Genomic DNA, 144179 nt, shown 5'->3' on the forward strand with positions numbered 1-144179 from the left:
TATCAATATTTTTCAGCGACACAGGCTTATATATTTAGTTTGATCAGTCTTTTATTTCCTTTTAATTTTTTAGCTATTAACTTTTATATCTTTATTAAAATAGTTTTCAAATTCATGTATATGAGATGTATATGAATGTACTTGGCTATGGTAGTTTCATAATAATTATATTCTAGTTACATATTTTGGCAAACTTTTCACATTCTAACCAGTGAAATCCAAGTTGAAAATATAAATATTTATTTAAACATAAATATGAGGAGGGCACAAGAGATATTTGGAACTGGAAACTGAAGATATATAATCTAAACCAAGTCCCTTCTCATAACTAAAAATGATTTTATGAGACCATTAAAAACTTTCTTTGAAAAATACAAAATTAAGAAACATTTATTTTGACAGATGATTTGAGCTATCTTTTCAATATATGGGTATAGGTATAAAATAGCCTGAACTGGTTTACTAGAGTAAATTCTGTAATCTAATACTCCATTATTGAAGATATATCTTCAATGGGATTATTTAGTACTTCAAAAATTCAGCTTTGGGTGTTAACACATTGAAATTGGCGTGTGCCAGCAGGGACTCAGACATAAATATTCCTTAATTAACACATATGATAGTTTTATGGAACATGATAAATTATTTCTCTGTGTTTAATAGAATTATCTTTGTCACAGAGAGGCAATAGCTAACATTAAAATAGGCATCAACAAGCAAATCCTCATCAGCAGATTCAGAATTTTTTTTTTTTTTGGTTTTTGGGTCACACCCAGTGATACTCAGGGGTTACTCCTGACTCGTTCCTGGCTTGGGAGATCACATAGGGACACCGAGGCATGGAACTGTGGTCTGTTTTATGTCAGCTGCGTATAAGGCAAACACCCTACTGCTGCGCCACCGCTTTGCCCCAGATTCAGAATATTTTAAATGATTTTAACACAATGGTTTTACCTTTATGGTTATTAGATAATTAGTGGATTGCAGCATAAAATGTTACTACGTTAGCAGCTCCTTCTATCATTTGTTAAAATATATGCAGAAAGAGATCGGTTTATGAACATGTATAGTGGTGGAAATGGAATAATTTGATTTTATCATGCATAACCCCCTTATGTGACGTGGTAAATTTCCTTGGTAAATTAGACCTTTCACGGTTAGGTCCCATTCTTCCAAATGTAACTCTGTAAAAGAATGGGGTATAAAAGGAAATATTCACAATTGATTTATCAGACCCACTCTGAATCATTTATCTTCAGATTCTAACATTTACATAGTCAAATGGCCCATTCCATGAAGTTTCTTTCAAGATGCTCACCGAGTTTCATGCAACAGATATTATAAGAGAAATATTTTTCTATATGACTCCCCAAATATTAATTCAACTGTACTTTTTTCAGTCATGTTTCTAATCCAGTAGCAATATTGACTTTGCCATGAATGAGAGTAATTCAATTTAAGATTATATTGTAAAGTTGAAATGATTATATCACTGCCTGCTGGTTTTACAGTATATAAGGATTTTCATGGCAAAGCTTTATATCTCAAGTTTTGTAATCAGAATTTAAAAGAAAAATAGACAAATGGCTTTCGAAACTATATTGACCCCATGATAAATTCATGTAAGTTCTTTTCTTTAAAGAACACCAGCTCAATAAGCTTAATAACTTTTCAGGATGAAATTGGCTATGAACAACCTTTGATACAGTTTCTTAATTCTCATAGAAGAATCCACTTTTTGGGTTGCTTTTTCTCAGCATCAGGTATAGAATTACTTCTATCATATATAGAATGTGGCTTTTTAAACAACAACAACAACAAAAGAGATATACCAGAGACACAAACCCTTACTAACTTGTGTCTTTGAGGTTATAAAATATTACTGAGATTCAATTTATTTTAAACTAAAAATTAAAAAAATCAACATATCTTCCTCAAAACAGAGAACTGAAAAGGCTAAAATTATTTCTAATATGGCACTTTAATAAAAATACATGTGCCTGACACAAACCTGATCTACAGCATGACATATGTTTCCTTGAGCCTTTAGCACAAAGCCAAGAATTAGGCCAAGCGGAGCTGGGTGTTCCCCCAAAACAAACAAAATTATGTGAAAGGAAAATCTTTAGCCTTCAATACGTCAACATTTTATTTTCAATTGGTTAAATGCAATTAGTCTTTAAGTTCTGGTTTCTATTTCCAAACATCTATATATTCTCATTTCTCTTTCCATAAAATGCTATATTTTCTATTCCATTTTCTGTTTTCATGTGAATCACCAAACAACCTTATAGAATCTCAGATTACACTTACTAAGGTTTAGGGGAACAGATTTCATGACAGTGATATAAACACTGAATTTTCAGTAACTGAAACATAATTGAATGCCTCCATAGTTTCATATTTAAGTGACTTTTATTATGTTAAATTGAAAATACTATATAAAGGGGGAAGCTTCTTAAAGTGGAATTTTGGCTGACTTTTAATTTAAATTTTCAATGACCTTTCCAGTCTTTATAAATATCAATCATTACTCCTCTTAAATTCCTCAAGCTTCTTTATATATTTTTTGGGGGGAGTCACACCCAGCAGTGCTCAGGAGTTACTCCTGGCTCTATGCTCAGAAATCACTCCTGGCAGGCTCGGGGGACCATATGAGATGCCGTGATTCGAACTAATGACCTTCTGCATGAAAGGCAAGCGCCCTACCTCCATGCTATCTCTCAGGCCCCAAGACATGCTTTTTTTTTTTTTTTAAAGTTTACTATTCTGATATATAGGAATGCAAATGTAACTAATTCTTTCTCTACCTTTGAAATTATATTTATATTTTAAGCAAGACTTTTGATTCTATCAATTTGGACAGACTTGTTGAGGTTTTTCTTCTAGAGTATTCCAGGGCATTTAATAATTCTGCTATCATTAGATAATGCTAAATGCAATTAAAATTATATTTATAATTTTTCTAGCATTATTTTTGTCTTTAAAAATAGAATGTGCTACAAAAGTAACAAAGAAAACATAATAAGAACTAATACTGTTTGTCAAACTTTTCTTTCAAAGGGATATATGTACCTATGAGAATGTGTGGATATGAGATGTGGAGGAAAGAGAGAGAGAAAGTGAGGGGAAAAAAGATATTTCTTACCCTAAGTTCTTAACTAGTGCCAGAAACAATTCTAGGTGTCTTGACTAATCCATGAAAATTTATACATTTCATGTAAAATAAATGGCAGAATGACCAGTATTTTCTTTAACTTAAATAAAAGGTAATGGAAGAGTCAGTTGTGTGTTCTTGCACTATATACATTTAGTCTTGTCCTAATCCTTGGGGATACAGTTTTTGGAGGCCTTTCAAATAGTACTCAAATCTTTTCTGTTGTTCTTCTGTTTGATTTTATAAATCCTAATTTTGCATTTGTTTCTGGTTATCTTTTTATCTATTTTTTATACACCCATGTGATAAACACTTTTATTTTCTTGTTTCCAAATTGGGGAACAATAAGATAGGAAAATTAACTATTTCTCAGTTCAAAAAATGAATTGGTATGGACATAAATTCTATGTAAATTTGAATTTAAATCGATGCCCTTTGGCAACCAAAAACAATGATTTATATAAAGACCTCTGAAACATAATGGAATTTCTGTATCACTTGTTTTGGGTAAGCTGTTCAGTTGGTACCACACCTCATTTACTACTATTGAGAAAAAGTTGTTAACTAAACATCTCTTCATCTCAAAAATTTTACAGACAAATATTATCCAACTTCCTGAATAAAGCACTCCTAGCTTTTCTGGTTTTCCTGTTATTTTATCCCTGCAACCTAACACTTAGCTTTGAGAAGTGTACATTCAAATTATTGATTACTGCCCAGAAGGACATTGTTTCAGATTCCGGCATCTCATATGGTCCCTGAGCCTGCCAGGAGCAATTTCTGAGCGTGGAGCCAGGAATAACCCCTGAGCGCTGCTGGGTGGGACCCCCCCAAAAATAATTCAAATTATTGATTACTGTATATATCATGATAATGAATTTAGATTACTTAGATTATTTCACATACTGGTACTACTTAGATTTTAATAAATAAGCTACTATTAAAATAATATTAGATATCAATCAAGATACAATATTTATTTAAAATAAATTTTTTTGGTTTTTGGGTCACACCCAGCAGTGCTCAGGGGTTACCCCTGGCTCTAGGCTCAGAAATAACTCCTGGCAGGCTCAGGTGACCACATGGGATGCTGATATTCAAACCACTGTCCTTCTGCATGAAGGCAAATGCCCTACCTCTATGCTATCTCTCTGCCCCCTACTTAAAATGTTATAACTACAGAATTTTCTCAATATATCATCATGCTCTAATACTTACTACAAAATAATTTATTTCATAATTTAAACCAACACACATTCTATAACGAACTATTTAATTTTTTAATATATAATTACACACCACTTTTGTAAGATTAGTTTTTGGGTCAGATTCTAATTGATCTTACATGCCTAGAAATCTCAGTATATTTCAACTTCCTATTTTAATTTTCTTTTTCGTTAATTCATTTTAAGTAAAAATATTAATTTTCTAGGTCAATTGTTTCAACATAAATAGATACATCAAGGAATATTTTCTGGGATTATATTCTGAAATATTTAATTAGAAGTAAAATTGAATATTAACCTGATTCTATTATCAGACTCATTCATGAGATAGGCCTACTTATGATAACAGGAAAATAAAACTTTTATTTTTATTTTAAAATATTATGCTAGAGCTATATTTTCTATATTTCCCTATTATATTATCTGTGAGTAAATGTTAGTTTCTACAAATGCTTCAAAATTAAGTTCTGAGATCTAAACTTAAAGTAAATTTTTACTTCATTAATAATCTTTCAAGTGACAAAATCAATAGTTTTTAAAATTTTAGGTATGCATCACACCTTTATCGGTATATAGAATCATATAATATTACATTTTCAAGTAAAGAAGATCCTATAATTTTACAGAGTTTGCAGTTGATAAGTATGAATTGACCTTTGCTCATAGAATTCATGTTCAGTAATTTCAGTCACTATTCATTTACTTATTTATTTTACTTTTGTGGGACCTCTCATGCAGTGATGAGCTGGCTTGTGGCTCATTCCAGGAAATGGTTTGTTGCTGGGGTCCCAGGATGAAGAGCTGCTTAGCCCTTGCAGTGCCAGAGATAATCAGAGATAACCCAGTGGTTCTTAGTGAACCCACAATGACATCAGAAGCTATAGAAATGACATTGTGCCAGAGATCTAATCCAGTATACTGCTTCAAACTCAGTTAGGTGTCCCTGTCCCCTGATTTTGGTAGCTTTTAGTATTGTAACAAACTCTTTCATATTCTGTGGTTTCTGTATTCATTACAAGAAAAATAAATCCAAGAATTTAAACATACTTGGTCTGCGTCATCTAAACACTGAAATAAAAAAAACAAACTGAAGAATGTTTTTCTGCTGTTTATTTTCAGATCAAGTTAAATGTCAAGGTTATTGAGTACAGGCAATAATACATTTCAAACAGTGTGGTAGATTAATATTCTAAAAACTGGTCTGACTAGGAGTACATACACTTGGGTTTGGATTTAGAAATAGATCTGCAGAGCCAGTGGGATCTTGGAGTGTACTATGAGCATGCAGACTTGAGGAAACTGGCACAATTTTTAGAAACATATTCATTTGAACCCTCTTAGTTTTCAGTCATACAGAAAGTTAGGGCCATGCCTAGGGACATGTGCGTACATGTTCATTCTTTGTGCTCTGTCCCTTCAGAACCAGCTGAGAAGTGATTTTTGCCAAAATCCCCCAAATGGCAAGTCTAATTCAAAACTGAAAATTACATTTTCTACTTGATATGCTAAATTTCTGAAAATATTTTGGACATGGTTTGACATCTCTAAGAAGCTAAATTATTAGGAAAATTAATCAGAATTAATACTATATGATTAAGTATGAAGTTAATTCATTCCGATGTTAGCAGTTTTATTATTTTTAAAGTCCAATTAACTTATAAAGCTGATTAGCATTTGCTATTCTCTGACATTAAAGCCTGAAACTTTCTCTCACCATTGATTACTCCCTCAATGTCAGGAATTTCATTCAAAAATAACAAAGTGGTTTAACAAAGTATTTGAGTGTTAGCCAGCTTAGGGTTTGAAAATTATATTGTATAGCTATCATTATTATGTTTTTAAAAACCAGAAATGGCATCATTAACAGAAACATACAAGAGGAGCTATAGTAGCAAAACCAATTTCAACAAATTAAAGCATGTAGAAAGAGAAAATATTTATCACATATGAACCCTTCCACTTTTTCCCTGATAATATGGAAATAAATAACAAACATGTCTGTATAATTATTTTGTATCTGGAATAAACCAAGAAAATAGGAAGATAAAGCATTTCTCATATGAGCAACTATTTTCTAATATTTCAAAGATTAAATCATATTTTAAAATATTTTTACATTGCATCCCAATGAACACAAAGAATATACAATCTACACAAATGAATAAAATAATAAATTACAGTAAAAAGTATTTTCTATGAAGCTACTAAAAAACATGCTACTATTTTTTAAAATTACATAAAATTTATCTAGTTCAGTATGGATCCTATGCCCTGAATTCATATTTTAATGGGTAACAGATTGGAGATCCTAAGTAAATTTCTAAGAAATGGACTCTAAATCAACTGTAGTTTTTTTTTTTTTTGATTTTTATTTATTTATTTATCTACCTTTTTTAATTTTTGGGTCACACTTGGTTCTGTGCTCAGAAATCACTCCTGGCAGGCATGGGAGACAATATGGAATGAAGTGTTTCAAACCACCATCCATTCTGGATTGGCTGCTTGCAAGGAAAATGCCCTACTTCTGTACTATCTTTATGGCCCCAACTGCAGTTTTTTAAACTTCAAGAAACTGTTAACTTTCAGGGGTTAGATTATCCCAGAAATTAAGTTAAGGCCATGTATTACTTTGAGGATTCAAGAACCAAAGCTATGTCTCACAATATGTTGATAAGACAAACTAAGGAAGACTTGAGGAGTTGTGGGAAAAGGCAATGTATTCATTATTTTCAAGGAAGCATATTTTCTTTGTCCCTTGTAATCAGAGAAAGATAAAAACAATTTATATTACAAATAATTTATACTACTCATAATATAATCAATATAATCATATATTTGTCTTTTGGGGGCACACCTGGCTGTGCTTAGAGGTTACTCCTGGCTCTGTGATCAGAAATTGCTTCTGGTGGACTCAGGGGACCATATGGGAGAACAAACAGGTAGGCCATGTGACAAGACAAGCACCTGTTATGCTATCACTTCAGTCCTATGTGTTTTTCTTTATAGTTTTGTCTTTATTTCTATATTATTTATACTTGGTATATTTCCTAATACTTCATGTGTATATTTTTATTTTTGTGCAAATTCCTGATATTTATACATGTATATGTACCTGAATATATATACATTATATATCTTTTCTATTACAGTTATTTTTCTTTTTCATGCCAAATATTAACTTAAACAAGTCAAGGGGGTGGTATATAATATAAGAACTCTATGATCCTCTTTGGCCTATGAATGGTTTTTGTTGTTGTTTTGGTCTGTGTTCACATAGCCTATAAAAATTAGACAGATATAATTCAAAATTGATTAAACCAACAGTGAACTTCTGACTCTAGATCTAAGAAAAGATATTCTATTTGCAATTAGGACAAAAATATTCAAGTTATTCTACAGAGATGCTTCAACTGACAAATCACACAGCTGGATACAAATACTTGATAAAAGCATACCAGAAATTTGTCTAAATGCATGTAAAGAAAATGCTTAAGTTAAGCATTACAATGTATTACAATGGTTTATTGGGTTGAAAACTCTGGAGTGTGCTCAGGAGGAGGGTGGCCAATTTCTTGCTCTGTCAAACTCCATGCTGCTACAATATTCAAATGTTACCAACTTCACTGCCTCATAACTAATCTTTCCAAGATATCAAGAAGGAACTCCCATGTACAAACCCATTTTCAGGCTGAAACTCTAGTTATCCTTGGAACTCTATTTCATCTTGGAATAGAGGGAGGCAGCTTCTTTTACACCTTATACTGCTGATGCCTCCAAATTTAACAATTTTGACAACTCAGTAGGAGCACAGCAAATTAGATAGGAAATTAGCAAAAATGTCAACTAAACTCAAGTAAAACAAATACCACACCCCAGAAAAAATAGAATTCTCAATTGGTATAAAACAACTCAGTAAAAACTTGACAATGACAATAAGGATCCTTTTACAAGGTATACACATATTTCACAATTATTTTTGTGTATATGTGGAAAAAGTTCTGGCTTTGTGCTCAGAAGTCTCTCCTGGCAGGCTTGGTAGACTATATGGGAAACCAGGAATCAAACCCAGGTTTGACCCAGCTTGGCCAAGTGCAAGGCAAAAGCCTTACTGTTATGCTATGACTCCAGACCCTCAAATTTCACAATTTTTAACTGAAATTTTTTTGCTACTTCAATTTGCCATTTTGTTGTAGTAAGTATGATAAAATAAATAAGCTATGCCAAAGGGCAGTTTTGGGGAATAGATGAAAAGCTGGAGTTAAGGGGATGAATGGGAAGGTGAAGGAAATGTCAAACTAGTGACAGGTCTGGTGTTTGAATATGACATGCCTGAAGTAACTATATTTTAAATAATTTTGTAAACCATGTGTTAAAGCTAAAATAAAAGAAGAAAAAGGAAGACAAAGAAAGATTTTGGTGGATTTACACTATATTTTTTCAAAATTATTCAGGAATAATTCACTTCACACTTTTTGATTTTCTGATAAATTTTAAACATATCTTTCAGTGGGTCTCTAGCCTTGAAACAATAATTCCAATTATAAATAAACTTAATATTTTAAATATATGTTTATTTTTGGCTTATAATACTATGATTACTGCTTTCCTATAAACATAGTTCCAATCCCACACTCATTACCAATTTACCCATCTTCCTTTCCACCCTCTCACTCAACCCACAACTCAAATTGTGAGTTCCAGTATCCCTGTTATATTGCTTTAGGATTTTATTTTTGTTGCTGATTTTCTGTGTTTATTTCAGTCCCACATATGAGAAGATCATTCTGTATCTGTCCAATTTATACAGCCTTTACTTTATAGATGGAAAACAGACTGACAAAAGAAGTCTTCCAGGATAAAAAAATATCTGAGTTATGCACTCCAGAATGCATTCCAGAACCTTTTTTTTTTTTTCAAATAAATTTAAGCTTCACTGCGATAATTTTTTTTTATTTTTACTTCATTTGTAACAGATTGAGACAAGTTGTAAACCAGTTATTTACTAGTGGTAAAATTATTTATTTTTCTAGCTACTTTTGAATAAAGAGTTAATTTATGTAATCAGCAGATGCTGCCTGAGGAATGCATATTTTTCATAGCAAACAGGTGAAGATAAAAAATGTAAGAGGAAATAAAATGAAAATTTAGGCAGTCACTTTCACGGTATAAGAAGTAAGATATGGTATTTTCTAAATACAATTAAGAATTATCTTGTTCTGCCTCAAAAATTGAGGGAAAAATTATAAATGGATGGTACCAGGAGCAAACAATCGCATGAACATTGAGTGGAAATAAAAATGATCAGACCTAAACACCAAACCAAAAGTAAATGGTGACAGAATCAAGATAACCCAATCTACAACAAGCTGTACACAAAGGGGACCTGTTACACTAGCAGTCCAGGGGGTAAGAGAGATGTATGTGGTCCTTGCTGGAATAAAGAGGTGGAGGGAAGATAACACTGGTGGTAGGAATACTATGTATTTTAAATATAACCATGAAAGACTTTAATTCACAGTCTTGTAATTCACATTTACTTATAATTCACTTGTAATTTTTACTTGTAATTTCACTTGTAATATTGGTCACAATAAAAATTATTTTAAAAAAATGACATCAATGTAGCCAGAGAGCTAGAATAACAGATGGAGTACTTGCCTTATACATACATGATCAAATTGAGTTTGAATTCCTGTTACAGCATATGATGTCCTTGATGCCACCAAAAGTAACCCATACTTAGGAAAGCAAAGTTAGGATTATTCCTGAGTAGAGTGGATGTGGCCAGAACCTTCCTCTCTTCTAAAAAGAAATAACGTCCCTTTTTTTCCTCTGGCAAAAGGGAAATAAAGGCATGCAAGATCATTAACATCAGGAACAAAGTGCTATAGAAAATGTCCTGATTACTCTTTCAAACAAAGTATCTGAGGCTACACAATCTCTTCAGTATAACAACCTTGTGTATTGATGTTTACACAATATATTAACTTTCAGAATTGCTTGTTCAGGTATTTAATTATTATTTATCATTATGTCAATAGAAATAAAATCAATTTATAAAATAAAATTATATGAACTATTCCATTATGGACATTTGATTTATTTGGTAATTTTGATGTTTATATTTGACAGAGAACAATTAACTCAAAACTCTACAACTCATCAATGACAGATGCAACCATTTTAAGATGTATAGTATGATTGCAATTACAGTTAATAATAAGAATAATTATCCGTAAGATTTAGATGATGTAATAATCCAAAAACATAAGAAAAATGAAGACAGTATCTTCCTAATCAAAACTAGTAAAAACTTCTCTATATGTTTTTTAGTTCACTATACATTAAGTACATATTGCATTATATTGAACACTACACCACTATGTGCTATTAGTAAACAAGTCAGAAAAGTATCATAGTGCTCATGAAATTTAAAATAAACATCTAGAATCACTTGCTTAATATCCTTCTTGGTTTTTCATCATGCTAAGATTTAGATCTAAATCTCTGACCATAAGAACTGAGATGATCTTACCATTGCTCCTATCTACTGCTCAAACTCTGTTCAGTTGCACTATCTCAGACAGTCTTGAAATGAACTGAGCCTTTTTACCTTACCTTGTGCTTAACTAGCTTATGTTAGAAACACTCTTGGCTTACATATTCAAAGTACCAACATATTCCTCACACTATTACATAATTTAGTTCATATTTTACTATGTTAAGGATAGACTTATTTATGCAATTAAAAACTTTCCTCCCCCAAATCCACCACCTATTTTCAAGTCTACCATACTATGATTTATTCCCTTAGCTAAGAGATTACTGCTGCATTATTTTCTTGTTTATCTTAGTTCCTCCATGTTATAAATATTTTTTTGTTTTTTTGGGTCACACCCAGTGATACTCAAGAATTATTCCTGGCTCTGCACTCAGAAATCGCTCCTGGCTTGGGGAACCATATGGGACACCAGGATATTGAACCACGGTCTGTCCTAGGTCAGCTACGTGCAAGTCAAATGCCCTACTGCTGCTCTACTGCTCTGGCCTTTTCTCTATGTTATATTCTATAGAAGCATAGACATCCATACAAGCTCCCATACTTACTAGCATACTTCCATCCCTTAAAATAGAGCTTGAATTTATTAAGTTGTATAAACAGATTGTTTAAAGTACAAATAAATTGGTAAATTCGTATTCATGCTTTCCTTTCCTCCATTTATGCTTTTCATAGCAAAAGCAATCAAAGCAATTTTGTGAAGAAACAATTACTATTCCAATATTACTGTATCGCCAAAAGTTATCAAAGTAAATATACTAGATTTTTTTAATTGACAGGCTAATAAAGGGGTGGAAAGTAAGAGACACATTTCTGAGTGGCTTGAGGTCATATAATTTTTCCCATTTTTCAGCTTTTAAGCTCCATGATTATTAAAATTATGTCTACACATATAATAGACTTCATTGCATGTGGGTATTTTGAGATATATTTAATGCAGAATCATAAATCACATGGAGAAATGATTTATGTAAATTAGAATTCATTAGCATATATTAAATTATTTTCCCTACAACTCAAGCAAACAGAAGAAGTCAAATGCATCAAGTTGGTTAATAAAAAGAAAAGAAAGCAATTTGCAAATAATCTCATTATTTTGTTTATAAATAACCAGAAGTGGATACATTTCAGACTGTAGAAATCTTGTACCTTCATTATAATTCAAATAGATACAGGAGAACAGTCGTTCACAATTCACAATAAACCTTATGGTTCAGCTTAGAGGCATCTTGCATATGACACTGGAAAGATGTATTTTACAATATAAAACTTTCATAACTACTGTAAAAATCTTTTTCCATTTAATACTTAAGTTATTTAAATTGTCAAGTAACTTGTTGATTAAGGAGGTAAACCTAATATTTAATGGTCAAAATATCTTCAAATCCAGACTGTCCTATTCAGTGGTTTTAGCAGAATGTGCAATTTATCTAGTAGATTCAACCAGGTCTAAATTTCTCAATATGAAATGGTATTAATAATTTATCCCAATATTATATAGTTGCTGTGAATTTCAAGCTAATACATGTGGCATGTCTAATCTATAAATGCTAATTACTAAGAACCACTATTTTGTTTCCTCAACCAAATCTCTACTTTTTAAAATTATCTTTAAATATGTTTCTTGGGTATATTTTCCAATTCATTGCCATCTAGATTCTATACTAAAATATCTCATTAGAGGTGTACACATGGTTCTGAAATTTTATACTTCTGGGTCCTTTGGTGCCTGCCTTGGATTACCTGGAGCATTCTTACAGTATGTGGGAGGCTTCCACAGACACTCTAGAGACCAAATTGTGCCAGAGATTGAGTAGGGGGGTAGGAACACATACTGTCATGTACATGAACCTTTATATTTCTCTGGCACTTTTAATGTATTTGTGAGTCAGGGTTTGGAGCTATATGTTGCATCACTCATTGCCTATACTGTGATAAAAAAAAAATTTACGCCATGCTCAGAGACAATTTGTGGTCCTCAATACCTGAATTGAGACATAGTCAAAACAGGGATTTGACCAGAGTCATGGTCACCACAGCTAATTGCAAAGTAAGGGTTTATTTACTGGACTATTTATATTTAATTAGCTTAATATGGTGTCCAAAGATAATTTAGGTTCTTTCAAGTGCATGGAAGATCAGCTCATTTTCTCTACAGCAACATTGAGCTTTCATATATTCAGGTTCATTATTTTCATCTAATTATTTTCAGTCTCTCATCTTTATAAGACTTAAAGCTTTATAATATCCTTTAATATGACAGTCACTGGAACATTTTTTTTGTTTTAGCCACATGTTTCATCATTCATTTTTTATCTACTAGTTTTCAAGAATAAATCAGAGATAAAAATTGAATTTTAGTTGCAAGTTTATTTGGCCTTTTTCTTGGAGTTATTCAAAGTCACTGTTTGATATTATTAAAATATATCTTTGTGGGGCTGGAGAGATAGCATGAAGGCAGGGTGTTTGCCTTGCATGCAGAAAGATGGTGGTTCGAATCCCAGCATCCCATATGGTTCCTGAGCCTGCCAGGAGTGATTTCTGAGCATAGAGCCAGGAGCATAGAGCCAGCATAGAGCCTGAACACTGCTGGGTGTGACCCCCCCCCAAAAAAAAGATATATCTTTGTGATATTAGTAACAAAATTTTTTTCATTTGTGTTATTTGTCCCTACACATTTCCAGAAATATTCTGAACAATGGTTTTTGTTTTAAATTTACCTGATCTAATAAAAAATTTTAAATACATTTTGTATGGTAAGAAGGAAAGTATAAGAGCTGAAGTAGAAGCAAAAATGTATGAATTTGAATCTGATATTTGCAGCTGACATTCTTGTATTTTGTATGTTTCATAATTTGCACACTAACACTAGATTAAAAGATAAATGGTCTACATATGTATAAAATTAGCTCTACTGTCAGACTATTTTCTAGTTAAGTTCTATTTAATCTCTTTTGCATAATAAATAATTATTATATTCTAATGGTATAATTATACTCATATTTTCATACTTAAATTGATTTAATGCTGTTACAAGCATTCCTATATTAGATCTTTTTCTTATTTATATTCAAATTTAACTTTATATCATTTTTCTACATTACCATTCCTTATTTTACCCTCATTGAAAAATTCTTTTCAATATGTCAGAAAACATTTTCAAGTGAGATATGGGTTTGTTGGATAATTTATAACTCTAACATCTCTGAGAGTTACTACTGGGAGTTACTCAAACAAAATATAAATAGATTTTCCTCTATCTCTCTGTATAGCATAACTCTCTTGATTTCTCAGTGTATTTCACCAGTGTTTGCATTTATTATCTTAATTTACTGTTATCAATCATCAACCAGCATAGAAACCATATTTAATTTCAGAAGTTTTTGTTCTTTTTTTATAAGCTCGCATAGGAAGAATTTCAAAGACTTTCTTGATCTGATCTAAACAATCACTATTGAGTGGTAAGTTTTGCATATTATCTTGGTATTTATAAACAACTTGTAAAATGGTTGTCTTTAATATCTTCATTTAATTATTTGTATGCATGATACTCTAGTTCCTTAGAAACACACTGAGGTAAAAATTACTTTCAATGCCTGAGAATTTCTTTTATCCCATACTTTTTACTTTACAGAAAATTCTTTTCCTAAAACTAGAATTAAGAGCTCTATCCTCTTGTTTCTTCCTTTACTCATAAAAAATAAAATAAAATCAACTAGATTTTTGAGATTTCCCGATCAGTGCTCAGGCTATCCAAGAATCACTTAAGTAATATTTAGCTAAGCAATCAGACAATTCTATTCAGGGGTGGTGTTTCTGAATTCAGTAGAGCTAAGGAACATCAAGGCCATATCCCTGAATGTTCAAGGATCCAGGCAGCACTGAGTGGCTTTGCTGCATGTAAATGTGTGCCCTTGATCCCTGTATTATTTTCCTCAAAACTGTTATTTATTTTAAGTCAGAAATTAATAAAGCAACTTTTCTTTTTGTTTTTGGGCCACACCCAGTGATGCTCAGGGGTTACTCCTGGCTAAGCATTCAGAAATCGTTCAGTCTTGGGGGACCATATGGGACGCCAGGGAATCAAACCACGGTTTGTCCTAGGCTAGCGCCTTGCAAGGCTGATACCTTAACACTTGCTCCACCATTCCGGCACCAATAAAGCAATTTTTTTTTCCATTTTTTTGAACAGTCAGAATAAATGAGAATTTGTTGAAGTACACCACTTTCGTTTTTTTTCTGTTTTGTGGGGTATAATGATGGTAATCAGGACTTAAGCCATACTCGTGATCTGGTCAATAGCAGTTGGGGTAAGAGGGACCAGGGATCAAAATCCATTTGGTTGCATGCGACCAACTTCCTACCTGATGTGCTCTTTCCTGCTCAGAAGTATGCTTTTTATATTTATAATGCTATCTAGATTCTATATATATTGGATAATTTAATAATTATGATACATGTTTACTTTTATGATACATATCCATAAATAACTGCTAGTACTCTAAAAGGTACAAAAGTAAAACAGATCAAGACAATAAGATTTTTAAAGACTTATTAAAACAACAGTGAGTTCCTGAATGTACTGGTCAGCTGCAATCTGCTGATGCCACTAAGTGATCACTGTAGATTGTGACTGTCAATGTTTCTGAGCTATGATGACAAATAGGTAAAAAGGGGGGAACTGAACATGGATGAAGAAACTCAATGTTGAGATTCTAAAGATAATATTTTGTCTAGTTCAGAATATATAGTTAAATATATACAAATAAATATATTTGCAAACATATTTAAAAATATATTCAATATATTTATTTAAATATGTGTCTACAATATTAAAATCATTAATTTAAATACATTTAGATTTATTTAATAAATTTAGTAATAAATCATTTATTTTACTAATAAATACAAGTTTACATTTATAAATTTACTTATAAATAAAACAATACACTTATAAATACTAAAATAAATTTAATTTAAATAAACATTAAAATATATGTGTGAGACACAGTATACTTTCAAATATTTATATTCTAGGCTTAGTTTAAGACAAGTATCATTGTATATTAAAAAAAAAATTTGAGCCAGAGAGATAGAATGGAGATAGGGTGTTTGCCTTGCATGTAGAAGGACAGTGATTCGAAACCTCATATGGTCCCCCAAGCTAGCCAGGAGCGATTTCTGAGCATAGAGCCAGGATTAACCCCTGAGTGCTGCTGCGTGTGACCCCCCCCCCAAAAAAAAAAAGAATTTCTGGTAAACTATTTACTATGTAATTTCTAGTCAGCACTTAGGTAGCAGCAATTACTGATTGCCAGATGTACTTCAAAACTATAAAAAAACTTTAAATTGCTTTATTTGTTTTTACTTTACTTCTATTTATTTAATTTATACTTCTCAAGAATTTCCCATGATGCAGTTTTAGGTATTATCAAAAGAGCAAACTAAAACTAGAAGTATGTAAGTTACTTGATTAAGAAATTCATTAACTTCATTATTGGCCAAGTCTCAGAGTTCCAGAGGGGAACATTTGCATGTATAATATAAAACAATGTCTTTTGTGCAGTGTACTATTCCAAGATGCTGTTCTATTGGCTGGAACATTATGTATTTGAAAGAAAAAAATTATTCAAAGTCTTATGGTAGTTAATTCTTCGTGCAGATTTAATGTACACATATGATTAGAATATTAATCATGGGACCGGTGAGGTGGCGCTAGAGGTAAGGTGTCTGCCTTGCAAGCAGTAGCTAAGGAAGGACCGCAGTTTGATCTCCCAGTGTCCCATATGGTCCCCCCAAGCCAGGGGCTATTTCTGAGAGCTTAGCCAGTAGTAACCCCTGAGCATCAAACGGGTGTGGTCCCAAAAACCAAAAAAAAAAAAAAAAAAAAAGAAAAAAAGAATACTAATCACCAATCAATGGAAAATTTGAAAAAAATATTACAAAAAATAAGTATACAAGAAATAATGTAGAATGAGAAAGGAGGAGCATATAGAATATCTAATAAAACAACTTATCACAATCTGGTAAAAAACTATCTATTCATAAAACTCAAAGTTAAATTCCACATTTAAATCTTATTATCTTCCTTTATATCCATTTAAAATATAAGGTTATTTTTTATGCATATGAAAGGGGAGAGGCAATGGTGTTCAGAGGTCATCTTGTGTCTGTGCTCAGAGATAAGACCTGGGAGACCCTATAACATGGGAATTTGAACCAGGTTCAGTACCAGGGCTGCAAATAAAACAAGTGCTGGAGCCTTGGTACTGTCTCTCCAAATCTATAGTTATTTTAAAATAAGTTTCTCAGAGCTAGGATGATTGAACAATGGAGTAATACACTTTCATGCACCTGACTTGGGATCTATTCCCAGAATTCCATAATCCACCGAGCGCTATCAGGAGTAATTTCTGATTGCAGAGCCAGGAGTGTCCCCTGAGCATCACTTCGTGTGATCCAGAAACTAAAAATAAACAAACAAAATAAAATTAGTTTTGTCAAAATATTTGTCATATTTTAGTTTAGGTTTAACAGTTTACAAGATATTATAGTTTTATTTTTCAATTTATAGTAAACATTCAAAATCTCTAGGACTCTTACTATTTAGAGCCTTAAGAAAAACTATGTTCTCCTGCTTTTCCTTCCCTTTGTCCTCCTTCCTTTCCCCACCCCCTTTCCCTTACTCTTCCCTGTATCTATCCACATCCCTTTTCCTTTCCTATCCCCTTCTTTACCCTCCCACACAAGACTATACTAAAGAGATCTCCCCAGGGGTACTTTAGAACCATGTATGGTGCAGGGATTAAACAATTGTCAGTTGTGAGCTGTAATTAGAATTATTCCTCCTTCTCTGACAGTGGAATGACTACTGTCATACACTTAGTAGCTGGCAACAACAGAGAGCAAAATCTCCCAGAACTATCTCAGGTATAAGAACTGCAGCTCTTAGGCCTGCATCTCCCATGGATTCACAAAAGATTATGGTTATGTACACAAAGGATCTATAAGCAAGGAGGAAAAAGACTTAAAAAATAAGATGAAGACTCAGGTCTTATGGTTTTTACAAAATTAAAATTCTGGGTGAGAGATAATACAGTGGTTCGTAATAATGCTGATGTTGGAGATAATGATGCAGTAACCATCATCATCATCATAAGATACCGCTTTTCCATCTGACAACAATTTTTTCAAATATAAAACATATTTTACAATTTTGACAAATTTAACATAAAGATGGTAATATATAGAGCTAATATCTAAGGAAATCATCATTATGCCAGAACATATCCCACTTCCTCACAAGGTTTATATGTAAACTGTAAAGTAAAATACATTAAATGTAATCTTGATAGCTATTGCAGATATAGTTGTAAAAGTCAGAGAATAAGATTTGACAAATCGGGTATGTTGATTATTCTTCAGGGTTTAAATCAAAAAAGTTTCCTACAAATGAAAAAGATTAGAAGTTAAGACTTCAAATAAGAGTAAATTTATTTTACACTATATTAATCCTGTCATCTTAAAAAGATAAAAAAGTAAATTATCTTACTCATTTATTCTCAAATTATTTTTATATTTATTGAATAAAATACAATATATGATACTTAGATATATGAAATGCTCAATGAATAGCAGAAACATTGAGAAGAAAATAAGTCCACACTAATAGATAAATTGATTCATAGGTTTAAAAACAAACAATATCTATTTTAAATGTTCTTAAAATATAAACAACTTTAAAAAAATACTCAGTAACAGCTGGCCATAGAGATAATACAGTATACAGGCCTCGATTTAATCAACCTGGTCCCCCCCAGCACTATTAGTAGTGACCCTTGAGCACAGAATCAGGTGTAAATATTGAACACTACCAGGTGTGTCCACCAATCTAACCAAAGAAAAAAAAGTTCAATTTATTTTTCAGAAATAAACTACCGGGGAAAAATATGAAGAACAAGAAATTCTGAACAAGAAATTCAAATGGCTTCATTTAATTGTAGATTAGGCACAAAGAAAGAGCAATAAAAATTCTCTAGCAAAATTAAAGTAGTTAAAATATTTTAAATGCATGTAATAAAAATAGAATAATAGAATTAGATACAAAACATTGGGGGAATACATAAAATGAATGTAGAAAATAAATATTTAAAATATAAAATAAAAAGGGAAGAGAATCAATGCTGCTATAATTTGCAGATGATATACTGAATTAGTTTAAAATCCAATGAACTACACAGATAAACTGCTATGATTCAGCATATTGTTGGGCACAGAATCAATATAAAAAATTAAACACTCCTCTGTATTGCCTATACCTGATGAGAAAAGATAATGAAAAGACACAAGTTCTATCAGATAAAGTATATGTCATATACTTTGAGAATGTTATTTTGGTACTATTCAAATATTAATATATAATATTATAAATATAAAATATATAATATTTTCTTCTTAATTATATCTAAGAAAAAATGTTACAAGAAATAAAATATTACCACTAATTAAAGCAAAATAAATTGAATTGAATTGCCTAAGATGTTTAATATTCATATATAATTTTTTCATGTATAAACAAATAGACAAAATTAATGTGAAGAGATATAGTTTATAAACTATAATTTGTTTAATATGCATCATAAAATATTCTCATGAAATAAGTATCTGCAGAAGTACTAAATGGATTGAAATTTAAAATCTGAAAATTGACACATTAATATATCTATGCAAAGGTAAGATTAATTTATTGTTTATTAGTAAAACCAGTGGCCCTCAGGGTTTACTTCTAGCTCTATGCTCTGGCACTAATTTTGGTAGGGCTCAGGAGACCATATGTAATGCCTGAGTTCCAACCTGGGTAGGCCCTGTGAAAGGTAATACTATCACTCTGATCTCTAAACTTGTAATAAATGAATAATGTAAGACTACTAGAACTTAAATATTTATATGCAAATTTAGAAAATACTATTATAAATAAAAATAAACAGAACTATGTTTTCAAGTTTAAAACTGATGAAAAAATAAGTATAATTATATATATTTGAAAACTTGTTCTGGGAAAAATATAATTTCCATCAATTCTTTATTAGTTTTATATAAATAATGAGTAAAATATGTAGAAGTAACATATCTTAAAGAATACAAAATATAGCATATTTAATCACCAGGTTTTAGTTGGTATTGATGGACATAAGGCTCAGGAAAAGTTATAAATGTAATAGAGGTTCGCAGACACAGTGGTGGTGATGTAGGAACAGGTATACAATAAGTATTAAAGGTAACCTACTGCAAACCTGTTATTTAAATAAGAATTAAATATTTAAATAAAATTTAAAGTATCAGAACAAAGAGTTTGAAATTTTAATTATTATTGGAAAATATAATTCCTTCATATCATTATGTCTATTATCATTGCTTAGGATTATCTTGCTGGAAGTATATTGAAAGCTCATTTGTTCTAAATTAATTTAAATATATTAAAATATACATGATCACAGTTAAAACATAGTGTCAAAAATCAACTCTTAAAGCATTGATTAAAATATTAATTTTTATATGAGACTGAAAAAATAGAAAAATATTCCAAAACATTCTATAAGAACAATAGATAATTAAAAAGACACTCCTTTGAAGTAATAATAGTACCATTGTAAAAAAGACCTTCATTCAAAAATAAAGCCAAGGATCTAAACATTCAAATTAAAGGAATTATGCTGCAAGAAGAGATCTAACCTAATTTAACTGCCCTTTACAGGATGAATTCTACCATGATCTTTTCCTTCTATAATAGAGAAAGCAGCTTGAGAGAGCAGAACTTGAGAAAATATCCTCCTGTAAAGAAAGTTAAAACACTTTCCTACAATAAAGTTGGTAACTAACCTATGTAAAAGGCCTTAAAATTTTTATTATCTAATCTAACTTTTTCACAGCTTTCCAGCAAAATGACTTTTGGTACCTTTCAATTTCTTCTTTATTTGTAATTCTCCTTTGTTCCAATAGATGTAAGGTTAGTTATATATATCAACAAAGAGTTAGAAATGCATTTCTGTATAAATTAATTCCATGAGATTTTAGAACTAGATGAAATATTTATATGTATATTAAATATTAAAAATACTACTCTCCATGCTACTATTAGTACTATAGAATAAGTAATATTCATCTGTACTAGGGAATATTTGCTCCAATTTTGTCCACTTATTTTCTTGCACCTTTACAATGTATTAATTTCCTATGTTCAGCGCCAGAGTGGTGGCACAGCGGTTGGGCATTTGTCTTGAACGCAGCTGACCTAGGACGGAGCAATTTCTGAGCGCATAGCCAGGAGTAACCACTGAGCATCACTGGGTGTGCCCTCCCCCCAAAAAAATTCTATGTTCCTCAATTATGAATCTCCAAACTCTATAATCCTAAAAAATACTCACCTTTCTACAGCAGATTGTGGTCATAAAAGTATGGCACAGAAAAAAATGCCAATGAAGGTATTCTACAAATTTATCAAGAACCTAATAAAAAGTCTAGGCTATGAACATATAATTGACTTATCTTTTTTATGGTTTCTCAATATACAGAAAATTCAATATCTATTTGAAACGTAAAATAAAAGCATTTATTGCAACTTTACAGTGTTTTAAGATCATGAACAAAATATAATCATATAATTTTCCCTCAATAAAATTTTGGTTCTTTAAGGTACAGAAAAGTAATCATATTTATGAATGTCCATTATTTAAAGGTATATTTTACAGTCTCAATTTAGCAAAAATGTATCATTCTCAAAATATTATCATGCCTATGGAATTTTGAAATCATTTAAATAGAACAAAGATTTTTCACTTTTTCGTTAAAATTCTCTTGGTGGCTTTCATACACATAAAGTTTAATGTGTCAGTATATATACACCAGATATAAATACACTATTCAAAGTAACCTAGAAAGCAAAAGATGTAAATAGACTTTGGTACTCATGGCTTTCATGAGTACCATTACTCATTGTCAAGAGTACCATTACTCTTATCAATGAGGGAGGAACAACAGGTAGTATTCAAATAGATCAAGGTTCAGTGTTGAAAGCAATGTCTATGCTGTTATGGACATTAGTGAATTCTTAACAATATATGAGAAATTAGGAGAGGTTGCCTCTAAGTGATCCCTTTACTATAGCTTATCTTCAGACACTCCTGGGATTTTGCTTGTATTTTTAAAGGAGTAGTATATTCGGGGTGCTCAGAGGTCACTCCTAACAGTGGTGGGAGAAATGCTGTGGATCAACTCCCTGACTTCCAGCATAGACAGTGAGCACTTACCTCACTGAGCTATCTCTCAGGCCCCACACTCCATAATATATCTACATGTAAAATATTTAATATTATATATAACATTATCACTGTATAGTAAAGCATTTATATACTGAGAAGTAATATAAATAAGGTAGAGTAGTAAAAATAACAAATATATTTTTGCATTTCTGTATTTTCATTGGTTGTATTTGAAAATATATTTGAATTTATTTGAATAACTTATTTACCTGATTAACAAATGAGACTCATAATGGAAGAAATGTACAAAAATAAAAATAAAAAAAATAAAGAAAATGATTTCTGAAAATAAAACAAATTATAGGTTCCAAGAAACAAGAATAGCAATAAAGTAATACTTAGAAACTGGAAATGTTATATCGGTCAAATAGATCAGCTCAACAACAATTTTAAAAATAGTCAGAACTGGGGCCAGAGCAGTGGTGCAAGTGGTAAGACATCTGTGTTGCACACGCTAGCCTGGGACAGAACATGGTTCATCTGCTGGTGTCTCATATGGTCCCCCAAGCCAGGAGCAATTTCTGAGTGCATAGTCAGGAGTAACCCCTGAGCATCACCTGGTGTGGCTGAAACAAACAAACAATCGTAATATAAATAGAAACATATAGTACACTCAACAAACAAATCCAAAATATGAAAAATTATGTAGAAACATTTCTTAAGAATATAATAGGCTGGGCCGGGCGGTGGCGCTAAAGGTAAGGTGCCTGCCTTGCCTGCGCTAACCTTGGACTGACCGCGGTTTGATCCCCCGGTGTCCCATATGGTCCCCCAAGCCAGGAGCAACTTCTGAGCACATAGCCAGGAGTAACCCCTGAGCGTTACCGGGTGTGGCCCAAAAACCAAAAAAAAAAAAAAAAAAAAAAAGAATATAATAGGCTGTACTCTGATAAACACAGAATGGTCTCACTCATCTATGGGTTTTGAGAAAAATAAAAGACATTTGTGTAATGATTCTCAGAGACAAAATAGAGGAGGACTGGAAGGTCCAGTTCACAACATGAAGCTCACCACAGGGATCGTTTGCTGCAGTCAGAGAAATAATTACACTGAGAAGCATCATAACAAAATATGAGTGTATGAGGGAAGTAGAAAGCCTGTCTAGAGTACAGGCCAGTGTGAGGTGGGGAGGAGGGACACCTGGGACATTGGTGATGAGAATGTTGCAGTGGTGAAGGCTCTTAAAAAATAAAAAAAGGAAATAAAATAACATGAAAAAAATATAATAGGCTGTATTTTGATTTTTAATTTATTATTTGACAGAAGACTGACAAAGTTTTTCTCTTTTTTTCTAGATCTGAGTTCGTAGCCAAATCTAGGTAGAGAAAAACTAAAATTGATTGGAAGATCAAGAATCTGTTAGTTGGGGGACAGAGTAAAAGCACAGCGGGTAGGGCGTTTACCTAGCAAGTGTCAACAGGGTTCAATACCTGGCTTTCCATATTGTCGCAGGAGCCTGCCAGGCGAGATTTCTGAGTGTAGAGCCAAGAGTTAAACTCTGTGTGCAGCTGGGTGTGCTCCCCTCCACACACACAAAAAAAATCTGTTGGTTCAGATAACAAATTGAGAAGTATTAATGATGTTGATGGTTTGTTCTAACACCTTTCACTTGTAAAAAACGCCATACAGGAAATGTTTGGTGTCATTCGGGCTTCATTAGCTTTCATTTCTAAGGTTTTTCTCATCATTACGCAAGTGATTATGATTTTTCTGTTACTAAGTCTTTACTAATTGCTAAGCATACTGTAAGGATAATAGAGCTTAACATATCTTTACAAGTGAACCACACTTCTAGAGATATTTTTCAAGCAATAATAAAACATGTTTCTCAAAATCTTGCCTCCCAAAAATTCATTTGCATCCTAGATATACCTGATATTATTTTCTAAACCCATTCTATACTGAATAGAGCCAAATTCTTTGATGTTGATTCTTTGGAATATGTATTTAACCTACTTGAACATTTTTAAACATTGATGTAACATAACATTACCTTCAATGATGTACTCTAGTTTCTCTTCAGATCGTATATATTTTTCCCCTTTTACCTTCAAGGAGGGTTCTTTTCTGTTTGTTTGTTTGTTTGTTTGTTTGTTTTGGGCCACACCTGGTGACCTCAGGGGTTACTCCTGGCTATGTGCTCAGATATCGCTCCCTGCTAGGGGGACCATTTGGGACACTGAGGATCAAACCTAGGCCCTTCCTGGATCAGCCATATGCAAGGCAAAAGTCCTACCACTGTGCTAATACACCTGCCCCCAAGGAGTTTTGTTTTGTTTTCCAATAAATCAATATAATGGAGAATAAAAACTATAATTTGGATATGACAGTATTCAAAGTATTATATATTCATATATATTTTACAGAATTAATATTTTTCAAGAGCAGCATATCTTTGAGGGTACATGGGGCGATATTCAGGGATTATTTCTACTCCGCACTCAGGAATTACCCCTGATGATTCTGAAGGGACATTATGGGATGTCTGGGATCAAACCTAGGTCGGCCACCGGCTGGCAAAGCAAATACACTACAATTTAGGGGTGCCGAACATGCGGCTCTTGAGCCGCATGTGGCTCTTTGCCTCTTATGTGTTTAATATATTATCGTTAAAATTATATTATTTTGTGTGAATGTTTGTCTGTTTTGACAGGTCACTGCGTGGTGTGGCTCTCTGACTCTCACAGTTTAAAATTTTGGCTCTTTGTTTGCCACCCCTGCACTACATATACCATTGCTTCAGCCACTGAGTCAGATCTTAAGATCATATTAAAAGGCCCTTCTCAATTTTCTTAACAATTTTAAAATTATATATTATACATACATATGTAGACAAAATATGTGAGTAAAATTAATGTATTGTTAAATCTGGCTTGAAATAAATTGACACAAGTTTGGGACTTCTAAAGTCCCAATTATTGAAATCAGTATAACTATTGACTATATTTAAAGATGTTGATAACATTTTTATTATCAAGGTCATTATTTACTCATTAATGTTTAAATGCTATCAATTGAATCATGATTCTTCTAAGAAGACACAATCAATTTTGCTTTGGGGGAAGCAATTCAAAATATGATAGTGGCACCAGGAAATGAGCTTGAAGGAGCTCAGCACCTCATTGTTTCCTGAGTAATTCAAGGATCACATACTAGCACCCTACTATGAGTATCTCCTGAGAACTAGTATGTATGACTCAACTCATCTCCCGCCAAAAACTTGGACATTATTAGATTTCTTTATATATACATATACATATATACATATATATATTTGTTCTAATACCACATAATTTTATTGCTATAACTTTGCAGTATAGGTCAAAAACAGATTAAAATTCCCCTTCCATCCCCACTTTTTATCACGATTGCTTTGGATATATTGTAATATTTGGAATTACATGCATCCATTTGAATTTTAAATATATTTTTCTATGTCTTTGAATAATAAAATGAGTATTTTTATGGGGATTATGTATGAACCTTAAAAATTACTTTGAAGAAGATAAATATTTTAAAATATTTTTTCTTCTAATCCATGAACAAGAAATGTTTTCATTTTCCTGTTTCTCTTTTATTTCTTCCTGAAGTAATTTATAATTTCATTAAATAGGTTTTTTTATTTCTTCATTCAATTCTAGGTACTTAAAATTTTTATATAATTATAAAAGGGATAATTTTTTAATTTTGTTCTCTCTACATTTGTTTTATATATAAAAGTCAAAAGTTCTGACCTTCAGTTAGTTGCCTTCCTCTATAATGCATAGATTTAGATATTATTTGCACCAGTGTTTTCTGGAGACAGTTTAAGATTTTCTATACACAGTATCATGTCATATGTGAACAGTGACAGTGACTTTTTTTCCTTTATTTATTTGGTATTTGCGTCACAGCTGGAGGCACTCAGAGGTTACTCCTCGCTCTTCATTCATTCATCCATTCATATCCTGGTTGGGCTGTTTGCAATGCAAACACCCTACCACAGTGCTATTTCTTCACTCCCGTGTGACTTTTTTTTTTTCTTATATAAAACTTTAATTTAAGCACCATGATTACACACTTGATGATTGCAGTTCTCACTTTCCTGTTCTGGGTATGACCCCACACATCTTTGCTTAGTTCTGAAATTCTGCATCTTTGGTTTTTCTTTTCTTTTTTTTTTCTTTTTTTAATATTTTATTTTTGATCAAAGTGGATTACATATCTTTCATAGTAATATTTTAGGTACATATTAACATTGAAATGGGGGAATTCCCACTACCTATGTGACCTCCCTCCCCCTCCCCATTCCCAGTATTCATCTGATACCCCCCTCCCTTACCCCCCGGGCTGCTAATATAAGTGATCCCCTCTGTATCTAGCTTGTTGTAGGTTGAGTAATGATTCTGTTGTTGTTGGCTTTGGATTTGGTGATTGAGTCTGATCATTTTTATTACTATTTCATGATCATACAGTTATTTGGACTTGGTACTCTGTTATTTGCCTCTCAATTTGAGGGCAGAGCAAGATGGAACCAGTTATGTGGTTCTGTTTGCAAAAATGGAATAAAAAAGAGAGAGAGAGAGAGAGAGAGAGAGAGAGAGAGAGAGAGAGAGAGAGAGAGAGAGAGAGAAGAAATAGAATGAGGTAAAAATGCCACAGGCCAAAAGTGGGCAGAGTCCTTCTCGAGGATCTAAACATCAGTTTTGAGTGAAGAAAGGGAAAGAGGATGAGGATAGCCACAACAATACAAAAAGAAAAATCAAACAAGAAATCCAAGGAGCACTGCAGCACTAGACATATATGCACCACACATTAATCACACTTCTGGAAAAAAAAAAGGTCAAAATGGAGCACAAAAGAAGAAAGGAAACAGCAAGAATAATAACAAAACTAAGAAACCAAAAGCAAAGGCAAAAAAATAAAAAAAAAAAACTCAAATTTGTGCTGGTTCCTTTTTTTTTTTTTTTTTTGACTTCTTAATTCACAATTTGAATACCTTTTATTTCTTCTTTACTAATCACTGTGGTGAGAATTTTGAATATTATGTTGATTAGTAAAAGTTGATATTTTTATCTGGGCCTAATCATAAAAAGTGACTTTAGTTTTCTCATTTAGCATAATATTAGCTGTGCAATTTTTTCTATAGACTTAAATATTCAAATAATTTACTTAAATTAGTATTTTATTTGGAAATTTATCATGAATGAATTTTAAAACTTATGTAATACTTTCTCTTCAACCATAGAGGTAATTGCATGTTTTGTATCTACTATTTTAATGTGATGTATCATTTTAATTTTTGTATATATTAAATTATCATTGCAATTTATGGTAATTCAGTTTGTTATATGATTAATGTAATGTATTATTGAATTTGATTCGCTAGCATTTTATTTAGGATATTAGCATCCATGTTCATCAAGAATATTGATCTGAATTTTTAGAAATGTCTCAATCAAATTTTGGTATTAATATAAAGTTTGTTTCATAGAATCTGTTTTAAAGAAACAATTATGAAAATATGTCTAAAATAAACATATTTATTATAAAACTTACTATCATAAAATTATTATATTGTTATATTGCATATTGTTATAAAATTTTATCATTAAAAATAAAGGACATAAATAAACTGAAAAACTGCATACATGGATTGGAAAAATCACTATTTTAAAATGATCATTCAACTGAAAGCATTGTACACATTCAATGCAATTATTTCAAAATTCCAATGACATTCTTCAATTGTAAAACAGATATTACTGAATATGTATGAATTCACAAAACTCCCCATTTAGCCAGTACAATCCTGAGGGAGAATAAAATTACATTTGTCCCTGAGTTTATACTTTGCTACAATATTGTATAAGAATAGAAGACACAAATCAATAAACCAATATTGAGAGCTTAAAAGTAAACCCTCATATATTTGTGACATAGATTTAACCTGTGAAAAAGGAGCATGAACATAAAATGAAAAAGAACAAGTCTCTTCAAAAATTAGTGAGTAGCTCCATGCAAAAGAAAAATGTACTCACTCATATATGACACAAAATTAAACCAAAAATGACAATATAGTTAGCTATTGGATTTAAATACATAAAATATTATTCATAAAAACATTGGCAAACACTTTATGACATTAATGGTTAGTACAATGTGCTGAAAGTGTCCAATAACTAGTTTGTGAGAGAAGAATATTTGGCAATTGCCATGGTTCTGTAATATTGTATATCGATAGAATGTAAGCATTAAAAATCTTATAAAACCAAGACTACTTGATATAAAAGTATTTAAAATTAAAGATAAGCAGTGGGAAAAATGTAATAATCAAAAAAATAAAATTGAGAACATTAGCATGAATTTATGTTTATTATATACAGATTACAACATAAAATTTAATGGCATAATTACATATATTTTTTCTAAAAAACATAAATAATATTATTTTAGTAATAAATTCACCCACAATAACTGCAGGGATGTAGTAGATGCGTAGACAGTTGATAGATTGCAAATAAACATGTGTGAATAGATACACAGAAATATTTGTAAATACTTAATGAAATACTACTCAATCATAAAATAAAAGAACATTTTATAATTTGTTGCAGCATTGTAAATTTTAAATATATAAAGAAAAATATTAATTAGAGAAACAGATTCATAATTATCTTAATTATGTGACACAATATAAAAATAAATCAAGCTCATAAGTAGAAAAATAAATTGGTGGTGCAATAGGCAAAATACAAAATTAGGTAAATATTTTAAGAAGGTCAAACTTTTAGTTAGAACATAAGCAAATTATGGAAACCAGTACACTGGAAAAATTGTAGTTAGTGTGTACATGTTTCAAAGAGAGTAAAACTTAAACATTTTCATTATATGAAAAATATTTCCAACTATTATAGAATTACTGTTTATTATTTATAATGAGATCTATTCACAACATATTTTATGATAGTCTTTATGTTGCATACTTGGAATTAAAATATAATATTTATGCTTTAATTAAAAATAAAATATATATAAATGGAATGAAGAAATGTTATACATACCATTTATATGAACCTTAAAATCCTAATGAAATAAATCAGTCACTTCTAATAAGTATATTTAAGTATAAATATAACATATAGTTATTACTTGTCACTTTTTCTCCATAGTAAGCTAAAATCATATAAATTTCTGTTGTTTTGCTTTTAAAATTCAAGAAAATATTTACTTATTAAATATGCTTTTTCTGATAAGGATTTATCATTACATTAAATCATTAATCATCAAATGAGTCAAAATGAAAATTAAAAATTGATTATTATGCATGAAAATAGAAAATGAGAACTTAAAATACTTACCAAATTAATTTGACAAACTTATAAAAGACATTAAAACATTTAATGATATATAAAGGTCTTCAAATAATTTCATAGAGGTGAACAACGTAAACAAGCCTACATTCTGATTTAACAATGTTTTGGATCAGGTAAGATAAAAAAAAATTAGAGGCAAATTATTTGCATGTTAGGACTCTATTCAATCTCTGTTCTAGAGTTCCTTCCCTACACTCAGAACTGCTGGGCAAGTTCTGAAGGTAAAAAGAACCACTGGGTATAGCTCTGTTAGACAAAAGTACTGTTAAGATGATTCAGGTTTTGCCAATAGAATAAACACTAATATGACTGTATTCTTGTGTCTTAGCATGGAGAGTTGATTGTGACCGGACAAATGAACCTCTGGTCACTTCTTGGGATTCACCATGACAAATTAAAAGTACAACATTAAGTAAATACTTTTTTATATTTTGCACATTTAATTAATAACCAAGGTTTCTTCAGTAATGTGTCACTAAAATTTGAGTTCATTCTAAATGATACTATGTGCATTTATGATCAAATAAAATAAGTAAACAATTCACCAATCATTAAAAAATAATTACTGTTATATTTGATTTCATTGAAGACTAAAAGAAATATATTCAGTTAAGTGACTCAGCAAATTAAAATAATTACAAATATTCAAGAAGGGAGAAAATCATCTTAATATAATGCCTGTGGAAACATTGTATAAATCATGTTAAATTTAAATTCAGTTAAAAGTACCATATTTGCCAGCATATAAAACGACTGGGCGTATAAGACGATCCCCTAATTTTGCAGTTAAAACATAGGTTTAGGCCTATATTTGCTGTATCAGACAGAACGTTCCTGTGCTGCAACTGTATGTACCACAGTGAGCCAATCACAACAAGCAAAGGTTTTGCCAGGTTATACTGTAATAGACTTCCTCTCTGACTCTGGCCAATCTGAGCAGGCTTTTGACAGTGTAGATTTGGGTCAGAACATTGTCTAATTTGCATGCATCAAAAGCCTGCTTGGATTGGCTGAGTTAGAGAGGCATCCCGAGCAGCCTTGGAGTGATTGGTGCAGGATAGAGTTAGAAAATTCCTTTCGTGGCAATATACAGTAGATTCTCATTTAGCAGCATATTGAAATGTTTTTTTTGGGGATATACTCGGTGTATAAGACGACTCCAGATTTTCGGTTGACTTTTTTCGTTTCAAAAGTCGTCTTTTACGCTGGAAAATCCGGTACATGTGAAGCATGAAACTTTGTGTCTACAATCTTCCTGGACAAGAAAAGTACTTTTTTCAGGATATACTTGGTGTATTAGACGACCCCATATTTTCGGTTGACTTTTTTTGTTTCAAAAGTCGTCTTATATGCCGCAAAATATGGTAAGTCTTAAAAATATATAGAATGATCAAAATTTCTATTTAGGATATAAGTATTTACTTGGAACTGGGCAGTAAGTCTTAAGTATCAGGGAAAAATTAAGTAAAATACCTATAATTAAAAATGTAATTACTGATGAATGATTATATTATATTAAATTCTATAAACTTTCCAAACAATTTAGAAATTAGATAAATGGAGAAAAATAGCTCTTTATAAATAACATGTAATCTACTTCATCAGGACAAAAATTATGAATCTGTTATTTTCAACTTGAAAACATTTTCATGGCAGAATCACTGATGGAAAATTGGCTCTTATTCATTTTATTCAGACTAGTAGGACCTTGTTCCCTATTAGCTTTGTATCATTTAATTAAAATTAAAAATAAGGCTAGAAAAATAGAGTTTACAGGAATTTCACTGCATGTGACTATTTGCATATATTTCTGTAAAGCATCTCCAAGAGTGATCCATGAGGGCCTGGAGAGATATCACAGCAACGTTTGCCTTGCAAGCAGCCGATCCAGGACCAAAGGTGGTTGGTTCGAATCCCGATGTTACATATGGTCCCCTGTGCCTGCCAGAAGCTATTTCTGAGCAGACAGCCAGGAGTAACCCCTGAGCACAGCCAGGTGTGGCCCAAAAACTAAAAAAGAAAAAAAAAAGGAGTGATCCATGAGCACATAACCTGAATACTCCAATTGTGGCCCAAACATTCCACCCTTTCTTCTGCTCAAAATATAATAATAATTTAAAATATTAATATATCTATCTGAGGATATAAGCTTAAATAAAAGTTTAGAGTTTCTGAAAACTACAAACTTGAAATTGATAGGACATAAATAAGGAAGGTTACAAAAACTAATTAACCTCCAATTTGATTCTATTGTACATGATGGGCAAGGACAGAACTTTAAATTTCAAATTCCATCACAGTGATTAGTTTTTACTGTGTTCATATCTAACCAGAAAAATAATGAGATATCTACAATTCTTTCTTTCTCACTACTTTTTCTTCATTTATTAAATGAGTAAACATAGTAGTGAAAGATAGGAGATTGTCATAGTTTGACACTGGGTATTGATTATGATATATTTTTAGTTCTGCAAATAAACACTAGGAGGTTATGGGCTAGTCAATTTATATATAACTCACTGAATTTCCTAGAATAGTATGAAAGTCATAACTATGACTCTAAGAAACATAGTTCTGTTAATATAGTTTTGATTAAGACTGAAAAATTCAGGCCAGAGTAATAGGACAGACAGTAGGTAGGGTGTTTTTGTGGCCATTCTTACTTTAATCCCTCATATTACATATGATCCCCCATGCCCTGGCATGAGTGATTCTTAAGTGCAGATCCAGTAATACACTATGAATACTTCCAGGTGTGACCCAAAATTCTCCCCAAAAAGATTAAATAAGTCTTAGAAATGATTTATTACTGGACAAATAAATTAAAAAATATGAGCTTCTGCACTGAACATATAATATTAATAATACAATGTTACTAAGTGTTTCAAGTTGTATTAACAAATAGAATAAACCCACAGAGAGCTGGAGAGATGACATGGAGGTTTAGAATCCCGGCATCCCATATGGTCCCCCTGAACCTGCCAGGAGTGATTTCTGAGCATATAACCAGAAGTAACCCTGAGAGCTGCCAGGTGTGACCCAAAAACAAACAAACAAAAAACAACAAAAAAGAATAAATGCACAGAGTGAAACACACTTATAATCTCTTTATTGAGATGGCAATAGAAATACATCTATCAACATGCTTCAAACTTCGTGTATAATACTGAAATAATTTGTATAGCATAGCTTCTCTTCCATTTAATAAATTTCTAGACATTGCTAATTAAAAAACTGCTTACAATCATTCTATGTTATAGTGTCTTAACAAGTAACAGAAATGTTTATATGAACCCTTTTGTATTAATCAGGAGGGCCTTTTGTTGAGTATCGAGGCAAACCCAAATATTCATTGTATCAATCTTCTATGAAGAATATGCCTAGGTTCATTTAATTTTAGCCAATGAGTAATTTATTTCTATATGATAATTGTTCATTGTTGAAATGTGATCAATAAGTTAATGGTTCTTTATAGTTTCTTTCTGGGAAAAATTTCTGCCTTTGATTTTTTTTTCCTTAGCATCTTAAGGAATCTCAAAGGAAGCATCAAAATCTATATCAAAGATTTAAGACAGCCATGTTGGGGATCTGGTGGGGCTCAGCCACACCCAGTTTTGTTCAGGGACTAGTGACTACTAACTTGCTTGGGGAAATCATATGTGGTATAGGGAACCAACAATGGTCTAGTAGGTTGCAAGGCCAGAGCCTTAACTGTTATCTTTCTGACTTCAAGATCATGCTTATGCATTAGTAGCTAGACTAAGTCTTTTATAACAAATTTTCATAATATAAGATAGATAGATATTCCTGTTTCTGTCTTTGTGTTTTAGAAAATATAATATCAGAAAAGAAACATATTTTGTTTTTTTTTTACTACCTGCTCAATGTAGCTTTATTGGAGCTTTATATATAAAAAGAAAATATCTTTATATATAAACAGATAAAAAAGTTGTTTTGTAATTAATTCCTAAAAAGAATTTAGGACAGGGGTCTCAAACTCGAGGCCCATGGGCCATTTATGGCCCCCTGTACAACATTTTGTGGCCCTGCCCTAGAGGAATAATTTTATATTTTGTTTTAGTTATTTGGGTCACACATCCCAATGTTCAAGGCTTACTACTGACTTTGCACTCAAGGATCACCCCGACTTTGCCTCCTGTGGCCCCGAGGTAAATTGAGTTTGAGACCCCTGATTTAGGACTTTGGTCACTAAGTCTCAAGACTATAGAGTAGAGAATATTAATATTGCCATTGTATACTATTTCCCTAATAAAGATACTATTTCCTAATAAAGATGACTTTTAAGACTAATGAATTTCAGGAATGTTTATTTGTAAAGAATTTGAGAGATTATCTAAAATCTTTCTAAAATAAGAATTTTAACACAATTGTTGGAATACCAGTTTTCTTTATCCCCTTCCCATCCCCTTTCTCTACCAGAGATTTTTAAATTAAAAGTTTATCGACTGGGGTTGAGCAGTGTCACAAGATGGTCTACCTTACATGTGCTTGCCTAGGATGGAACTAGGTTCAATCTACCAGCATCCCATATGATCCCCCCAACTAGGAGCGATTTCTGAGTGCATAGCCAGGAGTGACCCCTGAGCATCACTGGGTGTGGCCTAAAAACAAACAAGCAAACAAAAACAAAACAAAAGTTTATCTACTAACCTGTGAAGCTTTGTTTTATTTTGTTTTCAATAAGCAAAATAATATTTTAATGTAGTACATCTGGTTTACAAAACTTATACAGAGCATATAAAAACATATCAAAAAAGTGTACAAATCAAGAATGATATAAGATAAAATATATGTGGCATATATTTAAAAGATAAATTTTAGACACAGTATAAATATAAAAAAAATAGTGGTAAAAAGAGAAATTACATGCCAAAACAGATACATTCTATTCCTCTAGTTTTGTCCAATTGTGTTCATATTACTGTGTGGATAAACAAAATTTCAGTGATTATTTTTTTATAAATTAATGGGATTACGTTTAAGGGTGTTTTAATTGTTTTAATAGGTAAATAAAAATCTCTTCTGTCGGACTTAGCCCAACTCCAAATCTCCAAATTTTTGTTTATCTGACCTTCCAGCTGAATTTACTGTGGCCTGCCACAGAAAACGGATCTCTTTCTCAGCTGGGTCATGGCATCCTCCACTCTTCAGAAACGCACCTCTACGTTTCCTGAGCTGCTTATCATACCTATACAGTACACACTTACGCCTATTGTATCTAGTTGAAGACCAACTGGAATTAAAAGAGCAACGCCATTCCTAATCTGTCATAGTCTCCAAGAGGGGCTAAGTACAAAGATTCACCTTCACACAGCACAAATATAGACATATAGAACTATGCTCAGGGGCCAGGTCAATAGCACAGCGTTAGGATGTTTTCTTTGCACTCAGCTAACCCCAGACGGACCCCGATTCGATTCCATTCCAGGCATCCCATATGGTCCCCCGAGCCTGCCGGGAGTGAATTTTTAGGGAAGAGCCAGGAGTAACCCCTGTGCATTACCGGCTATGACTCAAAAACAAAAACAAAAAATACATAAAAGAAAAGAAAAGAACTATGTTCACCAGTCGAATGAGTGAGAACAATAACACAGAATGCTTACTGACCTTACTAAAACCACACTGAGAATGTTTCATGAGCTCTTTAAAAGACATTTTTGCAATAATCCTCAGAGACAAAGAGGAGGGCTGGAAGGTTCAGCTCAGGATATGAAGCTCACCACAAAGAGTGGTGAGTGCAGTTAGAGAAATAACTACACTGAGAACTATCATAACAATGTGACTGAATGAGGGAAGTAGAAAGCCTGTCTAGAGTACAGGCGGGGGTAGGGTGGGGAGGAGGGAGATCTGGGACATTGGTGGTGGGAATGTTACACCGGTATTCTTTACATGACTGAAACCCAACTACAATCATATTTGTAATCAATTTGTTTAAATAAAGAAGTGGTGTTGGGTCCAGAATGGCAGTGCTAGAGATAAGGCATCTGCCTTGCAAGCTCTAGACTAGGACTGACCTCGGTTCCATATCCTGGAGTCCCATATGGTCTCTCAAACTAGAAGAGATTTCTGAGTGCATTACCAGGAGTTATGGGTGCCACTGAGTGTGGCCCGAAAAAATGAAAAAGAAAAAAAAAAGTGGTGTTACTAGAAAATATGAGAAACTAAATGAGAAAATCAAAATCAGAAATGACATAATTTAGAAGCTTAGTAAACGCTACACACGCACACACACACACACACACACACACACACACACAAAACCTTTATAGAAATTTTGAACAGCAGAATTATAGTAGCTGAGGGAAATATTGATGAACTCCAGGATGAGATGCAGGAAACAATCACAGATGTAAGAAAACAAAACAAACTGAACATGGAAAAATGTTTGAGAAGTAAGAAGTATCATACCTTAGACCTATGGGATGAGTGAAACAGAAAAATAGAAGAAACATCGAGGGACCCCAAACCCAGCGGAGAACAGACCGGGTGAGTGTCCTGCTCCCATGTGGATGCCCGCCCCAGAGCCAGGGACCCCAGACCCAGCGGAAAACAGACCGGGCATCCTTGGATACAAAGCGTGGACAAACCAAGATGGCAGCTCGGGATACCACACGAGATACCATACCTAGTTGGCACTACGAGATGATCCCGAGAAAACTCTTTAACATACACTTTATTTCAAGGTTATACCTTCTTTTAGGAATTGAAGCACGTGGCCAGTCAGACCACCGAAGCAGTAACCATGACATACAGACTTAAACTACAGACTATACTCATCCAACACACTCAAGCAAACTAACATTCCCTTGCTATTCTCTCCTCTCTTCTCACTACTTTTTTTATCATTTCTTCTCTACTCTTCTCACTACTTTTTTTTATCATTTCTTCTCTACTCTTCTCTCTACTTTTTTTCTTTCCTCTTTTCTCTTCCTTTCTAATGTATTTTCTCTTTTCTCCCTTCCTACCCCTACCATATACCTTCCCCTTTCCCCCCTTTGGAAATCCAACTACCCCCTCATCCCTCATTCCCATCCATACTTCCCACTGTATTAAGACTCTTCACCCTCAGTCCTTAATCTATTAGGCATCAAGATTGACCTCCTACCCCAATGAACCAGTACCCAGTACCCAAACGAAGAGACACCCAGTCAAACCCACACTTCATCTCCTGCAAGAAAAGGCAGCTAACTCCCCTGCGGACCCATGCTGCGCGGCCCTCCCTACCATCTTCCCCTAAGGTGGACTGTTACTTGAAACCGGACTTAGTTCCAAAAGTAGCCCCAATACAAGAACTCTTCCCAAGACCTCCCTGCTGCAAATCTTTCACCAATCTGAAGAAGGTCAGGAGGTGTGATGGAAAGGTGCCTGGGAACCCACACACTACAAGAAAAACCCAAAAGACAACGGGAAAACCTGTACTCCCAATATAAACAATAAGACCTGTATTACACCTCCTCTTTACCTGCCTTTCCCCAAATGTAAGGTAGTCTTTTGCACCTCTTTGGTCCTTTAAATACTCCGTTAATTCATTTTTTTAATTTTCTGGTCCACATATACATATGTGAGCACATACATTTTTAATCCTATTTTTTTTTTTATCTTTTTTGGGTATGTGACCTGCTTTTGTTTTCCTCTCTGTCCACCCCCAAATGCACCAACAATATAATGTAGCACCATTTCTCTCTGCAAAGGCACACTAAAAAAAGGGGAAATCTTTCACATAAAAAAGAGCTCTTATCTACTAGAGATAGAAACTCATAGTTGTTTACAATACAGGGATAACTCCTACCTTGAAAATATGTCATGTGGAATTAATTTAGACCTCTGGAGATTAGATCCCATCCATCCAACCTTAAACCCTGGATCCCAGTCACAGAAATGGCACAGTCCTTCACAACAGCTGCAGGTAACAAACCCCATCCGGGACAACCTTATTACTACTGGAACACCAACGAGTGCCAGCTCTAATATGATATCCTGACAATGAGGAAAAGGGGAACAACTTGACTTAAGAGCAGGTTATCCTGCCCTACCAGCCACCCATAAGACAAAATCAGAAAACTTGTCACCCACTGGTAGGTCCAAAAACCAAGAACGTGATTTACAGAGGACTGGCTGCTAGAACCATGACCAGACTGTATATACCTTGGGAACAATAAAAAAGCCCTATCCTAGGGTTTGAGCTACGACCTGCACAACAACCATGATCCCCAGTTCCAAAGGTCTGGCAGAGACAACTGTAACGGAATGGGGCTTCTGGAAACACAAGGAAAGGCGTTATCCTAGGTGCCATCCCAGGTTTAGTGCCAAGACCAAGACCACCAACCACAGAAGATGGACTAAAATGACACTGACGGAACAGAACTTCTACAACCACAAAGACTGACTTCATCATAAGTCCCGCCCCTGTAACTGTGCAGATACTAAGATCTCTAGATACAGAGGTCTCACTATATCACCCAGGACGGAGCAGAAGCCTCCCAAACACCACAAATGCACCACCGGGAGAATAAAGGATCATGAATAGAGTCTATAGTTGATCCCATGACAATATACTCCAACGGCGGAGAAACCCCATATCTCTTAGGCCATGTGAATCCCTTTTCGAATGACCCCAATATTTATTGTGCCTGGGCAGGAGGGAAAAAAATAAACATTGTTTATTTTTCATATATTACTTTTTATCTTCATGTACTACTATTATTATTTTTATTTACCTATCTATTTTTGGTCAATTTCTTTGTTTTAGTGTGGTTATTGAAGTTATTGCCCCCACTTATCTTTTTTTCTCCTCCTTTTCTTTTTTTTTCAGATTTTTGGATGGCACCCAGCAGTGCTCAGGGATTATGCCTGGCTCCGGGCTCAGAGATTGCTCCTGGCGGGCACAAGGGACCATGTGCGGCACCGAGATTCGAGCTGATGACCTCCTGCATGAAAGGCAAACGCCTTGCCTCCATGTTATCTCTCTGGCCCCTTCTTTTCCCTCTTCATGTGCTCTACCATGGTGCCTATCTCAAGACCACGGCGTTTTTTTGGTTGTTTGTTTGTTTGTTTTGTTCTGGTTTTTTTTTTTTTGTGGTGCTTAGCGTTATTGTTGGAACTCTTAATAGATACTTGACACTTGATTTCGTAGGGGTGGAGTGTTACACCTTCTTTTTCTCCTTCATCTCTCAAACCAATGACGAGAGCCTCTAGAAGAATTCTGCTTATTTCCAGTGTATTAGACTTTTACCCCAGTTTATTACTTTTCTCCTCTTCAAACAAAACCACATAATTTGAACTACCTACTCCTGCCTCCCAATTAGAGGGGAAATAAAGGAGGCATCAGGACCAAACAGGTGTAAGACTATGAAGTAATAGGATAGGTACAGAGGGGACCACATATTCTAGCAGCCCTGGGGGTGAGGGAAGAGGATATGAGAGGTAGGACAAAAACGGAGGAGTAGGGAAGACAAACCGGTGATGGGAATCCCCCCTGATTTTATGTAAATATGTACCTAAAATATTATTGTCAACAATATGTAAGACACTATGATCAAAATAAAAATTATGTTAAAAAAACAATAGAAGAAACATCAATACCGAAGAATCAAAAATCACATTTGATGATGAATCACTAATGAATATACAAAATAAGTGAGTCCAGACAACAAGATTCATCAGTCCCCCAAATCCAAGTGAAAAAAAGAGCTATATAGAAAATACACCTATCATATGATATAATAATAAGTATATGTTCAATATTAAGAGATATAAAATATATCAATACAGGTAATGCATTTCTATATATAATGCTTATAAGTATGTCATAAAATATAATTGTAATACATAGAAATATCATGATAATTTTATTAATGTAACAGGACAGGCTTCATGATCATATTATGGTTGTAATCACTCATAAACTCATAATCAAAAATTGTAATCAGAGATTATTTTGTATCTGTCTTTGTAATCACACATCATACACTATAATTAGAATGACAAAAGACAAACAAATTATTAAAAACAGCAAGATCAAAGATGAAATTTACAAACTAAGAAAATCTTTTAATATTCATACTAGATCTTCAAATGAGTTTTAAGCCTAAAAACTAAAAACAAATTAAAAATCTCAATGTAATGAACATCTCACAAAAAATAATCTAGCTTGATTATAATTTAGAGCTAGATGAATGATATAAAAATCTCATGGACAAGCAACATCCTAGAAAATTCACTCCTGAAATCAGTTTTGTAAGACATGGCTAAGGAGCTTCTTTAAAATACAAGACAAACTCTCAGCACTTTGCCCTTGACTGTGGCATTCTCTCATGGAGCTTAGAATTGCCTTCTACTAGGTTGCTTATTCTTAGCTTGCTAAATATTTTTATACCTTTTTAATAATGAATGAATGTTTCCGTTATACTGAATCTTCTAGGCATACTTAGGTGAATTTTTAACATCTATAAAATTTTGAATTAAAGCATTGCAGTTTCTAGTACATATGTGTATTTAAGCAGTATCTATTGTATAATATTTTATATCATAAAGCCAATATTCTCTAAAAAAAATTCCATACTATTTTAGGCCATTTATATTTTTCCTTACACTTTTCTTGATTTTCTATATTATTACTAACGTGTATATTTACAGGACTTATTCATCTAAATTTTATCTTTTTTATCTTCTATTTTTGGATTATACCTGGATGTATTCAGGATTTACTCTGGCTCTGTACTCAAGATTCACTCCTGGTGGGCTTGGAGCACTATCTGGAATAGCAGAGATCAAACCCAGGTCAGTTGTTTACAAGCTAAGTAACTTACTTATTATGCTATATCACTCTGTCACTTATTTTATGTATATTTTAAAATGTGTTATCATAGTATTTGTCAGACTTAATTCTGTAAGTATCTATATCTATAAAACATATATTTTAAAACATTTTATCAAATTCTATTGATTTATACACTTGTCCAATTTCAAAAGTTTATCTTTAGTCATCTACATTTTTATTGACACCGGGTGTCAATATCTCCAAATAAAAATGTATCTCTCATATGTGGAATAAAATCAAACAGAGTAAGGAAAAAACCAAATGGCAAAAGTCATTAGAACTAGAGATTGTCTATATAGCTGAGCTTCCACGACAGGCGTGGTGGTTGGGAGGGGTCCTTGAGACTCTGGTGGAGGGATATAGGACTGTCTGTGTTGGGTGGGGTATTGGAATAAAATATGCATAAAAATATAATTTGCAGTATTTTTAATTTAGACTCCTCAATATAAATAATAAAATTTATGGAATAAACATATACAAAGAAATAACATTGAACAACTGTACTGAGACTTAGAAAAATAATAAACTCTTTATAAGTGTCTTACAAGTGATAAAAAGAAAATGGATATTTCTAAATATTTGAAAAATTAGACCTAGAACAAAGATTAAGTATTTGTAAAGTTAAAGAAATATTTTAGCCTTCATTTAATTTAATATTTTATGTGACATTATATGTCTTCTGTCTGGAAAAGTGACATTTAGAGAAATTCACCTAGTTCTCAAGGTTAAACCCTGATAAATGTTAGAGTTAGAATTGAATACAAGTCTTTACAGTTCTTTACACTTAAAAAATACTTTATGTTATGAATTAGTAGTATTACTTAAAAATCCTTTATGTTATGAATTGGTGGTATTTAAATAATATGCAATACACAAATTTTCCTAATTTTATATTTGCATACATTTTAAGCCAATCAAAATATTAACAAACTGGGAATTCACTCAGATTCTTCATAGATTAATATACTAATTATTTGCAAAAATCTCAATAAACATTGAGAATAGATGATTCTAAGATATAGATAGATCAATGAACTATGCCTTAATTTTCAGTGTTAATAAAGCTACTCAGTATATATTTGTAAATTTTGTAAGGATAATCACAGCTCATGTTTTTAAGACTATATTTTAATACATTGTTTTTAGTAAACATTAGTATATAGTATACTAAAATAATTTAATGATAGGTATGATATTATTTTCTATAAGATCATAGCATAAATTTTTTCTTCCTTTCTTACATTTGGATTATCTGTTCTTTTCTAACCTTTCTGAACACCACAAGTTTTATATGATTAACAAATAAGGTCAGTCTATTATCTGAGTTACTTTCACTCTTTATTATATGGTACATAATTATAAATGGCTATATATATATTTTGAGGCATTGAGATTTGGGGGAGCATATTCCTAGTCTTTATATAATAATCCTCTAAATTTGTCAAACTTTCAAGTATAAGTGGTTATTGAACAATGTTGGATTCAAATGTAATCTGAATTTCAAACCCTGCTCTTTTAACAATCAGGCAATATTTTTAGTGTATCTACTTTTAAGTGAAATAAATTCTTAACTCTAAAAAAAATTTCTTAACTCTTAGTTTTTTTAAATAATTGATTATGAACATGAACTGCAAGAATTATTATCAAATCTAACTCTTTCATTATTTGAGAGCTAATTGCTTGGAGTAATTTTTATTACATGTTTTCAGTTGATGGCTGTTGGGACGATAAAGGATGCTACTCCAAAATATTCAAGAGTGGCTACTAGCAATATTCAGTAAGCTATGTAGTAGGACTCAAGGCTATGACCCCAGTATACAATGCTGCTGAAGCTTTGTAGTACCTGGGACCATCAGAGCAATGGTGAGAGTCAAGAGAATGCAGGGTTATGTCTTTACAATGCTTGAGAGGTCATTAAGTTCCAAGGACTGAACTGTATATGAAGCAGCAAAACGTGCTCCTAACCTATATTCTATCTCCCTGGCCTCCTGGTGATTTTTTTAAATAAAATATTTTTTTTCTTTACAGATAAAAATGAAACACTTAATTTTGCCTTTATCTGATATTTTTTGAGTATTTCTCTCTTAAAATCTTAACCAACAGAATATCAGCATGTTATAGAACCTTTACTATTTAGGAGAGAATTAGTTTGTTTTAAAAAATATATTGATCAATTGCTACCTGATATCTCATCCAGAGCCTAATTGCAGAGTATGTCTTCATGATCAGGAAGGTACAGTTCTATTTCTATTCATCTGAAGATATCATGACACCTGATAACTTATTTGTCACTTGTACCCTGATAAGGACCACAGACCTGATATGGATCAAAGAATGCTGACTTTTTCTTACTTATGTTTTTAGACTTGAAAATTTTATGTCTGTGAAATGTCACATATTTCTAAAACCTTTTAGATAAATATTTATTTACGTTTAGATTGTTTCAATTTTTTTGCCACCACTGTGAGTTTTTTTTCGTATGTGTGTGTGTGTGTGTGTGTGTGTGTGTGTGTGTGAGTGTGTGTGTGTAATGAGGGACACTGTGACTCACAGAGATAAAAGTAGATTTTATATGGGTCAGTTAGTTATATGACCTGGCAATAATATTGATGAAAACATGCTCACAGTATTTTCTTTTATTCTGTGCCGAAGAATATTCCCATTTTAGCATATATTTTAAATGATTGCATGATAGTTTACGCATTCAATTCTATGCAGTGCATTGTGCTAAATGACATTAATCTAAAAGTCTCTATCAGGTGGAACTCAGTTGAACTTTTAGGTTCAAATCAAATTAATTTGAATGAAATCAAGTTTAGAGTTTGATCTGACCTTGATGTCAAGCAAGTTTCTCTCAATTTGGCTGGGAAATTGTGCTTTCAAGAGCCAAATTCATTTTCAAGCTGTATTTCTTTTCCCTCTTTCAACTCCATTTCCCTTAAGTCAAAATGAATCAAACCTCGAAGTGTCTTTATTACTTTAATTGGATAATTTCAACTGACAGATTGCGTTTCAAAATTCTAGTTCTAATATATTATATTTGAAAAGTTGAAGAACATGTAAAAATGATCAAATAGGAAAATATTATTTTTAAGAAGATTGGAAAGCATTTGAATAACATACTATATCTTTGTATATGATTAGAAAAACAAAGTTTAAATTTTTACCTTACAATTTAAATTCATAAAAACAAATTTGCCTCCATATATCTTAATAGCTATTATCCTGTGTGTAAAATTAGCATGACATCTTTAATATTTTCTACAAAATATTACAAAACTATGTTTATACATGTGATATTAAAAGTATATTAAATATGTGCCTTTTTCTTCTTATAATAAGCATAATTCTTATTTTTTTTTGGTGTGTGGTTTTTGGGTCACACTTGGCAGTGCTCAGGGTTTTTTCCTGGCTCTGTGCTCAGAAATCGCTTCTGGCAGGCGCAGGGGACCATATGGGATGCTGGGATTCGAACCGATGACCTTCTGCATGAAAGGTAAACACCTTACCTCCATGCTATCTCTCTGGCCCCAAGCATAATTCTTATATTGACTAGTTTAATAACATTCTCTGAAGAAATTTGAAGTCATGAATTCCAGCTATTTATTAAGAGAGCCATTTATTTTAGTTATAAAATAACTTATAATCATAAAAATTATTTAACACAATTATTAACTTTCAGTTTTGTTCCCTTTAAAGTCATATTTCAAAAAGTATGTAGAAAAGCATTAAACTCAATTTTATTATAATTTTCATAAATTTATAAAAATATTCAGTTATTTGCACTACATATTTTCATTATTTTTCAGCTTTCTATATATTTGATATTTTAAAGTCATAATACTGCATATATATTTTGTCTATTAATCATAAATAGCAATGTCTTAAGTATGGAGCTAAATTTGTTTATTTACATAGCAACAATAATAACTAAAACATTTATTCTGACCATGTATTCAATTTATCTTCAAATGTCTTTCTATTTTATTTTTAGTTACCTTAAGAATGGTTTCCCAACTGAATACATTATATTTCCTTATTTATATTTTACTAAACCTATTTTATGTTTTAAATAGAAACATGCTATGTACCACTACGATTTTTAATTTGTTATTGCCCCATTATTTCATTTGGAGGGGGGATTGGGTCACACTTGGCAGTACTCAGGGATTTCTCCTGGCTCTGTGCTCAGAAATAGCTCCTGACAGGATTGGGGGACCATATGGGATGCCAGGATTCAAAGCACTGTCCATCCTGGGATAGCCGCTTGCAAGGCAAATGCCCTTCCTCTGTGCTATATCTCTGGCTCCAACCATTATTTCATTATTTTTAAGAATACTAACATTCATGGTTTCTTACCCATCATCTTCATTGTTAAATCATATTTAGTTAGTCATTTCAAGGATCTAGTGATCTATATTAATTTTTCAATTACAGTGTTATGGTTTTATGGACATACTTTTAACAAGTTTAATGTGCTTATACACCATGATTGGCAATAGTGTTATATTTATACTCCATTTTTTTTTGGTCTGGGGGGTGCTATACATAGTATACACAGCAGAACTTAAAGCTCACTCTTACCTCTATGTTCAGAGATTACTCCTGGCAGGCTCAGGATAAGTGGCGCAAGAGATCAAGCCTAAATTATTTCTATTTAAATAAAGTGTCCTACTTACTCTCTGTATTATTGTTCTAACCCTAGATTTACAATATTCGTAAGGTCACAGATTATCTTTAGAAAAAATTTCTAAACTCTAAAATATCATTCATTAACATATTGAGGTAAGTCAAGGCAAATCATAAAGTCAGAAGGCACAGTGCCCCAAAATATACTCACTTTTAACAATCACAGCAAATATTTTTTGATGGGTGGGCTGGATTATTGGACCAATCATTCATGTTTGATAATTCATTACAGCAAATCAGAACTCACTAAAAACTTTATGCCTGCAGTTACATAGGCAATAGACAAAATTGCTATCAGCTGAAGAAAGTACAGAATGATTTTTAGAACTGTCAAATACAGAATTTCTTTTGTCCATCTTTTTTAACAATTCATATACAAAAACATAAATGAAGAATTTGAGCGGACAGGTTTATTTAATCCTTGACATTTGGAGATTTTCCTGGACTACAAAACATAGTCAGGATTGACTGATTATTACCTTTGGCTGTTTTAGTCTACAGGTTGATTGACATTATATAATAAAACATGATAACAAACGTTTGACTTTAAAACATTTTTATTCTTCTTTACAGATGTGATCCTGATTATAAAGTTTATTGTTATTATCTTAGAGGGCAAGAAGCCTGGAAAAACTTATTTCCAAAGATATGAGAATATAAAATCTAGATATCTTACTATTTTTCAGTGCTAGGATCAATTATGAAAATCTCACACATGTGATTAATATGTTCATGATTTAGCTACATTTTTCATTCCTTTACCTCTTTTTATGTATAAAATATTTTATTTTACAGATATGTCTAGAACTTGTTTTGATAAGGTTTATTTCACAGCAAAAATTTATATTTATTTAAGCATATGCTTATTTTTGCAGAAAACTTATGTATGTGACACACAAATGTAGCTAATATTTGTAGAAATTATTTCCAATTAGAAATAGTTTACAGAAAAGAACAAAAAATCCCATTGTGCCTTTGTAAAACTTTGTTCAGGAAAATAATACAGCAATCTATCAGATAATTCAAGTGGAAATCAATTTCCATTTTTTAGTTGAATTATCATATTATGCTAGGATCTGATAGGTGTGTATAAGACATGTTTATAAGAAAAGAAATTGAAGAGATTCAAAATAATCACTATTTTCTGTTCCACGTAGTAATAATAGAATGTGCTGTAAAAATAACATTAAAATATAATATTTGTAAAATTGTTCTGAACCTAATATATTTCAGGAACATTCACATCAGTGTAAACAGTTGGACAAAAAATTGCTTACCAGCATTGTTATCAGCACAAATTTTTTATTACATGCTTCTTTATTGTCATAGTATTTGCTAAACTTGATTATCATAAAGAAACTATCAGAAAGCAACTAATAGAGGATTTGTTTCCTTTGGGCTATATATAATAATTGTGAGGAAAGAAAATAAGAAAGAAGAAAATAAGAAAAAAATAATGGCTCTGATATTTCCATGTAGCTAGGTACCAGAGTGATACCTCCATGGCATTGCAGAAAGGGAATGAGGGAACAGGCAGATTCCCATTTCTGCATGAACTACAGCAGCCCAGGGTCATATCTTATAGCCTGTCGCTTAAACGACCTACCTCCACCACTTAATCTTATCATACGTTAAGCTATCAAAATTGTTTAGCTCTAAAAATACTTAATATTCTATAGAAGTGTCAGTCCAGTACTATCACTGGAAATCTTATGCGAAAATTACATAGAAATCTACCAAGCTTGGTGAGTCTAAAGAGTAACATAGAAGGCTCAATTAATACTAACCTCAGCATAGTAAATTCTTAGGCATTGACTTTACCAACACCATGAAGAGATATAATAATTCATTTCAAAAGTTGATCCTGGTTGAGTTTTGAGAATTCCCTTTGCTTTTGTTATTGTAAGAAACTAATATGAAGTAAATTCTTTTGTACCTGCTTGGAATTAGGCATTGGTATTGGATGGAAAATTGGCAACATTGGTGAAAGTAAGGTCATATTGGTGGTGGAATTGGTGTTTAAACATTCAATTCCTGAGATAAAGGTGTTAAACAAATTGTTAAATGATGATGCTATTATAAAAACTAGAAAAAGAACTAATACATATGAAAAGGTGATGCATATATTTATGGACACATCCCTACATTCTGTGGTCAAAGTAGATAATAAAGTATAGTAGTTATATAAGCTCTCTGAATCTAAACATTTCAGACTAGTACATAACTATATGCAATCATATTAGATCTAATAATATTTATCTCATAGGTAGATTGTATTTAACTGTATAGGTTTACTAGGAACATTATTTTAATTTTTAAACTGTTTTTTAGTATTTGTATTTTTTTTTAGAATTTCTTTTTATTTAAACACCTTGATTACATACATGATTGTGTTTGGGTTTCAGTCATGTAAAGAACACCACCCATCACCAGTGCAACATTCCCATCACCAATTGTCCCAAGTCTCCCTCCTCCCCACCCGACCCCTGCCTGTACTCTAGACAGGCTTTCTATTTCCCTCGTACATTCTCATTATTAGGATAGTTCAAAACATAGTAATTTCTCTAATTAAACTCATCCCTGTTTGTGGTGAGCTTCATGAGGTGAGCTGTAAATTCTAGCTCTTTTCTCTTTTGTGTCTGAAAGTTATTATTGCAAGAATGTCTTTCATTTTTCTTAAAACCCATAGATGAGTGAGACCATTCTGCGTTTCTCTCTCTCTCTCTCTCTCTGACTTATTTCACTCAGCATAATAGATTCCGTGTACATCCATGTATAGGAAAATTTCATGACTTCATCTCTCCTGACAGCTGCATAATATTCCATTGTGTATATGTACCACAGTTTCTTTAACCATTCGTCTGTTGAAGGGCATCTTGGTTGTTTCCAGAGTCTTGTTATGGTAAATAGTGCTGCGATGAATAGAGGTGTAAGGAAGGGGTTTTTGTACTGTATTTTTGTGTTCCTAGGGTATATTCCTAGGAGTGGTATAGCTGGATCATATGGGAGCTCGATTTCAAGTTTTTGGAGGAATCTCCATATCGCTTTCCATAAAGGTTGAACTAGATGGCATTCCCACCAGCCTTGGATAAGAGTTCCTTTCTCTCCACATCCCCGCCAACACTGTTTATTCTCATTCTTTGTGATGTGTGCCATTCTCTTTGGTGTGAGGTGGTATCTCTTCGTTGATTTGATTTGCATCTCTCTGATGATTAGTGATGTGGAGCACTTTTTCATGTGTCTTTTGGCCATTTGTATTTCCTCTTTGTCAAAGTGTCTGTTCATTTCTTCTCCCCATTTTTTGATAGGATTAGATGTTTTTTTCTTGTAAAGTTCTGTCAGTGCCTTGTATATTTTGGAGATTAGCCCCTTATCTGATGGGTATTGGGTGAATAGTTTCTTCCACTCAGTGGGTGGTTCTTCTATCCTGGGCACTATTTCCTTTGAGGTGCAGAAGCTTCTCAGCTTAATATATTCCCATCTGTTAATCTCTGCTTTCACTTGCTTGGAGAGTGCAGTTTCCTCCATGAATATGCCTGTAGTCTCAATGTCCTGGAGTGTTTTACCTAAGGGTTGTTCTATATATCTTATGGTTTGAGGTCTGATATCGAGGTCTTTCATCCATTTGGATTTTACCTTCATACATGATGTTAGCTGGGTGTTCTAAGTTCAATTTTTTGCAAGTGGCTATCCAGTTGTGCCATCACCACTTGCTAAAGAGTCTTTCTTTGCTCCATTTAGGATTTCTTGCTCCTTTAACAAAAATTAGGTGACTGTATGTCTGGCGAACATTTTCTGAGTATTCAAGCCTATTCCACTGATCTGAGGGCCTGTCCTTATTCCAATTCCATGCTGTTTTGATAACTATTGCTTTGTAGTAAAGTATAAAGTTGGGAAAAGTAATTCCTCCCATATTCTTTTACCCAATGATTGCTTTAGATATTCTAAGGTGTTTATTGTTCCAAACAAATTTCAAAAGTGCCCTATCCACTTCTTTGAATAATGTCATGGGTATCTTTAGAGGGATAGCATTAAATCTGTATAATGCCTTACGGAGTATTGCCATTTTGATGATGTTAATCCTGCCAATCCTTGATCAGGGTATGTGTTTCTATTTTCATGTGTCCTCTCTTATTTCTTGGAGCAGAGTTTTATAGTTTTCTTTGTATAGGTCCTTCACATTTTTAGTCAAGTTGATTCCAAGATATTTGAGTTTGTGTGGCACTATTGTGAATGGGGTTGTTTTCTTAATGTCCATTTCTTCCTTATTACTATTGGTGTATAGAAAGGCCATTGATTTTTGTGTGTTAACTTTGTAGCCTGCCACCTTGCTATATGAGTCTATTGTTTCTAGAAGCTTTTTGGTAGAGTCTTTAGGGTTTTCTAAATAGAGTATTATGTCATCTGCAAACAGTGAGAGCTTGACTTCTTCCTTTCCTATCTGGATTCCCTTGATATCTTTTTCTTGCCTAATCGCTATAGCAAGTACTTCCAGTTCTATGTTGAATAGGAGTGGTGAGAGAGGACAGCCTTGTCTTGTGCCAGAATTTAGAGGGAAGGATTTTAGTTTTTCTTCGTTGAGGATAATATTTTCCACTGGCTTGTGGTAGATGGCCTTAACTATATTGAGAAAGGTTCCTTCCATTCCCATCTTGCTGAGAGTTTTGATCAAGAATGGGTGTTGGACCTTATCAAATGCTTTCTCTGCATCTATTGATATGATCATGTGCTTTTTTTCCCTTCTTATTGATGTTGTGTATTATGTTGATAGATTTACGGATGTTAAACCAGCCTTGCGTTCCTGGGATGAAACCTACTTGGTCGTAGTGAATGATCTTCTTGATGATGCATTGAATCCTATTTGCCAGGATTTTGTTGAGGATCTTTGCATCTGCATTCATCAGCGATATTGGTCTGTAATTTCCTTTTTTTGTAGCATCTCTGTCTGGTTTAGGTATCAAGGTGATGTTGGCTTCATAAAAGCTATTTGGAAGTGTTTCCGTTTGTTCAATTTCATGAAAGAGTCTTGCCAGTATTGGTAGTAGATCCTCTTGGAAAGTTTGAAAGAATTCATTAGTGAATCCATCTGGGCCTGGGCTTTTGTTTTTCGGCAGACCTTTGATTACCGTTTTAATTTCATCAATGGTGATGTGGGTGTTTAGATATGCTACATCCTCTTCCTTCAACCGTGGAAGATTATAAGAGTCCAAGAATTTATCCATTTCTTCCCGGTTCTCATTTTTTTTGGTGTAGAGTTTCACAAAGTAGTTTCTGATTACCCTTTGAATCTCTGTCATATCAGTAGTGATCTCTCCTTTTTCATTCCTAATACGAGTTATCAAGTTTCTCTCTCTCTCTTTCTTTGTTAGGTTTGGCAGTGGTCTATCAATCTTGTTTATTTTTTTAAAGAATCAACTTCTGCTTTCGTTGATCTTTCGGATTGTTTTTTGGGTTTCCACTTCATTGATTTCTGCTCTCAGCTTTGTTATTTCCTTCTGTCTCCCTATTTTTGGGTCCTTTTGTTGAGCACTTTCTAGTTCTATTAGCTGTGTCATTAAGCTACTCAGGTAAGCTCCTTCTTCCTTCCTGATGTGTGCTTGCAAAGCTATAAATTTTCCTCTCAGTACTGCTTTTGCTGTGTCCCATAAGTTCTGATATTTTGTGACTTTATTGTCATTTGTTTCCAGGAACCTTTTGATTTCCTCCTTGATTTCATCTCGGACCTAATGGTTATTGAGTATGAGGCTGTTTAACTTCCAGGACTTAAGGTTTTTCTTCTGAGTCCCTTTGGAATTCACAAATAATTTCAGAGCTTTGTGGTCAGCGAAGGTAGTCTGCAAAATTTCTATCCTCTTGATCTTATGGAGGTATGTTTTATGTGCCAGCATGTAGTCTATCCTGGAGAATGTCCCATGTACATTGGAGAAGAAAGTATATCCAGGTTTCTGGGGATGGAGTGTCCTATATATATCCACTAGGCCTCTTTCTTCCATTTCTCTCCTCAGGCCTAGTATATTCTTGTTGGGTTTCAGTCTGGTTGACCTATCCACTGTTGACAAGGCCTGTTAAGGTCCCCCACAATTATTGTGTTGTTATTGATATTATTTTTCAGATTTGTCAACAGTTGTATTAAATATTTTGCTGGCCCCTCATTCAGTGCATATATGTTTAGGAGAGTGATTTCTTCCTGCTCTACATACCCCTTGATTAATATAAAATGTCCATCTTTGTCCCTTACAACCTTCCTGAGTATAAAGTTTGCATTATCTGATAATAGTATGGCCACTCCAGCTTTTCTATGGGTGTTGCTTGCTTGGATAATTTTTCTACAGCCTTTTATTTTGAGTCTATGTTTGTTCTGACTAATCAGGTGCGTTTCTTGTAGGCAGCAGAAGGTTGGATTGAGTTTTTTGATCCATTTAGCCAATCTGTGTCTCTTGACTGGTGCATTTAGTCCATTGACGTTGAGAGAAAGAATTGTCCTGGGATTTAATGACATCTTTATATCGAAATTTGGTGTCTTTTGGTTAGTCTTTTCTTAAATTAGGTCTTTCAGTTTTTTTCTTAAGATTGGTTTTGTGTCTGTAAAGTTTCTGAGCTGCTTTTTGTCTGTGAAACCATGTATTCTTCCGTCAAACCGGAAAGTGAGTTTGGCTGGGTATAGTATTCTGGGTGAAGCATTCATTTCATTCAGTCATATGTACACAATATCCCACCACTGCTTTCCTGGCATTGAGTTGTTTCTGGTGACAGGTCTGCTGTCAAACTCAAGGATGTCTTGCTTGAAACGTAATTTCCCCTTTTGATCTTGCTGTTTTCAGAATTCTGTCTCTATCTGTGGGATTTGTACATTGTGACTAGGATGTTGTCTTGGGGTGGTTTTCCTGGGGTCCTTTTGGTTGGTACTCTTCGAGCATGCAGGATTTGATCACATATATTCTTTTAGCTCTGGACGTTTCTCTTTATGATGTTCTTGACCATTGATTCTTCCTGGAAATTTTCTTCCTGGGTCTCTGGGACTCCAATGATTCTTAAGTTGTTTCTATTGATCTTATTATAGACTTCTATTTTCATCTGTTCCCATTTTTTGACTAATTTTTCCATTGTCTGCTCATTTGCTTTAAGTTTTTTTTTCCAATCTCTCTTGCTGTATGGAATTGTTATGTATCTCATCTTCCACAGCACCAAGTCTATTCTCAGCTTCTGATACCCTGTCCCAGAGCTTATCCGTTTTGTCATTCACTTCGTTTACTGACTTTTTTAGGCCTATTAGTTGACATGTTATTTCAGTTTGGAGTTTTGTGATTTCTGTCTTCATATTTTCTTGGTTTTTTATTAGTGTTCTGTTCAACTCTAATCATGGTTTCTTTGAGTTCTTTGAGCATCTTCCATATTGCTAGTCTAAAGTCCTTATCTGAGAGGTTGATTAGTTGGTTGGTCATTATCTGGTCCTCAGAATTGTCATCTTCATTCTCTATGTTTGATGCTGGCCTGCTTTGTTTCCCCATTTTCACAATTGTATTGTGGGTTTTTCTACGTGTTGTGGTGGTATTCATTGGCTATATGATGCAGGCAGCACACTCCTCTGGCTCCGCCCTTTCTGGATGGGCTGACTTGCCTCTAAGGGAGGGGAGTCCTCCATGGTATAAAGCATTAAACTGGATCAAATCTTAGGCCCAAGCAAAGCCAAAGTGCTCTGCTGGAGCCTCTTTTCCCCCCACATCCCAAGAGTTTCACGCAAGAGGACAGTAGATAGACATTTGCGGTAGAACTCAACAGTTTTTCACAGTTGGGCCCCACTGGGCAGGTGTGTAGATTCGTGGATTTTTCCACGCCTGAAGTCCCAAACAGGGGAACGTGGCTTCTGCAAAAGCATGCCGGTTTTTATGTTCTGGAGTCCGCCCTGAAAATGGCCTCTGGGAGGAGCAAGTTTTCTGGAGCCTCTTTTGCCCCCACTTCCAAGATTTTCACACAAGAGAACAGTAGATAGACATTTAACAGGTAGAAACTCACAGTTTTTCACAGTTGGGCCCACACTGGGCAGGCGTAGAGATTCGTGGATTTCCCCACCTGATGTCCCAAACAGGGGACGCAGCTTCTGCAAAAGCCTGCCAGTTTTTATGTTCTGGAGTCCCGCCCTGATAATCTGTTTTTTCAGTATTTAATTATCAAATAATGTGCTTAAAATTTCAAGACTGAAGAATATTTATGTTATATGTGTGAAGCCCTAAGCTTAATATATCAATCACAAACTGAAATAAATTAAAATCAAAGTAGACATATCTTAGGACTTCATAAATCAGCCTTAAATATGTAATGTGAAATATTATACTTTTAAAATAAGTAATAATAATGTAAAATAAAATAGCACATATATATGAAATTTTACTAAAAAGACAGTAAAGTTAAGACTTATATTTCAATACTAGGAATAAAAGCAATCAATAGAAATTGTTTCTGAGATAATAGTAAATTGAGATAAGCAGGGACTTATATTAACTAGCAAAAATTATATTATGGGTTTAAAGGGAATATTAACAAAGGAACAGATGAAAATATAAGTAGAGAAATGGAACTTAAAAAATAAATTTACCTTATTGTTGGCTGATGAGGAAGGACAACTTGCTCTTAGATCAAGTTGTTCCCATTTCCTCCTTGACAGGTTATGAATTTAGAACTGACTCATGTTGGCGTCAGAGCAGCATTGTGAATGTCCTGGAGGGGCTTTGGCTCCTGGCGCTGTTGTGGAGAACTCTGTTGTTTCTATGTCTGGGATCCAGGAGTCAAGGCTGGACTGTGGGTGTCTAGTTCCTGGAGTCTAAGTTGTTTCCACATGACATACCTTCAGGGTGGGAGATGTCCCTGTGTTGTAAACAAGTATGAGTTCTTATCCCTAGTAGATAAGAGCTTGTTTTTACACATAAAATTTTCCCTTTGTTTAATTTGTCTTTGCAGGAAGAAGTGGTGCTACATTATATTGCTGGTCGATTTGGGGGTGGAGAGAGAAGGAAACAGACACCTGACAAAAACTAAGAATATATATACTCTCATATATCTAAAAAAAAAACAAAAAACAGTTTCTTTAAAAAAAAGAAGATTAAATAAAAGATGTAATAAAAGGAATAACGTGGGGCCTGGAGAGACAGCATGGAGACAAGGTGTCTGTCCTTCCAGCAGAAGGACGGTGGCTCTGATCCCGGCATCTCATATGGTCCCCCGTTGCCCACCAGGGGCAAACTCTGAGCATAGAACCAGGAGCACCCTACAGTGCCACCAGGAGTGACCCCAAAAATGCAAAAACAAATCAAATAAAAAAACTAAAACAAAACCAAACAAACAAACAAAAAGAACAAGAATAAAAAAGAAAAGAAAAAAGGAAAACAAAAACCAAGAAAAAGGGAGAAAGTGATACAGGAGATTACATCTGGGGAGAAACAGGATAAGAGGTAGTTTTATATAAGTCTATACTTATGATGAAAGTATAGGCTTCCCTATGGTCTTTTGAGATTTCCTTGTGAGGTGTGGTGTCCAGGCAGGGAGGTCTTGAGTAGAGTTCTTGCCATGGGGGTCCTTTGGAGCTTGTTCCAGTATCAAGCCACAGTCCACATTAGGGAGAGGTGATTAGGAGGACCACAGTGCATGGGTCAGTTGGGTTGTTGGTTGTATTTTCTTGCCATGAATGAGGTGAGAGTGTGAGTGGGTATCTCTTCACTTGGGTAGTGGGTACTGGCTCGTTGGGGTAGGAGGTCGGTCTTGATGCCTAATGGATTAAGAACTGAGGGTGAAGAGTTATATGTGGTGGGGATATGGGGGTGGGATTGAGGGGTGAGGGGATAGTCGGATTTCGGGAGGAGGGAGAGGGAATAGTATATGGGAGGGGTTATATAGGGTATAGGTATGGGTTGTTTGTGGTTTAGGTTTGTCCCTTAAGGAGAATTCCTATCTCTGTGTGCTCCTGCCCACATATAAACATATAGAAGTTAGCTTAGGTGTATATTAATGTAGAGAGGTGAGGAGGGCAAGAGATGCGCTGAGTGCTAAAAATAGTACTTGTAAGAAAAGGAAACTAATAGATCAACTTTTGGATATGTATAGGTTTTTTGTCTCAAGTACTGACCATTGTGTTAGTGAGGTCTATCTATATAGGTGTTTACCCTTACAGTTTTGTCCACAGCACCCTATATGTCAGCTTTCCTTTATTATAAAAGAGGTAACCATGTGGTTTTAATTTGACATCCTCAGCCAACGATAGGACAAAATCAGAAAACATGTCATGCTTTGATCTGTGCAAAAGCCAAGATCGCTATATATATAGATGACTAGTTGTTACAACCAGGACTGGACAGTACTCATCCAGGGACCAACAACAACAACAACAGCAACAAAAATTCTAGCCTAGCTTTTGGTCTACGATCTGTTCAATAAACAAGATCTCCAATTCCAGAGGTCTGACTGATACAACCTCAACTGAACAGGTCTTCCGGAAACATAATGAAAGACTTTATCCTAGGAGCAACATAATGACCAAGACCACCAACTACAGAAGATGGATTAAAACGACACTGAAGAAGCAGAACTGCTAGAACCACAAAGAAAGAGTTCACCATAAGCTCCATGCCTTGAGCTGCACAGTCACCAAGATCTCTAGATACAGAGGTCGGATTTTACCATCCAAGACAAAGCAGAAGTCTTCCGCACACCACGAAAGCGCTGAGGGGAGAGTAAATGATCATGCAAGGAGTCTATAGTTAATCCCATGACAGTATACTTCAGGGGTGGAGAAACCCTGTATCCCCTAGGCCAAGGGAATTCTCTCTATAATATCCCCAATAGTTACTGTGCTTATGTAGAGGGAAAAAGAAAAGAAAAAAAAGCACATAACAATCATTTTTCTACATATTTATTTATCGATTGATCGATTTTTTTGACGTCTTTATTTTGGTGTAGAGATTGAAGTTGATGTCTCCAATATTATTTTATTTTATCTTATCTTTCTCTTTCTTTTTGTACTCTGGCATGACTTGATTTCAGAACCAAGACTATTGTGTGGTGCTTGTCTTTATTGCTGTAGTGGTCACTGAATATTTAATTTGATATTTCTTTCTGTATTGTTGTGGTGTTTCAATTACCTTTTTCACATCCTCTCTCAAACTGAGGTTGAAAGCTTCTAGAAGGACTCTGCCCATTTTCAGCATACTTGACTTCTTTTTTTCCCCCTATTTTGTACCCCAATCTATTGCTTTTCTTTCCTTCAAGCAAACCACATAACTCGATTTATCTAACTCCGCCTCTTAAATAGAGGGGGAAACAAAAGAGGGTACCAGAACCAAACAGATATATGATCACTAATAGTAAGCTAGACAAAGAGAGGACCACCTACTCTAGCAGCCCAGTGATTGTGGAGTATATGGAATGCAGAAAGGGAACTGGGATGGGGGGGAGGACAAATTTGGTGATGGGTATTCCCATGATTCAATGTTAATATGTACCTAAAATACTACTGTGAAAGATATGTAAGCCATTATAATCAAAATAAAAATTTTAAAAATAAATAAATAAATACAAATAAATTTAATGTGGCTGGAGAGATAGCATGAAGGTAAGGCATTTGCCTTGCCTGTAGAAGGTCAGTGGTTCTAATCCTGGCACCCCATGTCGTCCCCCAAGCCTGCCAGGAGCAATTCCTGAGCATAGAGCCAGGAGTAACTCCTGGGCACTGCTGGGTGTGACCCAAAAAACAAAAAAAAATTAATTAGAAATTTTAGAAGTAAGAACTAAGTATCTAAAAGTTTTACATTAATGGATTAATGTGAATAGCAGTACAGAAACAGAAGTCTGTAGAAAAATAAACAGAACCTGGGACACAGGATATTCCTCAGAGAATGTTCTTGCCTTGTACTCATTTGAACCATGTTTATTCCCTATGGTCCCCTGATCCCACCATGAGTGATCTCTGAGCATAGAGTCAGGAGTAGGTCCTGAGCAGGACTGTGTGTGGCCCAAAATAGCAATAATAACAATAGAAAAAATATCTTAGTGAACTAAAAGAAACATAAAATATCTATCTTGTAGTATTGTTTCTAATTTTTAAAAAGATGATCAGAGTACTGGTAATACTTATAAAATATTGAAGACATTTTACTTATTAAGAAAAAAATATTAAAGCAAACACAACCGCAAATAATGGCCAGGATCAGAATTAGACTAATCAATATTTAACTATGAATTTAAAGATAAACATCTTAATGTTAATAGTTGCTTATGTACTCAGTATAAATATTCCCTCCATGGTCAATTTCAAACCACCAATATGATTTAACAAAAGAGAAAAAATATTTTATAATATATGTAGTGATAAAAATGTTAAATATTTCCCCTATAGGAGCATGTATTGAAAGACTCATTAATTAAAAATGGTATTAAAATATCAATAAATTGTAAATCTAGTGACTTGAAGCTAACAATATTATTCATTGATATTCCTGCTATAAATTATCAAACCCAATTTGATACTCATCTTCCTAATATCAAGATCTTTAAATGCTCTCAGTTTTGTAAAGAGAAGAAAATCTAATGAATAATTTTAGATCAATAAAGCCTAAATTAACTAAATGCTATACTGGTATTAAATTGGTTTTGGGATTAAAGAAAACAAAAATTGTACTGTGTATAATTGCATACACTTTACTGTCAAGATTAATGAAATTGTGATATTGGAAAATAGATTTGACAGCAGTACTGAATCAATGTTAGACTTTTTATTTCATAACTTGTTCAGTGTGCTCTTGGGATAACTCAGTGGTCTCATATTTCACATACAAGAGTCTGGTTTAGAGTCCCAGTACACTACTGCCCTAATAATGCAGGAGAAACTTTGAGCTCTGAGCACTAATGGGTGTGTCTAAAATAAGAAATAATTGTTCTGTGTTTATAGGGTTTGGATACTTGTTTTTGTGCAAAATAATTGAATCATGGTTAAAGAAATTGATGTATTGATTTTACTCATATATTATCAATTATTGTGACATAAAATAAATATGCAATTTCTTCAAGTACTCAAGTATATATATTGATCATTTATATTTATTACTCAAGTATATGTACTGACTGGTATGCTGAAGTTAACCTAAACATAGACTACACATCTACAAAATTTCGTAAAGTTAAGTATAAATATATATTAAATAAATAAAATATAGTTGAATTGGTTTAAATGTAATGAACCTTTCATTAATACTTTATACCTATTTCATTATGTTTAAATGTATTAAAACTTAATTACTTAATATAACATGTAATTATATATAGCATCAAATGTGAGTAAACATGATCAACATTTCTAGGCATCAGTATTGGTCAGAATTTCAGTAGTAAAGTGAATATGCACAACCGTTATTTTCATCTATCCTAAATAAAAAGTTAGAAATTCATAATTTACCTGACATTTTACTTGTCTGTTTTATCTGATTTAACATATACAGGCATACAAATTTATAACATTTGATTCCAGAAGTAAGTCAGATGATTGCTTGTTATGTAGCTGAGTTGGGTCTCAGTTTGGTTCCCTGAAAATTTCCATGTATGATCACTGAGCACAGAGCTAGGATTAAGCACTGAGAACAGCGAGTGTGCCTTTCCCTCCAGTCCACTCTCCTAAAAATATCCATTGCAGGCACGGAGAGATAGCATGGATGTAAGGCATTTGCCTGGCATGCAGAAAGACGGTAGTTTGAATCCCGGCATACCATATGGTTCCCTGAGCCTGCCAGAAGTAATTTCTGAGCATAAAGCCAGGAGTAACACCTGAGCGCTGCCGGGTATGACCCAATAACAAACAAACAAACAAAAATTCATTGTAGGGTCCGGAGCGGTGGTGCAAGTGGTAAGGTGTCTGCCTTGCCCCTGCTAGCCTAGGACACCATGGTTCGATCCCCCGGGTGTCCCATATGGTCCCCTCAGCCAGGAGTGATTTCTAAGTGCATAGCCAGTAGTAACCCCTTAGCGTCACCGGGTGTGCCCCCCAAAACAAACAAACAAACAAACAAACAAAAACCATTGCAATATTCTACAGGGGGAAATTGTATCCATGTAAACTTTATCTATATCCAAGGCATATTCTGATCATGGCCAAATATATACTAGTTACCTACATGAAATAACAAGTACATGGTTGTAGAGAGTTTCATATTCACTTTATACAAAGTTATGCATGCCAGTCTATTAAAATTGTCCACCTATTATGATTTTCAGTCAGTTAGACTGTAAGACCATATACAACTGAAGAATGTTATATATGGTAATATATGTTGCATTATTACATATAATGGGCATAAAAATAACTAAGGCATTGCTATATACATTTTTAAGATATTTTCCTAGTGTGAACGCATAGTCTTAGGGAAATGTTTAAGGTAAAAGTTTTACAGATATAGCATCTGGAGTGAAGTGCCATTGATAAGTTGCTTGTCATGCATATAGCTAATTGGGGGTTAAAATCTCTGCACCCGTATGGTTCTCCAAATGTCTTCAGATATACAGAGCCAGGAGTAAGCCCTGAACAATGTTGGGTGTGACTCAAAAATATAGTAACTAAATAGGGTTTTCAAATATGAAGTATAAGCTGCCTTTCTGAATTGCTAATCAGTCAAATTTATTTCAACTTGCTTTTTCATTATCCTTTTATCTAAAGTTCAGCCTGCCTTTTGCTTTTGTTTATAAAATTGTTCTAATTACTTTCAAGTACTAAAGCAGAATAATGTGGCTATCTGTTTCTTTATAAAATTTAAACATCTTGGGAACAGGAGCAGTGGGGTAAGCAGTAAGACATCTGCCTTGCACGTGCTGACCTAGGAAGGACCACGGTTCAATCCTTTGGCATCCCATATGGTTCTCTAAGCCAGGAGCAATTACTGAGCGCATAGTCAGGAATGTCTATGGTATGAGTGTCACCAGGTATGGCCCAAAAAGAAAAAAAAATCTTTTTAAACATCATAAAAAAGAAAAAGTACTGAGCTACAGCCACCACCATATCTTTTCATTGGCAGATCTGTAGACTCATTTTGTTTTCTAAAGAAATATAAATCATGCTATGAAAAAACATGGGTTAAAACATGGAGGGTGAGTAAAGTCCCTGTGCCTTGCCAAAGCCTCCAGGACTTTGTCAAAATATATGTGATATATATCCTACCCATAGTTTCATAGTACTTTTAGAAGCCACAGACATACCTCAAAACTGCCACAATGTTAGCCACAGAACTTGGAAATCCTGGACTATGTTACACCTCCAAATTGGTCAATACTGATACCCAGTATCATAACATATTAGATGTCAAAGTAGCATAGAGTCCACCTATGAAAAACAAAACCAATTACACAAATATTAACAAGCTTCAAATAGTTTAGTAAACTCATAGACAGTGACATAATGCTCCCATTGCAAGATATAATAATTTAGAAGCATTTTATTTTACATTCTATTTTACATTTTATTTATTTCATTTTAATAACTCTATTAACACTTCATTGTAAAAAATTGTATGAATTATTTTGTGTCTTTCAAGGAATGGGAATGGTATTAGAAAAGTATAATAAAAATATTTTTAAGGACTTAGAACAATCAATTATAAAATTTATCAGGAACTACAAAAGACCCAGGTTAGCCAAATGCATACTGAAAAACAAGAAACTGGGTGGCATCTCTTTACCTAATCTAAAATTTTACTATAAAGCCATAGTGATCAAAACAGCATGGTACTGGAACAAAGACAGAGTCTCAGACCAGTGGGTTAGGAGAGAATATCCAGAGGTAAACTCCCAAATATACAGTCAACTAATATTTGACAAAAGAGCAAAGAATTTGAAATGGAACAAAGTCTCTTCAACAAATGGTATTGGAACAACTGGATAACCATCTGTAAGAAATTAAAAAATTGAAATATATCTCACACATTACACAAAAGTCAACTCAAAATGGATTAAAGACCTTGAAATCAAATCTAAATCTATAAAGTTTATTGAGGAAAAAGTAGGCAGAACAATACAAGATCTATATATGAAAAAAGTCTTTGAGGATTGAAATCTAATGACAAGAACATTAGCATCAAACCTAAATAAATGGGACTACATCAAACTAAAAATTTTCTGCCTGGAGAAAGAAAACCTACTTAATACTAGAAGACAGTTAACGGAATGGGGAAAAAAATTACACTCAACGTGTCAGATAAAGGGCTGATATCTAGGATATAAAATGGACTCAGAAAGCTAAGCTCCAAAAAACTAATAAAGCCATAGAAAAAATGGGGAAAAGAAATGAATAGACACTTCTCTGAGGAAGAACAAAGATCTCCAACTGACAAATGAAAACATGCTCACCTTCACTCATCATTAAAAAAATCCAAATCAAGACAACAATGAGCTACCACATTACACCAGTGAGGATGGGTCACATCAAAAACAATGGAACAATCTCCGTTGGCAGGGATGTGGTAAGAAAAGAACTCTCATCCACTGCTGGTGGGAATGCTGCCTGGTCCAACACCTATGGAAAAGAGTGTGGAGAGTGTTTAGTAAACTCAGAATTGAGCTGCCAAATTACCCAGCAATTGCCCTCCTAGGTATCTATCCCCAAGTTGGATGGGCATTCATCCCAAAGTATGTGTGCACTCCACTATTTATCGCAGCACTGAGTATAATAGCTAAGATTTGGAACCAATCTCGATGCCCAACAACAGATGAGTGGATCATGCAGATGTGGTATTTATATACAATGGAATACTAGATAGCAGTTAGAAATGATACAATCATGCAGCAACATGGATGGATCTACAATATATTATGTTAAATGAAGTAAGACAAAAGATGAAGGATAAATGCAGAGTGATAGCACTCTTCTGAGGTACTTTGAATATATACCATATATGCATATAATACTCTATGAACAAATAAAATTGACTAATAGGGGAGAAACTCCAAGAACCATAGTTGTCAGCATTTACTGGGGAGAAGTGTTCTAAAACAAATGGGAGAGGAGCAACACAAAGCCTCGAATATCCATTATACCATAATGAAAGCAGCAACAATGGAATGAACCATTTAATGAACAGGTATGTAATCAGCCTTATACTATAAGGCCTATAATAATGTCTTAGGGAGCTCATAAACAGATACTGGTGAAGAATATGATTGGAAGTCAAAGATTCCAGCGGCAGCATTTCCTAACAATATGTTTTAGTGCCTAAATATTACTAGGTATAAATTAACCTCTCAGCTTCTCTGTCCACAAGAATTCTTGGATACAAAGGGTGGACACCCTAATTTGACACCTCAGTGTTCAGTTATACTAGATACCATATTCAGCTTGAATTATGAAAATGTCTTGATAAAACATCCCAACATACCTTTTTTCTCTGGTTTATGTCCTCTTTTTGGACCTGAAGTATATGACCATTCAGACCACTGAAACAGTCAATTGCAAACTACAGACTTATATTACAGGACCTACTCACTGAACATATTTGGGCAAATTAACATTTCCTTTTTCTCTCTTTCTCTCTCTCTATTCCTTTTCCCCTTTCTTCTTCTACCTCTTCTTCCTCCTCATCATCAATTCAATCTATCTTAAATAAAACCCACACTGATAGCTTTTCTTTAGGAAAGGAACCTCTATACATAAGATGCAATGGACAATACTACATAGGGTAGTCTCCCACATAGGTAGGCCCCATTAACATATTGTTTAGTACTCGAGACTTGAAACCTATGTGTATTCTAAACTGCTCCAGACATTATCTAACCCTGAAACCTACATTTAGCAAGGCCTAACCCCATCACTGATGAAATGCCTAGAAACTGGGAAAACTTCCCAAACCAATCTCTTTTATTGATTTATTAAATTGTTTTAAATTTATTTTTACTTTATTTACCTCCTTTTCTGTTCTCCTCTCTCTCAAACTCTGCTCTCCCTTTCTCTCTTTCTTAAGCTATACCTAAGCTAATTATCAATCTTAATTCAACCAGTCCTTAAGAGCTCAGACCCATCATATTAGGGTCAGCCATCTAACAACACTTTTAAAAAGAAAAAAAAAATGTAATGAAAATAAAAATTATAATGTGAGCAACTATTAAAGTCACAGTGTTTAAATAAAGTATACAAATTAAAACACTAAAAACAAATTACTGTCAAAACTTCCATCGATTTAAATGAGAATATTTTTAATATAATTTTATTTTAATTATAGTGGCTTACATATCGTTCACAGTAATATTCCAGGTACATATTTATATTGAATCAGGGGAATTCCCACCACCGAATTGTCCTCCCATAACTGCTCCCATCCTGCCTCCCATATCCTCCACTCTCCCCGCCCCCCCCCCCCCCCGCCCCGCCAGGGGCTGCTAGAATGCGTGGTCCCTTCTGTGTCTAGTTTATTACTTAGTGGTCTTATAACTGTCTGGTCTTGGTTCCTCCATTACTGCCCAAGTATTCCATTTTTTCTAGAATATTAACTCAATGGGCTATACACTTTTCTCCTACTTTCTAGAATTGAGACACATTGATCAGAAAATAGTGTGTGGTTTAGTAAATAGTATGGACTAATTAATTCATTCCTAAAACTTTATTGTCTGGTTACCTTTTTTGCTAATCTATTAGCAGATTCTTTGGTTTTAATTCCTTAATCTGACTAATTATTTAACCTTTACTTAATATGGCACCATACACAGTAATTATTTTAGTAAAACTGAGTCTTTTTACTTGGTTTAACTTACATATTTTGTTTATAAGTTTTTTTTATATTCTATCTCAAAATTTTTACCTATGTACTTCAAGGCTAAATGGTCAATAATCTGACATGAATTAAAAGTGGTTTAAATTCTACCCTACTTGCTAGCTAGTTTGTTTTTCTTTCACATTTTCCCTAATTTTAAGATATTTTTATGAGTATTTGTGTATAATGAAATCAATATCACTATTTTATTATTTAGTTTATATTTTCACTCTGTGGTACTTGGGGATCAGAAAGGTTGAGCCAGGGTCATCTGTATGCAAGGCATGTGCTTTAATTCTTAAACTAATGTCTCTGGCACCTTTGGTAAAGTTTATGTTTTTTTTTAACACACTCCATATTTTTCTTTATTTTCTCACTTCTTTTGTCTGTGTGTTTGTATTTATATAATTACATCACAAAAAGAAAGTTAATATTGGTTTATAGATCGTGTGATTACATGTAGGATTAATTGGCAGAGCCTCTGGAGTAAGGTCTACTCTATATTTATCCCCAGCGATGTCTGGAGCCATAATAACACATGTTGGTCAAGTTAAGAAGGAAGTAACAGGGGCCGGAGTAAGGGCACAGTAATAGGGCATTTGCCTTGCATGCAGCTGACCCAGAACAGACCAACCAAAGTTCTATCCTCGGCATCCTATATGGTCCCCCAAGCCAGGAGCAATTTAATTTCTGAGAGTGTAGCCAAGAGTAACCCCTGAGCCTTACTGAGTGTGGCCCAAAAATCAAAAAAAAAAAAAGAAGGAAGAAACATATGAACCATTAATAGCTCCATTCTTTCTGAAAGGGCTCCATGCAAATGTAATAGTTTATCTACAGTGATAATTAAAGTTTAAGTAATTAATAGAATGATCTGTGCCTATTTAACTGATTACACGGTTTTTGACTCTAGGAAAATGAAATACAAAAGGTTATTCAGTAAACATGCTATCTAGCTTTCTTAAATTGAAGATTACCTCGCATGTATCTTGGTGTTTGTAATCTATTCAGTAAATTTGATGTAATTTAGAAATGGTATTAAAATCAGAACATAAAAGAATGCATTTATTTTATTTCATTTGTCATTCTGAATTCCTTTTTTTTTAATTAAAACTTTTTTAGTCATACGCTAATAGGCTATTGTGAGTGTTCTCAATTAAATGGTGTGATGCATTATTATAAAGTAATAATATCAGCCATTGATGAGGAAGACTTAACTCTTTCATTTTTAGCAGTTATTACTTTTTCAAAAATGTAAATAATTACATATATATTAGAAGATGTACATCTGCACACCTTGATTTTTAAAAACTTCCTTATGTATTCATTAGTTATCATGAAATACTTCTAATCATCAGAGAGAAAGCTACATTTTATCCATTGAAAAACAAAATAATAAAATTCAAGCATAATTAATTATATAAACTCCCAGAAAGCTAGTATTAATGGTGATCTTTTTATATAGGAAAATTTAATCTATAAGATGTCATCATAGGGCTGAAGTGATAGTACAGTGGGAAGAGCTTTTGCCTTGCACACAGCAGACCTAGTTTTGATACCCCACATCCCATAAGGTCCCCCAAACCCACCGAAAGAGAGATTTCTGAGCGCAGAGCCAGGACTAACCCCTATGTACTTCCAGATGTGACCCCCAAAAAATGTATCAGAATATAAAGTATAGTTGTCTCTTTTAACCTCCCAATCAGTAGGTACTCAAAGACATACCTAATCCCTTCAAATAAGAAAAGTAAATACAAAGACTAAAAAGAAAAGTTAAATAATCATTCATCTTAGATTGTATTGAAAACACATTGTAATATCTTAGAGTGACCATTAAAATAATGGAAATATAATTATCAGTAGATGGCAAACATTCATATTTTGAATTATTATTATATTAAATAAATCAAATTTTCCCAGTTAAAGAAGAGCTCTTCCTTGAGTACTTAATTGCTTTCTAAATTTTACATGAAATAGGAGTGAACTTGGAGAACTAGTATAATAGGTAAGGTAGCTTTCTTGCGTGCAGTTGAACTGGGTTTAATCCCAGTACACCATATGGTTCCCTGATCCTCTGAGTGCAGAGCCAGATGTAAGCTTGGAGGATCGCTAGGTATGTCCCAACATATATGTTTTGATTAATACTCCCTGTGAATTACATTGATTATAATTTACATTTTGGAAGTTTTAAATATTATATATAAGTATATATTTACATTTATATATGTGTATCCATCCGTCTGGGAGTCTCCTTAGTGATGCCTTGGGGCCAATATCCTTCCAGGTTTAATATAAACACCCTAGGCTGTGGTGCTTCTTATACTTTGAAGTCTGAGTACTAGTCTGGCCATTCCTGTATGGCCTTGGAGTCTCCCTAGTTAACATCTAGTCAAATTTGGAGCACTGGTGTTGCCAGGGATTAAACCAAGGTCACTACTGCATTTTCTGGCGTATAAGAAGACCGGGTGTATGAGACAACCCCCTAATTTTACAGTTAAAACATAGGTTTAGGCCTATATTCGCTGTATAAAACAGAATCTTCCTGTACTGCAACTGTATTTACCACAGTGAGCCAATCACAACAAGCAAAGGTTCAAAGGTTATACTGTAATAGACGTCCTCTCTGACTCTGGCCAATCGGAGCAGGCTTTTGACAGTGTAGATTCGGGTCCAGAACACTGTCTAATTTGCATGCATCAAAAGCCTGCTTGGATTGGCTGAGTTAGAGAGGTGGTCCGAGCAGCCTTGGAGTGATTGGTGCAGGATCGAGTTGAAAAATTCGTTTCGTGGCAATATCCAGATGATTTTCGTTTACCGGCATATTGAAACGTTTTTCGGGATATACTCGGCATATAAGACGACCCCAGATTTTTGGTTGACGTTTTCTGTTTCAAAAGTCATCTTATACACTGGAAAATCCTGACTATGTACTCAAAAATCGCTCCTGGTGCCTCCCATCCTGAACATGTGTCATGTGGATTCAACGCAGTTTCCAGGAGGTTGGACAGTGTTAGTCCAATCCCAAACCCCAGATCCCAGACAGTAGAACTGATACAGCTCCATGAAACACCACCAGGAACTAAGCTTCATTGTGAGATTTATAATACTACTCTGGCACCAACTTGTCTCTATGTACCAGAAATGATACAGTGAAAGATTTGTAACGCACTTTGGTCACAATAAAAATTTAAAAAAAAATCGCTCCTGATTGGGGGACCATCTGGTACTCCGAGGATTGAACCCAGGGCCGTCCTGGGTCAGCTGTCTTGGGAAATGACCTACGCTGAGCAATCACTCAGTCCCCTGTTGTTTTTTTCTTAAATTGGTGTTTGATTGCTATTTTTCATGACAATCTTTGAAACTGGAGAGCAGCGGGGTGGTGGTGGGGGAGCTTACCTTGCACATGCCCATACTGGGATCAATATCTGGCATCCCCTTTGGTCAACTGAGCACCACTTAGGAGAAATTCTCAAATTTAGAATAACTCCTGAGCATCATTGCTCTGTGCTGACCACAAAACAAATTAAAACCAAAAAAATGAGATTCATTGACTACACATTTATTCTTATTTTATTTACCTGGGGAAGCCTTTTATTTTTATTTTTATATAAAGGATAATTTTTATTAGTTTTAAAAATTAGAGTTAACATTTTTATTTTCCAACCCATTATTTTCTTACTTTACATTGTTTGAAGGACAAAAATAGACTATACTATATGTGGTGGCTACCCTCAGCAATACACTGGACAGACTTCTTGATCTGTGCTTAGGGAACTATTTACATTGTAAAGATAGATATGGAGTCTGCCTATTGCTAGCAAACACCTTAACTACTGTAATACTATGTTACAGTTCTTTTTCTGCATAAACTGCTGTGCTATTTTGACCAATAAGAGTCGAGTGCATTCTGGGGGAAGTGGCACAAAATTTATATCCTAGTTGTTGTATTTTTTCTTTATTCAGATCAAACATAAGTTGCTTTCTAGTCTTTGCTAGTCTTTTCCAATTTACCTTCCATTATAGATTTTAATATTTTGTTATATATACAGCTTTCTAGTGACATAATTAATTTGATTTTAGCTACATATTTGAAGTAGAAAGCATTTATTTATCTTTAAGTATGGATATTGGGTTTATAATTTCCTTTTATCATTGTACTATATATATATTACTGAGTTTTTGTTTTGTTTTGTTTTGTTTGGGACACAACTGGGAGTACTCAGTAGTGACTCTTGGTTCTGCACTCAGAAATAACTACTGAGGCAGGAGCGGTAGAGCAGTGGTAGGGCGTTTGCCTTGCACCCAGGATGAACTCAGTTCATCCCCTGTATCTCGTATGGTCCCCCAAGCCAGGAGCAATTTCTGAGCACATAGCCAGGAGTAATTCCTGAGCATCATCTGGTGTGGCCCAAAAAACAAAAACAAATCACCTGGCTGGCTCCATGGGCCATATGGGATGCCAAGAATCCAACCTGGTTCCATCCTGGGTCAATGGTGTGCAAGGCAAATGCCCTACAACTGTGCTATCTCTCCAGCCCCTCTTAATGTATTTTAAAATAAAAATAATAAAGGTTCAATCTGCTTGCTTTTAAAACCCAAGACAAAATTCTTATCTAACAATGTGAATTGCATGGAATTTTAGAAACGCTTCTTAACTTTTTAAAGTGCTTTTGACTCTATTTTGTCATTTGAAATATCAGAACTCTCTCCTGCCAGTATGCCATTTGTGATGACATATGGTGGTTTAACTTCTACAGCATGATTTGAAAAGGGTCATTGCATCACTGTCAACCTGAATCCAACCTTTGGTAATGAGCATAAGGCCCCTTTCCAGGTACAGAGTTAATATTTTTATGTGACATTTTTGTTTAATTATTCCTTGGTGAAGCTAAATCCATGTCAATCAAAGAAAGGGGAAAATAAATATTTATTTCTAACATTTTGACTACATTTTTACTATTATCTTACAAGTGCATAATAATAAATTTCTAATATGAATGGAGAGCTGATAAAAAGCAAATTCTATGGCTTAGTAGTGTGGGGAGGCTGAACAAACAGCAATGGATTAAAAACAAAAGACATGAATTCAGTTTATTTCTCTAAGTTTAAACTTTCCATAAATATAGTTTTGTTTAAAGTAATAAAAGAGCAGAACTTGAAAATTTTACATCTTTCTGTGTTCATCTTGAATTAGATTCTATAATAATTTTCTTAGTCAAGCCCTCTTGGTTGTTCTAGAATGGACTTGTCTGCCACAATTAAGATGAACAGAAAACAAGATCTCTGGAGGTTGGAAACTATTTAATTTCCTTTCACTTTTATAGAAAAATACTTTAGTCTTCTACATTGTTTCTTTGGATTATTATTCCAAGAAAATATTGTATGTATTTAATGTTGTTATATTCATGCATTACACACTTGTAATATATTGAATGATACTACATGACAATTATATTTTATTCCAGAAATGGAATTCTAGTGTACAATTTTTACTACAACGACTAAACTAAAATCAAACAAACAAACATGAAAAAGCTGGGAAGGAAACTTAGGACATTGTTGGTAAGAAATGTGCACAGGTAAAGGGTGGTACATATTCTATGACGGAAGTTCAAGCATCAACAATTTTGTAACCATAGTACTTAAATAAAGTAATTAAAATATTGACATTCCAAATGTTATCAGAAAAGGTATAATTGTCTGAGAAAATATTTTCACATTACGTAGTAAAATTAAAACATCAATTTTATAATTATAATTTACATTTCTATGAAATAAAGAAAGACAAAGGAGTAATGTATTCTCACTAAGCCTTGGTCCTTGATGAGTATATTTATTTTAAATTAAAAGAGATTGGAAGCAGTTAATATCATCACAGATTGGGCATTTTTTTCACATGTGGCTGCCCCAGGTGCTATCCCCATCATCCCATATGGTCCCCAAATCTTGCCAGGAGTAATTTCTGATTGCAGAGTCTATAGAAATCCTGAACACTGCTAAATATGGCCCCAAAATATTAATTAATTAAAATTAGTCAAAAATGGAACAGAAAAGAAAGTGAAACTATAATAAATTTTAGTAATAGTCATACAATAAGATAGAACTTAGTGGTAAAAGTGAATGATGCCATGATACTCAGAAGCAAACATATTGGATCCATGTATATAGTGCAGCTGCCTTACATGAAGTCAACTTGGGTTTCATACTCAGCATCATGTATGGACCTCTAAGCCTGTCAGAAACCAGAATAACTTCAAAGCAACATCGGTTGAGTACCCAAAACCAAAGTAACCAACAAAAAAATGTCCATTTGTGAACATCAAAACTATTTCTTTCATTGAACAAGGATTAAAGAGAAATCCTTATATATTTTCATTTATATCAAAAGCTATAAAAGATACAACTAATATTATAGATACATAATTCAAACCAAATGTTGACTTGGTCATGAGAAGAAAAATTATTATTCTCCTAAATTTTGTTTTGTTCTGTTTTGGGGTCACACTCAATGGTTCCTAACTCAACACTCAGGTATTATTCCCAGCAGTTCTTGAGGAACTAATTGATGCTGGGGTTAGAACTCAGAATGGCTTATAAAAAACAATTGCCCTAATCACAAGGTAATTTTTTGTTTGTTTTTTTTGTTGTTTGTTTGTTTGGGGGGGGCCCACCCAGCAGCGCTCAGGAGTTACTTCTGGCTCTGCACTCAGAAGTCGCTCCTGGCAAGCTCAAAGGACCTTATGGGATTAGCAGCATGCAAGGCAAAGACCCTACCACTGTGTTATTGCTCTAGCCCCATCACAAGGCAATTTCCCTACCCATTGTACTATTTCTCTGGCCCCAATTCTTATAATTTTATATTCTTTTATTGTACCTGTAGATAAGTGTGTATATATATATATATTAAAATTTTTTAATATTTCAATATTGTCTAATAACACCTCAATTTATTATGATTTATATCTTATATTTTCACAAATAGACTATTTTTATCATTAAATTAATATTTGTGCAGACCCCAGCAACCAGGATATCACTGTTCCTTTTGCAACTGATAACTGGGATGCTTCCTGGGGCGGGGGAGCTAGCTGACAGGCCCCCTGTACTAAACCCTACAGCAGGGATATGGGACTACCAGGCGAGGCCTTCACAGCCAGGCCGGGCATGTAGGCCTGGGGGGTGGGGGGGGCGAAGAAGGGGACATATAGATCCTCCCACCGGGCATGAATCAAGCTGTGCAGGTGACCTCTCATGCAGACCCCTGCAACCAGGATATCACCTTTCATTTTGCAACTGGTAACTGGGATGCCTCTGCAGGGAGCGGGGGAGGGTGGTATCTAGCTGACAGGTTCCCCTCTACAAAACCCTACAGCAGGGATATGGGATCCCAGGCCAGGCCTTCACAGCATGGCGGGGCAGCTAGTTACAGGGGAGTGTAGGGAAAAGGAACATGTAACTCCTCCCATAGGGCATAAATCGAGCTGTGCAGGCGACCTTCTTGCATTGGGATCCTTCTCATCAGCCCTCATTTCCCAAAACAACCGTACTTGGTTTACCATGATACCACAATACTCATAATTTTAGATTGCTCCTAGGAAAGGAAACAAAATTCCCAAGACTCTGTGGATAATACTCCATGTGCTTAACTCCTCACAGAGCAGAACATTCTCCCCACCCCAGCCAGATGTCAACTAGTCCCCAAAGTGAAAAGATAGATTCTCTAAATGGTAAGGAAACGACACTCAGCTGTTATTGATTCGCTCTCGGCAGCCCCTATTTCTTCACCTTCCTCTATCGTGGACTTTTGCTTGCTACCAAATTTGGTGGCTGAGAAGCACCCAGCCCCCCTCAACTTGAGGACTCTCCCTGATATGTGAGTGCTGGGAGCCATCTTCCTTAGTCTCCATAAAACCAACTCACAGGTTGAAGCTGGTTCTGGATCTTACTCCCTCCCCTCCTAATTTAAAAGACTTAAAAAGGACATAAAAATTTCTTTTTTGAATATCTCTTTAGTTACATCCCTTTAATAAGCATAGCCATGACCGAATATCTTCCATTTAGCGGCAATTTCCCCCATCCTCAGGATCCGTTTAGAATGGAATTCTATTAGACAAGTAAGTCTTTGTCTTGTGGCCATGTAAGAAAAAGATTATGGGATTGATGGTCTTGATACTTTGACCCTCATATGTATCAGTAATACCTTGTGGCATTGTTTCTTTTTTGCACAGACACATTAAAATGGGAAAAGATAACACATGCAAACAAGTTTTTCTCTAATAGAGATAGGAACACAACGTTTTATACTTCAGTGGGATCTTACACCTTGAGCACCTGGCATAGTGACTTTTCTTAGACTTCAGCTGATCGGATATTGACCATTCACCCCTGAGCTCTGGACACCATCTGCAGAAACAAACATGGTTTCCTATACCATCACCATGAATAAGAACTCTAACAAAGAAGGCTTCACTACTGCCATGGCACTGAATTACTCCAAAGAAGGTATTTATCACACCATGACAACCTAGAAACAGCAATAGTCTGCTTTTAGGGAGGAATCTCTGCAAAGCTACCTAATGGTGAGACGAAACCAGAAGACACCATGTGGTCTTCAACATATGACCTGTACAGAAACCAGGATCTAAAACTACAGACTCCGACAGCAACAACTGTGATGGTAAAGAACTGTTACTGGGACCAAAATTAATGTCTAAGTGAGCGGTTGTACAACATAATAGGCCTAGAGCCTGGAATTGGTGTTATGCCAAAATACTTTAGGGGTGAGGTCTCCCAGATTTTAGGCCAAAGGATTTCCTTCCAATTTTCCCATATTTTTCTGTGCCTATTCAAACAACAATTGACACACATACACAAACACACACACACACACACACACACACACAAAACACACACACACCCCTTTTGTTTTTTTAGTGTATCTATTATCTTTAAAAAAAGCATACTAAAGCTTCTGCTATTGTGTTAATGACTTTATTGGTAATGCAATAATTGTCAGGAATATAACTCCTAATGAACTCTCCTTTTATTTTCTAATTCTCTTTATTTTTTTATTATTTTAGATTTCCTATTTTCTTTATATTTTTGATAACATTGCTTCCTGTCATCCTGACACAAATGTATTATGATTAGTTATGTTAACTATGATACATTTAAATTAATGTGCTAAAATTAAGATTTTATTTTGATAGTTTTAATTGCTATATGAACATAACTTACATAGAATTATATTGTCGAATTTGAATCCATGTGATTTTTAATTTAACAACCTGTATCTTTATAATATTCTCATAAAAGTTTCCAAAATTATTATATTAAAGCTACATTGAATTAAAATTCAGAGAGAAGCACAAATTCAAGTTCACCTGAAATCAAGGATTTAGTGATAGGAATTTCTTTTGAATTTCTATAATTTCTTGCAGTCCTGATTCATGACCCTTTTCTCTATCTTAAAAGAAGGCAACAAGAGTAACTTTTATCTCCTTTACATGTGAATACTGATGATTATATTTAGGGTATATGTTATTTAATATGCATTATATTCTTTCATCTCATAATTGCTATATGTTATATGTGGTATATGTTATTTAATATGTGTATGTTATTTAATATGCATTATATTCTTTCATCTCATAATTGCTAAATTATTGCCATTTTCAAATTTCTATATGCCATAGAATGCAGTATTTTCAGGTTTCATTGATCAGGTCTTTGGGTAAATTTTCATCTTAGCACTTTACATTTAACTTATTAAGAACAGTAGTTCAGAGGGGATTTCCTTATTGAAGAACTAACATTTTCTATAATAGGCTGTGATCCTGAAGCATTGTTTACTAAACATGTATTTTCAACATCTCATCTTTAAATTCATAAGAGCTATGAGACCATAAGAACAAACTTTGTATTCTTTAAATGTTTTTAAAATAATATTTGAAAAACTTAATAATCAGTGACTGTCACAAATATGGAAAGCAATTTTACATATTTTAGTTCTATGAGTAAATTTTAGTTCTATGAAATTGCTAAATGTGTCATCTTAGCCAGCTCATCTGTATCAGCCCCAAGCTGAAAACATTCAGAATTTGTGTTCTTTAAGAAACAGAAATATGTTATAAAATATTTAATCTACACTTCAAAATGCTTTTGCCGTGTAGTAGCTATTCAGAAAAAAAACCCACATAATATATCTGGGTTTTAGTTTTCTAATTGAGAATAGTAAAATATTTATGCCTGCCTTTTAACATATTTATCAGAATCAGTACACTGTATTAATTTATAATTTACAGAATAAGCTATAGTTTAAGCTATTATTCTATAAATTAGTGTCTTGGCAAAACCATTATATTAAAAAGAATAATTCTATTATTTTATTTTGATCCATTTATCCTTTTGGGTTATTAATTGTATTGATATTTTTTTTATAAATCATAACCATATGATGAGGGGTTGAAGAGATTATATAGCAGGTAAGATGCTAGTCTTATGTCCAGAGAACCCAACTTTGAACTCCAGCATTCCATATAGTCCCCAAATGAAAAATAATTCTTGAGTCAGATGTAACCTTTAAGTATTGTCAAGTATGGTCAAAAAACAAAATAAAAAATAACAATAATTGGAATATGTTAAAATATATTTAAAAATTCTAAGGAAAAATGGCAATGACATGAAAATATATTATTAATATTTGTAGAGAGAAAAATATGCAAAGTTTAAAATAATTATGTTTTAAAAGGTATCAAATTTTATATATAGAGAGTGAGATTATAAAATATAGATCTATCAATGTTCTATAAATATACTTACATAGTTAAATGTAATGAATTGACTTTTGTAATTCTGAAGATGGTGTATTTTGGGGTAGCCTCATTTGAATTTTTCTTTTTTAGAAAAAGTGACAGTCTACAAAATTGATGTGCATATAGCCATATATGTAAACAAGGTAATTGAAGAGAGATAATTTAAATATATATATATATAAAGAATTAAAAATAACATTTACAATTGTGCCTCAGAAAAAACAAATACTTGGGTATCATCTTAACACAAAAGTTAAAAGACTTCATTAAAAAGTAAACAAACTATAAATCATTAGTACAAAAAATATAAGAAGATTCAAGGAAACACAGTTCAGAAATTGGATGGACTAATGTCAAATTGTCAAAATGAGAATCTTGCTGAAAACTTTATACCAGTTCAAAGCAGTCCTTATAAAATAGCCATACTATTTTTTATTTTTTTGGTTTTTGGGCCACACCCTGTGACGCTCAGGGGTTACTCCTGGCTATGCGCTCAGAAGTTGCTCCTGGCTTCTTAGGGGACCATATGGGACACCGGGGGATCGAACCGTGGTCCGTCCTAGGCTAGCGCAGGCAAGGCAGGCACCTTACCTCCAGCGCCACCGCCCGGCCCCCATACTATTTTTAAAACATGGATAGAACATTATTGAAATTTATAGAGTGTAATAACCGTTAGGGTACAAAGTTGAAGGACGAGACTACAAAATTGAAATAAAGCAAAGCAAATATTTATTCTATCAACCAAGAAGCTACAAACTAATCAATCAGGGCCAGGGGTCACAAGCTAGGTTATATAGTTTAGAACAGGAAATCTTGACCTAGAGTTGATTGACTGTTGTCTAGGGTGTTTAATGGAGTTTCATGATGACCTTTTATGGCTGGATATCTAGGATGATATATTGTGGTTTACAAGTCCTTGGGTTTTGCTTCACTATTGTTGGTTTAGAAATTAGCCGTTACATGGAACTTAGCATTGTTAGCCTTACATGGAAACTTAACTTTAGGTTGACAAAACAGAGTCCCTTCTGCTCCAGGCTTTTAACATTCCCTTTTCTTCCCTTGGATCTGAGTCAGTATTTTGACTCTCCTTGAGGTCCCACTATCCCTGTGCCAATCTACTGGCACATCCTGGTATTTTAGCAAAATCAACTTAATTGCATTTATGTGGGCCTTAATGAGGTAAATAAACCCAAATAAGAGTGAGGAAATCTTGTGAGCAAAATCAGGAATCCCAAACTAATTGCATAAGTCAAAGTTTAGGAGAGGGATCCTTGGAGTGACAGTTTGGCCCACAAACCCTTCATCCACAGTCCAGGTAAGAGGCCAAGTATAGTCCTCAAGCAAATAGTTTTTTTCATTCCATCAGGTGTCCTGTTGTCAGTGCCATCAGGATGATCAGCATTATTCCCTGGTTTTGGAAACTGACTCTGAATCTGCAGGGGTCCTTCTCATCTGGGTGGGTGACTCCCCACCAAGAGGAATGAGGAGGTATCTGTGTATTCTTCAAAGCTGCAACTTCAACAGCTGTTGGAGTGGAGATAACACTAAAATAGAGCCCTATAATTCAGTTGTCTGGAGAGACATCTATAAGGGTTGTTGCCTTTCCTGTACTGGATCACACAGAAGTCTCCCACATCTAGTGATAATAAAAATTAACATTATCAGGGAAGCCACAATCATTACTCCTTTCCTTCCACCACCCATACTCTTTATTTATTTATTTATTTATTTTTGGTTTTGGGGCCACATCCAGTGATGCTCAGGTTTTATTCATGGCTATACATTCAGAAATCATGACTGGCTTGAGGGACCATATGGGACACCAGGGGATCAAACCTCTGTCCATCCTAGGTTAGCAGGCATAAGGCAAATGCCCTAATGCCTGGCCCCATCTATCCTCTTTAAATGGTAGTGTTTGGTTCATTCTTTCCACTTGCCCTGACTTCTGAAATAGACAGGTTCAGTGTAATTTTCAATTGATCCCAGTGGTTTAGCTAGTTGAAATCTTGTGGCTTCTCTTGCCCTGAATCTCCTAGCAGCTTTCCTCCTGACCTTCTTGTTTCATATTTTCCTAGATATTTTATTACCTTAAAAGTCATTAACAGGAGTGTGATGAAGGCCCATCTTCTGTAACTTCTTCAGACTAGCAAAGAACTATAGGCTTTACCTCTAAGAAAGGGTAAAATTTCATGATACCTTAGCTTTTAATGGGAGTCCAAGAAATTAACAGGTTTTTGTTTGCAGTTATTAATATCAACATTGTTGATATGAAAATTATTATATAAATTAGACAGAGGAATATAATTTAAATTGATTGGTTCTGAGTGGCAAATGGTCCTCTCTATCCTTGGGAGAACAGAGCAGTAGGTGATGTTCAGTCTGTGATAATGACACAGAAGTTAAGCAACAGAAACCAAAGTATCATAGCAATATATCTGTTCCTTGAGAATTTGCTGCCAGTCTTCTTCAGGAAAAGCTCTTCAATACTATATAGGTTTTGCAGGGAGAGTAGGCCCAGTATTTCCCCTAACTTAGTAACAGCATAAAAGCATGGCTCTGAGTTACTCCTATTATATTTTTAATCCAAAGTTCTTCCTTGTAAAGTTCTGTTTTTTTTTATGAGCAGTCTATTACAACCAGAATGTACACTTTCCTATGGGTTATCCAAGAAAAGTGAAATGTAAGTTAAGCCTGCTAGACAATATTTAATTTAGTTACAGAAAAATAGTTTTTCTCCTCCACCTTCACCTTGAATATCACATGATTGCTGAATAAACCTGGCTTGTTCCCTCGTATAAACCCAGAAAGACTGGAAAATTATCATTTGGGCCACCTCATTATTTACAGAGAATTTCTGGGGATTTTTCTTGGACAGAAAAAGTAGTTTATCAATAAAGGCATTAATACTTTACCAGTATCTTAGTGTTACAAAGGCTTGGCTGATGTAAAGATACAAAGGTCAGATCAGCATGATGAGCTGAAGGTGGCCCTGGACTTCTCATTCTTTGTCCCATCCCTCTTCAAGATTGGGAGAAATTTTGATCTTCATTCTCAATGCTAAAAGCAGGGCCCAGGTTGTGGCCAGTCAGTGCATATATAGACATTCCTAAATGTTTTCCAATATACTAGCCTAGTTTGCCTCGTTGATTTCCTAGGTTATCAGAGTACTTGTAACAGTACAAATTATTTCTGGACCTGCTTCTGTCATTTAACCTTAAGTGCTTTCAACTCTGTTTTCCTAGAAGAGAATTCTGGGTTCCCCTGACTGACTTTTAAGATCTCCTATCTGCATAAGCAGTAATCCCCACTACAGAGAGGAAAACTTTATGCAAACCAACATAGTTCCATGAAGCATTAAAAATTATTGAAAAGAATAAAGAAAAAAGAATAAAGAATAAATAAAAGGAAAAAGTAGATGTTTCTCAAATTTACAGAACACACTTTACAACCATGATATTTATAAATTTAAAATTTCATTTTGAAAACCTTGATTTCCTATCATTTCTAAAGGTCCAAATTTTCTAATAGCATTGTATATATACACACATATATAAATATAGAATGACATATATATATATAGAGAGAGTGACATATATATAGAATGACATATATATATAATGACTCTCCTTTTTTTAACTTTCTCTTCTCTATTCATCCTCCTACTGGGTTGTTCTATTGTCACATGAACCCATATTGGTGCACCAGTCAAAGCCATTCTTGGCTCTGTGTTTTGGCCTCTTTCCGTGCATTTTTCTGTATTCTCCTCTTAAACCAGTGTTGCAGCCCTAGGAGGTAATCTTTTAACTGCCCTCTTTTAATTTGTAAACAAATTGCTAAACATGCTTACTCCTAACAAAACCAAATTGTCTTTTATGATACTTATTAAAGACATTTAAATAAATTCCATAGATTTTCTTTTTCTTTTTGGATATTGGGAATCACATACCATTAATTTATTTATTTTTAAATATCTTTATTTAAGCACCATTATTAAAAAAACATGTTTATAGTTTGTTTATGTTTTTTTTTTGTTTATTGGCCATACCCAGTAATGCTCAGGGGTTACTCCTGACTATGCACTCAGAAATCACTCTTGGCTTTGGAGACCATATGGGACACTGGGAGATTGAAAGGTGGTCCTTCCTAGGCTAGTGCAGGCATGGCAGACACCTTCACGCTTGTGCCACTGCTCCAGCCCCTTGTAGTTGTGGTTTTTTTTTTTTTTTTTTTTTTTTGGTTTTGGGGTCACACCTGGCAGCGCTCAGGGGTTACTCCTGGCTCTACACTCAGAAATCGCTCCTAGCAGGCTCAGGGAACTATATGGGATCCCAGGATTAGAACCACAGACTTTCTGCATGCAAGGCAAATGCCTTACCTTCAGGCTATCTCTCTGGCCCCTGCAGTTGAGTTTTAATTATAAAAATAAACACCCCACTTTACCAGTGCAAGATTCTCACTACCAATGCCCTCAATTCCATCCTCCCATACCTTGCTTGTATCTGAGACATTCTATTTCTCTCACTAACCCTGTCATAATAGTTGTCTGTGTAGTTATTTTTGTAACTGCACTCATCACACTTTCTGGTAAGCTTATTATCATGGGTAAGTCCTTCCAGCCTCATCTCTGTTGTCTCTAGGCATTATTACAATAATTTGCTTTACTTTCTTAAAACCCATAGATGACTAAGACTAGTCTATGTCTGTCTTTCTCCCTCTAACTTATTTCACTCAGCATAATAGTTTCCATGTCCATTCATGTATAGGAAAATTTCAGATTTCATTTTTTTCTGATGGCTGCATATTATTCCATTTTGTAAATATACCACAATTTCTTTAGCCACTCATCTGTTGTCAAGAATCTGTGTTGTTTCCAGATTCTACCTATTATAAGTAGTGCTGCAATGAATGTAGATGTGAGGAAGAAATTTTTGTATTGTGATTTTGTATTCCTGGGGTATATCTCTAGGATTGTATAGCTGGGTCATATAGGAGCTCAATTTCCATTTTTTTGAGGAGTCTCCATATTGTTATTCATAAAGGCTGAAGTAGACTGCATTCCCACCAGCAGTGAATGAGAGTTCCTTTCTCCCCTCATTCCCCAGCACTGATTGTTCTTGTTCTTTGTGATGTAGGATTATCCTGATCCATTTAGATTTTCACACTTAAAACTATCTGAAGGCCAACATTAAGTTTGATTACTGGTGACAAAATTGACATGAAATTGAGTCATATTAACAATATCATGCATTCCCATGAACAGGACAGACTAATTAACAATATAATCTGAAAAAGGTTGTCACAATTATTCGCAAAATTTTCCACCCAATTTTTATTCTTAGAAACCAGCAAAGTTAAAAAGGCTATTTTTTACTTGAAAATTAAAACAACATAAAAGGAGGGAAACTGCTAAATTTAAAGCTATTTTCTCTAGCTCATTGGCTTGATTTTAAAATGACCATTTTTTTGATAGTCTGTTTTATATAGATAATTCCTTAACAAAGATTAAATAAATGCACAAAGCTGAGGAATTCCTTAAGGAGTGGTGATAAAAAGAGAGATCTAGACCTTGGACTTCTTTAACCCCTTCTCCAGAGGATTTTAACTCCGTATAGCCTGAGTTTTCAAAGTCTCTAAATGCTCAATGCCTTAATAGTTCCGTTTTACCACCCAGAGCACCTCTTTGCTGATCTCAGCAGCATCTTACTTATTTCTTGCTCTTCCTCAGCTAAATCCTACCATTGGAAAGAACTAAGTTGGTACCTCCACCCACGGCCCTTATCCACTGCTCACAGCATTAAGCTCAGACTTCCTGGCTCTATTCAGGCCTTCCCACTACCTGTGTTCCCATGCAAAGACTTACATACCTGCAGCATGCATAGAAAATGAAGAAGGGGAAGATTCATGCTTTTTTTTTTCTTCATGAAAATGAATCCCATGAAGAGGCAGCATGGGAACCCGACCTCCCTGGCTCCTTGGAACATTTCCCCTTTATTTTGTCTTGTTCCTCTCCTCTTTCTCCATACAAATGCAGATAAGTTTGATTGATATTCCTCTGTTCTTATCTAAAAACGATAGAAGGGCAGCTGAGATTGGCCCAGGAAAACGGATTTCTCCAAAGCCATTGAGCCCCTGTCGGTCAATTGAAATTTTTCTGGTATTTACTGACCATCACACTCTGCTGCTTACCTGATATCAGACTGCAGATTAAATTAAATTATGTAACAAAGACAGACACAAGACTCACAAGCACAAAACACAATACACAAATTTGCTGAGCTCAAAACAGATTCCACAAACTCTAGGGGTGTGACATTTTCCTTAGAGTTCATCTGACTTATAGTCCTGACCATGATGACAAAAAAAGACAGAGAAAAAGATAACACACCAGAAACCAAAAACAATTGAGGGAATGTGCAGACACCACTTTCTGTGCTCCCCTGAATTTTACAGCTCCTGTCACAACCCTTTACCCTCTCGGGAACAAAGGGTCAATGGGAGTCCTTTCTACCTCACAGCTCCTGCAGCAACACTTAGGATTCCTCTATCCTTCAGAGATTCTACTGCCTACCTCGTGGCTCCTGCCACAACCTTAGGGAGAAGTGGATGTCCCATAATAGTAATCAATCAGGGCCACCTCCAGCAGGAGGCAACACCACCCAATGGGGTCACATTCCAGATTATATAGGGCTAGAAGCAGAGAGTCTTGACCTTTATGTTATGGCTGATATCTAGGGCTTATATAGGGCCTTCGGTTCTGTGTCATTATTGTTGGGCTAGAATTTAGCCCTTACATGGAACTTAGCCTTATTAGCCTTAAATAGAAACTTAATTTTAGGTTGACAAAATAGAGTCCCTTCTGCTCCAGGATTCATAATAACACAAACCCCAAGTAGTCCAAGAATCTTAGAGAAAAAAATGTTTGCAAGCTTCTCTTTTTTAAACTTTAAGCTACACAGAAAAGCTAAAGAAATCAAAACAGTGCAACACTGGAATAAGAACAGACTTAGAACAGTGGATTTAGATATATCTAGATAATATATGAAAAGTGAATCTTTAATAAACAGACAAAAATATGAGGTAAAACAAGTAAATCTCATTTAATACATAATATTGGGAAAATAAGTTGATAACATTTAAACAAACAAACAAACAAAAAGAAAATTGACATAATACCTCAAATCCCTATTATTAGGTACAAAAGTCAAATAAAAATGTATAAATACCTCAATATTATGACTGAATCTCTAAGTTACATGTAAGATAACATAGAATAACCATGTATAATATTGAATTTAAAGATATCTGCAATTATTTAATTCCATTAGCTAAGCTAATTTAAGCAAAAATATATAAATACAACTAATTAATATTTTACAATACAATGTAAATATAACTACATCAAAAGCAGAAGCTTCTGTATTTCAAAATAAATGATAAAAATAATAAAATTCTACATACCACTCTAGGTGAGAATAACTGCCCATGACTCTTTTACTTATAGAGATTAATATTCAATATTAACATGTTACTAGTAGAATTAGTAGAACAAGAAAATATTGTTGCTGGAGCAATAATACAGTTAGCAGGGCTTTGCCTGTATGTGGTCTACTAAGATTGATTCCTGGAATCCCATTAAGTCTCCCAAGCATTTCTAACACTAATCCTTGAGTACAGACTCAGGATTAACCTCTGAGTACCTCTGGAGAGTGTACCCCCCCCCAAAAAAAAAGGCATAAAAGAAAAAGAAAAAAAAATCCCATAAAAATGAGGGCAGAAATGAACAGATATGTTTTCAAAGAAGATATACAAATATTCAAATTGTTCATAAGAAAATGTTCTGGTCATGTATCAACAAGGAAATAGAAAACAAAAATATATTGTTCTGGTGAGACTTAAATAAAATAAAATAAAACTAGCTTTGGAATGGATGTGAGGGGAAAAAGGAATTTTTAGTACTGATGAAAATAATGTCTGGTTTGTACTTCTTTGAAACAAGACAAACTGTTCACAGAAAAATATAAATTGATCTTTCATATGACAGCATTTCCAATTGTTGGTATCTACCTCAAGGACCATAAATTTATTAAAAAATACTTAACATATCTGTTCATTGCAGCACTATTAACAACAGCCCATAATCTGAAAATAACACAAGTGTGAAAGAATAGATGATTAGATAAAAAAAAAGCCATGGTACTTAAGCATAAAGGAATATTATTTGGATATAATAAATGATGAAGCTATATAATTTGTTGCTGTATGGGTGGATCTGGAAAGTATGCTGAGTGAAATTATTCAGAAGGAGTGGATCATACACAGAATTTTTCTCACACATATAGAATATAAATAAATATATATTAGAGAAATATTAGGTACACTGGAACTGAAACTGGTCTTCAATAGGAAACTGCACATCAGTGTCATGGGAAGAATAGAAGAGGTGAGATACTAGGATATGGTGTTGGAGGGAACTGGACACTAATGGAGGGTATAGTGCTTATATATTTTATTCAGGAAATCCTATTATTAACAGTATTGTAAACCATACAGCCAAATATAAGGTAAAACATTTAAATGTATATGTATCTCTCTGTCCTAATGTCATTTCTACTAGTTTTATCAATCAAGACAGACTTCCTTCTTCTTAATGGAATTAGAAAGGCAAATCAAGTTTTACTAAGTTTCTTATCTTTTTCCTTAAGAGCCACTGAATGAGAGGGGGAATAAATGATATTTGGCTTCAAGAATCTTCTGATTAGTGATTCCTACATCTATACTGCAGTAAAAAACAAAACAAAACAAAAAACACTGTATTATCTTTATAAAGTTGCTACATATTTCTGTGCATCAATTTCTTCTATGAAAAATTGAATAAAGAGTACTACTTACTTTTGGAGTATTATCATGTAACAAATGATGTAATATTTGCAAAATTTAAAATGATGTCTAGAATCAGGTAAGCATTATGGTAATATAAGTATTTTTCATTATGATATACATGTTTACTTTCCAAGATGTCCTCTTTCTTAGGCACTACCAATTGTATCATTAATGTCTATTAAGATCACTAAATACAAATGGGAAAAGATCCTCTTTTCAATTACTTATTTATTTGAAAATGGGCTCATCAACTCAGCCCAAATGAAGAAAGACATCGAAGACTATTCAAAATCGATGTGGATGTAAACACACTTAAACAAATGGCCAAGTTACCTTGTGATAAGCACAATGAACGAATCAATGAAACCCATTAGAAGATACTTAAGCATAATAAATTATAAAGAGATAAATAATATGTCAACAATAGCTCTGAGAAATTGAATTGGAGATGTCAGATGTGAAAAGCACCTAGTAGTCCCAATATAATTCAAACCAAAGTAAAATATATAAATCATTGTTAAAAGAAAAAAAAGTCTCAATATAATCAATTTTTATGCAAACCAATTTACAAGTTAAGTATTCCTGTATATAATCTCCTGAACATAGAGCAGAAATTCTCTCTCCTATCTGCCAGTGCTATATTTCACCACCAAAATTGATATATTACATTTATAAATAAGAAATTAATTGGTCAGTAAATATTATTTATCATTATCACAGATATAAATCAACACATTCAAAATAACTTTTGTAATCTAATTGTTAAAAAACACAAATCTTTTATTTTAGAATATGTTTACTCCTAATAGTTTTAAATAAATACTTTTGATGATGCATTTATTGGAACTGAGTAAGACATTTCTCTTGCATGAAGTTGTCTCTAATTTAATCCCTGGAATATTATACGATCCTCTGAGTACCAACCAGAATTATCTCATTATGTAGAGAAAGAAGTAAGCTCTGGACACTGCAGGGTGTAGTCCAAAAAATATAAAATAAATAAATAAATAAAATATTAAAAATAAGTGAATTGTTCATCATTAGAGGACCAGCTTCAACTTAAATTAGCAAAAATCTACAGTCATTTACATTTAACTTATTAAAATTTGTAGCAGAATTTTCATTTCAACAAATAATAATATTTACATCACAATCTTTAGTCTAGAATGTTACACTTTGAAGCATCAGTGAGCAGGTTGTGGAGGAATTGGGATTACAATAGCCCTAGACACTTTCATTTAAATCATATATTATGTTCATGTATCACAGTTATTTACTATAATAGAGTCATCCTTGTTTGGGGTATAAAAATGTTGTCATTCTGTTCAATCCCTCCTGAAATTTTGAGCCCAATTAAACCATCTGTTATTACCCTGGGGCATACCACCTATATATTTTCCTCTAATGAGTTGCTAGGTAGTTTCATTAAAGTTCTTCAAGGACAATGTGTTTGCCAGTTAATAAGCCTTCAAGAAATTCTACATCAGTGATAAGTACAGGAATATGTATTTCTATGCTATAAAATGGTCAATGTCAAAGCAAGTATATGAAATTTTGATTTGTTCAATTTAGCAACTGAATAATTTTGTATGACTTCCAAATTTATTATCATTTTAAAGAAAATGAACTGAGTTCTCAGACAAAACCTCTATTTCATTATTGAAGCTGTCTACTCTAACTATTCTGAAGAATGTCATTTAAAGGAATTTTTTTAAAATGGTCATGTTGAGATTACTGATATAAATTCTTTTTGACCCCAAAAAACTACATATTTTCAATATATAACTAAGAACAATAGTTGTTCCTTGGGTATGTTGTGTCTGAGAATACTGCAGATTGTTAATGACATATCATTGGGAGAATTGTGTGTGTGTGTGTGTGTGTGTGTGTGCTTATGTGTATGCAAAAGAGTGTGTGTATGAGAAAGACAAAGAGTTGAGAGTAGGGAAGTAGGAAGTTGTGCAAAGAAAAGAAAACAAGATTAAAAATGTAGTATAAAATGGGGCCAGAGTGATAGCATAGAGGTAGAGCTTTTTGCCTTACATGCTGCCAACTGGGATGAATCTGGGTTTGATTCATCCTGGGTTTGATTCATCCTGGGTTTGATATCCCTGATAATCCTATATGGACCCATAAGCCTGCCAGCAGCACTTTTGATTACAGAGAAGGAGTAACCCCTGAGCACCATCAAATATGGCCCCAAAACTAAAAAAATATAAAATTACTATGAAAGTAAAACAACTAACTCAGCCCCCCCCCCCACACCTAACCAGTCTCAGACCGCATGAATCCTACTTTGGCAGGGGCACCTCTGAGACACCTGAAACCTCCAATGACTGATCACATCAGAACTCCCCTAAGGAAACCCCACCAGCTTGTTGCCTTCAGATTGGAGGAACAAAAAATAGAAAGCTCCACAGGCAATTTCCATGTCAGTTTAGGGGTTCTTGAAGATATAGGTTGGTCACCTGAGTCTTGTATTTTAGTGTTTTATCCTATTATACTCCAAATACAGTCCTCAATATGGTAATGCTTTGACCATAAAACCCTCTAATATATTTATCTTCCATTTGATTATGCCTGCTATCATAAACTAATGCTGACATCCACAGATACCATTGGTATAGGCAACTGCACACCACAGATTTTGTTACAGGCCCTGTTCATTGACTATATTTTTACAACTTGCTTTTCTGTTTTTGTTTTTGCTTTTTAAACTAAGCTATTTACTGATTAGATCATAATGCCCACATTGTCAATGTGTTTCTAGGAAAGGAATCTGGACGCTCAAGGCATGGTAGATGAGATGCTAAGGTAGACTCTTTTTTCAGAGCTCACTATCATATTGCTTAGTTCCCTAAACATGAAAATTATATTTATTCTAAGAATGCTTCATGTGCAGTCTAACCCTGGAAGATTTTATCTAGCAAAGTTTATCTCTATTATCAATAAATCATCTAGAAACTGGAAAACCTCCTCCTTCCATGTGCTGGCCTCATTATTTTTTAAGTGCCCTTACCCATTTCATAAAGGTCAGTCCTTCAACTGTAACTTTAAATAGATCTCCATTGTCTGTCTATACATGTGCGTGTGTATGTGGCAGACTCCTCTATGTTTGTCTAATCTGTATTGTTCATAATCCCTGCCTATATTATACAGTGTCTATTATATATTATCTCTTCCCCCCATTTACCACCTTATAAATCCTCTTCTATCCTTTCACTCCCTCAATCCTGATCTTCTATCTCTCCCTATTTAATCCTCTTCACCATCAGTTCTTAACTCCTCAAGAACCAGAATGTTCCCCCTCCCAATCTGATATGTCTCACCCTGGAAAGACACTAAAGCCATCAATTTGCAGACCCATTTCCTGTGGCCCTTTTCCTCCCACCTATCCCCACTATAGACTGTTGCTTGCTATGGGATTCAGCTCCCAAGAGACCCTCAGCTTGAGGACATTCCCAGATTCCTGACTTCTGTGGACTATTTCTCACACTTCACAAGACCATGGACTTTGATGAAACTGTGCTCTGAATTTTACACACACACCCTGCCACTGACTCTCTCAAAAGACTTAAAGGGGATATCTATATTTCTTTTGTTTCTGTAGACACATTTTCTTAGTAGTTATTTCCATATGTAGAGATAGCTTCCCTCATACCTCTTTTGGATTTGCTTAGTAGAAAACTCTAGTCTTAATTGGGATAAGAGCTTAGGATAAAATCAGGTTATAGAGATTATTTAGCTTGCTATTTTTACCCCCATATGCACCAGGAGCATTATATGGCATTGGTCATTTTTGCATAGCAAACTAAAATGCAGGAATCTTACATATAGAAAAAGTCCATGTCGAATAGGGATAGGGAGTCATAAATTTTATAGTGCAGAGATGCCTTTCACCCTAAATATTTGTCATAAAGACTTGACTTAAGCCTAAAATGATCAAACATCAACCACCCAACTCTGATACTCAAATCCAAACATTAGAATCATCATAGTTTTTTGCACTAGTACCAGAAATTAAACTCTCCCTGAGGGAGGCCCAAATACTGCCCTGGCAACAACCTGCTCCAAGGTAGGTTCATATGACTCCATGGTAACAAGGGAACAGCAACAACTTGATCTAAAAGCAGGTTTTCCTACCTCACCTAATGGTAAGATGAAATCAGAAGAGGTTCTATCTTAGGATCTGTGCAAAAACCAAGATCTATAATTACAGAAGACTGACTTTAACAACCACAACTTAGCAGAACCTTTTCTGGGACCATAAAGAAAGACCTTGGGGTTGGACAACCAGCATGCCCAGAGTCTATAGTTGATTTTTTGACAGTATGCTTCATGGGTGGAGAAACCCTTTAACTCTGAAGCTAATGGAATTTTCTTTCTATTTTCTCCACCATTTACTAAGCAAAAAACAAACTAACAAATAAGAAAAAAAAAACCCACCAAAATAAAAAACACCTTGACACATATGCCAACCTTTTTATGTTCTTTTAATTTTTTTATTATATCTTCTAGATAGGGGCTCTCATCTTTTTCAAAGAACCTTAGAACTTGATTAATTTTTGTTCTGTCTCATATTTCTATGTTTTCCTAAAAAATTGAGAAAAGACAAAAAGTGGATGGGGCCCAAAGCCCAAGTGGTCTCAGGAGCATTGAGTGGGAAAAAAAATGGTCAAATCTAAATACCCAAGCCAAAGTCAACAATAGAATCAGGAGACTCAAACTATAACAAGCTAAGCACAAAATGGTACTATTAAACTAGCAGTCCAGGGGGCAAAGGGTGGAGGTATGGGATGCATGTGGGAAACTTGGTCAGCACTGGTGGTGGTAATGCTTCTAATTCACTGTTACTATATGCCTTAAATACAACTGTAAGTCTTGTAACTCACAATAAAATGTTTTTAAATAAATAAAAAGAAATAACTAAGTACAAAATACAGGCAAAGAATATAGAAAATGATTACCCTTTTTTTTCAACTTCTAAATTACATGTTTATTAACCTAGAATTTTTTCAATATTAATTCAGTAAATATTTATCTTATTTTAGCCTTAAGTTATTATGTCATTTAAAAATTTAGAAATACATATAAATGCATTCTGCCAACACATAATAGTAGGCAATTATTTTTTGAGATAGATTTTCTATAAACCATTGAGCCCTATCTACTTTTTTTGCCCAAATTAATAACACCTGTAAAACAGTTGACACAGTTAAATATTAACTATTTAGTTCAAAAAAAATGTGTATCTAGTCAAAAAATTCTGCATCAATATATAAAGTAACAATCCTATAAATAAACACATATACATTCATAAGTAAAATAACAATTTGCATTACTCTCAGAAACAATATCACTATTTTTGCAGAATTATTTTAAAAATTGAAATACTATAAAATATAGACATATTATATATAATATACTATATTATATATTATATTATTATTATATATTATTTTATTTTTATTATTATATATTATATATATAATATAGAAATATATCTAATTTGGAGTCTAGGAGAGCATTTTCTACCATGTGTTTGTGCCAAACACTCTTTACTATCTCTTTAGCCTGAACTGTTTCTAAGGATTTATATAGTCCAATAAATTAGAATTTATTGAAAATAAATCACCTCACTTTTTATTTTCTTTATTAACCTCTGTTAATCAGGTGCTTATACTTTCATTTATTTGAACATATTAATGCTTAGATTGTAAGTACTATGAGTCCTACCATCTGCTATTTTACCTTTCAAATAACTTTTTTTTAAACTTTAAAGCACCCTTGTCTAATATTGAATATTTTTATGACTAAAGAATAGTCACAACTCAATCGACTATAATCCTGATACATTATACCTCAGGATAATCATTTGTATACCTAAAGAATTGTGTCTGTTTTCTTTAATTATAATCTCTTCTATAGATGTAAGACTAGAAGGGGATGATATCAGGCATAATTATTTCTAGGATCTACTTCAAAAACTCCTAACTATAAAAGGTGAGAGCTTTGGAAATGTATTTTTTATCTTTTTGCATACAATTAGTTTACAATTAAGTAATTTATCTTGTAATTACTATGAAACCAGATGGCCTCTAAAGCCAGGAATACTCATAGTGTGAAAAGATTCCATTCAAGTTTCACTCCTCTTTCTCAAAATATCTAATATATTGAGTTCATATCAGTAATCAGACATTTTAATAGAAACTAAGGCTGAAAGATTATAAAACAAGCAAAACACCATCCTATGACATAAACTGAGGTGATAATAAAGATGTTAAGGTGTTTGCCTAGCAAATTGCTATGCCAACTCTGGTTAAATATGTGGACCACATATGGTCCCCCTAGTACTGCCAGGATTGATCCTTTAGCATAAAGCCATGAATAAACTCTAAATGCCTCAGTGTAAGACCCCAAACCAAAAACCTAAATCAACTGACCAACCAAAAAAATTTTTATTTTATCTCAAAGAATAGTGTCTAGTCTTTATGGCTCAAAAAAGCATAAAGCAAAACAAAATTGCTAGGCATCTTGTAAGGTTGAAAATATATTTTCTGATTATTTGTATTGCACTTTACAATGGAGCAGGTATTAAATAATATACATGGGATTTCATAGAAAAAGAGTTTTCTAAATGCCTCAGTGTAAGACCCCAAACCAAAAACCTAAATCAACTGACCAACCAAAAAAATTTTTATTTTATCTCAAAGAATAGTGTCTAGTCTTTATGGCTCAAAAAAGCATAAAGCAAAACAAAATTGCTAGGCATCTTGTAAGGTTGAAAATATATTTTCTGATTATTTGTATTGCACTTTACAATGGAGCAGGTATTAAATAATATACATGGGATTTCATAGAAAAAGAGTTTTCTATGAAAAAAGTCTTTTTCATAGAAAAAGAGTTCATAGAAAAAGAGTTACACACACACACACACATACAGGCCTTTATCCTATTTTTAAAATAAAATTTATTAAGTTTCTTAACAATGGCATTCTTTTTTATATGCAACCCATCCTACTATAACAGGGATGGTAGCCAATGAGGGCCAGAGATTATATGAGGTTTCAGGGATTGATCTCAGATATACCATGTATCAGGCAATGTACTACCCCCTGTAGGGTCCTTCAGGCCACTGCATCTTTATTTCTGACCTTGTTATAGCTCACTATCATCTTATATTCAAGTTCCAAGCATGTATTTTTTCAAACAATGCCCATGTTTTAACTTCTGTATTGTTGAGCCCTCATTTTTCATATTGAAGACCCAGAGACAGAAAAATAAAGATTTTTAAAAATATCACTGGAAATTCCTTGATGTATAACCACATATAAGGGAGGGTTCATATATTACTAGATGGTGATTAGTGTTAATATAAATATTTTCTTCCAAAATGGGTATAATAAGGAAAAATTAAATTTTTGTAGAAATACCTGCATGAACTCTCACAAAGTATTTGACTGTCTTCATTGGGTGGTTTGAAAGCTAAAATGAATTTATTAGTTTAAAATCATTCAGAAAACACTGGAACACATGATTTGCTTGTTAGTGATTTTCTGCATCAGACATAAAATAATGTCCTCATTCCCTAGGTACAAAATTTTAGATGGCAGAAGATGAGGAGGGGGTAGTCAAAAAACAAATTGCTGGATATACATAACATCTTGGAAATAAATATGCTCAACTAGAAAAACAGTAGTCTAAGCAGAGGGGTTGAAAAGGTGATTTAGGGATCCTTTTTGTTTTTTGTTTTCTTTTTTGTTTTTTTGTACCATACCTGGTGGCACTCACGGTTTACTCATGGCTTTGTACTCAGAAGTTGCTCCTGGCAGACTCAGTTGAACATATGGGATGCCAGGAATCAAACTGGGCTCATCCTGGGTCTGCTGCATGCAAGGCAAATGACCTACTGCTGTGCTATCTCTCCAGCAGCCCCACCTTAGCAATTCTTAATTACTAATTACCAGAGGAAAAGCACCCTTAGGGAACACCCTATTCATAGGAGACCTGTCTTTACTCTTTTATCTTTAACCTCTCCCAGAAGACAAAAGGACTTGCATTAGCTACTCCAGACCTTTTTAATATGTAAATGTATAGCTAGGTTAGATTAGCATAGATAAAATATTGTGTTAAGTTTTCTTTTCTACCTAGCTTTACCAGTACTAAATAATAAATACTGTAAATGAAGGACAATTGGGACTCTCAGTACAAAAGGCTGTGAGCTCACTGATCCCATTCTTTTCTCTTTGTCTCTCTTATATCTATAAATTTTTAATAATAATTTTTATTTTGACCAAGGTGGCTTACATATCTTTTACAATAATATTTTAGGTATATATTAACATTAAATTAGGGGAATTCCCATCACCAAAGTTGTCCTCCCTCCACCCCTATCCCCATATTGCATCCCATATCCCCCACCCATGCTCCTGGGCTGCTAGTATAAGTGGTCCCCTTTGTGTCTAGCTAACTACTTTGTGATCATGCAACTGTTTGGTCCTGGTACTCTCCATTATTTCCCCCTCAATTTGAGAGGCAGAATTAGATAGTTCAATTTATATGGTTCTGTTTAAAGAAAAGAAAGGCAATATAATGGAGTAAAAATCAAATAATCCCAAAATGGGCGAGTCCTTCTAGAGGCGCTCAACCTCAGTTTCAGAGAAGAAAGGGAAAACGGAAGCGAAACACCACAACAATACAAAAGAAAATATCAAATAAAAATTCAGTGAGCACGACAGCAATAAAGACAAACACCACATGATAACCATGGTCCTGATATAAAAGCATAACAGAGTGCAAAAAGAAAAAAAATTGCAAACAACAACATCGATATCCAATCCAAATCAAAATAAATAAATAAATAAATAAATAAATAAATAGCTAAATAAATAAAAAGATTATTTTGTGCTTTTTTTTTTCCAGCATAGGCTCAGTAAATATTGGGGACATTAGAAAGAGAATTCTGTTGGCCTAAGAGATACAGAGTTTCTCCACCCTTGATACTGTCATGGGAATAATTATAGACTCCTTGCATGTTCACTTACTTTCTCCTCGATGCTTTAGTGGTGTATGGAATACTTCTGCTCCTTCATAAATGATAAAATCAGACCTCTGTATCTAGAAATCTTGGTATCTGCACAGGTCAAGGAATGGAGCTTATGATGAAGTCTTTCTTTGAGGTTATAGAAATTCTGTTCCTTTACTGTCGTTTTAATCCATCTTCTGTAGTTAGTGGTCTTAGTCATTGCAATGATCCTAGATGGAGCCTGGGATAGAGTCTTTCGTTATGTTTCCAGAAGACCTGTTCAGTTGCAATTGTCTCAGTCAGGCCTCTGGAATTAGAGATCTTGGTTGTTGTACAAATCATAGGCCAAAACCTAGACTAGGGCTTTTTTATTGGTCTGAGAATATGTTCTGTCCAGTCATGGTTGTCACAGTCAGTCATCTGTAGATAGAGATCTTGGTTTTTGCACAGATCAAAAGGTGACAAGTCTTCTGATTTTGTCTTATCATTAGATAGTGAGGTAAGACGACCTTCTCTTCGATCAAATTGTTTCCATTTCCTCCTTGTCAGGATATCATTTTAGAACTGGCACATGTTGGTGCCAGACCAGTATTAAGGATGTCCCGGAAGGAATTTGGTTCCTAGAGCTGTTGTGGAGAACTGTGTCATTTCTATGTCTGGGATCCAGGGTTCAAGGTTGGATGGTCAGAGTTTAATCCCCTGGGGTCTATGTTGGGTCCACATGACATATGTTCAAGGTGGGTGGTGCCCCTTTATTGTAAAATAAGTATGATAAGAGCTTGTTTTTATACGTAAGATTTCCCCGTTTTTTAGTATGCCTTTGCAGGAAGAAATGGTGCTACATTATATTGCTGGTGTATTTGGGGGTGGAAAGAGAAGAAAACAGAAACAAGACAAAAATATATATGCTCACATATATATAAAGAAAATATAATTTTTAAAATGAATTAAAAAAAAGTAATTAAAGGAACAAAGTGATGCACGAGACTATCATACATTTGAGGAAAAAAAGGTTAAGAGATAGTATTATATAGGTCTTGAACTTATGAAGGAAATATAGGTTTCCCCATTGTCTTTTGAGATTTTCTTGTGGGGTGTGTGATTTAGGGCACATTTTCATCACACACCCTGGTCTTCTTGAGACTGAGAAAAGATTTGCTGCAGAGAGGACTTGGGTAGAGTTCTTGAGTGGGGATCCTTTTGGAACTGAGTCCAGTATCAAACAACAGTCCACAATAGGGAGAGGTGATAAGGAGGGCCACACAGCATGATTCAGCAGGGGTGTTGGTTGTATTTTCCTGCCGGGGACAAGGTGTGGGTCTGAATGAGTGTCCCTTCACTTGGTGGCTGGGTATTTGGGTCATTGGGGTAGGAGGTCAGTCTTGATGCCTAATGGATTAAGAACTGAGGATGAAGAGTTTTAATAAGGTGGGAAATCGGGTTGGGATTGGGGGGTGAAGTGATAGTCGGATTTCTGAAGGGGAAAATAGGATAGTATATGGGTGGGCCTATATACACTATAGGCATGGGTTGTTTACAATTTAGGTTTGGCTTTCATGGAGGAGTCCTATCTTTGTGTGCTCATGCCACATATAATCACACAATAGTTAGCTTAGGTATAGCTTAAGAAAAAGAGGAGGGGAGAGCAAGAAATAAGCCGAGTGCAGAAAGATAGGTAAATATAGTAAAGGTAAAGAAACTAATATATCAACTTTTGGATACACATAGGTTTCGCATCTCAAGTATAAACCATGTGTTAGTGAGGTCTATCTATACAGGTGGTTACCCTATGCAAGCCTCTTCATTGGGTCTGGTCCCCATGACCCAAACACTAGTCTGTGATATGCTACAACTGTAGAGATAAATAGATCTTTATAAATTTATAAATTTAAAATATGGTGATAGAGTATGAAAGCAGGGCATATGAGTTACAGATTTGGAGAGATGCTGATCCTTTTTGAATTCCTTTGCATTTAATACTACCTAGAACCTGTCTTTCTTATTCTTTTATGATGCTTGCTTAGATTACATAGTTCCTTCCTCATTACTTCAATTGGGGCAGTATCTTTAGCAACTTCATAATACCATTGAGAGAACTAGCCCATTAAACACTACAATGTCAACATTTCCTTGAACCCATCTTGAAATTTGATGTAGATTCAAAGACAGGGAAGAGAGAGAAGAAAAATAATGTCTTAATTTTAGCCTGTGTCATTTATGTCCATTCTAACTTTCTACCTTAAGATATCATCTGAAAAAAAAACATGCTGATGTTAATGTATATTTGCTTGAAAATGTGAGCATGTGCATCCTTTTAAAGCCTATTCCAGCTGTAGCCTAATTAAACTCAATATACACAGGTGTTCAAATAAATTCTTTCAATATAAAACCTTACTTGGCATTAAAGCTCTTCACTCCTTTAGTCTTTTTAAATTTCAAATAATGTTCAAGAAAAAAAACATATTTATATTAAGGAAAATATAAAAGAAAGGTAATGAGAATGTTAATGTATATTAAAATATAGTCTAAAAGTAAATATTCTTTCAATACCATCTGAGAATTCTAATTAATTTACCAAAGTCTGAAGAATATAAACTGATAGAACTTTGTAAATATCTTAAGTATTGTGAATGAGAAAGCTAAAAAAAAAGCCAAAAATTATATTTCCACTTTTTATTTTTCATAGTAAATCTACCTTTTCCTCTCACACTCTGTTCTTCGATGTAGTTTATTAACTTATTCTACCATAGCTAGCCAATGATTATACCCAAAAATATTTCTTCATGGTAATATGAACCTCAACCCAGAGAAAGTAAAAGCTGACAGACAATTATTATCCCTTTGCATACAATTAAAATGCATTAACTTAAGTCTTCAAACTTTAAATTATTGCAGGTAACTTTAATGGTAAATTTACCATGGTGGAAAAGCAACATGATATTAATTGCATGTGATGGAGGAGCACACTGGAACAATGTTGAAGAGAAGTGACTAGAAAATCTAGTGAAGAGTGTGTTGCTGGAAAGTTTTATGAAGAAAAACTAGCCCAAGTGTTTAAAATAAAATAAAATAAAATAAAATTTAAAAACTATTAGAAGCAAAATAATTAGCTTAATGAGTACACAGATAGTATATGGTCCTTGCTAACATCTGAATTTGAATGTTCCTTGTTTTCTAGAACCCTAAACTATAGGGACTTTCACATATATGTCAAAATAAAACCCATTATTTTATTTATTATTAAAAAGACTTATAATTTAGTATGTTTTGAGTGTATCTATTATGTTGTAAACTAGACTATAGCAATGTACAGAGCAAAATAAAAACTCTGAAATAGGGAGCCTTATAGAAGATAAATAAAAAAAATAAGAAAAAAACAAAGTAGTGTTAATATACATATAGACAAAAAAGGGAAAAAATCTAAACAAGTAAAGGGTAATTTGAAGTTCAAAAATAGAAGATAAGAACAAGAAGTACATCTATAAAAGCAACTTTAACGATTTCCTTTAAGTTTGTTTTATTCAACATTGTTGGGTGAATCTTATGGTGAATATTAATTGAAATTAAAAATAAGAAGCTACAAAATTTATTTGGTTTGATGTTGATAATAAGTAATATTTCTTGAGTAATTATTTGAAAAAATTGGTAAATATATTTATATAAATTATATCATAAATATTTTACAAAAGTGGGAGATATTTAATATTCTGTATCAATGCTAAGAAACTGAAAAATATGGCTAATTAAAATATAATCAATATAATTTACCCAGTTTCAGAGAGCCACAAATTTGAGATTTAGTGTGTGTTAATTCCCAGATTTATGCAATTTCTCATAACTTTATATCCTATGACTTTCTGGTCTATTTTGGAATAAATTATGGACTCATATTTATTCATCCTTCTATTTATATTTTAAGCTTCTAGATGGTTCATGGATTTTTAATGATTCCTTTTATTATGCAAATATTAAATGTATATTCTGAAAAGTTTAGGAAAAACGAAAAGAAATGATGTTTAAGAAATGGTAGACTTGATATAATTTTGTGTTTTATTTTCATTAGAATATCCCCTAATATGCATCATCGACATTTTCCATCTAATTAAATACTTTTCAAGGACATCATATTTATTTCATCACTATATAACAATTACCATATGGATATCTCATAATTCATTAAACTGATTCATTATCATTTGAAGTTGGCTTATAATATAATATCATAATTACAGTTATATTTACTTCTCTGAAAATATTTTAAATATTTTTCAATAATAAAATGACTATAAAATATTGCATAATTCTACACCCTAGAATAAATCCAACAGTTTTACATGGCAAATTGAACGTCATCATATTATTTTCTAAATTTATCTGCCAATAAGATATATAGGCATATATATAACTAATCTATGGCTTGCCATACTTATTTATATACAAATAGCTTATTTTTGTAAAGTGTAACATGCTATATATTATATATATAAAAAATATAATGGTCTTTAAGTGCTTCAGATATATTTGTTTATCTCCATTCTTGAAACAGCTCTCTAAAAGTAAATTGTTTTCTGGAACTTTATGGTAGGATGAACAATTCCTATAGATATAAAAGTTTCTACAGTTTAGAATCAGTAAAAATGCTTTTTTAATAACATGATGATTGAAGATATAATCAATAATAGTGATACCTGGACAATATTTTGAATCATCTGAATGAGCTCAGTTCACTCATTGCTTTCATAAGAAGCCCTTGACGTAGTCAGAGAAGAAAGCAGGAAGATATAAGCATGAGTTAAAGTAATAGGAAATAAGAAATAAGAATTTCTGGGACTCTTTAAAATGTGGAAAAAGGCAAGGGAACAATATTTCTCTTCTTGCTTCCATAAAGATCATATCCTTTCTAACCTATTTGGGCTTCTGACCACTAACAGAGAAAATATTATGTGCCTGTTATTTTTAGTCACACTTTTGTGGTAATTTCTTATAGTCAATAGCATATGAAGGGGCTGGAGTAATGGCACAACGGTAGGGTGTTTGCCTTGCATATAGCTGACCTAGGATAAACCAGGGTTTGATCCCCTGGTTTGCCATATAGTCCCCTAAGCCAGGAGTTATTTCTGAGCACATAGCCAGGAGTAATCTCTCAGAGTCACCGGGTGTGGCCCCCAAAATAAAAACAAACAAACAAAACCAAAACAGTAGCATATCAATATGGATTTTAATGGTAATTATATTGGATTATGGATAGAATTTGTAAGAATTTTGAGAACAATGACTAAAATTTTCCAAAGTAAACATAGTATTACCAGAACAGAAAAAGAAATGGTTATGACCTCTAATAAAAATTTAAAAGTGGAGGTGTAGAGGATTCAAAAATAAATAATATTATTCTTTAAGAATATTTAAGATGAATTTCAAGAACATTGAAAAAAAAAGATGTTTATCTCTAAAATATAAAACTTTGTTCTCTGTAATTATGTGGAAAATTTCTATTTTTGTATTTATTTTTCTTTATTAATGTCTTTACTTATAAAATTTGATTGCAAACTTAATTGTAGTTGGGTTTCAGTCATATAAAGAGCACCGTTCCCTTCACCAGTGCGACATTCCCATCACCAGTGCCCCAAATCTCCCAACTCCCTACCCCCTTCTCCGCCTGTATTTGAGAGAGGCTTTATAACTACACTGACAACTAACATAACAATGTGAATGAATGAGGGAAGTGGAAAATTTCATGAAGCAACCAACGATCTTAGAAATTTTGTGGAGTAGATTCCTATGCAAAATCTTTAAGTCATATTTGACTTCTGCTTAAAGTAAAACATGAGGGAGCAAAGAAAATAAAAGAAGAAACTACTAATTAAACAAACAGGACTTTTGATCTTGAAAATTATCAGCCTGTCACTATTGCAAAAAATTTAAAAGATTGGGTTTAGAACTATTATAGACATAGGGTAGGGCACTTTCTTTGCATGCAGCCCCCTGGGGTCCATCTTTGGCATTTCATTAGGTCTTTTTGCCCCCAGGGAGTCATTCCTGAGCACAGAGCCGGGAGTAATCCTGAACATTATCAAAGTGAATAAAAAATAAAAACAAACAAACAAAAATACAAAAAACTAGATTTTCAGGAACGAATGTTTTCAGAGAAAATCAACAGTTGAGTACAGATTTTGCCAATGCCATGAAAGGAATAAAACCTTAAAAATGTCAGGAAGCAGGGCTGAAGCAGTGGCGCAAGTGGTAGGGTGTCTGCATTGCACAGGACTGACCCAGTTTGATCCCATATGGTCCCCCAAGTCAGGAGCGATTCCTGAGCACATAGTCAGAAGTAACCCCTGAGGGTCACTGGGCGTGGCCCAAAAATCCAAAAAAAAAAAAATAAATAACCCAAAAAAACAAAAAAAACAAAAAACAAAAATAAGAAGCCTATGAAAATATTAGACTTGTACATCCTATGTAACCTTAGCTTATGAAGTACATAGTCTACTCAATAGGAAACAAAACAGGCAAATTGCACTAAGATCGAGCTATCAAAGAGTATATAGTTATTTTTTAAAAGACCTTTGTCAGATTACCAAGGATTACAAAGTTATAAAATTACTGATTATTTAGTTCCAATCATCCAATGTTTTAATACAAACACTTTAAAGAGTGTTCATGTCCCTCCACTATGTCCTTAATTTCACTCGTGCCCCACTACAGCCTATCTTTACAGAAGCAACTTTTCCCCTCCACCATTGTCAGAGTGTTTTTTCAATAATTTAGCTCCCTCATTCAGCATTAATTCAGCAGCATGCTTCTACTGAAGACCAATTTCCTGCTCTTTGTTTCTATTGCTTTTGGGTATTTTAGATTCTTCTGTGAAGTTTCTTCATAACCCACACAGGAGAGAGATTAATCTGTGTCTATTCATCCCTTTTAACTTCACTCACATACTTTCTAGAACCAACCACATAGTAGCACATTGCATGACTTCATCTTTTTTTTAGGTTAGTCATTATTTCTTGAGCACTGGAGAGTGTAAAGGACTTCCTCATCATCCTAGAGGGCTCGTTTACCAAGGGCATGGATGTAGGCCTCGAATGGTAGACACTACAGCTATGCCTGCACTGCCCCAACCTCATCCGGACCAGTCCGCTATTAAAACAATTCAAAATACTGCGTTGTCGTTCATTTGAACCTGGAATTTTGTATGAAGTAGAGTATTTTCATGTGCTAAAAAAATGCAGGCTATGTTGAATAGTTCTGCAATGGGTATTGGAGTGCATCTTTATTTTTTGCATTGTTCTTTTATGCCCTGGGGTATATTCTAAAGAGTTGAAATACTGGGAAATGTGTAAAAACTTAAGTCCTATCATTTTGAAGAATGACCACATTATCTTCCAAAAAAGCAGGACCAGTTATTGTTCCCTCTAGGAGTGAATGTGTTTCAATCTCTCCATATGAGAAAAATTGTTTATTATTTTGATTTGGATTTTTCTAATGATTTGTTATATAGAGTAAATTCATATAGCTTTTGACCATTTATACTTTTCCTTTAAGGAAGCTTCTCTTTATCTCCTCTCTCCATTTTCTGTTAGGGCTTGTAGAGCTCTACTAGTATTTATAATACCTAGTACATAAACCCTTTATCAGAAGAGTAGTTGGCCCCTAGTCATCTTATTCTTTGGACTGTCTTTGCATTCTCTTAATAGTTTCTCTAAGGTGTGAAATCTTATTAATTTAATGTAGAGTCATTTGTTTACCTTTACTCACTGTACTTGGTCAGTGGTGTTTCATTTTTAAATATGCCTTTAGCTTCAATGTAATGGAGAGTTCTGCCTATGATTTCTTCTATGTAATTTGTGTATTCAGAACTAATATTGAAGCTTACATCTGTTTGCTTTTACTTTTATTAGAAAAAGCCCTTAATATTTTTCATATGGCTAACAAATTTTTAACTTTTAACATCATTTCTTAGAGGTTTATCTGCTCAACTTTATTATATTTACATAATATATAGTTCTGGTCTAATATAAACTAGATAATAGCTTGGTTAACAATCTATCATCATACTAAAGATATTTGAATTACATTTAAAAAAATTCTCTGGATTACACATTTTGGAAACAAGACAAGCTTAATAACTAGTTCTAAATACTGTTTTAATAAAGGATTTAAAAATCTTTGAAATATTAATGAAATAAAAAATAAAAATATCATTTGCTTTGGGATATAAAATTCTAACAGAAGGTAAACAAAGTAGAATTGTATATGAAGTCTAGTTTGTAATATAAAAGTCACTGGGCTTTTGGATGAGGATGCACACCACACACAATGCTCAACGTATACTTCTAGGTTGATAATTTTATAATGATAAGAGTGGAAAACAAATAATAAAAAAAGAACTTATAGTGAAATATCTTAAATTAGAAAAGAATACTTGAGGGATTGAAGGATACTATAATAGTTGTAGTTTTTGTGGTCAGAAAAATATTAAAAGTAAATTTTAAACATTTCTTTTTTGGTTGGTTGGGTGTAAGAATAGACTATATCTGGATGTGATCAGGACTTATTCTCTGTGCTTAGGTGTCTCTCTTGGTATGGTTGGGACCATAAGCAGGAGATACAACAGGAAATCAAACAAGTTTGAGCAGCTTATAATGAAACTGTCTAGCCCCTTAACTCTTTGGCTCTAAGAACTATTTTTATATTGAAGAATAGTAGGAAATCAGTGTTTGATTCAACTATATTTTGATTCAATTTTATATATAAATAGTATAGTTTGATTCAATTATATTTCTTTATTTTTTATTTAAACAACTTTATTACATACATAATTGTGTTTGGGTTTCAGTCATGTAAAGAACACCACCCATCACCAGTGCAACATTCCCATCACCAATGTCCCAAATCTCCCTCCTCCCCACCCGACCCCTGCCTGTACTCTAGACAGGCTTTCTATTTCCCTCGTACATTCTCATTATTAGGATAGTTCAAAACATAGTAATTTCTCTAATTAAACTCATCCCTGTTTGTGGTGAGCTTCATGAGGTGAGCTGTAAATTCTAGCTCTTTTCTCTTTTGTGTATGAAAGTTATTATTGCAAGAATGTCTTTCATTTTTCTTAAAACCCATAGATGAGTGAGACCATTCTGCGTTTTTCTCTCTCTGTGACTTATTTCATTCAGCATAAAAGATTCCATGTACATCCATGTATAGGAAAATGTCATGACTTCATCTCTCCTGACAGCTGCATAATATTCCATTGTGTATATGTACCACAGTTTCTTTAGCCAATCATCTGTTGAAGGGTATCTTGGCTGTTTCCAGAGTCTTGCTATGGTAAATAGTGCTGCAATGAATATATGTGTAAGGAAGGGATTTTTGTATTGTATTTTTGTGTTCCTAGGGTTTATTCCTAGAAGTGGTATAGCTGGGTCATATGGGAGCTTGATTTCCAGTTTTTGGAGGAATCTCCATATTGCTTTCCATAAAGGTTGAACTAGATGGCATTCCCACCAGCAGTGGATAAGAGTTCCTTTCTCTCCACATCCCCACCAACACTCCTTGTTCTCATTCTTTGTGATGTCTGCCAATCTCTGTTGTGTGAGTTGGTACATCATAGTTGTTTTGATTTGCATCTCCCTGATGATTAGAGATGTGGAACATTTTTTCATGTGTCTTTTGGCCATTTGTATTTCTTCTTTGTCAAATTGTCTGTCCATTTCTTCTCCCCATTTTTTGATGGAATTAGATGATTTTTTTCTTGTAAAGTTCTGTCAGTGCCTTGTATATTTTGTATATTAGCCCCTTGTCTGATGGGTATTGGGTGAATAGTTTCTCCCACTCAGTGGGGGGTTCTTGTATCTTGGGTGCTATTTATTTTCAGGTGCAGAAGCTTCTCAGTTTAATTTATTCCCAACTGTTAATATCTGCTTTCACTTGCTTGGAGAGTGCAGTTTCCTCTTTGAAGATGCCTTTAGTCTCAATATCCTGGAGTGTTTTACCTACATGTTGTTCTATATATCTTATGGTTTCAGGTCTGATAGCGAGGTCTTTCATCAGTTTGGATTTAACCATTTTACATGATGTTAGCTGGGGGTCTAAGTTCAATTTTTTGCAAGTGGCTAGCCAGTTGTGCCAACACCACTTGTTGAACAGGCTTTCTTTGCTCCATTTAGGATTTCTTACTCCTTTATAAAAATTAGATGATTGTATGTATGGGAACATTCTCTGAATATTCTAGCCTATTCCACTGATCTGAGGGTCTGTCTTTATTCCAATACCATGCTGTTTTGATAACTATTGCTTTGTAGTACAGTTTAAAGTTGGGGAAAATAATTTCTCCCATATTATTTTTTCACAATGATTGCTTTTGCTATTCTAGGGTGTTTATTTTTCCAAATGAATTTCAAAAGTGCCTGATCCACTTCTTTGAAGAATGTCATATGTATCTTTATAGGGATTGCATTAAATCTATACAGTTCTTTGGGGAGTATTGCCATTTTAATGATGTTAATCCTGCTAATCCATGAGCAAGGTATATGTTTCCATTTCTGCGTGTCCTCTCTTATTTCTTGGAGCAGAGTTTTATAGTTTTCTTTGTATAGGTCCTTCACATTTTCAGTCAAGTTGATTCTAAGATATTTGAGTTTTTGTGTCACTATTTGAATGGGGTTGTTTTCTTAATGTCCATTTCTTCCTTATTACTATTGGTGTATAGAAAGGCCATTGATTTTTGTATGTTAATTTTGTAGCCTGCCACCTTGCTATATGAGTTATTGTTTCTAGAATCTTTTTGGTAGAGTATCATGTCGTCTGCAAACAATGAGAGCTTGACTTCTTCCTTTTCTATCTGAATTCCCTTGATATCTTTTTCTTGCTTAATAGCTATAGCAAGTACTTCCAGTGCTATGTTGAATAGGAGTGGTGAGAGAGGACAGCCTTGTCTTGTGCCAGTATTTAGAGGAAAGGATTTCAGTTTTTTTCCATTGAGGACAAAATTTGCCTCTGGCTTGTCGTAGGTGGCCTTAACTATATTGAGAAAGGTTCCTTCCATTCCCATCTTGCTGAGAGTTTTGATCAAGAATGGGTGTTGGACCTTATCAAATGCTTTCTCTGCATCTATTGATATATCATGTGATTTTTATTTTTCTTGTTGTTGATGTTGTGTATTATGTTGATAGATTTATGGATGTTAAACATCCTTGCATTCCTGGGATGAAACCTACTTGGTCGTAGTGGATGATCTTCTTGATGATGCATTGAATCTTATTTGCCAAGATTTTGTTGAGGATCTTTGCATCTGTATTCATCAGCGATATTGGTCTGTAATTTTCTTTTTTGGTAGCATCTCTGTCTGGTTTAGGTATCAAGGTGATGTTGGCTTCATAAAATCTATTTGGAAGTGTTCCTGTCTTTTTGATTTCATTAAAGAGTCTTGCCAGTATTTGTAGAAGTTCCTCTTAAAAGGTTTAAAAGAATTCATTAGTAAATCTATCTGGGCCTGGGCTTTTGTTTTTGGGCAGACATTTGATTACTGTATTAATTTCCCCAATAGTGATGGGTGTGTTTAGATATGCTACATCCTCTTCCTTCAACCGTGGAAGATTATAAGAGTTCAAAAATTTATCCATTTCTTCCAGGTTTTCATTTTTAGTGGAATAGAGTTTCTCAAAGTAGTTTCTGATTACCCTTCGGATCTCTACCATATTAGTACTGATCTCTCCTATTTCATTCCTAATACGAGTTATCAAGTTCTTTTCTCTCTCTTTCTTTGTTAGTTTTGCCAGCGGTCTATCAATCTTGTTTATTTTTTTCAAAGAATCAACTTCTGCTTTTGTTGATCTTTTGGATTGTTTTTCAGGTTTCCACTTCATTGATTTCTTCTCTCAGCTTTGTTATTTCCTTCTGTCTCCCTATTTTTGGGTCCTTTTGTTGAGTACTTTCTAATTCTATGAGCTGCGTCATTAAGCTATTCAGGTATGCCCCTTCTTCTTTCCTTATGTGTGCTTGCAAAGCTATAAATTTTCCTCTCAGTACTGCTTTTGCTGTGTCCCATAGGTTCTGAGAGTTTGTGTCTCTATTGTCATTTGTTTCTAGGAAGGTTTTGATTTCCTCTTTGATTTTATCTCGGGCCCACTGTTTATTCAGTATTAGGCTTTTTAACTTCTAGATATTAAATTTTTTCTTCTGTGTCCCTTTGTAGTTCACATATAATTTCAGGGCCTTGTGGTCAGCAAAGATAGCCTGCAAAATTTCTATCCTCTTGATATTATGGAGGTATGTTTTCTGTGCTAGCATGTAGTCTATCCTGGAGAATGTCCCATGTATATTAGAGAAGAATGTGTATTCAGGCTTCTGGGGGTGGAATGTCCTGTATATATCTACTAGGCCTCTTTCTTCCATTTCTCTTCTCAGGTCTAGTATATTCTTTTTGGGTTTCAGTCTGGTTGACCTGTCAAGTGTTGACAATGCCATGGTGAGGTCCACCACAATTATTGTGTTGTTATTGATATTATTTTTAGATTTGTCAACAATTTTATTAATTATTTTGCTGGCCCCTCATTCAGTGCATATATGTTTAGGAGAGTGTTTTCTTCCTGCTCTATGTATGTCTTGACTAAAACAAAATGTCCATTATTGTCCCTTACAACTTTCCTAAGTATAAAGTTTGCATTATCTGATATTAGTATGGGCACTCCAGCTTTTTTATGGGTGTTGTTTGCTTGGATAATTTTCCGCCAGCCTTTTATTTTGAGTCTATATTTCTTCTGACTATTCAGATGCGTTTCCTGTAGGCAGTAGAAGGTTGGATTGAGTTTTTTGATTCATTTAGCCACTCTGTGTCTCTTAACTCATGCATTTAGTCCATTGTCATTGAGAGAAAGATTGTCCTGGGAGTTAGTGCCATCTTTATATTGAAGTTTGGTGTGTCTGTTGGTCAGTCTTGTCTTAAAGTAGGCCATTCAGTTTTTAAGAATGATTTTGAGTCTGTTAGTTTCTCAGCTTTTTTTTTGTCTGTGAAACCATGTATTGTTCCTTCAAACCTGAAAGTGATTTTTCTTGGGTGCAGTATTCTAGGTGAAGCATTTATTTCATTGAGTTTTGTCACTATGTCCCACTACTGCCTTCTGGCCTTGAGTGTTTTTGGTGACACGTCTGCAGTAAATCTCAAGGATGTTCCCTTGAATATAATTTCTCTTTTCGATCTTGCTGCTTTCAGAATTTTGTCTCTATCTGTGGGATTTGTCATTGTGACTAGGTAGTGTCTTGGAATGTTTTTCTGGTGTCTCTTTTAGTTTGTACTCTTCGGGCATGCTGGATTTGATTGCATGTATTCATTAGCTCTGGTAGTTTCTCTTTAATGGTGTTCTTGACCATTGATTCTTCTTCCTAGGTCTCTGGGACTCCAATGAGTCTTAAGTTATTACTGTTGAGCTTATCATAGATTTCTATTTTCATCTGTTCCCATTCTTTGAATAATTTTTCCATTGTTTGATCATTTGCTTTAAGGCTTTTTTCCAATTTCTTCTGCTGTATGGAATTGTTATTCATCTCATCTTCCAGTGTACTAATTCTATCCTCAGCAGCTGTTAACCTGTGGGAAAGCTCAACCATGTTTTTCTTCAATTTATCTATTGAGTTTTTCAGACCTGTTATTTGACCTGAAATTTCAGTTTGGAGTTCTCTGATTTCTATCTTCATATTCTCTTGATTCTTATTAGTGTTCTCTTCTATACTTTCTTTGAGTTCTTTGAACATCTTCCATATTGCGACTCTAAACTCCTTATCTGAGAGACTGTCTAGTTGGTTGGTCATGTTCAAGTCATCAGAGTTGCCATCGTCATTCTCTATGTCTGGCGCTGGCCTGAGTTGTTTCTCCATTGTCACATTTGTATTGTGGGTTTTTCTACGTGTGTGGTTGTATTCATTGGCTAAATGATGTGCACGGCTGGGAAGTGAAGCGAAGTGGCTGTGCTCCTCTGGCTCCACCCTTTCTGGGCTTGTACACTCACCTCCAAGGAAGGCTCCAGGGAAAGTGAGCCATCCGCAGATGAGTCACACACAGGATGAAATCAGGCCAAAAATGGAGCACAGCACAGAAGACTGGCAGATAGGGGTGCTGGCATCTGAATTCCAGCAGAGTTCAGCGGCTTCCCCTTTCTGGGCTTGTAAAGTCAGCCATTTCTTACTCACTCACTCACTTGCTGGGTAGCTTCAGAATGCAGTTTTTTTGGGTTGGCTTCCCAGGGCTTGGAGGAGAGATTCAAGAATTCAGAAAAGACAGAGAAGCACAGGACAGGGCCCCCTTCAGGTCCTCTGTTTTCTCAGAAGAAGCACAGCAGGGCAGAGACTCCACAGGTAGAGCAATCATTACTCCACCTGGCAATCCCCATAGTCAGCCATTTCTTTCTCACTCACTCACTCACTCACTGGGTAGCTCCAGAATGCAGTTTTTTTTTTTTTTTTTGGCTTCGTTTTCCAGGGCTTGGAGGAGAGCTTCAAGAATTCAGAAAAGACAGAGAAGCACAGGACAGGGCTCCCTTCAGGTCCTCAGTTTCCTCAGAAAAAGCACAGCAGGGCAGAGACACCTCAGGTAGAGCAATTAGCACTCCACCTGACAATCCCCACAGTCAGCCATTTTATACTCATTCACTCACTCGCTGGGTAGCTTCAGAATGCAGTTTTTGGGGGGTTTGCTTCCCAGGGCTCTGAGGAGAGCTTCAAGAATTCAGAAAAGACAGAAAGGCACAGGACAGGGCTCCCTTCAAGTCCTCAGTTTCCTCAGAAGAACAATTATATTTCTTATAAGTTAAAATATATATAATTCATACATCAGAATCCACCACAGTGAAATATATCCTTGGCTGTTTATATTTACCAAGACATAAATAGGGTAATGTGGTATTTGTATAATAATAGCAACACATTTAAGTTTTTCATTTTTAATGTGATAGAAATTTAGATTTAATATGAATATTTGTGTATATAAAATTATAACTGTGGAAGAGTTCCCAGTCTATTTATGAAGTTTATTTATAACTGTGTGGAATTTGGGGTATAATATAGAAACTATCAGGCACTGTATTCCTAAAGATAGACTGTGTCACAATTACACATTTTATTTGCTCTTGTTGAGCTCCAATTTATTTTGTTTCTATTCTATCCTGGTTTTGAAAAAAAAGTCTTCAAATGATTTGTTTTCAGCAAGATCTATCTTTGCCCAATTATTTTATAATTAGTTAGACTTTGAAATAAAACAACTGTCTTAGATTCATAGATATTTTGAAATATTTGAAACCCAACTTGCTAAAAAGAGGAAGATAATAAGATCATTAAGCTCTGTTTCCCATTTGGGAAGAAAGCATTATTATTGCTTTAAAAAAAAGTACTAATTAAGCTAGTTTCACATCCTTAAGGAGTTGGAATCTGAATAATCTGATTTCATGGTTCTTGGTTTTCTCCTTTTTAGCCCACATCTGTATTAAACACAGCAAATCATGTCAAGCTTCATCTACTGCTTTTATCTAATGTGACTACTTTACTACAACTTTAATATGTTTGAGTTGAGACTTATAGACTCTTTATTCCTAACTCATTTTTCTGTAATTTCACTGTTCAGCATATTGTTTACTTTCTCTTTTTACTTCATGTTTTTCTGTAAAAATAAATATATTGTGAGAGAAACTGTGAAACAATCCTCACCTCTTTCCGAAATTGTTCACAAAAATATTCTCAGAAATGAATACATTTATAAATAGTTTTTGTATAATTTTATGAATCCTACAGTTAAACATTCTCATAGATGTTCCTTCATATCACACTTTATCTTCAAATGAAATGACAGTTAAGGGGCATGAGAGCTGGTGCAAGCCATAGGGTGTTTGCCTTGCATGTGCTAGCCTATGATGGATTGGGGTTCAATTCTTTGGTGTTCCTTTTGGTCCCTCAAACCAGGAGTGATATTTGAGCACATAACCAGGAGTAACCCCTGAGTGTCACCGGGTATAGCCCAAAAAGAAAAAAAAAAGTAAAGAAAGAAAAAGTAAAAGAAATGCCAACTATCATATATATATAAAGAATTTCAATAAAATATATTAAATGAGTAATGCAAATTTAAACTCCATCAATAAGAGCTAAATTGTATTTACCTTTTTTTCAGCTAAAAGCTATTAAAACACTGGATAAAATATGATAAATAGGTGTTACACATCAATAATTTTTAGATAAAGACTTGGAAATTTCTAAGAATTAAAATAAGAAATATCTATGTACCAAAGTAGTTAGCATGGAGTGATAAACTATACAGATAATAGAATCTGGATATGTAACTATTAATATATTGGCCATATAAATAAAAATAATTTTTTGTTACCAAGGCAAAAGGAAAAGTAGGAATTATGCAATCATTTTGTTTTCTGGTTCTAAAATTATTCTCCCCATATCCAATAAAATACTAAAAACTTGTAATATAAAACATATCTTTGTTATGTGACCAAAATAAAATACAGATATTGTTTTTCGCTCTGTATTGTATTCTCTCACTTATACATAAAAATATAACAACAAAGAGAAGGAAAAAGCAGACCTACATAAGTAAAACAGTGTATCTCAGACTCTGGACATCATGCATCACATAGTGAACACTGAAGGAAAAGAAACAAATGAACAATTGACTTATGGCATTCTGCCCAAGCTAAGAAAACAGATTTGGGAGTTCAATGCATCAAAGTAGTAGGAACTCAGGGCAGAGCAGGAAAAGAAGAGAAAGCAGAGAGTAGAATCTTTGAAGATCAGCTGAAGGTCCCCTTTGATGTGGAAGCTGACCATTGATCAACACATGTCAGGAAACTACCTAAGGCCTAAAGTGACCTACTCAAAAAAGAGCAGATAAAACAATTGCCAGGAATCAAGTAACGCTTGGTCTTTTCAAGTTCCTACATGTCAAAGAAAAATGTCTTGTGATTCACTTGGCATTGAGTTGAATAACTAATAATTGATGGAAACTGTCTCAGTAGCAGGGCAAAGATTTTAATGTAGTTGTCCTATATTAAAGTAGGTCCAGTCCATTCTCATAGAGTTTAAAAAGAAATCATATTAACTAAGTCTTTTCTATTATCACTGCATCCTAAAAATAATTTAAAAAATATTTGATGCCCTTGGAATAGGAAAAATTAATTAACTAAGACCCAAGTAAAATTGTAGCATATTGAGGACAAAGCAATAATACAGTGGATAGTGTGCTTGCCTGTATGTTTAGCTGACTAGAATTTGATTCTTGTTGTCCCCTAAAGTTCCTAAGCAACACTAGGAATGATTTCTGAGTGCAGAGATAGGAATAACCCCTGAACATTCCCAGGTATAGGGTACCATTTTGAAAGATACATGAAAATGTTTATTATGAAGAGAAGAACAATAAGTAGGTCAAAATGACATAGAAAAGCCAGAGCAAGAGCACAGTGGGTAGGGCAGTTTTCCTTGCATGAAGTTCATCTGGTTTCATTTCCTAGCAAACATATGATCCCCTGAGCCTGCAAGGAATAATCCTAAGCACAGAGTAAGCAGGGAAAACTGCTGGGTGTGACAAAAAATGGCATAGATTTTATAATTAGTATGCAAAGATATTTGGCAGTTATAATGTTCTATATTTTCAAGAGAATACAGAAACATAGAAATACTAAGTAGGACATAGAGGGAATTTAAAATGAGGACTAAAGTGAAGTTCTGGATGATAAAGATATCGATCTTATGAATGACAACTTAAACATTGTAATAGAATGAGTTAGAAAGCTGGAATCAGCATTCAACAGGACTTGCATAAAATAGGTCAGAATAAATGAAAAGAGAATAGGGATCATCTGTAAATTTTTGAACAATCTCAAGAACAGAGCATATATGACAAAATTATATGCCATATTTATATAAATATTGTCATTGAGAGGCAGAGAAATAGTACAAGGTTTTAATGGCATATCTATGCAATAGGGAATGCTAGTCTTATCACCAGCACTACATACCCCTCTCTGCAGAGTTTGAAAATACATATCAGGTTTTAGCATTAAATCATGGTGGCCAATTGGTTGAGGATAGCCATAAGTTATGACCAGGAACGTAAACATTGCTTAGAGGATGCCCTTTTTCTTTGAAAATAAAATAAAGGAAACATGTAAGAAGAAGAGATCGGATAAAATAAGTAAACTAAGTAATAAAAGTAACAGTCTATACTAATTTTATATTTCCCTATAAATATATTTATTTGGATATTTGATACTTGACAAGATATAATAATTTATATTTGATATTTAATTCCCAAACAAATGCATCAACTTATAGTTTATTTAGTATAATATATTAAACATGTTCTGTATACCTTTAAAATTTTTATGATTTCTATAAGTTAAATAATTGCTATTTCTATGGATATAAAATAGAATTTTTTTGTTTCTAAGTTCACAACTTTCTAACTTTGTTTCTGAGTTCACAACTTTCTAACATACTTAATATACTTACTAATACATCTTGGAAATTTAGTTATCCATTTTTTTGATTAGCTATTAATAACTTGCATGTTTTTCCTTTATTTTAATTATTATTTACATGTAATTTATGGATACAGTAATATTTGATTATACATGTTATAATATCTGTTAATAACACTATTATGCTAATACTTATGTTGCTATTAAATAAATTATTTTGGGAGGCAGAGAGATAGCACAGAGGACAAGGCACTTGTCTTGCACATGGCTTACTAAAGTTCTACTCACGATATTCCATATAGTTTCCTGAGTATCATGAAGTGTGATTCTTTAGTGTAGTCATGAGCAATTTCTAAGTATTACTGGGTCTGGGGCCACACAAAATATTTAAACACTTATATAGATAGATAGATATTATATATTATATAGATAAATAGATAAATAATAGATAGGAAGATAGATTGATTTCAAATGTGGCCAACAGCAGTCTTGATTATAATATAAATGTTATCATAAATATTTTTCTAGAAATTATAAATATATCATTGAGTGTTTTATTTCAATGTACTTAAATTTTCTTGTTAGTATTGATATTTAATTCACATGTAATTGAATTATCTATATATGTGCTATATTATTTCAATATATTAATAGTTTTTATTCTTCCCATTACAATTTGAAATATTATACTTAAATTTTCCTATACACAATACATTATATTATTACTTAGTTTGTTTAGCTAAACATCATCAGAGGTATTCATGCTGGTACAGAGAAGAATGTCTGATGCGGATGTAAAGCTTCTTGGTTCTTAAATGATATATTTCTAACCTATATTCAATTTCAAGACAGTCAACAAATATTATCTCCTTTCCATTTATTTTTTTTCTCCCCGCCCCTCCATTTATTTTTTAACTAAGATTTTTTTCCTGGGTAATTTCCAGACTAGTGCTTGTCTTGAATCTCTGTACAGAAGTACACAATTATGTCTCCAGCTGTGTGAATAGCCACTTAAAATGCCTCTTAGGTGTCAGAAACTGGACAGGGTCCAATTTCAAATCTCTATTGATAAAACCTGGATTTCTTTTTCTGTAACTCCTGAAGTTTTTTTTTACATCTTTACATGTTAATAACAAAATAAAACATAAACATTCAATTAAAAAGTTAAATTAAAAATATTAAATTAAAAACAAAAGGACCAGCCATAACCCACTGATCAAAAACAAAAGCAAAAATCAATGCCTATTCTCGTATATTATCAAATCATGCTGGAATATATTGAGATAATTTTGCAATAATTCACTGTAAATAATATAAAAAATGAGAGCAGTTACTAAATAGTATTTCCCAAATACAATGTCTTTCTTAATTCATGGAGTGTAAAACTCTTTAGACAATTGTAAGTTCTTCAATTCTCTGTAGTTCCATGTTTTGACCATTCATATATGCTGTGCACTTTCGTAATTTATGTTAGTTTTTGGCATCAAAGGAAATTATGCCTTACAATATTTAATATAAGCATTAAATTAAATGAAATATCTAATATAAGCATTAAATTATCTCATTTATATATTTAGCTCACATTTAAGTTTGAAGAGTTTTCTAAATGATGGTGTAACAGAAAAAATAAGTAAGGTAAGATCCTTTTTCCTTGAATTATATTAAAGTAATATGAACTGCCTCAGGCAAATTGACCTACCTTTTCTGCTAATCCTCCCATTTCAAATATTGCCCAAACCAGCTTTTTTATATTCAGCAGTATCCCAAGTAATTTTGAGTGATTTTCCCAATCTCACTTTGAGCTCATGTCTTTCTGACATTTTCTTTTTCTTTTCTGGGACACATCCAACAGTGATCAGGAAGGGCATTCTCCTGGTTCTGAGGTGAGGGATCACTCCTGCTGTGGCTCTAAGGACTATAGGCAATGTTGGAGATTGAATTCAGAGTGAATGCATGCAAGGCAAATGGCCGATATGCTATACTATTGCTTTGATCACTCTAACCCTTTCATATATTTTTGCCACATTCTTTTATTCTTCTTTGAATATGCACATTTATTCTCATCCTATACCATTAAAAATAAGGGGAAAGAGAGAAAGAGAGGGATAGATGGAAGTAATAAAAGGATAAAGACAGCAGGATTGGGAAGAGTGAGCCAGGAAGAAAGGTATAGGACAGGTAGGAAAAAAAGAAAAGGTAGAGATAGAAAAGAATAGACTAGCATCTAGACTTTCATAGTAACATTTGAGCTTACTTATTATTCATTACATATTTTATTTTCTAACTTCTTTTTAGTTATTGTAGAAATGTATCTAGCATTTTATTTTTAGACACAAGTTCATTGTGGATCACAGTCCTATTCTTAGTTTCTGGTCATTGAATCAGTCATATTTTTCAAACTAAATTCTGTTTCTCTAAACTTTTTGAGATCAAATCATTTCAAACATTTATTTTCTTTATCACCATAACTTAAAAACAGGCCAGTTCTATCTGTATCCTGAGACATTATTTGTGTGATATTTTATATTGCTCAAGTAGTTTCAAATAAATAAAGATAAACAATTATTCATATAATTTGTTTATGTTAATTATGGAAGCAAATTGATCTAAAAATTGCCTGAGTCAAATTATTCAAATTTTCTAGTACTTCTTTGTGAAAAAACAATTAGGAAATAATATATATTGTGATAAATATCATTAACATTTAATTTACTAACCGTAAATTGGAGCTTTGATTATAGATTTTCTTGTTGTACTAAGAACTAGGATTTTAAATCCTTCTTGCCATCTCTGTATAGTAAATAATAATTGGCATTTGTACTGATGACATTAGTTCAAAAGATCTATACTTGATAAGTGATTTTACAATCAATGATCCCCACACTGCTTTTGTGGTTTTAGAAAAAGTTCCTATAAGTTTTATATATTTATTTTATATATATATATATATATATATATATATATATTTAATTTATAACTATTGAGAGCCACATCCAAAAGAGAGGTAAGGGTTACTTCTGCTCTGAACTCAAAGGTCACTCCTGGTAAGCCTTATAGAATGACATGTAGTGATAGGGATTCATTTTGGGCTGGTTACTTACTGCTGCACTATCTCTCTGATTCTTATAATAAGACTAAATTGAAATTTTTAGCAATTATTTATTGTTTCCTCTGATAATATATTTCTTGATTTTGTAGACTTTCTAGGCATTCTGTTAAAGCATGATATCATCATTTGTGAAGATGATAATGATATATTTGTAAATTTTGCAGGTACTCAAGATCTCCCACACAATTGAAGAAACAAATTCTTCCAAAAATTTCTATAAAAAATACTTCTCTAGTACTTAAAAGAAAAAATATAACAGAAAGAGAAATCTATGGACAAGTTCCATTTATGAATGTAGAAACAAAACTTATCAACAAATTCTCAGAACACTAAACTATATAATACATGAAAACAATCATACATTATAAACAGAAGGAATTTTTCCCAATATTGATGGATTGTTTAACATACATAAATTAATGTCACGAATGATGTAACTTAAAGTAAAACTCCTATCATATCAATATGTAAAAATACTTTCAAATAGAATATTGAGTGCTTTTAATATGAAAAGAACATTAGTTTATTATACTAAGAATTTTATCTTAAACTGAGAAAACACTCTAATCAATATCTGTGATGAACATTATGGCAGAAAAAAAAAAAACAACACCAACTTAATAACAGTCACCAAAGTTCCTTACCTGAAGTAATCCGATTTTCTGCTTAAGAGAATGACAGCCTACTTTTAACAATTTTGCCTGCAGCAGAGTTTTACAAACAATAACAAAATTAGGAATCTATTATTTATTAGATTTTCCTTCACTTTGCCCTTCACTTCTCTATCTTCAAGAAGCTGTTTTTACTCAGGTAGGAAGTTATTTCATATAAGGAAAATGACTTTCTGACAAATTGAAAAAAAATTAATGAACAATTTTAAGCAAGAGTTTAAGTCCTGCCTAAATGTTTTGTTTGTTTGTTTTTTGTTTGTTTTTTTGTTTTTGGTTCACACCCGGCAGCGCTCAGGGGTTACTCTTGGCTCTCTGCTCAGAAATTGCTCCTGGCAGGCTCAGGGGACCACATGGGATGCCAGAATTCGAACCACCGTCCTTCTGTATGCAAGGCAAACTACCTACCTCCATACTATCTCTCCGGCCCCAATATGTTTGAAGCTATTATTCTTTGGTTTTGTTTTTGTTTTTAGGGTCACACTTAGCAGTGCTCAAGACATACTCCTGCCTCAGTGCTCAGGGATACTCTAATCTCTTGCTTTCTGCCTACCTCCAGTGTACAGTGGCTGAGTTGCATCCTTACACATTTTCTCTAGCCAGTGTTTGCTCTCCTCGTCAGAAATTTTGTCACTGTCTGAGAATAGGAAACTTGCTTGATTGTGTCATTTGGGGGGTTTAGAGATTTTCTCAACCTATATATTTAAATTGGGCCACAATGCCCTACCTGACCTGCAGTTAAGTGTGGACTTAGGTGAATCGTGCATGGGGAGAAAGAGAGAGAGAGAGAGAGAGAGAGAGAGAGAGAGAGAGAGAGAGAGACAGAGACAGAGACAGAGACAGAGACAGAGAGACAGAGAGACAGAGAGACAGAGAGAGAGACAGAGAGAGAGACAGAGAGAGAGACAGAGAGAGAGACAGACAGACAGACAGACAGACAGACAGAGAGACAGAGACAGAGAGACAGACAGAGAGAGAGAGAGAGAGAGAGAGAGGAGAGAGAGAGAGAGAGACTGGCTGGGGGCTACCTTTTATCTCTTATCATCTTCCAGCATCCAGTCTCCTGTTACCTGCTTTAATTGAAGGGTAATGTCTGATGCATGAGATTTCAACTGAATAAAGAAATGAATGTGTTCAGTTGGTGTTGACTTTCATGCAAACCTGAGTTCTCTCAGCCAGGGCATAGCAATATTTTTCTGCAAGAGGCTAATATAAACATTTCACTTTTCAAGACTACATAAAGTCTCTGTCATATATATTTCATTTTGTTTGTTATCTTTTAAAATATTAAAAGGATCCTTAGCTCTAAATTCATCCCTAAACAGACCAAGGCAGAACTTTGCTAGTCAATGATTATGTTCCAGTGCCTGACTACTCTAGACACTTCCTAGTAAGTTTTTTCACCTAGTAAGTTAAGTCACCTGGTTCTTTTCTTAAGAAGTATGACAGGGGCCGGGCGGTGGCGCTGGAGGTAAGGTGCCTGCCTTGCCTGCGCTAGCCTAGGACGGACCGCGGTTCGATCCCCCGGCATCCCATATGGTCCCCCAAGAAGCCGGGAGCAACTTCTGAGCGCATAGCCAGGAGTAACCCCTGAGCGTCACAGGGTGTGGCCCAAAAACAAAAAAACAAAAAAAAAAAAAAAAAAAAAAAAAAAAAAAAAAAAGAAGTATGACAGGGGCCAGAGCTGTGGCACAAAGGGTAAGGTAGTCTGCCTTGCTTGCACTAGCCAAGGACAGACTGTGGTTCAATCCCCACGAGTCCCATATGGTCCCCCAAGCCCGGAGCGATTTCTAAGCGCATAGCCAGGAGCACATAACCTGAGCAGTCACCAGGTGTGACCCCCTCAAAATAAAAGAAGTATGACAACAACACCCCCCAATACCAACATCAACAAAAACCACATAACATTGTAATGATAAAAACGACCTTTATTTTTAGATGATTTAAATATACAAAAAGGTTTGTAAATGACAGAGTAACTGTATATGCTTACCTCATTTAATGTATTATTCTTATATGTATTGTATTTTTGTATGTGTATTCATGTATATCAAAAGTAACTTATTTAATTTTCCACAACAGTGATAATTAAATTAAAACCTTAGACAAGAATTGGGTGCTGAATAAAAGAAAAAAGAACTGGGTGCTGAAAGGAGTTAAGTGATGATACATGATGCCCCATCAGTAACAATACTGCAAACACAGTATCTAAAAGGGAGGGGAAGAAAGAGAGAGAGAAGAAGAAAAATATCTTCTACTGAGGCAAATTATTCTTACAGATTTTGAGAGAAAATGTGACAGAAGTCACTAAGAAAATCACTGTTACATGATCACCTGTTTAGTCATATGCAATCAAAATGGAAATAGCAATTTCTTTCTTTGCTACTTGTAGGCGGGGGAATCTGGAACCAAATTTGTGTCTTATTTATTTTTTATAGTTTCAGCAATATTATTAGAAATGAGGTAGCTCATTTTTAGAGTTATTGTAATCATTATATTTTATTTCTAGGTGTGCAATTCTATATGTTACTAGTGTATGAAGATTAAAATATAATAAGGAAAAACAACTCAGAAATAACTAAACAAAAGAGCCCATGTCTGGAGTATAAAGTTGGGAATTTAAAATATATTCTTATCCATGTGAATTGGAAGTTAAATAAAATATAGCCAACTTGATATTTATAAATTTAATTATTTACAAGTCAGTTAATAAGATATTAGTATATATATATATATATATATATATCTTCTTTTTGTTGTTATTGTTGTTGTTATTGGGTTTTCATTTGGGGGCCATACCTGGAGGCTTCAAGTATTACTTCTGAATTTGTGCTCAGAAATTACTCCTGGCATTCTCAAGGGACAATATGGGATGCCCGGGATCAAACCCAGGTTGGCTGCATAAAGACAAACTCCCTTACCCACTGTACTTTCACTCTAGTCCCAAGTAAATGTATCTTAAAACTTTCATGGATTTAAATAAACATTTTTGTAACTGATTAAATTACTCACCCATCTCTCACTGACATTCTCTATCTTTTAAATAAAGATCAAAATTGAATTTTGTAAGTTGAATAACCTACTTCACATGTTACAACTTTAGAAGAACATTTCATGAATAAAATATATCACCAAATATAAATATCATCTCTTATTAGCACTTGGATATAAAAACCTCTTATTAGCATTTGGGTATATAAATGTTTTCTTCTTTTAATCTCCTCTTCCTCCCTACATCCCTTCCCTTCCTTTACTTCTTGTTTTCCTCCCTTTTTCTTTTTTCTCCTTTTCCTTCCTTTATTTTTTATCCTTTTTCTTCTCCTTTTGTTTTTTGTATTCTCTCCCTCCATCTCTCCTTCTCCTTGTTTTCTTCCCCCAACTTATTCTTTCTTTTTCTCCTTTTTCCCACCTTTACCTTCACTTTCTTCTCTTTTGCTTTTCTTCCTCATATTCTTCCATCTCCATAGTAGCAATCAACTGACATATGTTTATGTTGCAATAATTTTAAATATAGCCTATTAATGAAACAAAAGGATGTGGTATTTTTTAGAAATTCAAATAATGAATGTTCAATCCAAGCAAAAATAATTGACAAGATACATATTCATTATAAAATGTTAATTTACTTTTATAACACCTAAATTTCATGATTTATGCTTTTTGCTTTTATTATATATGATATATATTATATGAAATAATATTACATTATATTATATATTAACATATGTATATAAATTATATATAATGTATTATATATTATATATATTTTATGCTTTATGCTTTTTATTACTATGCAACTCAAAGAATTTACATGTTAATTATTATGTATTGAGAGTTATGGAAAATTGGTTATTATATGGATATCTAGATGGCAATCTACAAGTATAGAGGCTAAGTAGATAACCCTTGTATCCTGATATAAAAGTTAGAAAAACTTGTCATCACTTTTAGGAATCTTTATTCTAGAATCACTGTGCTATTATGTTAATATTATATGCAATATATATGTAATGCAGATTACATTACCCATATTTTTACTGATAATAGAAAACTGTACAAATATTTTATTTCGATACTAGATAAATAATATGAGTTACTGTGCTGCTTTTCATGTTGCTTATCCCAGTAAATTTCCTAGTATTGCTTATGCTCACCCCAAGCACTGCCAGGAATATTTCCTAAATCCAATGCCAGAATTAAGCTTTGAGCACAGCCAGACATAGCCTCAAGACCAATAATAAGCAAAAACAAAAATCCTATCACAACAGTATTATTTTTTTTTTTTTTGGTTTTTGGGTCTCACCCAGCAGTGCTCAGGGGTTACTCCTGGCTCCATGCTCAGAAATTGCTCCTGGCAAGCACGGGGGACCATATGGGACGCCGGGATTCGAACTGATGACCTTTTGCATGAAAGGCAAACGCCTTACCTCCATGCTATCTCTCAGGCCCCTCACAACAGTATTATAAAACATATCTGAAAGAAGCAATAGCATATAGCATATGATATACTCTAACATAAACAAAGCTTACGTCAGGCATATCTTGGTTTAAGAATTTTACTATGTTTTTATGTTTTAGTTTATATTATAGAAAGATTAGTGTGTTTGTTTTTATATGATTAATTTTTTTTGTGTAGATATTTTCATAAACCACATTAAATGTATCAAAGAAGTGGTTAATTAATCGCTGCACATTAAAATGCATGAGATTAGAAATTTCCATCGAACATATTGAAATAAGAGAAATCTCCATCCTGATTGTTCTTTATGTGGAAGTAAGAATCACGGTTAGTGAAAGTTCAGTAAACTTGAATGTCAAATAATTATCACTATGTCTTTTTAACATTGTTATTTAAAGTACAATAAGAGCAATTCTGGGGGCCAGAACAATAGAACAGTGGGTAGGGTATTTGCCTTGCACATGGCCCACCCAGATTCTATCTCTGGCATCCACATGGTCCCCCAAGTCTGCCTGGAGCTATTCTTAAAAGCAAAACCAGGTGTAACCCCTGAGACCTGAGTTTTTGGTGTGTGGCCCCAAAACAAAAAGTAATTCAATAAAAGCAATCATAATTTTAGAATTCATGAGAAAATTGAATGAATTTTTATTTAAGTAAATGTTTTTTCCCCATTATTTTAAACTTTATGTTTATGTTATGGATCTGTCTTAGTGAGAAAGTGCATGTCTATTATTTAGGGGAGCCTCAATGCTGGCATTACACTTAATAAAAATAAACAATAAATATATAGACTTGCTTTATTTTCTTCAATATACCCTGAAGTTGCCAATAATAGTTAAAGTGAAACCTGTCATTTAGAGACAATTATTTTAAATGCTGGACTATATTTTCAAGTAGATAATAGGAGAAAATGAACTATTTTTAAAATTGAGAGAAAAATGTAAAAGAATGATATCTTATTTATATAATATTAAATACAATTCTCTAGACTAAAATATTTAGACATATTTTTGTTTCTACACTCATTTATTTTCGGTTAAGCAAATTATTGTTACATCACCATAATTCCATAATTTTTCAAAACTTTTTCATAGAAATCTAGGTGTGGATGATCTAGAAACTCAGCATTCCTTTATTTAGACTTCATTTATCAATATTATGGTAGTCCATTTGGCATTAGTCCTGAGTGGGAAGTTATAGCCATTGGACATATTATGTTATGATATACAAAAATTTATGCAATGATAATAGGAAACAATTCTAATCTTGAATCCCACGTAGAAATATATTTCTGTCCAATGACTGTCTACTCCTTTGTGTTATCATAGCTTGTATACTGTTGTGCTGGTAAACTTGAAAATAGACAGACCATTTGGTATATAACACTGGATTTATACATATGGAGAAAATCTTTGACATGTTAGTTAGCTGATTTTATTAATTATAAAGAATTAAACCCAATTTTATGAATTAGTCATTGAAAACATTGCTCTAAAAATAGTGTTATCTATAAATTATTAAAGTTCTATTTTCTGCCAACCACTTTGGGAGTTTACCTTCTTTTTCTGAAACGTTAACAATGATTACTGATATAAGTGTTATTGTCTTTATGTATAAAATGAGTGTGCAAATAAAGTTGATTTGCTAACTTCTTATAATTGGCATTATCTGTAGCCATATGTGGAACCTTAGCCTAAAGGACTATAAGCTTTATTTTTTGAAATGAAAAAAATTCTTTTTTCTTACATTACTCGACCTTGTCTCACTGAGACTAAAATTGGAACAAATATATTGTAAAATTTTATATTCCTGTCTTTTGAAAGACTCATGTTTTGTTTTATCTATAACATTATCTGAGTAATCTACTAAATTAAAAATGTCACCATATCATTTTTCTGTGCAAACTCTCCTCATTAATTGTAGAATATCTCTACTTCCAAGTTGTAATGATATATCTTTCACCAATCTTCAGATTTTAGCATTCAGTATTCCTTTTCCTAGTGGCTCAGATACATTAACTTTCACATTTTCTCTGATCAGAACTTGTCTTTTCATCAATCTGTAACTATGCACACTGCAGAATTTTCAAATAATGTTATAACAGTTTTAGATTTCTGATAGAAGACTAGAGATTTTTATATATTTCCTGTTACCACACATAAATAATTTCTTTCATTATTAAAGTCATTCACCACATATATATTACATTTTTATATATTTAAGTAGGCAATGAAGAACCTAAATTGACACATTGTAACCACTAAAAGTTCTGATGTACTTTAAGGTTCACTAACAGTATTTTATATTCCATACATTTGGACAAATGTATTATATAGTCATTGTTATGGTGTGCATTGAAGTATATTCAGTTCCCTAAATAGTCATTGGTCTTGGTTCATTTATGTACCACAACATCTTTCTGACAAATATTGGTCTTTTTATTATATTTATACAATTCCCAGGATTGTATAAATTCATGTATAGTATTCATGCATAAATTCAATGATAGTTCTGTGCTTTGAGAAACTCTTTCCTGGGCAGTTTTTACATGTAGATATTGTATATTTTACTTGTACAAACCTCACCTACTGCACAATTAAACTAAATGATGGCTTTTTACTCTTTATTGATTAAACTCAGCTATCATTTGTAAAGCATATACTAACTCTATACAGAAGGGAGAGGAAATCCAATAGTACGTGAGACTAAAATATATATATATAGAAAAGTTACAGTAAAATTACAGTACAAGTGATTAAAAGCATTACATCAAGATAGGACATTTTAATAATAAATGAAACTTGTGATACAGAACTTTTTCTGCCTGAGTCCATGAGTGGTCATAAAGATTAGATTTTTTAATAAACTTATAAACACTGTTATGTAAAATTAAATTTATTTTGGTAATTTGCCTTCTTGAATGAACTAACATTATTTTTATGTATTTTTCCTTATTGAAAATACTGACTTGTCAGACATTTAGCTTAAAAGATAAACATATAGCTATAAAATAATTTATAATTTGAATAGTATTTGAATAGTTTTAAATTATATTTTAATATTTCTTAAAAAATTAAGTCACAAATCATCACATCTTCCTAGATGATTATGAGGTCAAGATCATTAATATCAGTCTTTTTTATCCACATCTTGTCCCACAAAAATGATTTCATAAGGGAAAATGACTTTAATGAACTGTCATTCCTTGTGATAACAATGACTTTTTGGAAATGTATTTTGAAAGACATGCCTAAGGCATTTCTTTAGGCAATGCCACTCTTTTCAAAATATGTTTGTAATTCATTTTGCTCTGTTTTGTTTGGGTCACACACATAGCAATGCTCAGGGCCTACTCCATGTTATTTACTCAGTGGTTAGTACTCAGGTTCTGTGTTCCATGTGGAGTCAGGAATTTTTCAGTGCTGAGTTTCAAATCTAAGATTTCTAAATGTGTAAAGCCTGTGACCATATCACTGACCATATCTCTTATCCAAGTCCTCATGAAAATATTTAATTTATATTCTTTTTGTAAAAGCATGTTCTTATAAACAGATAGTACACCATAAATATTAATAAATGCAATGAAAAATAGAAAAGGCTTTCTATTCAATATAACATACTTAAGGGAATCTCAATATGTAAGACAATTTTGGGTGTCCTTGAAAGCTTCAGTTAAAACATACAATCAGAATTTTGGTGAGTATTTTTTTTACATTTTTCTTTAATATTTTTGTCTTGCCTTTGCTTTTAGTCACATGTTTTAGTTCTAGTTCCAATAACTCACTGGCATTGCTTACTTAGAAAGTAAGTCATTACCTAGAAAGTATCTAAGAGCTCTTCAATTTCTTTCTCATTCACACCCATTCTAAAATAACACCTTAATGACAGCTTTGTTGAAAGTTTCTGCCTCCTCAAGCTAGCAACACTCTGTAAAATATTAGGTAAAACACTTGAATGTCATCTTCCAATTGCCCCTGATTAAATCTTGGGTAACTTTATGCAAATTCCAGGCAAAGTTCTGCAGCTATAAATGTTATTGTCCTTCTAGAACTACATCAACATATTCTGTGTCTTGCTAGTTGCAACCTAGGAAAAGATTCTTCTTTGGTGGTGGATTTTATAATAAATTATATGTGGAAGTGGGTGTTGGTGGAACTAAATTTAATGAATTATATACATATATGTGTGTATTTGTATATATGTATATATGCATTTAGTATTATATGTTATTATATTTACATATATTATATGAATATATGTATTTATATGTATATATAATTCCTGTTTGATTTAGCACCTTCATGATAGAGATTACAATATAGTGGTCAAGTTCTAATAAAAAATGTAAGCTTCACTTGGTATCATTCCTTACAATATTTTATTTTTTATTTTATAGTGATTTTAGAAGTCTTCTAGTTATTGTTCAGAGTAATTTTGAAAAAAATATTATTTCATCTCTTTTGAACAATTTGTCACCAATTTTTTGACCAGGGTAAATGTGATTTTTCAAAGAGGTTTAAGAGGTTTATTTCAGCTCAGCATTCAATCACAATGGAAATATAGGGTTCACTCATTTTCCTTTGATGTTTTCTTTTTAAATATTTGTAAACAAGCAATTTATAGGAAGCCTCTGATGTCAGTAAAAAAATGTCCTGCCTAAAATTCCATGCTCTTTTTGCAAAAACGTCTTTTGTCTGGCTGTGCCAGGGATTGAAGTAGGATGGATTGTGTGCAAGCATTGAACTCTGCAGTATTGTGCCAGCACCTACACACCTACTGATTTCATTTGTTTCTTTTAGCATTAAAAAGATGGTAAAGGTAGAAATAATAAATTTTTATTTTAGCAGGACAGTATATAGATCTGTGTTTCAGTGTATATATTTGAAAGAATCGAATTAGAATGATGATAAAATTGAGGTTACAAAGATTTTCTTATTTAACTGTCTAAAAGATTTTTCTCAAAATAGATTGAACTTTAATAGTGTCACAAGGAAATAAAGGAAGTGTTTCATTTTTTGCTTCGTATTAGTGAAAAAAATGAAAAATAATGAAAGGGAAAGATATGCTATTGTTTTAAGTAAAATTACAGTGAAAATAATATAAAATAATTTGAAACAGTTGAATAATTAAGGACATGAGTAACATTTACCTGTAAAACAATAATAATTTATATGGGCATATATGTAAATAAAAAAGAAATATGTACTCAAATAACTCTAGAAAATAATAAACAAAAGAAACTAAGGTACTTTATAATATAAAAATATATACAATCATTCATGGGGAGTGGGATTTGGGTCACACACAGTAATTCTCAAGGGTTACTACTGGCTTCCACTCAAAAATTACTACTGAAAGTGTTCAGGAGACCATATGGGTGTCAAGGTTTATACCTGTGTTGAAAGCATTTAAGGCAAGTATTCTGCTCTCTTTACTATCTCTCCAATTTACCTAGCTATGAAATAAATACTTATAAGATTGTTTTTGACTCATTGTTTGTACCAGTAACTTGGATCTGCTAAAAAATTTTTCAAAGACGATCTTTAAAAGCATGACAGAATCAGAAATTAGAACAATCTATCTTTTTTTTTTTTGGTTGTTTATTTTTGGGCCACATCCGGCAGTGCTCAGATGTTAGTCCTGGCCTTGCGCTCAGAAAATCGCTCCTGGCAGGCTCAGGGGACCACATGGTATTCCAGGAGTTGAACCCAGGTCTGTCTTGCATTGGCCACTTGCAAGGCAAATAAATGCCTACAGCTGTGCTATCTATCTGGCTCCCAATCTAAAATTCTTTGTGAAGAAGTATATGCTAGATTTTACTTGTCTACATATTAGATGTTTTTAGTTCTTAAAATAACTATGTGTTAAACCAAAAAGTAGAAAAAGAGTAAAGTGATTTAAGAAAAGAAATATACAGTTTTATAAAAATATTTTATTTTCTCAATTGAATATATACTATATGACTATATACAGAATACTGAAGTACTTAAGTTTATTTATTTTTGTACTGTAAGTTATTTATTAAAATGCAAATTGGGGAGAAAAAAAGCATAGTGGCTAATATGGTTGCCTTGTTCTGACCTAATCAGGCTATACCAAACACTGAATGTACTCAGTCCACTGAGTGTGTGATCCTTGAGCACAAATCCATGAACACAGCTTGCTATGGCCTAATAGTTACAATATCACAGCAATTCATAAATCAATATGCAATGAAAGCTTCCAGATTAATATATATGCATATATTTATACATATACCATTCAATCTGTATATATATATTGAATACAATGGGGCATGGGCAACTCGGAAGAAAATAAAGATATATCATCCTTTCTGCTTTCCTTGGAGCAGACAGGCTAAAAAAATCCAAGATTATATTTCTGATTTCCACTGTAAGTATCTGTCATGGTTACAGAAAAGAAATGAGTTTACTGACAGAAAAAAGCAGGGAATCTAGGGTCATAGTTATAAGAGCTACTAAGAACTTGGTAGAAATTTCTAGGTCTAGTCACAAAATAAAACAGCAATACCTAGTCTGGAAAGGATATTGTGGTTCCCAATAAACCAAATTAGGCCCATTAAATCAAGAAATTGTTCCAATATAAAATAGGTCCTATTTCTGTCATGGAAGATGGAAGTGAAGGGATAGTCCAGGGTGGAAATTTATCTATACTCAAATTTGTCTCCCATTCCCTAGCCATGACACACTAGTAAAAGGAAATATTAGGTTAGCTTTGTCACCATGTATCTCTTTGATAATAATCTCCTTCCATCTGACTATTTAGTTATATTACTTCACTTGCCTATCTCTAGTTTGTACCAGCTTGTGTGCCTCTTTTATGAGCTGTTACCTGGTTAAAGAACCTGACAAAGGGCCGGAGAGATAGCACAGCTGCAGAGCTTTGTCTTGCACATGACTGACCCAGGATTGACTTGGGTTTGATTTCTAGCATCCCATATGGTCCCCAGAGCCTGCCAGGAGTGATTTCTGAGCACAAAGCCAGGAGTAACCCCTGAGTGCCACCAGTTGTGGCCTAAAAACAAAATAAATATATAAAGTTATATTAAAAAAAAGAGACTGGCAAAATGATGAAAACAATTACTGAATGTGAGAATATATTTTATTTGCATACCATACAGCAGGTAGATGGCTAATAGGATACCCAATGTGCAGTAAGTACTCACAGATTCAAAAACAACAAAAAAGATAAAAATGAAAAGAAAAGATGAGCAGACACTTTTATAAAGATGAGTGGATGATCAGTAGGCCTATGGAAAAGTGTTCATGGTCACCTGACACCAGGAGGGTTGCAAATGAGGGTGATGAGAACTCAAGACAGTGAAAATAGCATATATCAAAGAAACTTGAATTTATGAATATTGGTGGAAATATAAAGAAAATGATGTGACTTACTCATGTCATCTGATTCAGCCTCTATGGAGTGCAACAAAATTCAGATTACTCTAAGTAAATCAAAACATAAAATAAGAATAAAACCTAGGTATAATTATTACAGTTAATTACTGTTACTATTTACTTTTAAGTTAGGGAGCAGACTAGGTTGGTTTTCTATGAATATAATATAGGACCAGAAATGTGAATAGGTTTGTATGCTTCTTGCTTTTGGTGGTTTTCTTTGGTTTGGATTATTTCCACCTTGTCATCCAAGACTTTTCTCATGTATTCCTCCACGTCAGCACATTTTATAACAAATATTGACTCCTCTTTCGAAGGGGTCACCAAAAGCTTGTATATAGAAGTGACACATAGCTGTGTGTTTTTGTGTCACAGTTTCATTATTTTTCAGGATTTTTTGGATACAATTTATTTTGTAAATTCTCTCTCTCTTTTTGCATAATGACTCCTGTGCAAAGTCTGGTCCCTTTTACCTGTGCTACTCTGCTCCAGTTTTCACTGCATCTAACTCTTGTTGACTCTGTCCAACATTATTCATTTTTCTTTGTATTCATAATAATGAGAGAAAACAATTGATGGCCTACTGGTCTGTCAATGGATCACTCTACTCAGTCTTGCCCTACTGGTTTCCATACCCTTGCCTCTTTGGCTTTGCATTTCATCCCCATCCCTGCATGTGAGTGGAATTACTATTTTTCTTTCTGGACCCCAGACATATGTGGGGAGAAGAGAGTAATAAACTTGCTTCATGCTCTCATTTTTGTCTTTACTTAGCTCTTTCCTGAGGTACTACTGCTGCCTGAAATGTTGAAATATCTATGAGTAGAATATTTAAAATGAGCAATTGGATCACTTATATTATCTAGAGCTCTCCCCCATTCACGTCCACACTTTCAGTATTATGCCACTAGTTAATAAACTTCTCTCCAGTCCTCAGCAATGCTGATTATTAGCCTTGTCATGAGCATACCCTCCCCAAGTGAAACAATAATAGCAACAACAAAATAAGCATATATTTATTGGTGCAAAGTGAGACTAGAATAAAACAGATATAGTGTAGTACTTTTCCATAGAATTAAAAAGGCCATTGCCTCACTGGAGAAGTCAGTATTACTTCTTGAATACTTGCTCATCTATTTGCAATGTCTTCCATAATCTACTTTAAAATTAAAAGTTTTTGTGTCTTAATACTTATAATTCTATATTTCACTTATTCTAACATATTATTCAAAGCTCGCACAAAGTAACGAAAAATGGAAAGTGATGATTATTTCAATGCCCACATCTGCAATTTCTTTAGACTTGTAGGTATTTGTACAAAGAAAAAATATAGAAAAGAAAACTAATTTGACTGTTAACGTTCCTCTCATTAGCTAGACAGAGCTTAGAAAATAAAAAGCTTAGCACATTTACATTGTTCTGTATATAGTCTTTTCATCCCTTTGGTGTTCTGGCCCCATTTTATCTTGTCCTTTTAACTTTCCCACACTCTAGCTACACATTTTACTTTGATTATTTTTGCCAATTTAAAAAGTTAAAAATCTTGCTGCTTTCTGCAAAATTTTGTTAGCTACTAACTTTTAGATATCATTTATAATCTAAACTGTAACTATCAAAATTTTTTAAATATTAAAACACACCTGTATACCCCTAAACATAGGAATTAAACAAAAAGTGCATCAAAATCTTACTCAAAAATAGACATCAGCTTAGCAACATTTTAATTTAAATGCAATTTAATTATTTTTCAAGGTTAAAAATCACAATTATTACAGCTTTAATTTTTTACTTATATAAACTAAAATTAAAACAAAACATCTTAAACAATAACACAGTATACTTCATTCCCAAAATATTATTAAATTGGCTTTGAAAAACTTTCACCAAAGAAAATTATTAATTAAATAGATTTTTTTTAAAACTGAACAAAACTTTAATCTATCTATCAGTAGTCCCAAAACTGACATGTCAGGGTTGCCTCTAGAAAGAGATGAACACAGCCCAAGATCATGAATATGATTATATAGGGAAGGGATATAGGGAGATTCTAGTTTTTTGATGATCTTAAAAATGATTGTCTGTTGTACATGGGGTACCTTCTGTCCTTCCCAGATAGGCAACATGGTATGGTCAAGTAGCTTGGGATGGTGTTAATAGAAATAGGCTTGAAGAAACCTAGCATTTGGCTCACACCACGTGGTCTTTACAAAATGGTGTCCCTCCTAGTTCAGAACCTAAGAGAAGACATATGTGGCCTTTACAAAATAGCATTTTTCCTTGTTCAGATCCCAGGATCTTACATTCCCCCCCTTTTTTATGGACCTGAGTCAATTCTTTGACTCTCCTTGAGGTTCCTCATCTTCAGCTCTACTTATGGGCACACACTGGAACCTTAGTACAAGCATCTTAACTGCACCAATGAGTCCCTGAATTAAACTGTTGAGGAAATTAATTATGCAAGGACCTACTAAGAAAATCATCAAAAAAATAAAAAAAAATGAACATTGGCCCAGGCAGGCCGGTTATCAGGGAGATTTTCCAGGGTGACTTTCATACATACCAGTTTGCAGTCTAGGTAAGAGGGTGTTTATTCTTGCTGGTCACCCCACAATAACCGCTGCAGTCAGCAGGAACACCAGGACTATCTGTGGACTGTCATAGTCCTGGGAGCTGAGGAAGCTGCATATTCAGGTTGCGCTTTCACTTCATTTTCACATGAAGAGAAAATAGGTTCCTGCTTCTTCATTCCTTCAACTTAAACAGCTTGAGGGGAACCTGGTGTATGTTCAAGGTATGTAGGCAGCTTTGTTGCCAACTGAGTTATCATAGTTCAATCCTGGAAGAGCCCCCAGATGTAAGAGTCCAGGGTCGAAGGATGAGACCACACCATTGAACTAAAGCTTAACAAAACTTTAATCCATCTACCAAAAGCCTCCAAACCGACCTGACAAGGTTGTCTCTAGAAGGAGGCAAATCAATCAAATTGACTTTTGAAAGTTTTATTAAGTCAGTAGACATCAGAAGTCCCTAAATTTATTTGGACTTCCACCACTTCTCAGAAAGGAGAGAGAGAGAGAGAGAGAGAGAGAGAGAGAGAGAGAGAGAGAGAGAGAGAGAGAGAGACAGACAGACAGACAGACAGACAGACAGACAGACAGAGAGATAGACAGAGAGACAGAGAGAGACAGAGAGAGAGACAGAGAGAGAAGAGAGACAGAGAGACAGAGACAGAGAGACTTCCTGGAAATCTATCTAGTTTAAACAATCAAATGTAAAGCACTCATCAGTGTGTGTTTGGGTGGTTTTACTCACTCAGGGAAAGACTGCTTTCAAAGAATGCAATATATTGTACAAGGGAGAAGTTAAATATTTTTAATTCGAAAAAATGCCTACCTCTTCAACTTTTACTTTAAATAATGTGGCATTAATGTAAATGCCCTTCAAATGCTTTAAATAAAAGGGACATGAGTAAAAGAACTGAATGTTTAAGATAGTGTGAAATAAAGAAATATCATGAATGATTCTGCTTATGTTTTCTTACTACATTTTGTAGATTCAGGAATGATCATGAGACCTTCGATCCATTTTTGAATTGACTTGTGGATACTGTGAGAGAAGGGTGAGTTCAGTTATTCCATGCAATTTACTAATTTTCCCCAATGTTGATTATTGAGGGTTTCCTGGCTCAGTGACAAGCCTTTATCCCTTTGTAAAAAAAGAAGAGTAGGTGCCTTTATACTTTAAGATATTTTTGGAACCTCAATTTAGTCCCTAAACACTGTGTAGAAGTTAGGGTTTATTTTTCTTATAATGATATACTGTTTTTATTATAATTGCTTTATTACATAATTCAATGTTGGGAAGATAAAAGGCTCAAATATTTTTCCTCTCTTTTTAGGATTTCTTTAGTAATCTGTTATGGGGTAGGGTTTTAATATTTCATCTAACTTTCAACAGAGTAAAAGCAATATGTATTTAAAGAATATCATGGGTATTATGGTAACTGTAATTAATCTGTACAGTAATTTCTATAGAACTGCCATTTTGATGATGTTAATTATTACAAACAATGAGAAACTGTTTTCATTTCCTTGAGTAATTTTTATTTTAGAAATGTAACATAATATTCTATATAAAATGTTTTACCAATTTATTAATTCCTAGCTGTTTAATTTTTTTTAGATATAACTATGGTTTTTCCTGGGGAAGGGAGGCAGTGAGCATCTGATGAATCTCAAGGGTTACTCCTGGCTTGGCAAGCAGCCATCATCACTTCTGATGGTGTTAAGGGAACCATCTAGAGTTTTGGAAATTAAACCCAGGTAGGCAGTTACAATCACCTTCTCTCCATTCTCTACATCATTCAGTCCTGGTGTGAACAACTTTATTTTAACATTTTATGAATAATCATGAATTAAAGTGGAGTTATTTATGGTTGAGTTCTGGCATACAATTTTCTAATACTAACCCTTTTCACTATTGTCCACTTTATTCTACCAGTACCCCTGGTTTTCCTCACAACTCAGCCTACCTTAATAGCAGCACCATTTTTTCTTTTTATATTTTTCTTCCTTACCCATCCTTTTAGACAGGTAAATTCCTGTAGACAATGATTGCTTTGTTTTTGTTCATGGGGCCACACTCAGTGTTACTTATTGGTTACCCTGCCAATCGGATAAGGAAATTTTTCTGGTGATGCTCAGGGTACCATATATGATTTCGAGATTGAACCTGCAACATCCACATGCAAGGTAAGTATCCTACCTGCTGTACTGCAGTCCCTCTAAAGAATTATATGAATATTAATTTTTTTAGTTTTTGGGTCACGAATATTATTAAGTTGTAAAAAAACTAAGAAAAAAAATAAACATAGTGATTCAACATGAGTTAGAACAATGGGGTACTGCCTAAGTTGCACATGTATATAAAGACTACATGGTTTATCTTCTAGGCAAGGATATCTATATAATTTTTTAGATAAGGATAATGTAAATTCATATGTATTTTGCACTTAATGAAGGAAGTAAAAAGTGGTAAACTTTCTATTTGTAAAGCACCACCAACTAACTGGAACAGGTTTTCCAAAGTTCTTCAGAAAATTTAAATAAAGTAAGCAAGCAGATGGGTAGGATATGCTGGGCATAAATTTCCAGGAAGGAACAAGACAAAATAATTTAAGCCATAGATGTATAGGGGCACTAAGAAGATATTTCAGAGAGAAAAATAGAGAGAGAGATGACTCTTAGAGTTAGAAAATGAGCCTGCATAGATTGCTATAGAAAATAAAGAAAATATATTAAATATATATATATATATATTAAAAAGATAATTAGAAGCCAAAGTATAGAAAACTTTTTAAACTATATGAAGGAGACCAGATGACTTGTTTTAAAATTTAGAAACTGATGATTAAAATGTATTTTATTCCATTTTCTTGAAAATATAGGTTGAAGAGGTGAAATTACAAAAATTATCACATTATCCTAAAATGTTTACAAATCCTTCCTTTACTTCAATCATATGTTAAAAAAGCGTCTTTTTTGTATTCACTTAACTGAGCTTTTAATGGATTAAATTGTTCAAAACATCACTATTATGCTTTTGGGCCTTTTAGTCATCACATAATTGCTATGTATTCTCATCCAGCTGTATATTAACATAAAAATGAAAGCATTATTTTCACAAATGTTGCATGCCAAGGCTAAAAATTTGGCTTAATAATAGAAAAAAGACAAAATTCTCTAAAGCTATACAGTTCACACAATTTGAGTTATTTGCATTTAAAAAATTTGAAGATCCTAATTTAGTACTGATATATACTCATAGTTTTACATATTTGAAACTAAAAGATTAAATATAGTAAACATTAGATGCATTTCATAAAAAATCTCGTTAAACTTGATCACTTCAAATATTATCACATACAATAGTTTGTCTTTTAAATGTGTTTTGTTGGGTTACACAACTGCCAGTGTTAAAAGGCTTACTCCTTGCTCTGCACTCAGGCATCACTCCTGTTGGAGACAGGGATTATATGGGGTGTCCTGATTTGAATCAGAATAGGTGGCATGCAAAAGAGGCCCCTCACATGCATGAGGCCACACACAATAAGTCCCTCTCTCACTTTTGTTAATTGTTCCCTAACGATTAATTTTTCTTCCTCTCATCTTTTTTCTCTCTGTGGTAAATACAATCACCACTTCTAGTCCTCTTTCCTCCTCCAGGAGGAAAAAAAAAATTCTGTTAGCAGGATAATGGTCATTTTAGTTGCCACATTCTTAACTGTCTCCATGTCAGATATTTGAACAGTTTCTACTTTAAAAACTTTAAATATTAGCTTCTAAGATGAGGTCAAGAGATGAAAAGTAAACGAATCATAAACAAAAAGATCAGTAATCTCACACTTTTTGTTTGACTATCGTTTTACATGCTCATACAATTTCCACTATAATCCTCTGGGACAGATAATTTTTTAATCTAACTTTGCAACAGAAAATTGAGTTTGGGAGTAATAATTTGCCTAAAGCTGTCTAAAACAAGTAGAACAGTAAAGATAATAAGACCTAGATTGCTTGATTTAAAGAACCTAAAATTTAGGTTTTATTTTGCAATGCATTAATAATTAAACATTAAAAAATTATACTTAGCTCTTACAGATATGCTTAATAACTTCCTCTGAGATTATAACAGTCAATTCTGTATAGAGGACATACCATCACCATGATTATTCTTTTAAATTGTTAAAGATACTAAAAATGAAAGTGAAATAAAAATAAGTGCACTCATACTTTGAAGATTTCAGAATTTGAACTTTCTCGATATGTCATTATGATCAAGTTGTATAAACTTTGTCTCTGAACTTCTGAATAAAATTTTATCTGTCCTCTGTTAGCAAAGAATATAAAAATAACGAGAAGAGACTGTTGGCTATTGATAAAGTGTTTCTCAATTATCGTACGTCATATTAAGAATATTATGACCTTATTATGAACCAAGTATATTACATGTTTCCTAAGGCACAATTTCTTTTTTTTTATTTTTTTAATTTTTATTTTTTTATTTAAACACCTTGATTACATACATGATTGTTTTTGGGTTTCAGTCATGTAAAGAACACCACCCATCACCAGTGCAACATTCCCATCACCAATGTCCAAGTCTCCCTCCTACCCACCCAACTCCCGCCTGTACTCTAAACAGGCTCTCCATTTCCCTCATACATTCTCATTATAAGGAAAATTCAAAATGTAGTTATTTCTCTAACTAAACTCATCACTCTTTGTGGTGAGCTTCCTATGGTGAGCTGGAACATCCAGCTCTTTTCACTTTTGTGTCTGGAAATTATTATTGCAAGAATGTCTTTCATTTCTCTTAAAACCCATAGATGAGTGAGACCATTCTGCGTTTTTCTCTCTCTCTCTGACTTATTTCACTCAGCATAATAGATTCCGTATACATCCATGTATAGGAAAATTTCATGACTTCATCTCTCCTGACAGCTGCATAATATTCCATTGTGTATATGTACCACAGTTTCTTTAGCCATTCATCTGTTGAAGGGCATCTTGGTTGTTTCCAGAGTCTTGCTATGGTAAATAGTGCTGCAATGAATATAGGTGTAAGGAAGGGGTTTTTGTACTGTATTTTTGTGTTCCTAGGGTATATTCCTAGGAGTGGTATAGCTGGATCATATGGGAGCTCGATTTCCAGTTTTTGAAGGAATCTCCATATCGCTTTCCATAAAGGTTGAACTAGACGGCATTCCCACCAGCAGTGGATAAGAGTTCCTTTCTCTCCACATCCCCGCCAACACTGTTTGTTCTCATTCTTTGTGATGTGTGCCATTCTCTGGGGTGTGAGGTGGTATCTCATCGTTGTTTTGATTTGCATCTCCCTGATGATTAGTGATGTGGAGCATTTTTTCATGTGTCTTTTGGCCATTTGTATTTCTTCTTTGTCAAAGTGTCTGTTCATTTCTTCTCCCCATTTTTTGATGGGATTAGATGTTTTTTTCTTGTAAAGTTCTGTCAGTGCCTTGTATATTTTGGAGATTAGCCCCTTATCTGATGGGTATTGGGTGAATAGTTTCTCCCACTCAGTGGGTGGCTCTTGTATCCTGGGCACTATTTCCTTTGAGGTGCAGAAACTTCTCAGCTTAATATATTCCCATCTGTTAATCTCTGCTTTCACTTGCTTGGAGAGTGCAGTTTCCTCCTTGAAGATGCCTGTAATGTCCTGGAGTGTCTTGCCTATGTGCTGTTCTATATATCTTATGGTTTTGGGGCTGATATCGAGGTCTTTAATCCATTTGGATTTCACCTTCGTGCATGATGATAGCTGGGGGTCTACGTTCAATTTTTTGCAAGCGGCTATCCAATTGTGCCAACACCACTTGTTGAAGAGGCTTTCCCTGCTCCATTTAGGGTTTCTTGCTCCTTTATCGAAAATTAGGTGGTTGTATGTCTGGGGAACATTTTCTGAGTATTCAAGTCTATTCCACTGGTCTGAGGGCCTGTCCTTATTCCAATACCATGCTGTTTTGATAACTATTGCTTTGTAGTACAGTTTAAAGTTGGGGAAAGTAATTCCTCCCATATTCTTTTTCCCAATGATTGCTTTAGCTATTCGAGGGTGTTTATTGTTCCAAATGAATTTCAAAAGTGCCTGATCCACTTCTTTGAAGGGCACAATTTCTTAACAGAGAATTTTCAGAATTATTTTGATAATTGAGAAAAAATGTTTAAGTTAATCACAGTTACTCCAAGTACAGTATCTTTTAAAATAAAATTTGTTTAAAAATTGATTTATTATTTTTATTCAACTAAAATATTGATTATTGGTGTTGTTGTTGTAGTAGTTTTAGTTTGAGGACTCATTTGGTAGAGCTCAGGGATTGCTCTAGTCTCTACAATCAAGAATCACTTCTAGTAGTGCTCAAAGTGATGGAGATTAAACCTAAGGAAAGCAAGTGCCAGATTAACTATAGTATCAATTTGGTCTTTCAACAACATGTTATCAAGATACTCCTCTATGCTCTTGATTATAGAAATAAGTTCCTATAATATGAGAGGAGAAAAATATATGTAGATACTGTTTCTCTCAGGAAAACCAAGTTTAACTACAGTAACAAAACATTTCAAATTCTTTGGATTATATTTGGATTTAGTTATCCAAATTCTTTGGATTGGGTTAGGAATACATTTATTTCAGAGACAGCATCAAGATAAAGAACCTTGAATTGCCATTAATAGACAAAATTGAGCTAAAGTAATAATGTACATAGAAACAAAACAGGAAAAAAAACATTGTATTAACAATTAAAATGATTTTGTTGGCACTGAAAATTTTAATTTGAGAAATTTTAGCAATGGCAGATTGAGAGGAAAGTAATATATAGGATCCAGAGGATTTGACCATTTTTCTATGTATTTAGAACTAAGTGAAAGGAAAGGAAAAAACAAATTCAAGATACTGAAGGTAAGTAGAGATGCCTTATTACATAGAACACAACAGAATGAGCTTTCTAAGAAAAGCCAAACAGAGTACTAAGACTAGAAAACATTTTTCCACACTTCAAAGAGTTTTCTTCATAAATGGAAATTGATATATCTAAATGTCATGCTTCAAAGTAATAAATTACTAATTACACAAAATTTAGTATGAAAAACAATAAATCAATATGGAATCAGAATGAAATTAGAGTAGATTCCTGGAAGAAAAAAATTTATAAGGAAATAGTGCGATGTAAATATTAGAAAACATTAATGGAAAAAAGTCACTCAGATGTTTTATAGACTTTTTAAGACTAGGCAAGTCTTCTGATGGAATAAAAAAAGACAGAGTGAGGAACAGAGTAATTGTGAATATGATTTCTCACTTGTGGACTTCATCGTAAAAGAAATATCACTTGCTACAGTTTGAAGCTTTTGCATAGGCAGTTCAAATTGTCCAATTAATAGTTTTCTCTTTTATGGGCAACTTGAGTTGTGCAATGTATTGAATTTCTTTCTTTTTCACAGACAATTGTCTTGCAACAAGTTTACATAGGGAAAGTGACACATGGCATTCAGCCAGTGAAGTTTCTTTCCAAGAACCTTTTCTTTCTTTAGTGAGATTCTTTTTTCTTTCTTTCTTTCTTTCTTTCTTTCTTTCTTTCTTTCTTTCTTTCTTTCTTTCTTTCTTTCTTTCTTTCTTTCTTTCTTTCTTTCTTTCTTTCTTTCTTTCTTTCTTTCTTTCTTTCTTTCTTTCTTTCTTTCTTTCTTTCTTTCTTTCTTTCTTTCTTTCTTTTCTTTTTCTTTCTTTCTTCTTTCTTGCTTTCTTGCTTTCTTTCTTGCTTTCTTTCTTTCTTTCTTTCTTTCTTTCTTTCTTTCTTACTATCTTTCTTTCTTTCTTTCTTTCTTTCTTTCCTTCCTTCCTTCCTTCCTTCCTTCCTTCCTTCCTTCCTTCCTTCCTTCCTTCCTTCCTTCTTTCTTTCTTTCTTTCTTTCTTTCTTTCTTTCTTTCTTTCTTTCTTTCTTTCTTTCTTTCTTTCTTTCTTTCTTTCTTTCTTTCTTTCTTTCTTCCTTCCTTCCTTCCTTCCTTCCTTCCTTCCTTCCTTCCTTCCTTCCTTCCTTCCTTCCTTCTTCTTTCTTCTTCTTTCTTTCTTTCTTTCTTTCTTTCTTTCTTTCTTTCTTTCTTTCTTTCTTTCTTTCTTTCTTTCTTTCTTTCTTTCTTTCTTTCTTTCTTTCTTTCTTTCTTTCTTTCTTTTTCTTTTTTTCTTCTTTGTATGCAGGCTTTGGGTAGGGAGATCTTGCTTCACTAATAGATACCAGAATAAGATTGGAGGCACAGAGTTCAGCAGTGCCTACTAAACTAGCATTGTCTGGGTAAGAGCATTATTCTCATGAGAATAAATGCCTCCTATTCCCTATTTTTTATATCAATTTCACTTTAAAATCAAGCTCCAGTTCAATTCAATTTGTCTCAGAGGGCACAGTTGCATCATTCTATGGCAGTGTTCCCTTTCATTTAATATACATAGTATAGTTGCTCTAGTCATCTACTGATGGAACCATGTTGATTCTGTGTTTGGGTATTATGGGTAATGTTGCTATCAGTAAAACAATTATTCTTCTATATTGATGTTCTTATATCCTTGTAAGTAAATAAATTTATAAGTACAGAGTATTTATTAAAACATGATTATCATATGATCAAGTGTTGATCAGATAAAATCCCCATATTTTTTGCTTTTATAGAAACCATAACTGTTCCTATAGAGTCTGAACCAAATTATGTTCTCAGTAGAATGTTCTGTAGTTTTTTTCTTAATATACTGTGCATATGTGTTTCTTATACTTTTAATATAGTCTATTTATTTTCCCAATAAAGTAATGCTGAGCTTTATAATCTTTTTATGTGTCTTTGAATCATACACATTTTTTAGAGAATTACCTCTTCTGGTCTTTTTTTGTTTGTTTGTTTTTTTGGGCCACACCCGGTGACGCTCAGGGGTTACTCCTGGCTATGCACTCAGAAGTCACTCCTGGCTAGGGGGACCATATGGGACACCGGGGGATCGAACCGCGGTCCATCCAAGCTAGCGCAGGCAAGGCAGGCACCTTACCTCTAGCGCCACTGCCCGGCCCCACCTCTTCTGGTCTTTTAACCATATCTTTAAATATATATATTTTAATTATTATTATTATTATTATTATTATTATTATTGTGACTAAAGAGTGAATAACAAATCTTTCACAGTAGTATTTATGGTACATAGTGACAATGAATCAGGCCCATTCCCATCACCAGGGTTGTCCTCCCTTCACCCCATTTCCCAGCATGTGTCCCACATCTCCCCTTTGTCACCCAGAGTACTAGTGAAAATGTTCTCCTCTTGTATAGCTTGTTGTAGACAGGGTATTTATTCTGTTATTGACTTTAGGTTTGATGTTTAAGCAGATCATTTTTTTTAATTCCACTCAATGTTCATATGACTGTTTAGTCTTGGTACCATTGGTTTTTATTTTCTCCTTCAATTCATGAGGCATAACAAGTTGATTCAGGTTGTTTAGTTCTGCTGGAAGAAGACAAAGAAAAAAAAGAAAACAACAACAGAAAAACAAAAACAAACAACAAGATAACAACTACCAAAAAAAAAAAAAGAAAGAAAGAAATCACCAAATAATAACGACAAGATTGAAAAGAAAGAAAAAAGTGGAAGAAAAAAGAGGCAATTCAAAATTTTTAAAAAAAAGGGATGCTGGTGTGGCAAGATTTTTGTGTACCCACCCCCCCTTTTTTTTTAAATTGTGCTACTTTCTTCTTTATGACATGTTGAATAAATTTGGATTTTAAATTTTTTTATTTTACTACTTTGTTTAAATATTAGCCCCTTTAGCATATTAGACAAATATTTTTTTTCCAATTCCTGAGAATTTACTTTAAGGGTTGGAAAAATAAAGAGAAAGTTCACTCTGATGGCATCTAGAGTATCTCTAAACATATTTTCTCTAATACTGTTTAATTACAACTCCTTTTTATTCAAAGATAGTACCAATTTATTGTTTTTCTCAGTTAAGGTCATATATTCCTGCTTTTTAAGGGCCAGATATTTTTTATTTACTTTTCAATGTTACAGATTGTATAGACCTTTAAATATTCTTTGTTTTTGTCTTAGAATTATGCTATTTGAAGGTGAAAAGCTAATTCATTTGAATTTAGCTTTTAAGATCCATTAAGTAGGATCAAAGCTGTGCTACCATTGAGACACATATACTCTGATTAGCCTTTAGTATTTACAGAATTCTAAGTATTTCAGTTCTGAGTGATAGTGCTAGAAAGAAGTTTCCTCTATCCTGCTGAGTATATATGGTTTATCAATTCAAGTATCCCTTTCTTTGGTAATTTCCTCATATGAAGTGAATGCTACTCTGTTCAAATTCTCTGCAGATCTCTGGAGTCTCCCTCTGCATGTTTCTAGAATTCTCTCTACTGTTGTTTCTGTTCCACTACATTGTCTTTTAGCCAATCTCCCTTGGTATCTTTGGACTCTCACTTCTCTATTCTCAATTCAATGGTTGTGTCAGTCTCAAGCCCTGTTTTTGTGTTGTGCTTGAAAACTTTCTCAAAGTAGTGAAATTGGAGAAACAAACCTTGTTTGTGTCCTATACCCTGGGGAAGAGAGAGGCCTTTGTTTCTCTATACATAGGTCTTAGTTGGAAAATTTTGTTTCTTATATATTATTGTTTTATTTTTTTTCTTAATGCAGAAGACCCTATTATACAATCTTTGCTGGAAAGTTTCCTTACATTTTAAAGCTGGCAATATTTTCTATTATTTTCTCTGGAGACAGAGTATTGTTTCTTATTTTTCATTTTACTTATAATATAAGAAACATAGTTACAGAGTCTTCCATTTCTCTAAAAACTATTATGAAGACCAAGTAACCAACTGAGTGGCTGCAGAGATAACTCCCCAGGGTTTTTGTATACTATTTTCAACTCAACTTCTCTGCTCAATAATCCTCAAAATACTTGAGCACTCATTTTACCTGGTATAAAATGAACTAGTAAATACAAGTCATGAGTCTAAAAGTACAGATCTAGAACTATATATAGTAAGGTGTTCTATGGTAGAACTATATTAAGGCATTAGTCATGCATGCTGCCAAATTGAATTCAATACCCAGCACTCTTAGATCCCATGCAGAAGTGATCCCTGAATTCAGAGCCAAGAGTAAGCCTTGAAAATTGCTGAGCATGGTCTAAAATAAATAAATACAAAAATAAGTAATGCACTTTTTAAGTAATAGGATTATTTGTAGATCAATAAAATGATTCTCTTATATTACCCAAGACAATGTAGTATCTTTTTCTCAGCACACCCAGTATATTCAGAATTTATTCAACTCTTGAAGTTTGGGTCAAGAAAGCTGACAACAATCTTATCACTAATCTAGATATTATGACTTCTTTAAGAATAAATATCTTAATCTTCAGGCGAGCCACCCTTGATTCATTTTGATTCTTTTAGCCTTCCTTAAACTGAGCGTTTCTTAGCCTCAGAAATATTGGGAAACTTAACCTATTTTCAAGCTTTTGTTTAAGTCTCTGAGATACCTCTCAAATTGTTTTTTACAAATTATGTATATTCAATTATTGAAATCCTCCTGTTTGCTATATTTTTTAGCAATTTTATTGACCTTGTCCCCATTAGTGAACCTAGTGTTGTCAGAGGTTTTCTTTCTGACAATATTCAGCTGCTGAAGTGAAGCCCTAAATTGTTTGACAATGCTTGTACCTCTTTACCAGTGCAGCTCTATATCAGGATTGAAGAATTTACTTCAGTTCCTCCAATGGGACCTACTAAGCTAGTGTTTTCTGATCTTATGTTCTTTATTCATTCCAATGTTTCCATCTCAACTGATCTCTTCAGAGGTATTTGTTCTTGCATTCTGACTTCATTTAAAGTGCCTTATCATATACCAAGCTTTTATTACACTATCTCCAATTACCCTGCCCAAGTATTAAATTATGTAGTATGGAAGAATGCCTTTATTTTTCTAAACTAATCTCTCAACTTTGAGATTTACCTAGATCCAATATTATCAAAGGTGCATCCTATTAGCAATATCTCAATTCTAAGTGTGAATACTAGCAGAATCAGACAAAAAATACAGAAAATATTTCTTTCCTCTTCTAGTAGACCCTACATTTCCCCATATGTTATGTTATAATTTAACCCCAATTATTAATTTATGACTTAAAATAGAAACATTTATAGATTCTTACTTGTTTGCAATCTTTCCTGCAAATTACTGAAACTTTACTATGCTTATAAACAAAAAACAACTTACCATTTAAAAGGGAGATTCTATTATTGGATATCTACATCTAAGGATAACTTAGAAGTTTATGAATACTTTATATTTTAAGTATATATACACAAATTATTCTAACATATAAACATAGGTCATACATTTTTCCTTCATAAGATTACTTTTAATAAGGCTACATTCCATGAATAAGAATTTAACCTCATATTGTTTCACTACTATTATCAATATTATTCAGTTTCATCCCTTAATGAGATCGAGATAAAACACATACTTCACATATATGAGTCCTCGCATCTTATTTCACACAATCTTAAAACTGTGTTAAAACACACATCTCACCCACAGCATGACTGAGAGTAGCTTGGTAGATCTCAAATATATATATATGTATATATATATATGTATGTATATATATATCACCACAAACAGGGATGAGTTTAGTTAGAGAAATAACTACGTTTTGAACTATCCTAATAATGAGAATGTACGAGGGAAATAGAAAGCCTCTCTAGAGTACAGGTGGGGGTTGGGTGGGGAGGAGGGAGATTCGGGACATTGATGATGGGAATGTTGCACTGGTAATGGGTGGTGTTCTTTACATGACTGAAACTCAAACACAATCATGTATGTAATAAAGTTGTTTAAATAAAAAAATTAAAAAAATATTTGTAGAGATGCATACAGACACATATCTACAATAGCTCTGATAGCATTATCTTATTAATTATATATCTATATATAGCATACACCATAACATACACCATATAGAAACAAAATTTTTTGTTACATAAAATAAAATATTTAATTTTCTAGTAGTATGAACAGAAAATTTTGTTTATATGAAAAAATTAATGCTAATAGTTTTATTTATTTATAAAAATATACCTCTACTTTAAAGATTTAAATTTGCTATATTTTTTTGTAATTACTCACTTTAGCTATCGATTCAGATGAATTATGGTTTGCTATCTGCAAGACATTAAAATGGAGAAAGAGAGACATAAAATAGTTTGAAATTTTTGAGACTTTAAAGACCTTTAAAAAACTATTGCTTTGATTTCTAAGTCTTTATTGTATAATTTAAAGTTGGGGAAAGAGAAGCACCCTATCTTCTTTCCCAGGGTTACTTTTGCTATCCTGCAGATTTTATTATTTCATATAAACTTCAGCAGTTTATGGTCTGTTTCTTCTTTTAAAAATGTCATGGGCATTTTTATATAAACTGCATTGAATCTACATAGTATTTTGGGCAAGATTGTATATTGGCATTACTAATCCTTTCAATCCATGAATGGGGAGTATTTCCATTCTTTGTATGTTCTTTTCATTAATTATTTTATTATTTTGTACAAGTCTTTTTACCTTTGTTTTTAAGTTGATTCCTAGTTATGTGTTTTTATTTGAGCTGCATTTGTAAACTGTATTGTTTTAAAATTTCTCTTGAATCAATTTTATTTTCTGCATATAGAAATGCCATTGATTTTTCATGTTGATTTTATAGTCTGATTCTTTATGTTTATTGTTTCTTGGCATTTCTTGTAGAATCTTTAGAATTTTCTAAATATAGTATTATACCACCTGCAAAAAAATATGAAGGGGTGTAACCAAAAATTATTTTATTTATATATTTATGTATTTCTTTTGTTTTTTTTTTTGGAGGGGTCCACACTTAGTGATGTTCAGGAATTACTCCTGGCTCTTCATTCAGGAATTACTCCTGGTAGGGAATGAGGTAGATCAAACCCTGGTCAGTCACATGCAAGGCAAGAGCTTTATACACTGTTCTATTATTTTATACTCCCCTTCATAACAATTAAAAAGAAAGAGGAGAATGTTTAAGTTACTACTAAAGAATCCCTCTAGATTTCATTTCACTGTTAGTTTTCAACTGGGAATTAACTCTCTTCCTCTTTTTAATCCTGCAACTAGTACCCAATAAAATTATTAATTCTGCTATCCAAGAATTTTAAATTAATTTCTCAAATTTTCTTTTTGTTTTGTTTTGTTTTGGGGCCACATCAGGTGACACTCAGGGGTTACTTCTGGCTATGCACTCAGAAATCACTCCTGATTTTGGGAAACCATATGGGACGCGGCGGGGAGGGGTGGTGGTGATGAAATGTAGTCCGTCCTAGGTTAGCGTGGGCAAGGCAGACGCCCTACAGCTTGCACCACCGTTCTGGCCCCATCCCAAAATTTCTTAAACACTCAATTACGCATCCAATTAATGCACCGGGCACTCCCCAGTTTGCAAGTTACAGTTATACTACTAGAACAGTATAATGCTGCTAATGTAACTTTTTTACCAATGAGGGATGCATTCTCTATGCAAGCTGGTTGGTTTCTAACATGGCTCCAACTTTCATCTTTAAAGTCATCTTCTTCAGAAATGTGTGCCAAAGACTATTTAGATCAGTTTACTGAGGAAAGAATTGAAATTAAGAATATAGGCAAAATTTTAACTGAGGAGCTTGAATGGGTTCAGCAATATAAAGACAGAAAAGGAAATGAAGAATTTCAGTGGGGAGCATTGATCTATGGTATAGTCATGCCCATGCTTCCAATTATTTACATATTTGATTCTTGAATTCTTAAATAGAGTTAGTCACTTTACCTCTCT

This window comes from Suncus etruscus, chromosome 12 (assembly GCF_024139225.1).
Source record: "Suncus etruscus isolate mSunEtr1 chromosome 12, mSunEtr1.pri.cur, whole genome shotgun sequence".
Classification (NCBI taxonomy): Eukaryota; Metazoa; Chordata; class Mammalia; order Eulipotyphla; family Soricidae; genus Suncus; species Suncus etruscus.